At 43.7% G+C, this 121,896-nt stretch overlaps 1 protein-coding gene across 3 annotated transcripts; it reads left to right on the forward strand.

The window, feature by feature from the left end:
* Positions 1 to 52,183: 52,183 nt before the first annotated feature.
* WNT8B (Wnt family member 8B) lies at positions 52,184 to 119,934 on the forward strand. 3 transcript variants are annotated; one of them, XM_056530519.1, is made up of 7 exons: positions 52,184 to 52,535; positions 73,048 to 73,081; positions 111,800 to 111,938; positions 112,383 to 112,595; positions 113,892 to 114,017; positions 114,865 to 115,007; positions 118,251 to 119,934. In XM_056530519.1, the coding sequence occupies exons 2-7, from the start codon at positions 73,067 to 73,069 to the stop codon at positions 118,806 to 118,808; spliced, it is 1,194 nt and encodes a 397-aa protein (XP_056386494.1). In that variant the 5' UTR covers positions 52,184 to 52,535; positions 73,048 to 73,066; the 3' UTR covers positions 118,809 to 119,934. The 3 variants fall into 3 exon arrangements, with proteins under 3 accessions (XP_056386494.1, XP_056386493.1, XP_056386496.1); XM_056530518.1 differs by having other exon boundaries at positions 52,184 to 52,525; XM_056530521.1 differs by lacking the exon at positions 112,383 to 112,595 and having other exon boundaries at positions 52,188 to 52,525.
* The last annotated feature ends 1,962 nt before the right edge of the window (positions 119,935 to 121,896 follow it).

Below are 121,896 nucleotides of genomic sequence, written 5' to 3' on the forward strand. Positions count from 1 at the left end.
CTACAACATATAAAAAAAAAAAAGTTCATGACAGTGCCCATTTAAGAGAACACAGTGTGTGGCAGTATTATATTCAGAGAGCGCAGTGTGTGGCAGTATTACGTTCAGAGAGCGCTGTGTGTGGTAGTATTAAATTCAGAGAATACAGTGTGTGGCAGTATTATATTCAGAGAGCGCAGTGTGTGGTAGTATTATATTCAGACAATGCAGTGTGTGGCAGTATTATATTCAGAGGATGCAGTCTGTGGTAGTATTATATTCAGACAATGCAGTGTGTGGCAGTATTATATTCAGAGGACGCAGTCTGGGGTAGTATTATATTCAGAGAATGAATTGTGTGGTAGTATTTAGAGATGAGCGAACTTACAGTAAATTCTATTCGTCACAAACTTCTCGGCTCGGCAGTTAATGGCTTTTCCTGCGTAAATTAGTTCAGCCTTCAGGTGCTCCGGTGGGCTGGAAAAGGTGGATACAGTCCTAGGAAAGAGTCTCCTAGGACTGTATCCACCTTTTCCAGTTTTTTTTCAAGTTGACTGCCACGTCTGAAGTGAAGCCACAACCATCCCAGCAGCTCAGTTGGGCTGTTCGGGACTGCTGCGGTGAAATCGCGCCATCCCTAACAGCTAGCAGGACACCAGCAAGATCCCTACCTGCTTCCTGCTTGTCCAGTCGCCGAATGACTGCTCCGTGCCTGAGATGCAGGCAGGAGCAGTCGAGCGGCGATAACACAGATCAATGTTAATGCATGGCAGTGAACAGTGTAAGAGATCAGTGTAATGCATATTATAGTCCCCTATGTCGGCTATAACATTGCAAAAAAAAAAAAGTGGAAAAAAAAAGTGTTAATAAATGTGATTTAACCCCCTTCCCTAATAAAAGTCAGACTCACCCCCCTTTTCCCGTAAAAAAAACTAGGTAAATAAAAATAAATATAAACATATGTTGTATTACTGCGTGCGTAAATGTCCAAACTATAAAAATGTATCGTTCATGAACCCCTTAAGGACTGAGCCCTTTTTTGCAATTCTGACCACTGTCACTTTATGCATTAATAACTCTGGAATGCTTTTACCAATTATTCTGATTCCAAGATAATTTTTTTGTGACATATTCTACTTTATGTAAGTGGTAAATTTCCGTCATTACTTGCATCCTTTCTTGGTGCCAAATCCCCAAATTTCATGAACATTTTGAAAATTTTGCATTTTTCTAAGTTTGAAACTCTCTGCTTTTAAGGAAAATGGATATTCCTAATAAATTATATATTGATTCACATATACATTATATATATATCGGAGATACCCCATATGTTGCCCTAAACTGTTTCCTTGAAATACAACAGGGCTCTGAAGTGAGAGAGCACCATGCGCATTTGAGGTCTAAATTGGGGATTTGAATCTGCCACAAAAATACCCAACGGCAGTGTTTCCCAAACAGGGTGTCTCCACCTGTTGCAAAACTCCCGGCATGCCTTGACAGTCAGTGGCTGTCCGGCAATACTGGGAGTTGTTGTTTTTCAAAAGCTGGAGGCTGCGTTTTGGAAACACTGCCGTACAATACGTATTTTTTCTTTATTGGGGGGGGGGGGGGGGACTCTGTAGGGGTATGTGTATATGTAGTGTTTTACCCTTTATTATGTGTTAGTGTAGGTGTAGTGTAGTGTTTTTACGGTACATTCACACGGGCGGAGGTTTACAATGAGTTTCTCGCTGGGAGTTTGAGCTGCGGCGGAAAATTTGTTGCATCTCAAACTTGCAGCAGAACTCGCTTTAAACCCGCCCGTGTAAATGTACCCTGTACTATAACTCCCAGCATGCACTGACAGACCATACATGCTGTGAGTTGTAGTTATGCAACAGCTGGAGGCACATTGGTTGCGAAACACAGAGTTTGTTACTTAACTCAGTGTTTCGTAACCAGTGTGCCTCCAGCTGTTGCAAAACTAGAACTCCCAGCACGTACAGTCTCTCAGTGCATGCTGGGAGTTGTATTTTTGCAACAGCTGGAGGCACACTTTCATAGAAAAAATGTACCTCCAGCTGTACCTCCACACTGGTTGCAAAACACTGAGTTATGTAACAAACTCGGTTTCACAACCAATGTGTCTCCAGCTGTTGCAAAACTGCAACAATCAGCATGCATTGACAGTCGAAGGGCATGCTGGGATATGTAGTTTTGCAACAGCTGGAGGCACACTTTCATAGAAAAAATTTACCTCCAGCTGTTATATAACTACAACCCCCAGCATGCACAGACTACCAAAGGGCATGCTGGGAGTTGTAGCTGGAACTCCAGCTGTTGCAAAACTACAACTCCCACCATGCCCTTTGGCTGTGCATGCTGCGAGTTGTTGCTAAGCAACAGCAGGAGGTGAACAGGCCTCACCTCCTGCTTTATCCTGCCGCCGGGACCGCCGCCGCTGCTGTCACCGATCCTGCTGCTCCTGTCACCGCCACCGATCCCGAGGGGACCCCCACTGGACCAGGGCAAGGTAGGAGACCCCCGCTGGCACCAATCTCCGCCATCTTCTCTGTCCCAATCGCCGCCCAACAGGGTCGTGATTGGTCGTCATTCCGGTGCCACCTCACTCCTGCTGGGTAAGGGTGAATGGGGCTGTCTCGGACAGCCCCAATCACCCTTTTTTTCCCGGTCATCGGGTCACCAGAGAACCGATTGACCCAGAAAAGCCGCAAATCGTTGGTCTGAATTGACTCGGGACCCCCTCGTGACCCCCCCCCCCCCCCCAGGGGGGTTTGCACGGGGTACCTGCTGATAGATATCAGCAGTCACTCCGGTACGGTCCCTGCCCGGCGAGTGGAGGGGACCGGAATACCCACGGTCATATCCATATGCCCTCAGTCCTTAAGGACTTTAAAACAGGGGCGCATGGATACGCCCGGCGTCCTTAAGGGGTTAAACCGCACAGTCAATGGTGTACACGTAAAAAAAATCAAAAGTCCAAAAGCGTTTTTTGGTCACTTTTTATACCATTAAAAAATGAATAAAAAGTGATCAAAAGGTCCAATCAAAACAAAAATGGTACCAATAAAAACTTGCTCAAAAAATTAGCCCTCATATATTTCCATATGCGGAATTTTTTTTTAAGTAATAGGGGTCAGAAGAAGACATTTTTAAACGTATACATTTTCTTGTATGTAGTTATGATTTTTTCCAGAAGTACGACAAACTAAAACCTATATAATTAGGGTATAATTTTAACCGTATGAACCTACAAATTAATGATAAGGTGTCATTTTTACCGAAAAATGCACTGCGTAAAAACGGAAGCCCCCCAAAATTTACAAAATGGCGTTTTTTCTTCAATTTTGTCCCACAATGATTTTTTTCCCCATTTGGCCATGGATTTTTGGGTAAAATGACTAATGTCACTGCAAAGTAGAATTGGTGGTGCAAAAAATAAGCCATAATATGGATTTTTAGGTGGAAAATTGAAAGGGTTATGATTTTTAAACGGTAAGGAGGAAAAAACGAAAATGCGAAAACTGAAAAACGCTGAGACCTTAAGGGGTTAAGAGAGTACAGTGTATGGCAGTATTATATTCAGAAAATGCAGTGTGTGGTAGTATTATATTAAGAGAGCACAGTGTGTGGTTGAATTATATTCATGTACACATAGGGTGGAGTGGCATCGTTATAATTATTGTTTTATATAAAGGATCGGAATTGACAAAGTGAGGAGCCAATACCATCCTGGCATCAGTTCAGCAGAGAGAAGATTTAGCTGGAACATGTCCCGGCGATAAGTACCAGCTAAATTAATTAAAGGAAGACTATAAAGAAGACGTCGCCTGTAATCACTGATATTATTGTGTATTGTCCTCACTTTGTCCCATCAGAGCTGTAGTCACTGATATCATTGTGTATTCTCCTCACTATGTCCCATCAGAGCTGTAGTCACTTGTATGTTCTACAGTTTTGATGGGTGAAACTACAACTCCCAGCATACCCTCACCACTTAGGTCATACTGGGAGCTTTAGTTTTAAATGGTAAAAACTTCTTTTGAACTGTCCCATTCTGTGGCAATTGGTATATTTGATTATTATACTGGAAATAAATTTCCGCAACGTGCTACACCACTGGCGTCTGTCACAACAGGCTAAAAATTACTTTGGGGCAGGGGGGTATGGGGTAACACCATTTCATACCGCACCAGGTGACATTCTGGGTTCTGTAAGCAATGCCTTATTTTCTGCAAAATACTGAGTTCCCCACCCGACTGTCGCTGCTGCCTACATAACCACTTGTGCAATCCCTGCCCCCCATATCATCCCCTGAGCCACATCATTCCCCCCTTGTTCTTCCCCTGTGCCACATCCTTCCCCCCTTGACCATTTCATCCCCCCTCTTGACCACTCCTTGTGCCACATTATTACCCTCCCTTTTCCCCCCCTGGGCCACATAACCCCCCTAATCCTCCCCTGTGCCATTTCATCCCCCCTCTTGATCCCCCTGTGCAATTTAACACCCCCCTTATCTCCCCCCTGAGCCACATCAACACCCCCCCCCCCCTGATTCCACCCTGTGCCATTTAATTTCCTTCCCTCTCCCCCCCCCCCCCTCCGTGCAATTTCTATACCATTTTAATTTCTGATGCCATTTTACCTGACGGAGATGAGCAGCGGGGAATAGACTGACATGTCCCCGCTGTGCGCTGTCATTGTGCTTGGAGTACGGCAGCAGCGGAGAAATGTACCGGTGGCAGGGAATGGAGCGAAATAACAGTGCACAGCGGGGACATGTCCCTCCATTTCCCGCTGCTCATCTCTGTCAGGTACGGGGATGAGCAGGGGGGAATGGACTGACATGTCCCCGCTGTGTGCTGTCATTGCGCAAGAAGATGAGGAACATGCAGCGGGGGACTGAATATGAACACTAGGGGGGAGAATAAATTATCATATACAGAGTCGGGGGGATTAAATTTAATATACAAAGTCGGGGGAGGAATTAATTGTAATTATGCACAATAGTAGATTAAAAACCTGCCGGGAGCCCTGAATGGCCCCTCGGTGCCAGCTATTCAGGGCTCCCAGCAGAGGATTTAAAAATGAAAGTAAAAACACACAATCTACATTGCAGGGGAGTAGAGCATGCCGCCCGCTCCCCTGGTTAATAACTTCTGATAGCATCAGGTCTCAGAAGTAATACACGATGTGATCAATCCCTCAGCCCCTGTACTACAACCCCCATCATGGAACAGAGTATGTCCCATGATGGGGGTAGTATTCCCACAGCACTGCAGGAGTCCGCTGATGTCACCTCTTTTGAGCATGTTCAGAAGTGATTATGATTCAAAAACGGATACTAAACCGGGTGCAAATGGATGACATAAAGGCTCATCCATTTACCATAGACTTTAATGTTGAATTTATAATATCCGTATCTTTTCCCTTACTTTTGATGGGAGAAAAAATACTGCATGCAACACCTTTTCCCTGTCAAAAAAAACAGAACAGGAAGCAAATGGGTGCATCAATGGGCTTATTTTACAGCCGTTTGCAACCCGTTTGAAAAATTATCAAACGGATTGATAACGGGCATTTATTAACGGGGGCAGACGTTAATGTGAATGAGCCCTAATGAAAGCAGCAGAGAGGGAGATGATTTTTCTAGGCCATGAAGCATAGTCTGTGCTGTCCCCAGACTGCAGGCAAGCTGTGAAGGAGAGGCACTGGTCCTTGCAGGAGACACACAGCGGGGGCTGTGAGTGACCCATACAGTATGGACGGTTGGGGCAACTGGAGCTGGTGCAAGGATTTTTGCCACGCTAGACAAAAGTTCATTTTGCTGCCCCTTTACCACACCTTACTACTGGGGGTCCAGCTCTGTCTTTCCCTCCCCTCCGCTGTATTTACTGAAATCTCCAGACAGCTGAGGGGAGGGGCAAACGCAAAACTGCATAGGACGCAGTTCTGCACCTCACACCGGAGCTAACCCCATTGAATATCTCACAATATGTATAAAAATTCCTTGCCCCACCCCCTTTATAACCTCCTTTATATTAATTACAGTAACAGTAAGATGACACAATGTAAAACATTATTTGAGCATCACTTTGTGTTATTAATAAAATAACTTATTTTAGTTTTTTTTTCTTACATTTTCCCCTGATATCACCCCCCAAAAAATATTTAATAAGACAAAAATGAAATAATAAATAAAATAAAGCATGATTTATCACAGACAAAATGGTGTAAAAATGATTTGAATAGCCGGACATGAGGTGCAAATCATAACGTTCAAATTCACATCTGCTAAATAATCTGAAAATGTGTCTGGTCAGAAAGGAGGGTAATCAGCCTGGTGTGGAATGGGGAAAAAACTGTATATGCTATTCATTATTAACATACATTTATATTAACAAAAGTGATGCAACTTCATTCTATCACAAACTACAAGTACAGAGCTACCAATACTAGTTGAGATATATTTCACATTTTTCCTATCACATGTCTGGAGATAATACCCGGCTGTCTATTTGATTTATGCCACCAGACAGCTGAAGATGTAGATAAAGGTTTCTTGGAAACCCTGTGATGTGGACCAAATCATCCCAGCCATTATATGCATGATTGAAGCTGAGAGGAGCCAGTCTTAGGCTGGGTTCACTCCATGCTTTTACAATACAGTTCCCGTATACGTTTTCAATTTGAAAACCGTATGGAACCGTATTGAAAACCGTATGCATTGACTCTCCATTAAAAACCGTATGCCAAAAGATGCATCCGGTTGTGTCCATTTTGCATCCTGTACGGTTTTGTCAGTTTTTTTCCCATACCCAAAACCGCACCACGGTTTTTGGTCCAGGTGAAATGCATACTTTTTTTTTTAACATGGGAGTCAATGGGAACCGTACAGAATCGTATGTGCGTACGGTTCCCTCCGGTTTGCACCATACGGTTTTTGACTTTGCATAGTTTTTTTTCTTGGAATTTCAATCAAACAAGTGAAACTTTATTCATAAAGGAGTGAAAAGTTAAAATACTATTTTTTTTTCTTAAAAAAACAGATGCAACATAATTTTTCAAACCGTATGGTTTTTAACCTTATACGGATTAAAATTTGTACACACGTTTTGATACAGTTTAGTCAGGTTTTGAGGAATCCGTTTTTTTATCAAAAACCTTATACAGAACTGTATTGCAAAAACGTGGTGTGAACCCAGCCTTATCCACTATTCCATATAATACTTACCTACTAAACCTAGAGCTGGAAGTTACTGTGAGCTGGAAAAGTAGAACTGTCTTCTGTATGTTGGACAAAGAGATAAGCCTTGTCTAAACTGACCATTCATATTAATGCTGTCCTCTTATATTGAAGAGGGGGCTGTACACTAAAACAAATACCAAAATAACTGTTTGACTTACGGCAGGGAACAGAACAGAGCCACCTAGTGGCCATTTTTTCAATCACATAAAAAAAAAAAGGTTGAGAATTTTAAAAGCAAGTAAAAAGCAAAGTGTCTTATAATTACATAAGGAATAATATATTAAAAGTTTAGTTTGGTGACAGGTACTCTTTAAATAAATATAACCATTTTTGTAAATAACTCAGTTATGGTATTTAAGTCAAATTGTAGTGCTGAATTGCATGGTGGAGTGGGAGGGAGCTGTATAAGCCACTGCATAACACCTTTGGAAGAGGTCTATCTGCTGTAGGACCAAAGGATCAGGAATGTTGAAGACCTACCTTCCCCATTGTTTCTTATGACATCTGCAGTCAGGGGAGAGCAGGAGCACCTCTGTACACATTAGAATGTTGGCTGAAATTCTTCAAAATGCTGTTGACTTTCACTCTGTGGAATGTATACGGTATACCACAATAAATCTGCAAAAACAATCTGCATGTAACACATGGGTTTTGCCGTGGATTTTCTGCAGATGCCCTTCATGCTTCTGTGACCTGCAATACATAGAGAACTACTTCTATATAGCACAGGCAAAGCCCTGAAATGTTCAGCCACTTTGGAGTAAGTTTTTGAGTAAAATGTTACAGGATGGTCTGTAGGGTTAGCGTGGGGTTTCAAAAGCCTTTTAACCTCTGTCTCCATTAAAATCAGCAAAGCCTTACTAAAATATTTGCATTATATTTACTATATAGTATATAACAGCAAAAAATCCTAATACACATTCCAGTACTGTAAAGTACAATATAGCTAAGGAGCAGACACAGACCACAGTACAGTACAACATAGCCCTTGCTCTCCTGTGGCTTGTCATTGAGCACCCGTATCACCAGTTATTGATATCTGTGCAATAAATTGGCTTACACCGTGGCTCAGAATCTGACAGTGGGCAAGTGAGGGGGCTCCAGATATAGACTGCAGTTCTTCCAAGTAATTCCAGATAGGGCCAGTCTGCCCATCTGGCAATTTTAGCAAATTCCACATGGACAGTGTTGGCAGTCACCCAACCCTCAGAGTCTCCTCTTCCTCCCCGGCAAGCATCTGTTCAACCACTCAGACTTTTCTCTGTATACTGCAGCATCAGCACCCAGGAGGAGGGTAGTGTACCTGCAGAGGAGATAAGAGGTGAGATACTTTTATGTAGCAGTCTGAAATCCTTCCCACAGAGCTGCCAATGTGTTCAGGAATCCTGAAGATCTAGGAAAGGTGAGGTGAACTGTTCTTAAAGCAGAATTATTCGTAGAAATTAAGATATAAAAATAAACCCATGGTTATACAGGGCTTAGTGTCAGGTTTATTTCCACATTTCCATTTGGATGGAAACCTTAATAAAACTCTACCGTAATGTTAGATCTGCCACACTAGAAACAACAATTTCCCAATGTTGTGTTGGCCTCCACAATCACCAGATCTTCTGCTCGGCCAAATCAAGGACCACTCCCCTCGTTAAAGAATATGAACAACATGAGACAATGCATCATTGAAACAGCGGAGTCCATGTGTGAAGATATGCTGTCATGCGACTGGACTGAACTGGACTACCGCCTAGATATGTGCTTACTACTCATGAATTGACTGAATCAGAAATGTCAGTATTATGCAAGGGGTTGACGTTTTCCCCACTGAAGAAACTGGACAAATTTGAATTCACCAAAGACGCCTATTTGTTTTGCAGAAAATTAATTTTGAAGCTTTTACAAGAAAAATCGAACATGATGACAGGCCTGGACCAGAGGGATCAAGAAGCAATACGTGAACTTATTGGATTGCTGAATGAAAATTAAACAAGTACGCCTGATCTGCATCATTGCCCATGTGATAATCCCTCTAAGACAGTGCCCCCCTTCTCCCTCTTCCCTAAAGTACAGGTATTCTTTCAAACTATCATAGAGGCGATACGTAGATTACCAGATAATTCTATTTCAGGCAGAAACCTGACACGGGAAGAACAGAAGGCAATTCACGACTTGAAGAATAATAAGGAGTTCTTGATCAAGGAAGCCGACAAAGGTGGGAATGTTGTCCTGTGGCCATTGGAGCTGTATACATGCGAGGCCATGAGGCAGCTAAATGACCAAAGGTATTACCAAAGATTACCGTCTGACCCGACAGAGTATTTCCAACGCAGGTTCCTACATATTTTGGACTTGGAACATGGAGTTATATCTAAGAAGGAATTCGAGTTCTTGCAGGTAAAGGACAGCAACCTTTTATATGCTCCCCAAGGATCATAAAAACAGGGAGGATCCCCCGGGGCGACCAATAATTTTGGGGATCGGTAGCATGTGCGAGAGAGCTTCCTCCTTTGTTGACTTCTCATTACAGCCCCTGGTAACTACAGTGCCTTCGTACCTGCATGACTCTTCACAACTGATGCAAATTATCAAAGATCTGGATGTGCCGGAGGGCACTTTACTCGTCACATGTGACGTGGAGTCATTGTATTCCAACATTAGACATCGAGACGGCATTAGGGCTGTGGACTACCATCTAAGAAGACAGGTAAATTATGATGAGAACTTTGATTCCTTCCTGATCACATTGCTGGAATTTGTGTTACATCATAACTTCTTTATTTTTGATGGGAAGTTTTACCTGCAGATGTCTGGCACAGCGATGGGTGCACGTTGTTCCCTCTCTTACGCCAATCTCTTTATGGGGTGGTGGGAGGGGGCACACGTGTACCCATCCCCTTACTATGAGTATGTACTGAAGTGGTACAGATTTATCGATGACATTCTGTTCCTTTGGACAGGTAGTCAGGAAGAATGTATTGAATTTATTTCTTCTCTGAACCAAAATGAATTTAACATAAAATTAACATATAATATCTCTCCATCAACAGTGGAATTCCTGGACTTGCGTTTGGACATTAACAATGGACACCTGGAAACGGATCTTTTTCGTAAGATCACCATGACAAACAGTTTAGTTCATTACTCCTTTTTCCACCCTAAGCATACACTAAAAGGAATCCCCACTGGCCAATTTCTACGTGTGAAGAGGAATTGTAGTAGACCTCAGGACTTTAAGAAGCAAGCATTGGATCTTGCCAATAGGTTCAAGAATAGGGGCTACCCGAAAAGGATCATTTCACAAGCATACGAAAGAGCTAACAGGTCAGATAGGAGTACCCTACTGATTGGCTCCAAGGAAAAATCCACAGATGATATCTTGAGATATGTAACTACCTTTAATAATCAATGGCAGGACATCAGGCGAGTACTAGAAGAAAATTGGAATATCTTACTCTCTGATAGTCAAGTCAAAGGGGTGATTCCTGAGAGACCAGCATTGGTATCAAGACATGCACCTAATCTGGGTGATCTTCTCACCAGAAGCCATTTTCAAAGACCAGGCAGGTCGTTAGGCAGAGAACAGAAGATTGTGGGATCTTTCCCATGTGGGGAATGTACAGCTTGTCAGTTTATGATACCCAAGCGAGAATTTATTAATCCACAGAATGGCAAGAAGTACCTACTGAAGTCCTATGTGAATTGTAAGACTACACAAGTCATTTATGTTATCATATGTCCCTGTGGGAAACTTTATGTTGGGCAGACAGGACAACAGTTGAGGAAGAGAAATCAGAAACACATTTCCACTATCGCATTGGCCAGTAGAGACAGAGACAGATACAAGACGCTTACATCAGTTGCCAATCATTTTCTAGAATGTCATCAGGGACGCACCAGTGGCCTACAGGTAATAGGCTTGGAGAAAGTGACAAATAATATAAGAGGGGGACCTATTTCCAAGAGGCTCCTACAGATTGAATCCAGGTGGATCTTTGAATTGAGAACAGTGGCGCCATTGGGTATGAATGAAGAGCTCCTCTTCACTGGCTTTCTGGGTGAGTAATATATATTTTACAACTCTATTTTAATAAAAATTAATTACAGTTTGGATTTCTTATAGTTATGTTTCTGTGGTGGTTTATGAGTTTGTTTTGGTGCCATGTTTTTCTTTTTTCTTTTGTGTTTTTTTGACATACAGGATCATGGATGTCTGCAATTATTTTAGGTATCATAGCATCATTCTGGATTGAGATTCTCAGGATTCCATATAGGTGAGATTACAGTATGTGTGGTTGGGGAGGTGTGGGGTGTGAGTGTGGTTTAGGGTGATGTGGATGGAGGGGCACTTGTGTGTGTGGGGGGGGGGGGTGTCTACGTGGTGGAGTGCACAGTTACACACATCATACACTATAGATTTACTCACTTTAGTTGCTCATAATTTAATATACATGTAGTTCTACACATACTTATCACAGTATTATTGTTTACACATAATTGTTAGGAATATTTTACACATAGCACCGACATGGGAAGTTCACTGCAACACACACATAGTCACAGATCATATCCATATTACACATCACATATACACACATATTCACATGTTTGCTCATTACATCACACTATGTACATGTCACATAGTTAACACATTTACACTCACTTGGGTCACTGTGGTTGTATAGGGGTAATGTTACCCTATGGTCATTCCTAAACTCTTGTTATATAAATTGGTATGGCCCCTGATGATATAATTCTCTATCTTTCATATTTATCTGATAATTATTATATAGACTATTAACATACCGTTTTTCTTTGTTTAGATATGGGGTGGATAGTGATTAATCATGTAAAAGCATTTGTGAGGAATCATACATTATATACTCACCAGTAAAGACGGGTGATTGTAGGAGTGGAGGACCTGGACCAGTTTTGGATGCGATGTGGGCACTGAGCTTTCCTGAAAGAGAAGATGTAACAAAAGCGTTATTAAGGATTATGATAATTGGGTTCTAAACCTGGACACTGGATAAATTGTTTTGGGCAGGTTCTCTGACTGAATAAGACTCTGAGTCAGAGTCTGGTTTAATATCCATGATCGAGGATTAATGAGTGATACTACAGATCAATGAGTGATATTATGGATCACCTATGGACGACCTATGAGTAGAAATGTATATACTGATTATGATATTAGATAGGTGGGGCATCAGTTCTCCCTAAACCGTGTACCACAAATGACATAAATGATGGTATTGGCAGTGAACTGTTGTATGGCAATTTCCTCCCATGCACTTGATCATACTTAGGGAATATGTGGAGAAGCGAGCAAAGTTTATCTATATATTTATATTCTTTATTTTTACTTTTGTGACAAAGGACATCTGGATGGGGTTATATATATATATATATATATATATATATATATATATATATATGTATATATATTTATATATATGTATATGGCTATGATTTGATTAATGTATTATTTATTGGTATATTAGGGTGGTTTGGTTATGAGATTGCTTATGGGATAATGGTGATTATATTTCACTATTATGGATAGAGGTGTGAATTAGCTTTTCATACATGTATTATTATTATTTATTTTATCTTAATTATTATTGTCACCATATTAATTTAGTTAATAGTCATATTATAGGTATCAATTTTGCTTTATGTATATATTTATATATGTCCCTATCCACATCTCCCCCCTTTTTCTTTATCCTTTTTAATTTTCCTTAACTCCTGTTTTCCCTTGCCGATTATAGTGAGATACTTGCTTGTCCTGTCCCTGTTGTGTGGTCCTGTGCATGGGAGATGTGATGGGATGTTCACTGTAGCAGCGCCGGTACTTGGGGTTAGTTAGCACTGTGTTTATTTACGCTCGTTGTTATGGATATGTGATCACATGACTAACCCACGGGTCTCAATAGAAACACGTGGGCCGTCACGTCACATGATGCGCTGAATGCGCATCGTAGTGAAGCTTGTATTTTGCGGTCATGCGGTCATACACAATACCGGAAGCTGGCACAGAGGACAGGAAGTCCACACCTGATAGGTATGTTATTATTAAAAGGTATATAAAAAGAGGTACGTGGCAGTTATTCACAACACCCCTGAGGAAGTCACAGTGTGACGGAACGCGTGGGGCTCTGGCATCCCGTCTGGTACAGCAATTCTCTGTCTGTGGTCTGTTGTGGCTCATACTTGGTCTGTATTTATTATTACTTATACTTATTGTGTATTGTGATAAAGGAGGGTTATTGACACTTCATCTAGTGACTATTTTATGCCAACTTTTTCCATAGTCAGATTTATTTATATATAATTTGTACCACGCAGACGGGATTGTGTGGAGGGGGGTTCATGGCCCCTCTACCATGTTGTGTGCTCTAGTTTATAGAGTTTTTAATCAATTTTAGCCCTTGTTCTTCTTTTTTCTAATGTTATGATATAACAAAATAAAGTATACATTTTTCAAAATTGGTGTGCGCTTTTTGCAGTCGTTACTGTTGTTGGTTAAGACTGTGTTTTCAATTACTGAACAGCAGCACCCAAAGTATTTTTGTAATTTGGTTGAGCCCTCCTCCACATATTTGTTTGCTAGATATGTGCTGTGTCAGCAATGGAAATCACTTTGAAGATTTGTAGTGTACAAACTTAGTGGGCCTCATTTACTAAGCTGAAACCGACCAGTTTTTGTCTGGTTATTTTGTCTGAGACATGTCTGCGCCAGTGTGCGGCTGAAAAATCCGACAAACCCGAAAAAGGGGCGGGGTCGTACAAAAAGGGGCGTGGTTTCACAACCCGACCGATTTACTATGGAATTCACAGAAAATCCTGTGGGTAAATGGCTGGAAAAATTGACCTAGAAAAAGCTGGTCAGAAAATGTTCCCGACTTTTCCCAATAGTAAATAGAGAGGAATCCTGCATGTCTGAAACAACTTTTTCCACTAGTAAAAACCCGGCAATCTTAGTAAATGAGGCCCAGTGTGTCTTTTCAAGTTTGTATGTTCTCTTGGTTATCAATACCAAGACTATAACTCTGCACTATATATTTTTTTAACATCCTGTATTACGCTTCAATACAGAAATATTGGCATTTTTCTTAATATGTAAATTAACCTTAAGTGTCCAGAGGGAATTTCCTATTCCTAAAAGAGACCAGCTTGCTTGAACCAACCCACTGCCTTTAAATGTCAGCTACTAAGGCCTGGTTCACATCACGATTTTACCATCCAATTAATAGACAGTAAAATAGGACAAAATCGGATTACCTGAAATCATATACAATCGTATTAAAAAAAATAGTATGGTATCCGATTTAAAATTGCTTCAAAAAATTGTACAGCTGAAAATTTAATCCGATTTTTCAAAAAAACATCTGATCATATTTGGAACTTTATATGTACAGTGAAATTTTTCTAGAAAATAAAGTATCTCTCACAGAAAAGGATTGCAGTAACACATGTTTTGCTATACACATGTTTATTCCCTTTGTGTGTATTGGAACTAAACCAAAAAAGGAGGAGAAAAAGCTAATTGGAGATAATGTCACACCAAACTCCAAAAATGCGCTGGACAAAATTATTGGCACCCTTAACTTAATATTTGGTTGCACACCCTTTGGAAAAAATAACTGAAATCAGTCACTTCCTATAACCATCAATAAGCTTCTTACACCTCTCAGCCAGAATGTTGGACCACTCTTCCTTTGCAAACTGCTCCAGGTCTCTCTTATTGGAAAGGCGCCTTTTCCTAACAGAAATTTTAAGATCTCTCCACAGGTGTCCAATGGGATTTAGATCTGGACTCATTGCTGCCACTTCAGAACTCTCCAGCACTTTGTTGCCATCCATTTTTGGGTGCTTTTTGACTTATGTTTTGGGTCATTGGGGGAGATTTATCAAAACCTGTCCAGAGGAAAAGTTGTTGAGTTGCCCATAGCAACCAATCAGATCGCTTCTTTCACTTTTGAAAATGCCTGTGAAAAATGAAAGCAGCAATCTGATTGCTATGGGCAACTCAGCAACTTTTCCTCAGGACAGGTTTTGATAAATCTCCCCCATTGTCCTCCTGGAAGACCCAAGATCTCAGATGGAAACCCAGCTTTCTGACACTGGGCTGTACAGTGCGATTCAAAATCCATTGGTAATCCTCAGATTTCATGATGCCTTCCACACATTCAAGGCACCCAGTGCCAGAGGCAGCAAAACAACCCCAAAACATCATTGAACCTCCACCATATTTCACTGTAGGTACTTTGTTCTTTTCTTTGTAGGCCTCATTCCGTTTTCGGTAAACAGTAGAATGCAAGTGCTTTACCAAAAAGCTCTATGTTGTTCTCATCTGTCCACAAGACATTTTCCTAGAAGTATTTTGGCTTACTCAAGTTAATTTTGGCAAAATGTAGTCTTGCTTTTTTATGCCTCTGTGTCAGCTTCTGGGTCTTCTGCCATAACGTTTCATTTCATTTAAATGTCGACGGATAGTTCACACTAACACTGATGCTTCCTGAGCCTGCAGGACAGCTTGAATATCTTTGGAACTTGTTTGGGGCTGCTTATTCGAACTATCCTGCATTGACACTTTTCATCAATCTTCCATCCATGCCCAGGGAGATTAGCTACAGTGCCATGGGTTGCAAACTTCTTGATAATGTTGCACACTGTGGACAAAGGCAAATCTAGATCTCTGGAGATAGATTTGTAACCTTGAGATTGTTGATATGTTTCCACAATTTTGGTTCTCAAGTCCTCAGACACTTCTCTTCTCTTTCTGCTGTCCATGCTTAGTGTGGCACAAACAGACACATAATGCAAAGACTAAGTGAACTTCTCTCCTTTTTATCTGCTTTCAGGTGTGATTTTTATATTGCCCACACCTGTTACTTGCCCCAGGTGAGTTTAAAGAAGCATCACATGCTTGAAACAATCTTATTTTTTCACATTTTTGAAAGGGTGCCAATAATTTTGTCCACTCCATTTTTGGAGTTTGGTGTGACATTATGTCCAATTTGCTTTTTTTCCTCCCTTTTTTGGTTTAGTTCCAATACACACAAAGGGAATAAACATGTGTATAGCAAAACATGTGTTACTGCAATCCTTTTTCTGTGAGAAATATTTCATTTTATATAAAAATTTGAGGGGTGCCAACATTTATAGCCATGACTGTATGTCAAGGGCAATAAAGTTTATTTAAAGACACTACTGCGCATGTTTTAAAAGAAATTGTGTGCGATAAATCTGATGAAATCGCACAGTCACACAATTCAATAGCATTTATATAGGCCATAATAATGAAAAAAAATCGATCTGATTTTGAATCTGTGCGAAAAATCGTGTTCAACCACGATTTTACCCTTGATCTAAAATCATGCAAATTTGGATGCGGATAAAAACTGATGCATGTGTTGGATATGATTATTGAATGGCAGTCAATGGATACGACTTGGCATGCAGATTTGTACGATTTGAAGGTAAAAACTCGTAAGAAAAAGTAGGATGGTAAAATTGTGATGCGAATGCACCCTAAGCATTTTTCTGCTTGCATCATCCTCACTATCTTGCACTGGTATTACAGTAAACCTTATGCTAAATCCTGTATAGCCCAGAGCTTATTTTAATATCTTAAAGGAGTTATCCAACTTTTTTCTTATTGGAATAAACCATCATTTGTAACCCCTTCCTTTCCCTTTGCTGTTTACTCCAACTTTTTTTTTTGCCTCTGTGCCCCTAGGCATGCTCTACTGCTGCTTCTCTGATATTCACTTGTTTTCTTTACATAAAGAAATTCCCATTGACGTCATATCCGGGTCGCAGGGGTCGGTGGCTTATGGTCTGATGAAACCAAGGCTGAACTTTTTGCCCATAATTTCATAACCACTCCCAGTGAAGCATGGTGGTGGCAGCATCATGCTTTGGGCTGTTTTTCTTCAGCTGGAACCTTGGTAATGGGGGAGGGAATTGTGAACAGTTCCAAATACCAGCCAATTTTGGCACAAAAACCTTCAGGGGTCTATTAATAAGATGAAGAGGAAGTTCACATTTCAGCTTGACAACGACCCAAAGCACACATCCAAATCCACAAAAGAATGGCTTCACCAGAAGAAGATGAATATTTTTGGAATAACCCATCTGTGAGGTGATCTGAAGAGGGCTGTACACAAGAGATATCCTCACAATCACACAGATTTGGAGCACTTTTGCAAGAAAGAGTGGGCAAATATTGCCACGTCAAGATGTGCCATGCTTATAGAGTCCTGCCCAAAATGACTGACTGCTGTAATAAAATTAAAAGGTGCTTCAACAAAGTAGTTTAGGTTTAAGGGTGCACAAACTTACGCAACCAGGTTATAGTATGTAGTGTTCACATTATAGGTCACATTAAAGGTTGAAAAAGTTCTGGCATGCATGATATATATATATATATATATATATATATATATATATATATATATATGCATTTATTATCCAAATACAATAGTAGAGCGATATAGGAGGTTATGCTCTCCCTGTGTAAGTGCATACATGTTTTTCTTATGATTTATATATAGATTTTTCTAAATGGCATTTTGGCTCTTTATTAACAATATTGTCAGGGAACCATGTGCATGTAGACAGGGTTGAATTATGGTTCCAGGAGATTACAGGGCCCCCCATAATTGTATACCATGTGGTATCTGCAGTATCTGTCAATTACTTTCTAACACTGCTAGGAATGTATTATTCAAGTAGTTTTTAAGTGTTTGTGTAAGTAGATGTTTTAACGTGTTAAGATGCACATGACGGTATCGGTTAAGATGCACATGAAGGTAACGGAAGCCGCAGTGGCAGTGGAGTAGCAAGAGTTTTTATTTTGCTAAGCGAAGAAGATGGCACAGATTTTTTAAATTCATCCCTTTTTGGGAGTAGCAACAGCATTTCCAGTGTGGCATTATCCAGCGTACAGCAGGAGGTGTGTCACAGAAGCACGCCGTGAGCGCTCCGGGGAGGCAGCGGGACCTGGAGCGCTCATGGCGTGCTTCTGTCTGCAGCGCTCCGGTCGGCATTGCTGACCGCGAGTGCTGCTCCCTAGTCTCCGGAGGGGACGCGATCCGAGGCACGGGTCGTGCCCGCCCTTGGATCGCACCCCATGTCACTCACCTCTCGCCCCCGTCTGCTTCCTCCCGGTGCACGCGGCCCCGCTCCCTAGGGAGCGCGCGCGCCGGCTTGCTAGAAATTAAAGGGCCAGTGCACCACTAAATGGTGCCTGGCCCAATCATTCCCATTATTATAAAAACCCACTTCCCCTTCCTCTCCTTGCCGGATCTTGTTGCCTTGTGCCCTGAGAAAGCGTTATAGTGTGTTCCAAGACTGTGTACCCAGACCTTCTGCTGTTGCCCCTGACTACGAACCTCGCTGCCTACCCTGACCTTCTGCTATGTCTGACCTCGCCTCTGTCTAGTCCTTGTGTACCGCGCCAGTCTCAGCTGCCAGAGAGGTCGAGTCGCTACTGGGGAACACGACCTGGTAGTTACTGCCGCAGCAAGTCCATCCTGCTTTGCGGCGGGCTCTGGTGAACACCAGTAACTGCTTAGAACCGATTCCCCAGTACGGCCCGCGTCATCGCCTCTCTGGCACAGAGGATCCACCTCCAGCGTCTTCACCAGCCGCTAGTCCGGACCCTGACAAGGTGGCGGACTGATGTTATTAGTTTTAGTCAGTGTACAGCAGGGTTGGTGGTAGTACTGTCTAATCAGTGGCATGTTGCACAGGAGGTTTAAAGTCCTCACTGATCCATTCCTGATTTATTTTAGTGAATGTTACGCCGAGCGCTCCGGGTCCCCGCTCCTCCCCGGAGCGCTCGCTTCTCTCTCGCTACCGCAGCGCTCCGGGCAGCTCCACTGACCCGGTGCGCTGCGATACCGTCTCCAGCCGGGATGCGATTCGCGATGCGGGTAGCGCCCGCTCGCGATGCGCATCCCGGCTCCCGTACCTGACTCGCTCTCCGTCTGTCCTGTCCCGGCGCGCGCGGCCCCGCTCCCTAGGGCGCGCGCGCGCCGGGTCTCTGCGATTTAAAGGGCCACTGCGCCGCTGATTGGCGCAGTGGTTCCAATTAGTGTGTTCACCTGTGCACTCCCTATTTATACCTCACTTCCCCTTCACTCCCTCGCCGGATCTTGTTGCCATTGTGCCAGTGAAAGCGTTTCCTTGTGTGTTCCTAGCCTGTGTTCCAGACCTCCTGCCGTTGCCCCCGACTACGATCCTTGCTGCCTGCCCCGACCTTCTGCTACGTCCGACCTTGCTTCTGTCTACTCCCTTGTACCGCGCCTATCTTCAGCAGTCAGAGAGGTTGAGCCGTTGCTAGTGGATACGACCTGGTCACTACCGCCGCAGCAAGACCATCCCGCTTTGCGGCGGGCTCTGGTGAAAACCAGTAGTGACTTAGAACCGATCCACTAGCACGGTCCACGCCAATCCCTCTCTGGCACAGAGGATCCACTACCTGCCAGCCGGCATCGTGACAGTAGATCCGGCCATGGATCCCGCTGAAGTTCCTCTGCCAGTTGTCGCTGACCTCACCACGGTGGTCGCCCAGCAGTCACAACAGATAGCGCAACAAGGCCAACAGCTGTCTCAACTGACCGTTATGCTACAGCAGTTACTACCACAGCTTCAGCAGTCATCTCCTCCGCCAGCTCCTGCACCTCCTCCGCAGCGAGTGGCCGCTTCTGGTCTACCACTATCCTTGCCGGATAAATTTGATGGGGACTCTAAATTCTGCCGTGGCTTTCTTTCCCAATGTTCCCTGCACTTGGAGATGATGTCGGACCAGTTTCCTACTGAAAGGTCTAAGGTGGCTTTCGTAGTCAGCCTTCTGTTTGGAAAAGCTCTGTCATGGGCCACACCGCTCTGGGACCGCAATGACCCCGTCACTGCCTCTATACACTCCTTCTTCTCGGAAATTCGAAGTGTCTTTGAGGAACCTGCCCGAGCCTCTTCTGCTGAGACTGCCCTGTTGAACCTGGTCCAGGGTAATTCTTCCGTTGGCGAGTACGCCGTACAATTCCGTACTCTTGCTTCAGAATTATCCTGGAATAATGAGGCCCTCTGCGCGACCTTTAAAAAAGGCCTATCCAGCAACATTAAAGATGTTCTGGCCGCACGAGAAATCCCTGCTAACCTACATGAACTCATCCATCTTGCCACTCGCATTGACATGCGTTTTTCCGAAAGGCGTCAGGAGCTCCGCCAGGATATGGACTTTGTTCGCACAAGGCGTTTTTTCTCCCCGGCTCCTCTCTCCTCTGGTCCCCTGCAATCCGTTCCTGTGCCTCCCGCCGTGGAGGCTATGCAGGTCGACCGGTCTCGCCTGACACCTCAAGAGAGGACACGACGCCGCATGGAGAATCTCTGCCTGTACTGTGCCAGTACCGAACACTTCCTGAAGGATTGTCCTATCCGTCCTCCCCGCCTGGAAAGACGTACGCTGACTCCGCACAAAGGTGTGACAGTCCTTGATGTCTACTCTGCTTCTCCACGTCTTACTGTGCCTGTGCGGATATCTGCCTCTGCCTTCTCCTTCTCTACTATGGCCTTCTTGGATTCCGGATCTGCAGGAAATTTTATTTTGGCCTCTCTCGTCAACAGGTTCAACATCCCAGTGACCAGTCTCGCCAGACCCCTCTACATCAATTGTGTAAACAATGAAAGATTGGACTGTACCATACGTTTCCGCACGGAGCCCCTTCTAATGTGCATCGGACCTCATCACGAGAAGATTGAATTTTTGGTCCTCCCCAATTGCACTTCCGAAATCCTCCTTGGACTACCCTGGCTTCAACTCCATTCCCCAACCCTGGATTGGTCCTCTGGGGAGATCAAGAGTTGGGGGCCCTCTTGTTTCAAGGACTGCCTAAAACCGGTTCCCAGTACCCCTTGCCGTGACTCTGTGGTTCCCCCTGTAACCGGTCTCCCTAAGGCCTATATGGACTTTGCGGATGTTTTTTGCAAAAAACAAGCTGAGACTCTACCTCCTCACAGGCCTTATGATTGTCCTATTGACCTCCTCCCGGGCACTACTCCACCCCGGGGCAGAATCTATCCTCTGTCCGCCCCAGAGACTCTTGCTATGTCGGAGTACATCCAGGAAAATTTAAAAAAAGGCTTTATCCGTAAATCCTCCTCTCCTGCCGGAGCCGGATTTTTCTTTGTGTCCAAAAAAGATGGCTCTCTACGTCCTTGCATTGACTACCGCGGTCTTAATAAAATCACGGTAAAGAACCGCTACCCCCTACCCCTCATCTCTGAACTCTTTGATCGCCTCCAAGGTGCCCACATCTTTACCAAACTGGACTTAAGAGGTGCTTATAATCTCATCCGCATCAGAGAGGGGGATGAATGGAAAACGGCATTTAACACTAGAGATGGACACTTTGAGTATCTGGTCATGCCCTTTGGCCTGTGCAACGCCCCTGCCGTCTTCCAAGACTTTGTTAATGAAATTTTTCGTGATCTCTTATACTCCTGTGTTGTTGTATATCTGGACGATATCCTGATTTTTTCTGCCAATCTAGAAGAACACCGCCAGCATGTCCGTATGGTTCTTCAGAGACTTCGTGACAATCAACTTTATGCCAAGATAGAGAAATGTCTGTTTGAATGCCAATCTCTTCCTTTCCTAGGATACTTGGTCTCTGGCCAGGGACTACAAATGGATCCAGACAAACTCTCTGCCGTCTTAGATTGGCCACGCCCCTCCGGACTCCGTGCTATCCAACGTTTTTTGGGGTTCGCCAATTATTACAGGCAATTTATTCCACATTTTTCTACCGTTGTGGCCCCTATCGTGGCTTTAACCAAAAAAAATGCCAATCCCAAGTCTTGGCCTCCTCAAGCGGAAGACGCCTTTAAACGGCTCAAGTCTGCCTTTTCTTCGGCTCCCGTGCTCTCCAGACAGGACCCATCTAAACCCTTCCTATTGGAGGTTGATGCCTCCTCTGTAGGAGCTGGAGCGGTCCTTCTACAAAAAAATTCTTCCGGGCATGCTGTTACGTGTGGTTTTTTTTCTAGGACCTTCTCTCCGGCGGAGAGGAACTACTCCATCGGGGATCGAGAGCTTCTAGCCATTAAATTAGCACTTGAGGAATGGAGGCATCTGCTGGAGGGATCAAGATTTCCAATTATTATTTACACCGATCACAAGAACCTCTCCTATCTCCAGTCTGCCCAACGGCTGAATCCTCGCCAGGCCAGGTGGTCTCTGTTCTTTGCCCGATTTAATTTTGAAATTCACTTTCGGCCTGCCGATAAGAACATTAGGGCCGATGCTCTCTCTCGTTCCTCGGATGCCTCGGAAGTTGAACTCTCTCCGCAACACATCATTCCTCCTGACTGCCTGATTTCCACTTCTCCAGCCTCCATCAGGCAAACTCCTCCAGGAAAGACCTTCGTCTCTCCACGCCAACGCCTCGGAATCCTCAAATGGGGTCACTCCTCCCATCTCGCAGGTCATGCAGGCATCAAGAAATCTGTGCAACTCATCTCTCGCTTCTATTGGTGGCCGAGTCTGGAGACGGATGTCGTGGACTTTGTGCGAGCCTGCACTGTCTGTGCCCGGGAGAAGACTCCTCGCCAGAAGCCCGCTGGTTTTCTTCATCCTCTGCCTGTCCCCGAACAGCCTTGGTCTCTGATTGGTATGGATTTTATTACAGACCTACCCCCATCCCGTGGCAACACTGTTGTTTGGGTGGTCGTTGATCGATTCTCCAAGATGGCACATTTCATCCCTCTTCCTGGTCTTCCTTCAGCGCCTCAGTTGGCTAAACAATTTTTTGTACACATTTTTCGTCTTCACGGGTTGCCCACACAGATAGTCTCGGATAGAGGCGTCCAATTCGTGTCAAAATTCTGGAGGGCTCTCTGTAAACAACTCAAGATTAAATTAAACTTTTCTTCTGCATATCATCCTCAATCCAATGGACAAGTAGAAAGAATTAACCAGGTCTTGGGTGATTATTTACGACATTTTGTTTCCTCCCGCCAGGATGATTGGGCAGATCTTCTACCATGGGCCGAATTCTCGTATAACTTTAGAGTCTCTGAATCTTCCTCCAAATCCCCATTTTTCGTGGTGTACGGCCGTCACCCTCTTCCCCCCCTCCCTACTCCCTTGCCCTCTGGTTTGCCCGCTGTAGATGAAGTGACTCGTGATCTTTCCACCATATGGAAAGAGACCCAAGATTCTCTTTTACAGGCTTCATCTCGCATGAAAAAGTTTGCCGATAAGAAAAGAAGAGCTCCCCCCATTTTTGCTCCCGGAGACAAGGTATGGCTCTCCGCTAAATATGTCCGCTTTCGTGTCCCCAGTTACAAACTGGGTCCACGCTATCTTGGTCCTTTCAAAGTCTTGTGCCAAATTAATCCTGTCTCTTACAAACTTCTTCTTCCTCCTTCTCTCCGTATTCCTAATGCCTTTCATGTCTCTCTTCTTAAACCACTCATCATCAACCGTTTCTCTCCCAAATTAGTTTCTCCCACTCCTGTCTCCGGTTCTTCTGACGTCTTCTCAGTGAAAGAGATACTGGCCTCCAAGACGGTCAGAGGAAAAAGGTTCTTTTTGGTGGATTGGGAGGGCTGTGGACCTGAAGAGAGATCCTGGGAACCTGAGGACAACATCCTAGACAAAAGTCTGCTCCTCAGGTTCTCAGGCTCTAAGAAGAGGGGGAGACCCAAGGGGGGGGGTACTGTTACGCCGAGCGCTCCGGGTCCCCGCTCCTCCCCGGAGCGCTCGCTTCTCTCTCGCTACCGCAGCGCTCCGGGCAGCTCCACTGACCCGGTGCGCTGCGATACCGTCTCCAGCCGGGATGCGATTCGCGATGCGGGTAGCGCCCGCTCGCGATGCGCATCCCGGCTCCCGTACCTGACTCGCTCTCCGTCTGTCCTGTCCCGGCGCGCGCGGCCCCGCTCCCTAGGGCGCGCGCGCGCCGGGTCTCTGCGATTTAAAGGGCCACTGCGCCGCTGATTGGCGCAGTGGTTCCAATTAGTGTGTTCACCTGTGCACTCCCTATTTATACCTCACTTCCCCTTCACTCCCTCGCCGGATCTTGTTGCCATTGTGCCAGTGAAAGCGTTTCCTTGTGTGTTCCTAGCCTGTGTTCCAGACCTCCTGCCGTTGCCCCCGACTACGATCCTTGCTGCCTGCCCCGACCTTCTGCTACGTCCGACCTTGCTTCTGTCTACTCCCTTGTACCGCGCCTATCTTCAGCAGTCAGAGAGGTTGAGCCGTTGCTAGTGGATACGACCTGGTCACTACCGCCGCAGCAAGACCATCCCGCTTTGCGGCGGGCTCTGGTGAAAACCAGTAGTGACTTAGAACCGATCCACTAGCACGGTCCACGCCAATCCCTCTCTGGCACAGAGGATCCACTACCTGCCAGCCGGCATCGTGACAGTGAATGTCAGTTTTTACACGTTGCTGGCTGAGAATCTTCTTCACTTTGGGGTGATGATGTTACCTGCTGCTTTGAACACTCTTGATGGTGGAAACTAGAGGGTGGACAAGACAGAACACCCAGGGCAAACTGGGCAAGTTCTAGCCAATGGTCTAATCTGGTGACCCAGGAGTCCATGGGTCTGGGCTCACAGTGTCTGTCAGAGAAAGGGCTCCGCTAAGGTGCTCCAGCGTGAAGATGCTGCTGCTTCCACTTACAGGGGTAGTGCTGGCAGAGGGAGCGGAGCGTTGACTCAGCGGAGAGTGGAGACTGGATCCTCGTTCAGCAGGTGTTTGGTGCTGGAAAGCCATGGCAAACTGGCTGCGTAGCTTCAACTTGTAGAACTCCAATTTAAGCAAGAAGTAAAGGTGCAGCTCACTCTCCCTTATATGACTGAGGTTACTGTCAGAGAACTGCTCTACCTCTGGAGTCAAAATGAATAATAAAAAGAAATAAAAGGAAATAAAAATAGACAGTCCTCTAAGTCATATAATAATACATTTATTTGTTCAAAAATTAAGGGAGAAAGTAGATCACAGGGCCCTTGTGAATCCAAAATCACATTATAACCACCAATAAATTAAAAGAATATATAAAAATGCAAAAATGCATAAAAATTGTATAAAACCAGGGACATCACTTATCATAACTTTTCATATAAAAAAATAAATAGCGAAAGTTCTTTTGTAAAAAAAAAAAGATATGTATTTGTATATATGTCCATTTGCTATATAAAAATACAGGTTGTGCTGAAAATGTTCAATTAATGTCTTTTGCATTAGGTTGGTGTATATACACCTTTTCCCCACTCCATTGTGTATCTTTAATATTCCTCTGTAGTAACAGATATGGGGCAGGTTCTGTCTCTATACCCCGACAGGAGTAAGGATGCAAGATGTCTGTGCAGCAATGGGATAGAGATACAGGTTATCCGTATAGCGATGTTCACTTATTGCTCAGTGTCCTGCTTGGCAGTCGGTCTTTGTTCATGGATAGTAAGTCGATATTAGATAATGTTATTCTTTACACTCAGGCAGGAGTGAAGGTTCAGTTCATAGATTAAAGTTTTCTATGTTTTAGTGCTCCTTTTATGCAGGAAGGGTATTCAGACCCTATTGTTAGGACGCCGAACCCGTGGTTACCGCAGGATTCCCGCTATCAGTCACTCGTGGCACACTGCAGGGATTTTAGCTATAGCTGTAAATGATGTCCCGGTTATAATATATGGCTAAAATGTAATTGGCTGGACGCGTTTCAGGATTACTATCCTTTCTTCAGCAGCTCAAATATAACAATAGGTGGTAATTCAACTTTCATTCTTTTATATCATGTGACCTGTGCGTCCTCGTCATCATCAGTGTCGCCTTGCAAAGGGTCTTTGACCCCTATCTTTACCACAGAGTCCATCGTCAAATTCTCCTACTCTTCCTTAGGTCCCACTTTCCTCCTCCTCATCCAAGTCCTCCTCCTCAAGGAGAACATCTGTACTGCTGGCAGCCAGATAGAAACTCTCCTCCATCCCTCCTTACACCACCGTTAGCGTTTGCTGTAAAAGGAATATATGCGGCATTACATCACTAATTCCTCAGTTGTACTTGCTGACAAACCTGGTAGCCTCCTGAAAAGGCCTGAGCATGCAGCAGGTGCCCCTCATTAGCTGCCAATTCCTTAGCTGAAAGTCACACTGGCTGGAAACATTGTCAGTCTGCTCCATTAGGAAGTCAGTCACTGCGTTGCGCTGGTGGTACAGGCAGTCCAACATGTGTAATGTTCAGTTTCAGTGTGTTGAAATATATTGTGGAGGTAGACCATTTTGGCACTGCAGGTGAAGGAAGGTTTTTCTTTTTCTCTATGTCTGTTCTATTGTTCTTTTTCCATCCCTATATCTCTCCCTATGTCTGCCTGTCTGTCCCTCTCTCTCTCTCTCTCTCTCTCTCTCTCTCTCTCTCTCTCTCTTCCATTAGACTGTGCATGAAACAGCATGTGAGCCCTTATGAATGTGTAAAACCTCATAGTCTCCTATTGGCCAATGACTGACACACAAAACCAGCAAATCATATGACAACCTGTGGTTATCATGTGATATGCTGATCACCCTGACATCATGCCACTGACCCTGCTCCTCGCACTTCCTCTGGGCACCAAAATGCCATGCTTTTTAAGTATTTTTCGCACCGTTAAAAATTCTAAAGTTAAACAGGTAAAATCTCTAAAGTTTGTCTCTCTCAACACTACCTATCACCATGTTTTGGAGTGTGGGAGAAAACTCACCCAAACACAGGAAGAACATAAAAACTCATGGCCAATGTTGTCCATGGAAGGATTTGACACCAGGACTTCAGCACTGCAAGTAAGCAGCTGATCCCCTCCACATCATGTTGCTCTTACTTCTGCAGTATTCAGAGTTAGCTCCACCTTTAAGGGTGGGGCTAAATCCATGTAAAATTCGAACAGCCCATGAGAGGGATGTCTACCCCACCCACCTGACAACTCATCCTGTGACATCATGTTCACTAGAAAGAACACAAAGTCAAAGCAAACGTGACTGTTACTTTATGCAGTCTGGCCGGACACGCTCGAGGTGAGCGCATGGTCCCGTTACTTGCTGTTGCCAGCGGGGCTGGGACTTGCATTGCGGGACGCGCCCACATGCAAGCCCCAGTCTGTCACTCACCTGGTGCTTCTACTGCCCCTGCCTCTGCCTCTCTGCTCCGGCATGCGTGTCCCTGTCCCCTAGGGCACATGCGCACCGGAGCTTTAAGATTTAAAGGGCCAGTGCGCTCATTAGTGTAATTCACCTGTGGCTCATTGATAAATTCATCCACCCTCCTCACTTCATCCACCCTCCTCACTTGTTGCCTTGAGCCTGAGAGAAGGTATTCCTGTTATTGCCTTGCCATGTATCTGATCCTGTGCTCCGTGACCTGAGCTTGCTTCTTGCTGCCTGCCTACTGACCATTTTCTATGTTCCTGATTACACTACTGTGCCGCCTGCCCTGACCTTCTGCTATTATGACTACGAGCTGTCTTATCCCTCCTGTGCCTCGCATCTCCTCAGCCACCTGTGTGGTCGAACCGTGCCAGGGGTAGCGACCTGGGTGCCGCCTGCCACAGCAAGTCCATCCTGCTTTGCGGCGGGTTCTGGTGAAAACCAGCGGCACCTTAGATTCTGCTCCCTGGTATGACCCGAGTCATCTGCCACACAGGTCCAGCGGATTCACATTCACCGGGGTTCCTGTCTTCTGCAACGTGAGTGTTACAGTAAGATCTGGCCATGGATCCTGCTGAGGTACCCCTGCCTGAAGTTGCGGATCTTCCCTCCATTGTGGTACGTCAGTCGCAGCAGTTGGCCCGACAAGCGCAGCAACTTTCGGCTATGATGCAACAGCTTTTGGCCTTACAACCACAGCAGGTACCGCAACCTGGCCCACTCTCACCACCGGTTCTTGCAGTGTCTTCTGGCTCCCAGCTATGTCTGCCGTTACCTTTCAAGTATGATGGTTATTCCAAGTCATGCAGAGGATTTGTTACACAGTGCTCCACGCACTTGGAGCTCATGTCTGAACAGTTTCCAATGGAACGTGCTAAGGTGTCCTTTGTCATTAGTCTACTGTCCGGAAAAGCCCTGGCCTGGGCTACACCCCTTTGGGACTGTGGAAAACCGGTATCCTCCAATTTGTCGGCCTTCTTGGCAGAATTTTGCAGTGTCTTTGAGGGTATCACGTCACCCGCACAGGTCACATGATATAAAAGAATGAAAGTCTTTGACGTGCCTCTTCTGCTGAGATGGCTTTGCTGAACCTCTGTCAAGGGAATTCTTCCATTGGAGACTATGCGGTTCTATTCCACACTCTTGCCTCTGAACTTGCATGGAATGATGAGGCCTTGTGTGCCACATTCAAAAAAGGACTGTCAAGCAGGATTAAAGATGCCCTTGCAGCACGTGATCCTCCATCCTCTTTGACTGAACTTATCCACTTGGCCTCTCACATTGATGTGCGTTTTGCTGAGAGACAGTAGGAACTGCACTTAGAGAGGGAACCTGGCCAAACAAGGAGATATCCTCGTCTAGCACCCATGTTTCAACATCCACCTCTTCCTGCGCCTCTTGCCACAGAGGCTATGCCAGAGGATTGTTCTCTGTTGACTTACACAACAGGAGAGGTCACGACAACGCATTGAGAATTTGTGCTTGTATTGTGCTAGCACAGAGCACTTCCTTAAAGGGGTACTCCAGGGAAGTTAAGAAAAATTAAAATGCCCCAAAGCCACCACAATACCTGTTCTTTGTCCCCTGTAGTTATTCATGTGGTTTTGGCAGCTCCTGTGGCAATTGTTGTCTCCTAAATACTTTTTTTCCTTACCTGCAGCACAAACTACAACTCCCAGAATTCAGTGGAGTTCTGTGTAATGGATGCCAGCCAACTGCTTTCACTATCTGTGTGCAGGCTTACACTGCAGATCACACACACACACACACACACACACACTGGGGGAGATTTATCAAACTGTGTGAGAGAAAAAGTGGAGGGATTTTCCCACAGCAACCAGCTAACAAGCTGAGGTAAAGTGAAAGCCGAGCTGTGATTGGCTGCATATGGGGAAATCTCTCCACTTTTTCTCTCACACAGTCTGATAAATCTGGGCCACTGTACATGTCTTTTCTTTTAAACAATGCCTCCTGCTATGAGTTTTTCTGTGTTCTGATTGGCAGCATATTCAAAAGATAAACAGCTGCTATGTGCTCAGTTGTGACTAGGAATCTTTCCTCTCACAAGCTCCTCACACAGGTAGGGGAGAGGTGGCTCTACAGCCAGAGCTCTAGCCCAATCAGAAATCAGACATAGATCAGGTGGTGTTGTCTTGATCGGAGGGGCTGCTCTCACTGAGGAAACAACGTGGATCTAAAAAATGAATTTTTCTCACACTTCCTGCATGTAAGTGACAGCTGAAAGAGGAAAACTGTTGCATATAGCTAATGAATGATATTTAGACAAATACATAGGTTGGTGAGAGGGAAAGAATGGGCTATGGATTTAGTTCCCCGGAGTACCTCTTTAAGGACTGTACTGCTCGCCCACAAGCGTCCGGGAATCACCCGCACCTAGGGTATGTGGGAGAGGCGGTCCTGGGTGTAAATACTACCTCTCCACGCTTAACCATTTCTGTACAAGTCTTTGCTTCAGCCAAGTCTTCATTCAGTGCTACAGCATTTTTGGATTCTGGATCAGCAGGTGACTTTATTGATGCTTCTTTGGTCCACAAGTATCATCTTCCCCTTACTCCGCTTGCCAAGCCCTTGTTCATCTCCTCTGTTAATGGACAAAATCTGGACTTTATGGTTCACTTCCGTACTGAATCTCTTGTCATGCAAGTGGGAGTATTGCATAAAGAAAATATTGAATTCTATGTTCTGCCACACTGTACTTCAGAGATTCTTCTTGGCTTTCCTTGACTGCAACGCCATTCTCCGCAACTGGATTGGAGAACTGGAGAGATTATTCGTTGGGGACAATCCTGTCAAAATCTTTGCCTCCAATCAGTTCAGTCTAAGGCTAGAATTTCACTGAGATTTTTGCCCTGTGATTTTTTTGGCATAAAAACGCCAGAAAAAATGTCAGAAAAACTGCCACAGTTTTCCCCCGCATTTTGGCATTTTTTCTTGCGTTTTTACCTTTAAGTGGAATTTTCCTTTTTTGGCCCCTTTTGCGTTTTTTGTTACAAAATAGTTGGGTACCACAAAAAAAAAAAAAAGGATGCAGTAGGGATGTAAAAATGTATTTAACTAAATGTTTATTTTTTATGGCAAAATTTTAATAATTTTTTTTACAAAGTGTGTGTGTGTGTGTGTTTAACATTTTTTTCTCTCTTTTAAATTTTTTTTTTTTTAATGTATTACTACTACTCCCAGCATGGAACACACTGTTCAATGCTGGGAGTAGTAGTACCTGTACTATAGACATATCGCCCCGGGTGTCAGTCTGACACCCAATGCGTTCGTCCATAATATAGCAGTGATGTGGCTCTATACAGCGCTCACATCTCTGCTCTATTCACATCACTGGCCGTTCATATTTTCCACCCAAAGCTGTGATTGGCTGGATGGTTGCAGCCAATCACAGCTCTGAGGAAAATATGAATGAATGAGTGGCCAGCCCGGAGTATAGTGCAGAGCAGGGATGCGAGCGCTGTATACAGCCGCTCCATCTCTGCTATAGACAGGACGATCACAGCGGGTGTCAGTAGTGACACCCACTGTGATGTTTCCTTAACTGCAGATACTACTACTCCCAACGTGGAGCACACTCTGCTCCATGCTGGGAGCTGTAGTACCTGCATTAATAGACAGATTGCAGCGAGTGTAATTTCTGACACCTGCTGCGATCTGTCTATTAATGCAGGTACTACAGCTCCCAGCAGAGTGTACTCCATGTTGGGAGTAGTAGTGCTTGTAGTTAAGGAAAGATCACAGCGGGTATCACTCCTGACACCCGCTGTGATCCTCCGGTATAATGTATGGATGCGGCGGGCGCTCTTCTATGGTCCCCTGCACTGCCGTATATATACACATATTCCTAGAGCTGTGATTGGCTGGAACCATCTGGCCAATCACAGCTCTCTGTGGGAAATATGAATATGTGTATATATACGGCAGTGCAGGGGACCATAGAAGAGCGGCCGCTGCATCTATACATTTTACAGGAGGATCGCAACGAGCATTCTGTCAATTTGTACAGGTACTACTACTCCCATCATGGAGCAGTGTGTTCCATGCTGGGAGTAGTAGTACTACCTAAAAAATGTAAATAAAAAAAAAACTGTGAAAAACACACACACACTACATTTTTATTATTGTCGGCTACATTTTTAGTGCTTTACCCGCCCACATAAATTGATCCCTGTTTAAAAATGAATAAACATTTCGTAATTAAAAAGATGAATTTCGTTAGATCCAATTTTTTCCATCACTACTGTATCTTTTTTATAAAAATTTTTTTATGGTACCCTATGAAATTTTAATAAAAAAGGTATCTCCATAATTTTTTTGGATCGCTAAAGTCCAAAAAAGAATAAAAACCGCCCGCAAAAACGCAAAATTTAAAACCAACATGGCGTTTTCTTGGTGTTTTTGCTCTCCCATAGACTTCTATGGGAGGAAAACGCCACGATTTCAGGGCAAAAAATGCCAAACTAGGTTTTGTCGGGCGTTTTGAAAATCCAGCCTCTGAGCCCGAAATTGCTGAAAAACGCCAAAAGGATTAAAAAAACGACAAACTGAAAAACGTGAATCTGGCATTTTGCAGTTTACTATTGACTTGCAGCTAACATCTGCACGCGGGACAATTTAGTTTTTTACGGTGTTGTTGCAAAAAAAAAAAACCTCAGTGGAATTCCAGCCTAAAACAGTTTCTTGTCCTCCTGCTTTACCTGGCCTGCCAACACCTTACCAAGATTTTTAGAACGTTTTCTGCAAGAAACAGGCTGAGTCTCCACATCTTCCTTACGATTGCCCTATGTATCTTCTGCCTGGTACCACTCCTCCTCGTGGAAGGATATACACTCTATCGGTTCCTGAGACCAAAGCCATGGCTGAGTATATCCAGGAGAATCTCCAAAAGGGATTTATCCGTAAGTCCTCTTCTCCTGCTGGAGCTGGTTTCTTCTTTGTTGGAAAGAAGGATGGCTCACTCCGTCCATGCATTGACTACACGGGACTTAACAAAATTATGGTCAAGAACTGTTACCCTCTACCTCTTATCTCAGAACTTTTTGACTGTCTGCGTGGTGCCAAGGTCTTCTCCAAGTTTGATTTACGTGGAGCGTATAACCTCATTTGTATCCACAAGGGAGATGAATGGAAAATGGCCTTCAATACTCGTGACGGACATTTTGAGTATCTCGTAATGCCTTTTGGTCTCTGCAATGCTCCAGCAGTTTTTCAATAGTTTGTCAATTATTTCTTCCGTGATCTTCTCTACACCTGTGTTGTTGTATACCTAGGGCACATCCTGATCTTCTCTTTGAACTTAGAGGAGCATCGTACTCATGTTCGACTGATTCTTCAGCTACTACGGAAGAATCATCTCTACGCCAAACTGGAGAAATGCCTGTTCAAGAAATCTTCTCTTCCGTTTCTTGGCTATATTTTCTCTCATCGGGGCCTGCAGATGGATCCAGATAAATTGTCTGCAGTATTGGATTGGCCTCGTCCTTCAGGCCTACATGCTATTCAATGCTTTCTGGGATTCGCAAACTATTATCGTCAATTTATCCCACATTTTTCATCCTTGGTTGCTCCAATTGTGGCTTTCACTAATAAGGCATCTAATCCTAAATCTTTGCCTCAAGAAGCTGAAGAGGCCTTCTCACGTTTAAAGTCTGTGTTTTCCTCTGCTCCCGTGCTTACAAGACCTGATCCGGAAAGGCCCTTTGCTTTGGAAATTGATGCCTCATATATTGGAGCAAGTGCCATTCTTACTCAGAAAAACGCCAAGGGCAAGGCTGTTATTTGTAGGTTCTTCTGTTCATGTGTTACTTCTCTCTTGCTAAGAGGAATTGCTCCATTGGATATTGTGAACTCCTCGCTATCAAGCTAGCTTTGGAGGAATGGTGACATTTATTGGAAAGTTCTTCTCATCCAGTCAGCATCTACTCCGACAATAGGAATCTTCTATACCATCAGTCTGCTCAGCATTTGAACCCCCACCAGGCAAGGTGGTCACTGTTCTTTTCTAGCTTCAACTTCTTCATTAACTTCCGTCCAGCAACAAGAACATCAGGGCTGATGGTCTCTCCAGGTTCTCTGATGTCATTGGTTTGGACTCCACGCCTAGGCATATTATTCCTCCTGACCATTTGATTCCTGCTGCTCCTGCCCAGGTTCAGCAAGTTCCTCCAGGAAAATCATTTGTGCTCACCAGATTGAGATGCAAGGTCCTGAAATGGGGTCATTCTTCCTTGACAGCAGGTCATCCTGGTATACACAAGACTCTACTTCTAATCTCCTGACACTACTGGTGGCCCCATCTTGAACCTGATGTTTCTGATTTTGTTCGTTCCTATGTAACTTGTGCCCGTGACAAAACTCCTTGACAGAGACCTGCAGGACTGTTACAGCCTTTACCCATTCCAGAGACTCTCTGGTCCCATATCGCCATGGATTTTATCGATTTGCCACATCTCATAATAACACTGTCAGCTGGGTCATTTTAGATCGGTTTTCCAAGATGGCTCATTTCATTCCTCTACCAGGTCTTCCTTCTGCCTGTCTTTCGTTTACATGGTCTTCCACAGCATATCGTTTCGGATCAAGATGTGCAGTTTGTCTCTAAGTTCTGGCGAGCCCTTTGTAACCATCTGGACATCAATCTAGACTTCTCCTCGGCCTACCACCCTCCAATGGTCAGGTGGAGTGGGTTAATCAAATCCTAGAGACTTATCTTCGCCATTTTGTTTCAGCTCACCAAGACGATTGGGTCGACCTTCTCCCCTGGGCTGAATTCTCATATAACCATAAGGATTCCGAGTCCAGGAGGTCGTCCCCCTTTTTTGTTGTCTACAGACTCCATCTCCATCTTCCTCCCCCATTTTCCTCCGGTGTGCCTGCTGTTGATGAGATGGACCGTGACTTCTCTACCATCTGGCAACAGACCCAGTCTTCTTCACGCATGAAGGCACAAGCATAAAAGTAGAAGGCCTCCTCCATCCTTCTCTCCTGGTGACATGGTGTGGCTTTCATCAAAGTCCATCCGCTTCAAGATCCCCTGTTACAAGCTCGGTCCTCGCTACTTTGGTCACTTCCAGATTCCACAAAAAATCAACCCTGTCTTCTAAAAACTCTGTCTACCTGCTATGTTACGTATTCCCAATTCCTTATACCTCTCTCTCCTCAAGCCTCAGAAGAATCTTTTCCCCACACCTGTCTCTGGCTCTTCTGACATCTCCAAGGTTAAAGAGATTCTTGCTACAAAAACTGTGAGAGGTAAACAATTTTTTTTTTAACGACTGGGAGGGTTACGGTCCTGAGGAGAGATCTTGGGAGCCTGAGGAGAATATACTGGACCGTGACCTTCTCAGGAGTTTTCTGACTCATAAAAGGAGGGAGACCAAAGGGGGGAGGGTACTGTTACGTTATGTGCTCCGGCTGCACACGCTGGCCATGAGTGCATGGTCCCGTTACCTGCTGCTGCTGGTGGGGCTGGGACTCACGTGTCGCTGGATGTGCCTGCATGCGAGCCCCAGTTCGTCACTCACCTAGTGCTTCTCCTGCCCCCGCCTTTGCCTCTCTGCTTTAAGATTTAAAGGGCCAGTGCACTCATTAATGTAATTCACCTATGGCTCATTGATAAATTCCTCCATCCTCCTCACTTCCCTACTGGATCTTTGTTGCCTTGAGCCTGAGAGAAAGCATTCCTGTTATTGCCTTGCCGTGTATCTGATCCTTTGCTCCGAGACCTGGCCTTGCTCCTTGCCGTCTGCCTACTGACCATTTGCTATGTTCCTGACTATGCTACTGTGCCGCCGGCCCTGACCTACTGCTATCCTGACTTATTCCTCCTGTGCCTCACATCTCCTCAGCCGCCTGTGTGGTCGAGCCGTGCCAGGGGTAGCGACCTGGGGGCTGACTGCCGCAGCAAGTCCATCCCGCTTTGCGGCGGGTTCTGGTGAAAACCAGCAGCACCTTGGATTCTGCTCCTTGGTACGGTCCGAGTCATCTGCCACACAGGTACAGCGGATCCACATCCACTGGGGTTTCTGTCTTCTGGAACGTGAGTGTTACAGTGACGTCAAAGGAACACAAGAAGTGCTGGATTTGTAAATGACTTCTATTAAAAAATCTTAACCCTTCCAGTACTTATCAGCTGCTGTATACTACAGAGAAAATTGTGGAGTTCTTTTCAGTCTGACAACAGTGCTCTCTGCTGACCTCTATCTGTATCAGGAACTGTCTAGAATAGAAGCATATCCCCATCCAAAAAAAAAAAAAAAACTCTCCTGCTCTGGACAGTTCCTGACAAGAACAGAGGTGTCAGCAGAGATCACTGTTGTCAGACTGAACTTCACAAATTCCTCTGTAGTATATCTGTAGTATACAGCAGTTGTTACGTACTGGAAATTTACAAATCTGTTTAACTTTCTGGAGCCAGTTCCCCTTTAAAGCTGCACTATGTATACATTCTTTATTGTGTTATGATGAAACTTTTAGTACCCCAGTGTTCCTGTATGTAATTATTGTTTTTATATTTATTATATTAAATTGAGTAGGTTAGCAGATGTTGATGAGGAATGCCCTACTGACTTATTCTGTGTTGATGTCACATTATAGGCATCAGCACAACATGAATAACCTCTTAGACTGCCACTTCCATCATAGATTGGGTTCACACATAGTATTTTGGTCAGTTTTTATTTATTTTTTGGCCAAAAATCAGGAGTTAAACCAACAACGAAAAACTATAATGGATTTTTTTTTTAAATACTGACCAAAATACTGACTTAAACACTGGGAGGGGAATTGATCATTGTATATAGAGCTTTTTTTGTGTGTGTATTTTTTTAAATAAGAGTTTTTATGCGTTTTTTTCCCCCCACAAAATCTGATATAATTCTTCATAGACATGTCTATGGTTAAGTTTACCATAGAGCACTTTCTACTATAGAATCAAATTTATTAACTGCCATTTTTTTTTTAACGCAAAAAAATGTGCAAAAGCACTTTTCTTGCGCAAATATACACCACCTCGGAGGACACGTACCAAAGTGTCAGAAAGCATCTGAGAATGTGAAACTTGTGCTCCCCTTTGCATTTTGGAAACATAATATATTAACTATTTTGGGACAGTTGGGACTACTACGGCCATCATGGACAGACTCTGCCCATGATGGGAGTTATAGTCCAGGGGCTGAGGGGAAGATCGCAACCGGTCATTCTCCAGAGACCCGCTGTGATCCGCATTTATTAACTGTAAAAGCCGGTAGCACATGCGGCTACACTACGCTCCCGGCGGGGAATACTGTATACGCTGTCATCATTCATAATCTCGGCCGCAGAAAGACGGGAGCACTGATTGGTGAAAAGCTATTCCCCAATGAGAGCTCCCATCTCCCGGCGGCGGGGATTATGAATTATGAGAGCTGTATACAGGAGCTGGCTGGGACCGCAGTGGAGCCGCCTGCTTGTACAGTTAATAAATGTGGATCGTCTGCCCCTCAGCCTCTGTACTATAACTCCCATCATGGACAGAGTCTGTCCCATGAACGGAGCAGTTGTAGTACCGCAGCACTGAGGGATGGCACTTGCACATCCCCCGGCAGCGGGACTTTTAGGACTACTACTCCCATCATGGACTGAATCCATCCATGATGGGAGTTATAGTCTAGGGGCTGAGGTGCAGATCGCAGCAGGTCATTCTGCTAAGACCTGCTGCGATACGCATTTATTAAGTTAACAAGCCAGCGGCATATGTGGCTACACTAGCTTTTCACCAATCAGAGCTCCCGGGGATTAGGAATTATGACAGTGTATACAGTATTCACCGTCTGGAGCCGGCGGGGAGCGCAGTGGATCTGCATGTGCCGCCAGCTTGTTAACTTAATAAATGCGGATTGCAGTGGGTCTCAGCAGAATGACCTGCTGTGATCTCCACCTCAGCCCCTGTACTATAACTCCCATAATGGATGAAGTCTGTCCATGATGGAAGTTTTAGTCCTAAAAGTTCCGCAGCCGGAGGACGTGCAAGTGCCATCCCTCAGCGCTGCGGTACTACAACTACTCCAGACTAACAGACTCTGCCCCATGATGGGAGTAGTAATCCAAGGGCAGAGGGACAGATCGAAAGGGGGTCTCACTCCTGAGACCCACTGCGACCTTTACTGCTCCGCCCATAGAGATGATGTCATTAGGGGAGGGAGACTCTAGCTGTTGCTTAACTACAGCCCCCATGATGGGAGGTGTAGTTTAGCAACAATGGGAGGCTTCCTGTTTAGGAACACACTGCATTATGTGCGCTCTTCCAAGGGGAGAGCGCAAAAAAATGTACTAAACCATATTTCTTGTTTTTCTTTTCTTCTCATTTCAGATACGTGAATGTGGAGGACTACGTCAGATTCAGTGGACTGCAACGATGGCCACCATTTTCTTTATTTCAATAAAATGGTTAACTACGGCTGTGGGGGAGTGTTTTTTTAAATAAAAAATATTTTTCAATGTGTTGAGTTTTTTATAATAAAATTTTCAGGCTTAGTAGTGGAAGCCGTTTTGTAGACAGAATCCATCACTAAGCCGGGGCTTAGCATTAGCCCCAAAATCAGTTAGCGCTAACCCCCAATTATTACCTCGGTACACACTGCCACAGGGGTGCTGGGAGCCAGTACCAACAGGCCCGGATCATCAAAAATGGCAAAAATCGTCAAAAAATAGGGCCGACGATATTTATCTCCCCCTCTGTGTACTTTATAAAGATTTATCATTTTACTATTGTGCAGAGTTTTGTTCGGCGTACACTGCTGCTCTGGCACTTCTAGCTATGTTAGCAGTGTAATGCCACAGATCTGTGAAGTGTGAGGTAGAGAAGGAGTGTACGGTAGAGCGGGGGGGGGGTATTTCTATATCTGCACAAAATTTATCAAAGGACGTACACAACTTTTGTAAATCTTGAGCAAGAGTGTAAATTAAACAAGCAGTGTAAGGCTAGGTTTCCACTTGGGTTTTTTTCTGGCAGTTTTTGGAATACTGCCACTGCAGTTTTTGAGCCAAAGTCAGAAGTGGATCCATAAGGGAGGAGGAATATAAGTCCTTCCTTTATATGTCCTATTCCTTTTGAATACACTTCGGGCTTTGACTCAAAAACTGCAGTGGCAGATATCCAAAAACTGTCAGAAAAAAAAACAAGTGGAAACTTAGCCTTAAGGAGTAGATCTGTGTCTACTAGAGATGAGCGAACTTACAGTAAATTCGATTCGTCACGAACTTCTCGGCCCGGCAGTTGATGACTTATCCTGCGTAAATTAGTTCAGCCTTCAGGTGCTCTGGTGGGCTGGAAAAGGTGGATACATTCCTAGGAAAGAGTCTCCTAGGACGATATCCACCTTTTCCAGCCCACCGGAGAACCTGAAAGCTGAACTAATTTATGCAGGAAAAGTAATCAACTGCCGAGCCGAGAAGTTCGTGACGAATCGAATTTACTGTAAGTTCGCTCATCTCTAGTGTCTACAATAGACAACTAATGATAAATGTCCTCAAGTGTGTGTGAACTCAACCATACTGTGAGGCGATGTCATCAAAACCTCAACATTTTTAACCCTGGTTGGTAATTTTTGGAGAGAAATATGTCAACCTGCCCCAAAATTTAGCCTATGCATGCTTGCTGAATTTACCAAGAGAGAATGGCTCCATGGGCTGTGAAATAAATCGAGAACACTGGGACTGTAGAGATCTGTGCAGGTTACTCCACATTCCCATTGTGAGTGCCCCTTTGTGAGCGGTGGTTGTTGGTTCCTTTATCCATCATTTTATCTTTGTAACAGTGGACCCCAGAATGGCCTTTTAATATTGTATGTATATTAATCAATGAATTTGTTGTCTTGAAGTTTATTATGCTTTATGTGCCCAACTGTATTACAGATCCATACTGTATGGAATCAAAATATGGTGGCCTTAAAAATCTATGAACGAACCCATACATGGTGCAATGAAACAATTACTATGAGCCCTCAAACGCTGCCTTTAGTGTCAGAACAGATGAGACTCTGTCTAGAATAGCATCTGTGGAGCCCAAGTAGTATTCTGACATTTACACCATCATCACTATTATATCAATGTTTCTCAACCAGTGTTTTGCAACAGCTGGAGGAACATTGGTTGGGAGACCCTTTCTTATGTCTTTGACGGTTTCTTATGATTATCATAAACATTTCAATCACATGATAATACAAGATACCATATCAGATTCCCTCTCCAAGAGAAGCTTACAGAATCTAAAGAAACAAAGGCTCACAAAGGTGTTACAGCTGCTATGGTCCATCAATTTTCAGTGGCTTCACTTTTAGCCCCTTAAAGGAGAAGTCCCATGCCTTGAAGTACAGAAAAATGTATCCCCTATCTACAGGATAGGGGATAAGCTTTAGATCGTGGCCACCACGCCCCCTCCATATATCTCTATGGGAGAGCCATTCGGCTATCTTCAGCTCTCCCATAGAGATATATGGAGGGGAGGTGGCTGCCTCCGCTTCGGGCAGGGGTTGTGACGTGCCGCTCTGGGGGAAAGCCAGGGCTCCATACAGCGCAGGTTGGACCCCCTGCGATCTAAAATGTATCCCCTATTCTATAAGTTTTTCTGTACTTCTAGGCATGGGACTTCTTCTTTAAAGGGGCACTCCAGTGGAAAACTTTTTTGTCTTTTTAATCAACTGGTGCCAGAAAGTTAAACAGATTTGTAAATTACTTCTATTAAAAAAAATCTTAATCCTTTCAGGACTTATTAGCTGCTGAATACTACAGAGGAAATTATTTTCTTTTTGAAACACAGTGCTCTCTGCTGACATCTCTGTCCATTTTAGGAACTGTCCAGAGCAGCATATGTTTGCTAAGGGAATTTTCTCCTACTCTGGGCAGTTCTTAAAATGTACAGAGATGTCAGCAGAGAGCACTGTGCTCATGATTCAGCAGAGAGATTTGTGTTCCAAAAAGAAAATAATTTCTTCTGTAGTATTCAGCAGCTAATAAATACTGGAAGGATTAAGATTTTTTAATAGAAGTAACCCCTTTAAGGCCACATTCACATGGCAGAATTTCAGAACAGAATTCTGTGAAAATATTCAGCTTGGAAATTCCTATTGATTTCAATGAGATTCTGCTGCACAGTGCACACGGCGGAATTTCCACGGCAGATGTTTATGCAGGGGAAATTCCAATTTTGGTGTCCGCAGAAACACTGAACCTGTTCATTGTTCCTGTGGATTCGGCTTGGAAATACACTACTCAAAAAAATAAAGGGAACGCTAAGATAACACATCCTAGATCTGAATGAATGAATGAATCGTATGAAATACTTTCGTCTTTACATAGTTGAAGGTCTGGATATGGAGTCACACTCAAAATCAAAGTGGCTGATCCAACTTTGATGTAATGTCCTTAAAACAAGTCACATTAAGGCTCAGTAGTGTGTGTGGCCTCCACATGCCCATATTACCTCCCTGCAATCCCTGGGCATGCTCCTGATGAGGTGGCGGACAGTCTGTGGTGCAACGTGGCTTTGGGGGATGGAGCGAGACATGATGTCCCAGATGTGCTCAATCAGATTCAGGTCTGGGGAACGGGCGGGCCAGTCCATAGCATCAATGCCTTCCTCTTGCAGGAACTGCTGACATACTTCAGTCACATGAGGTCTAGCATTGTCTTGCATTAGGAGGAACCCAGGGCCAACCGCACCAGCATATGGTCTCACACGGAGGTCTGAGGATCTCATCTCGGTACCTAATGGCAGTCAGGCTACCTCTGGCAAGCACATGGAGGGCTGTGACTCCCCCAAAAAAATACCACCCCACACCATTACAGACCCACTGCCAAACCGGTCATGCTGGAGGATGTTGCAGGCAGCAGAACGTTCTCCATGGCGTCTCCATAGTTACATAGTTACATAGTTAGTACGGTCGAAAAAAGACATATGTCCATGAAGTTCAACCAGGGAATTAAGGGGTAGGGGTGTGGCGCGATATTGGGGAAGGGATGGGATTTTATATTTCTTCATAAGCATTAATGTTATTTTGTTCCATGAATGTATCTAACCCTGTTTTAAAGCTGTTAATTGTTCCTGCTGTGACCAGTTCCTGAGGTAGACCGTTCCATAAATTCACAGTCCTCACGGTAAAGAAGGCGTGTCGCCCCTTTAGACTAAACCTTTTCTTCTCCAGACGGAGGGAGTGCCCCCTCGTCCTTTGGGGGGGTTTAACCTGGAACAGTTTTTCTCCATATTTTTTGTATGGGCCATTTATATACTTATATACGTTTATCATATCCCCCCTTAAACGTCTCTTCTCAAGACTAAACAATTGTAACTCCTTTAATCGCTCCTCATAGCTAAGATGTTCCGTGCCCCATATTAGTTTAGTCGCGCGTCTCTGCACCCTTTCCAACTCCGCAGTGTCCCTTTTATGAACAGGCGACCAAAACTGAACAGCATATTCCAGGTGAGGCCGTACCAATGCTTTATAAAGGGGGAGTATTATGTCCCTGTCCCTCGAGTCCATGCCTCTTTTTATACATGACAATATCCTGCCGGCTTTGGAAGCAGCAGCCTGACATTGCATGCTATTCTGTAGTCTGTGATCTACAAGTACACCCAGATCCTTCTCTACCAGTGACTCTGCCAGTTTAAAAGACATACGATGCATGCATGTTCTTAGTACCCAGATGCATAACTTTACATTTATCCACATTGAACCTCATTTGCCAAGTAGATGCCCAGACACTTAGTCTATCCAAGTCATCTTGTAACTTATGCACATCCTCTATAGACTGTACCGTGCTACAAAGCTTGGTGTCATCTGCAAAGATAGAAACAGAGCTGTTAATACCATCCTCTATATCATTGATAAATAAATTAAACAGCAACGGGCCCAGTACTGAACCTTGGGGTACGCCACTAATAACCGGGGACCAATCAGAGTACGAATCATTGAACACCACTCTCTGGGTACGATCCATGAGCCAGTGTTCAAGCCAGTTACAAACTAAAGTTTCCAAGCCCAAGGACCTTAACTTACCTGTCAGACGTCTGTGAGGGACAGTATCAAACGCTTTGGCAAAATCCAGAAACACTATAACCACAGCGAACAAGCCTCTGTCAAGGCTTCTACTCACCTCTTCATAAAAGCAAATTAGATTGGTTTGACAACTTCTATCCTTAGTAAACCCATGCTGGCTATCACTTATAATACTATTATCCCCTATGTATTCCTGTATGTAATCCCTTATAAGTTCTAAGGCGGTAGTCACAGGCAACGGGTCGGCAACAGGCAGGGAAACACTGGAACAATAGGATACGCTTTCTCTAGGCACAAGGCACAAAGATCCGGCAGGAGGCTGTGGGAGGAGAAGGTATTTATAGGCAAAGCACAGGTGAATGCCTAATTAAGTCAAAACAGCACTGCCTCTCACAAACCTTAACCCTTAATAACCACTTTGGGCCAGGCACCAATCCCTGGTGCACTGGCCCTTTAAATCTAAGAGTCCCGGCACGCACGCGCGCCCTAGAGAGGAGGGACGCACACGGCGAGACTCCGGAGTGCTGCCTACGGACACACACTGTGAGCGCTCGGAGGCCAGCAGGGGGCCCGGAGCGCTCAGAGTAACAGTACCCCCCCCCCCCTTTGGTCTCTCCCTCTTTTTGGTATCGAAGAACTTGAGGATGAGCCCTCCCAGTCGACCAGAAAGAATTTTCTTCCTCTAACCACTTTGGATGCCAAAATCTCGTTGACGGAGAAGACATCAGATGTGCCAGCCACAGGAGTGGGAGTGGTGATTTTAGGGGAGAAGCGGTTAAAGATGGCAGGCTTAAGGAGGGAGGCATGGAACGAATTATGGATCCTAAGGAAGGAAGGGAGATGGAGCTGATAAGCCACAGGATTTATCCTCTTCTTAATCTTGTAGGGTCCCAAGTAGCGAGGACCCAGTTTGTAGCTTGGGACCCTAAAACGAATGTACTTGGCTGAGAGCCACACTCTGTCTCCAGGGGAAAAAACCAGAGGAGCTCTACGTTTTTTATCTACTTGGGACTTCATGCGGGCAGAGGCTTGTAGAAGGGCAGTACAAGTCTCACGCCAAATGGTGGTGAAGTCCTGGATGAGCTCATCAACTGCGGGAACTGCTGAGGAGGTAGACAAGGGCAGAGGAGGTAGAGGATGATGTCCGTAGACCACAAAGAATGGAGATTTATTGGAAGCGGAGGAATTCTTGTAATTGTAAGAGAACTCTGCCCACGGGAGGAGATCTGCACAGTTGTCTTGGCGAGAAGAAACAAAGTGTCGAAGATAATCTCCCAGGACTTGATTCACTTGTTCCACTTGACTGTTTGTTTGGGGGTGGTGAGAAGAAGAGAAATCTAATTTCCCTTTGAGCTGACCGCAAAGAGCCCTCCAGAATTTGGATACAAACTGCGCACCTCGATCAGAAACAATATGCGTGGGTAAACCATGCAGACGGAAAATGTGCTTGAAGAATTGCTTAGCCAGTAGTGGCGCAGAGGGCAGCCCAGGTACTGGTACGAAGTGCGCCATCTTGGAAAAACGGTCCACTACCACCCAAATGACAGTCATGCCATGGGAAGGAGGAAGGCCGGTTACGAAATTCATGGCGATGTGGGACCATGGGGTCTCAGGAACAGGAAGAGGTAAGAGCAATCCAGCTGGCTTCTGGTGAGGCGACTTGTCCCGTGCGCAGACCGTACAAGCCTGGACATAGTCCGAGACATCCCTCTCCACGGAAGGCCACCAATATCTTTGGGTGATTAGCTGGAGTGTCTTCAGGACTCCTGGGTGACCTGCAAACACTTGAGGATTTGAAGGCGCTGACGAGGAGGCACATAGGACTTGCCAGGAGGAAGAGAGCGCAGGTCCACAGGAGCAACGGCAATCAGGCGCTCGGGCGAAATAATATGCTGGGGAGTAGTCTCGTCACCCACCACATCTGAAGAGCAGGAGAGGGCATCTGCCCTGATGTTCTTGCTTGCCGGACGGAAATGGATCACAAAATTGAAGCGAGCAAAGAACAGGGACCAACGAGCCTGGCGTGGATTGAGCCTCTGTGCCGACTGAAGATAGGCAAGATTTTTTTGGTCCATGTAAATGGACACCGGATGGATTCCTCGAGAAGATGTCTCCACTCCTCAAGAGACAATTTGATGGCCAGCAACTCCCTGTCACCAATCAAGTAGTTTCTCTCGGCTGAGGTGAAGGTCTTGGAGAAAAAGCTGCAAGTTAGGGTCCTGCCTCTAGGTGACTTCTGGGAGAGCACGGCTACGGCACCCACGGAGGAGGCATCCACTTCCAGAGAAAAAGGCGTAGTGGGGTCCGATCGGGAAAGTACAGGTGCGGTGGCAAAAGCGGCTTTCAAGGACTGGAAGGCTTCTTCTGCTTGAGGAGGCCACGATTTGGGATTAGCACCTTTCTTGGTCAAGGACACTATGGGAGAGACCAGGGTGGAGAAATGAGGGATGAATTGCCTATAATAGTTGGCGAAACCCAAAAACCTTTGGATGGCACGAAGTTCAGAGGGGCGTGGCCAGTCCAGAAGTGCGGAGAGCTTAGCCGGGTCCATCTGTAAACCTTGGGTGGAAATTATGTACCCCAGGAAGGGCAGACTGGACTGCTCGAACAGGCACTTCTCGATTTTTGCGTAGAGGCGGTTTCTTCGAAGGCGTGAAAGGACTTGGCGTACATGTTCCCAGTGTTGCTCAAGGTTTGAGGAGAAAATGAGAATGTCTTCAAGGTATACGACCACGCAGGTGTAAAGCAGATCTCTGAAAATTTCATTCACAAATTCTTGAAACACGGCAGGCGCGTTGCAGAGGCCGAAGGGCATCACCAGGTATTCAAAATGGCCATCCTGTGTGTTAAAGGCAGTCTTCCACTCGTCACCCTCTCTAATTCAGATCAAGTTGTAAGCTCCACAGAGATCCAGCTTGGTAAAGATTCTGGCCCCACGCAGATGGTCAAAGAGCTCAGAGATCAAGGGGAGAGGGTATCGGTTCTTAACTGTGAACTTGTTAAGTCCTCTGTAATCAATGCAAGGGCGGAGGGAGCCGTCCTTTTTAGTAACAAAGAAAAAACCGGCTCCAGCTGGAGAAGAGGACTTCCTTATGAAACCCCTCTGCAGGTTTTCTCGGATGTACTCCGACATGGTAAGAGTCTCTGGTGGAGAGAGTGGATAGATATGACCCCAAAGAGGAGGAGTCCCTGGCATCAGATCGATCGGACAATCATAGGGTCTATGAGGTGGAAGAACTTCAGCTTGCTTCTTACAAAAGATGTCGGCAAAACTATGGTAGGGTTCTGGAAGGCCTGGTGGCGGAGAAGCAACAGGGTCTTGCTTGACGGGTACAGTCTTGAGGCAGTGGCCGAAGCAAGAGGACCCCCAACTCTGGATTTCTACGGTGGTCCAATCCAGGACGGGACAATGGCGCTGAAGCCTGGGCAAACCAAGGAGGAGTTCAGAGGAGCAAAAGGGTAGGACAAAGAACTCCAAACTTTCAGTATGCAGAAAGCCAATGTCCATCTGTAGAGGTGGAGTGCGGTACTGGACAGTAGTAGTAAGTCTCTCTCCATTGACTGTAAAGATGAAGAAAGGCTTGGACAAATGGATCACAGGAATTTGATGCTTGTCTATCAAGGAGGCATGGATGAAATTTCCGGCAGATCCTGAATCCAAGAAGGCTGTGGCAGTGAAGGAAGACTTGGCAGGCATGGAAAGCTGCACAGATACTGTCAGGCGTGGAGAGGAATAATCCACACCTAGCAACGTCTCTCCTGCATTTACTAGGTGCGTGCGTTTCCCAGAACGCGGAGGACGGAGAGGACAGTCTCTGAGGAAATGCTCGGTACTAGCGCAGTACAGACACAAATTTTCGTGTCTGCGACGACTCCGTTCTTGTGAGGTCAGACGAGACCGGTCCACATGCATGGCTTCCACGGTGGGAGGCCCAGAGAAGAGGTGCAGTGGACGCTGAAAAACCGGAGACAAGCGAGTATAGCGTCCTGTACGAGCCTTCTCACTTCCTCTTGTCTCTCTGAGAAACGCTTGTCAATCCTTGTGGCCAGGAGAATGAGGTCACCAAGGTTAGCAGGTATCTCACGTGCAGCTAGAACGTCCTTAATCTCACTGCTTAGTCCTTTCTTGAATGTAGCACATAGGGCTTCATTGTTCCAATTCAACTCTGAGGCGGAATTGGATGGCGTAATCACCCACAGAAGCGCCACCTTGGGTCAAATTTAGCAAAGCTGTCTCTGCAGAGGATACCTGGGCGGGTTCCTCGAATACACTCCGAAACTACTGACAGAAGCGCTGGACGGAGGTTGTGGCAGGATGAATGCCACCTTAGCACGCTCAGAAGGAAATAGGTCGGCCGACATCTCGAGGTGCAGAGAACACTGGGTAAGGAAACCACGGCACTGTTTCGGATCTCCAGCATACTTCTCAGGCAGGGACAGGAGTACTCTGGAAACAGTTGCTGGCAGAGGAGTAGGAACAGGCGGTGGAGTAGGCTGCTGCTGGGTAGAGATGATCTGCTGCAAAATGGCGGACATCTGCTGGAGCTGGCGGGCCTGCATAGCAACGACCATAGGCAGATCCTTAGGATCAGGTCTCTCAGCGGATCCATGGCCAGATCTTACTGTCACGGTCCGGTCAGAAGGCAGGAGGTGGATCCACTGGACCAGAGGAGAGATGGCGTGGGCTGTACCAAGGGAATGGAGTCTAAGGGATTACTGGTTTTCACCAGAGCCCGCCGCAAAGCGGGATGGTCTTGCTGCGGCGGTAATCCCCAGGTCGTTCCACCCGGTAGAAACTCAACTCCTCTGGTTGCTGAGATAGACACGGTACAGGAGGGATAGGCAGAAGTGTAGTCAGAAGTAGCAATGGTCAGGGCAGGCAGCACAGGTTCTAAGGCGGTAGTCACGGGCAATGGGTCGGCAACAGGCAGGGAAACACTGGAACAATAGGATACGCTTTCTCTAGGAACAAGGCACAAAGATCCGGCAGGAGGCTGTGGGAGGAGAAGGTATTTATAGGCAGTGCACAGGTGAATGCTACTTAAGTCAAAACAGCACTGCCTCTCACAAACCTTAACCCTTAATAACCACTTTGGGCCAGGAACCAATCCCTGGTGCACCGGCCCTTTAAATCTAAGAGTCCCGCCACGCGCGCACTAGAGAGCGGGGACGCACACGCCGAAACGCCAGAGCGCTGCCTACGGACACACGCTGTGAGCGCTCCGAAGCCAGCAGGGGGCCCGGAGCGCTCAGCGTAACAATATATACTACACGCACGCTGACAGAAGTTACGGCATGTTACGGCATCGCTCAGCATTTATACTGCATATGCTCATAGTTTGGTTATTGCACTTATGCTTATAGCAGTCATACTGCATATACGCTCATATCGTGGACACTGCTCGCACACTCTCAGCATTTATACTGCACGTTTGCTCATAGCATTTATACTGCACATTTTTTGCATAGCATGCTTGTTGCACTTATGCCCATAGCATCATTCATCCTGTACACATGCTCATAGCATTCATAATGCACATACGCACATAGCTGTTATACTGCACATATGCTTTTAGCCTTCATACTGCACATAGGCTCATAGCTTGTATATCGCACATACGCCCACAGCATTTGTGCCGTTTTATGCGCACAGTGTGGTGCGATACATAAAAGCATAGTTTTACATGGATCATTGGCTCATAACATTGGTGCTGTGCGTAATGCATGGTATTTAGGTCGGGTTTACATTCAGAGCTCCCATGTGGTACATTTGCTCATAGCAATCATTCTATTCATACCCTCATAAAATTTTATTGGTCATACGCTAGAAGCATAGGGTACACACAGTCATAGCATTTAGACTGTACATGCGCTTGCAAGGTTCAAACGCCTATAGCATCTATTCTGTACATATGCTCGTAGCATTCATACTATACATACGTTTTGTTAGCATTTATACTGCACATGAGTTCATAGCATTTCATATATAACTTTATGGGGGGGGGGGAATTCATACATAGCGTTTCTAATGTTCATGGTTATAGCAGCAAATGTAGTATTCCATGCCATAGTATTGTTAGGGTAAAGAAAAAAAAATCAAAGCCTTACATAACTTTAAAGGGGTATTCCGGGCAAAAACATTTTATCCCCTATCCAAAGGATTCAGAGCAATAATATCATGACTCATATGCGGTAGTATACCTGTTACATCTGCCATGTCTGTAGGTGGATTGCTCTGCGCAATTATTGTTACAGACGTGTTTTCAGAGCAATAATATCATGTCCTATATAAGGTAGAATACTGGTTATGCCTGCTATGTCTGCAGGGAGATGCACGGAGTATTTGCTACTAACACGTTATCAGAGCAATAGTAAGACTCTTAGGCATCAGTATTCCTGATGTGCCAGCCACATATGCAGGAGGATACACTGCATAATTATTGTTACTGACTCATCTTCAGGGCGGTAATATCATGACTCATAGGCTGTAGTATACCTGTTATGCCTGCCCCGTCTGCAGGGTAAAACACTGCGCAATTTTTGTTACTGGCATGTCTTTAGAGCAATAACATCACTGGCAGGTGGTAGTAGGGAATCAAAGGATATTATTTAGGTTTTTGGTCCTTTATGGATGGGGCCCTGCAAGAGGTTTTGACTCTAACTAACATGTTAGTATCAGCAATCATACAGGTGCGGATTCACCATTTACAGCCAATCGATCAGATGAGACACGAGCATTGGTACACCCCGGCACCTCAAAGCAGGGGGAGTTGTCATTACGTGGCTCCTGGTATTTGATAATCGTCTGGCCAATTTCGACTAAGGTCTGGTGTTCGGATGAGGTATGTGATAATTAGTTTCTTGATTACTGCCAGTTTTTTTGGCCCTCTTCAGGATTGCCCACGGTCGCGGTTTTGTGAACACTTCTGACTGCTGTATGTTCGTTACTATAATCTTTGTTACTCGTTGTTTCATGATTGTCATTACTATTTTATTATCATAGTTATTATGATTGTTATTACTAGGATCATTATTACCATGATAATTATCAATATTATTGTCATTTCTATTTTCGTTATTACTATTATGGTTGTTAGCATTACTATGTGTTGTTGTTGCTTATTAGTCAGGATGCCTGTCCACGTTTGGAGCCCCGACCACGAATGCAACATGTGAGAAAAGCATTAGGAGTCCTGAGCACTCCTTATAATATAGAGATAGCAGCAGCAGTTTACAGCCTGTGAGCTGCCAAGGGAGATCTGAAAGGACATTATGTTATCCTGTTGGTCACAAGACACCTTTTGACCCTAGACAAAACCTTTTCTGTGACACATTAAGCACTGTAATTTTCGGATGGTCAGGCTGGTAAACACGTGATGCAGCTACACTGAGGAAACGTATGGATGCAGCTGTGCTGGGATGAAGTAGATAGCACTGTAGGACTAGTAATGTGAGTGTGCATGATACGAGGAAAAAGAAAACCTGGAGTGCATCTCTGTTGAAGGCAATACTTGTAAAGACATTGGGGGAGATTTATCAAAGGATTTAGACTGGTTTTTCTTGTCTAAATTTGTCACACAGAAAGTCGCAGTCTAAATATGTGCGACTTTTCTGCGACTTTTGCTCTAGAGGATTTTTAGAACATGATGCATGCAAGTCTATTTTAGACTGAAATGCATTGAAAAATGCATTGGTGCTGAATTTATCAAAAGCGACTTTTCAGCGACAAGTCGCATAGGCTGAAAGTACGCCGAAATGTCAGACCATGTTGGAGCAGGTTTAAATATAGACTAAAGCATAGAACATGCAGTCTGAGCACAGAATTTATCAAGAGCTGTGCGCCATTTGATAAATTAGGTGCACAATAGATCAGCCAAACACTCTGTAGTTTGGTCTATATTGATGCGGGACATAGACAACTTTGATAAATATCCCCCATTGTCTAGGAAGCAAAAAAAGGCCTGCTCTGTTTCCCAGTGCTCACTTTCACCCCCTGCATGTCCTGGACATCATCGTGAAGCTATTGGACATTAAAAAATATGTGCCTGAGTAGCTTCACGCTACTCAAATCTAAATTTTTATTCATTTCCTTTGACTTTCAGTAGGCCAAGCACTGGCTTTTAGTCTGTGAGAGTTACACTAGGTGCAGGCCCCTGAATAGGGCCTAAGTGTCCAAATGGTTACTCCATCCTTGTTGCATTATTCAAGAGTTGTGCAAACAACAGTTTATTAAAATAGGAAAAATATCAGTTACTAAGAAGACAAAGCACATTAGAGTATTCTATAGTAGGCAGAAAGTTGAAGTAACTGTTGTGTGAGGGAAGCTTATGCAGAAACTCTTTATATACTAGACATTACATATTGAGGATACTGTATAAGATTCTTTTTCAGTAACAAACTGGGGTAAACACATTACATTTTATGTTGTGTGTTATGTAGTTAATGGAGATCTATAAATATGTTGCTGCTAGCACTATGATTATCTTTGTTTATTATGATTATTATGTTGTGTTGTTTAGAGCATGGTAACTTGTACTCTACTATTTTGGAAATGAGTCTAGTACTGGAATTCATTGTGCCCCAGAGGAAATGGTTCTGAGGAGCCACCTTCCATCCATCTATTCTAAGCAATATAAACTTTTATCTCCTCATATTCTCTGCTGTTATTGTTGCACATACAGAGCACACAATCAGCACAATTAGACTGTAAGCTCTTGGGGCAGGGACCTTCCTACTTTTGTCTCATTGTTGTTTTCTTCACATTTTGCTATTATTGCTTATTTACTGCCAACACATTCTGCAGTGCTGTACTGGGGATAACATCATTGACATCAGTCTCTGACTCACAATCTGTTGTTCCTGGTCGGCTTCAACCCCAGGATATGTTGCTATAAGACAACAGTACATACCACATTGTAAAGTGCTGTGGAAATATATGGCAATGGGAATAGACATATTTATATCTTGACATTTTTTTCTACGTCAATCCATAATAAATAGACCCTAGTGGCATCTGATTGGTTCCTAAAGCCACTCCAAATAGGGTTGTCTAGTGCTGGAACTTTGAATCCATTTTGGTGTAAAATCTTGGACCACTGTAGCATATTGTCATGTTGAGCACATGGTTTATGTAAATGCCATGTACACACAGCAGCGTCACTGCCGGCATGTGAGAACAGAGTTTGAAAGAGATTTCCATTTTAAACCCCTTAGGATGCTCATGTTAAACCAGGAATGTAGACACATGCCATCCATTTACACCTTGCGTCCCAAGGAGTAAACTTAAACAAAACAAACAAGTGCATGTGACTTATTTATATAGGTATATTTTTCAGTTATTATTTTTGGATTTTTTCGCAGAAACATATTCTTTTGTAGACAAACCACACAAGCATAACATGTATATTAATAGGATTAAGGTAGATAGCATATATTGTACACACACATATATATATATATATATATATATATATATATATATATATTTATATATAAATAAATAAACCTTGGTCCTCATGTGAACACACATGGTTTTCTCCTTGTGGGATGTAGCTTGTGACCCAGACCCGAAACACCTACATGCTGATGTGCAAACCTCTGCTTCAGAGAATTATGCCTAACATATCACATTTTATATTAATAAGAACTGGTGAACTCCCACCCCCCAGTCCAGATGAAAGGTATTATATGCACTGTACACATAGGATCTCTTTGACTTGCTCCCTCCTCCCTCTTAGCTGCTGTCTTCTGTCCTCTGTCTTGGTGTTTGTTTTATTGGAGCCTGGGGTGTTCTTTTGATCAACTCAATCTCTCTCTGGCACATGAGTCCTGATTGGCTAAAGGGTTTAGAGGGAAAATCTTTAATTAAGTAGATAATCTCTTCTTAGTAGGTTTGCAGCTCCATTTCGCTACCCCCTTGGTTCTCACTTGGGATCCCTTACTGGTCCTGACTAAAACTTTGCTTCTAGCATCTCAGGGCTTCCCAGTGTTGGATTATGTTGTATATTGGCTCTCTGTTTATCATCTTCCTCCTGCTTCCAGTTCATTTTGGAAATACTTGGTAAGTACCAGTGAGTGTCATCTGATTCTTTTTATCTTTTGTATTAAGATAGGAACACCTATGTTGCTTTCATTCTCATATTAGAATATTGAGCAAACAAGAAAGGTATTTTCTTAATTTTGGTAAAATAATCAATAAAGGTTGGTACAAAATACAAATAAACTTTATAGATATATTCACTCTCATAGATAGCTAGACATACAGACAGATATTATCTTTGTGAAGTGTTGTGCTTCCACAAGAAATTACCTTTGTTATGTATAACTTCCTATTCTAATCTTTTAGAGTACAAATCTGCAAATCCGGGATACATTCCTTCCATCTCTCTCGCTTCTAGACACATGCTGGGTTTTTAGCATGTGATGTAGGGTCATGAAATGCAGACACCAGATTTGTTTTAAGTAAAAAAGACAATCCTTTCATTGGTGACTTATCTTGTCACTGCTTGTATTTCATATATGATTCTATATATTTTTATAACTAGTTTAAAGTTTTATTTTTAAGTATACTTATTGTATTTGTATGACTAGTTATTGGGGTGGAAAAAAAAATATATGTTAATGCAAAAGTTTTTTTTTAACAAATAATAATGTTTATATAAAACTATAATACTGTACATAAAAAATGCAATAAAAAGAAAAGGGTGATATAGAACATAAATCGGCCCCCAAAAAATACAATAAATAGATAGACAGACATATAGAAAGATAGATGAGTTAACAATGATGGACAAATGATGTTAGATTCATTTTTTAAATATTTACTTTAGGAATTTAGTATTCTCGTATGCAAATGTATGTGAAAAAATGTTTCATACACAGAATGAAAACAATTTGAAACATTCTTAAAATAGTTAAGAATAGAACTCAGAGATGTGTGGTACATAGTGCAGAGTAGAAATACACAGTTAATATCAATCAGCAGGTAAAGGGTTGACTATTGGCTTGTGTAAATGCTATGTACCATGGCATCCAGAAATAAGTAGAAGATGAGAATAAATTAGTACAATCTTTAATTCTCATGCTGACCATAAATATTATTTTTTTTTTTTTTTGTTTTTACCATAGAGGAGGCTGTGTACAAAAAATACATTTTCAAAAACTGTATGATTGTATTTAGTGAGGTATTGTGCATTTACATTCTATAGGTTTATTTATTTACTACAATTATCTAAATATTGATGACTAAGAAAATGTCAGAGTGCCAAAGATACGTTTTGGAACAGATTTAAATTGATCCGAACTGTTTTGTTTGACTGTTTTCATTCATGATTGTAAAACTGGTTGGATCGTTCATGGTAGTCGTTCCGTCTATGACATTTTATGATACAATACGTTAACATCTCTTTACGTAGGTGTTGGCAAGCATTACGACAGGACAGCCCAGACTTCATATTCTAAACAATATCATTAATACTGTATGTTCAATAATAAATTATTGAACAATACTAAATGCATCTGTTCATTAGCCATTATAATTACTACAATATGCTTTAATTGTACTTACTTTTCGATCTGTTCATTTTGGGTTAACTCTTTTTATGTCCTTAATAATTTCTTCACAAAAAATCACTATTCCATTTTTCTAAATCTCTAATGTCAGACTGTAACAACCTAATGAAGTTATGCACCAAACTAAGTTTGGATAATGTAGTAGGGTTAGTATTATGACACTAAATAATTAGACTATTTGCTTTGACATCTAGTGAAGTACAGATTACATTCCTAAATCTAATTTCTTTCTTTCTTTTTTTTTAACCATTTCATTTTGAGTTTAAGCTTTAAAGGATTATGTGGTAGTGTTAAATCTGGGCTAACTTCAATAAATAGGGGTTTCTACTAAACAATGACTCCATATCATAGGTCTCTGCTAAATTTATTGGTTATAATTAAATGTTATGGTTGTTTATACATTTTATGGTTATCTATAAATGTTCTCACTCAAGGTGAATACAGCATAAAATGGAGATTTGTCAGTCATGAACATATGATGACTGTGATGAATATGTAGTAGATTAAAGAACACCTACTTCATACATTTGCTGCTGTTTCCTAAGAAGAGTCTGGGATTTTATCCTGTCCATCCTTACAGTAGAAATCTTGTATATAAATCTCGAGACATAGGCTAATAAATCAGCCAGGATTGTGTTTTTTTTTATTTGTGCACACAAATGATCATGTTTCTTGTGTGTAGGACTTAAAATGATGTGACCCAGTAATAATAGTGGCCGCCACACACCAAGGTCTTTTGACTTGGCATTCCCACGGAGTTAAGCATTATTATTAGGATGGAATGTCTTGGAAATTTATGGAATCTGAGATTCTAAGTTGAAGTCACTTTTGTAATTAGCCTAAATGATCAGGATTCCACCTTAGGTCAAAATCCTTCAAGATAGGACATAAGCAGTAAATAATGGGCTTTGCATTCTTAGCTCATTCTATATACATAGGTATTTGCTTTTCTTAAAATGCATTAAAAATATTCTTCCAAGGGTTTTTTCTGAGCAGTTACTGCTTTTGGGACATTGGTTAAAGAGAAACAAATGTGATCAGCTTTTTTTCCGCAACAGCACCATTCTTGTTCATGGGTTGATTCTGGAATTGTGGCTCATCTTCAATTAATAATAATGATGAACGAGAATAAGTTGCAGTACTAGACACAATCCAGTGTGCATTATTATTATTATTATTATTTTTTTATTCAGGAGGCCCTATTATCATTATTACTATACTTTAGAAATGTATTATAACTTAACTTTTCCATGTTTCAATGATCCATGTTTTCCATGGTTCAGTGATCAACAAACTTAATGCTGAACAATGATTTTTGAGGGTAGAAAAGTATATATATTTTTTCCATCCATATGCATAGTTACATAGCTGATAAGGTTAAAAAAAGACCAAAAACCATCAAGTTCAACAATTAACCATACTGTATTAATCCAGAAAAAGGCAAAAAATGATTAAGAAGCTGATGCCAATTGCTGCATACTGGGGGAAAAATAGTTGTTTCTTCACAATAACAGCAGTTGTAACTGTAAAAGTAAGTGCCTTATCATATTTATTATGATGCAATAATAATCACTTACAACTCTTCCTGAAATTTATATATCTGCAATTTTGGTATGAATGTGAAGATATGCAGTGGTGTAAAGGATTTTTGCTTTAGTATAAGTGAACCTGAGCTTCCACGTATAATAATAATTCTAAAGGTGGTCAAATTACTCGGATATTGGCCAAATCCCCAAATTCCTACAATATATGTGTCAACCACCCCAAGCCCCCCTAAATATTAGGAAGAAAATTTCAACATGCTCAACTTTTTGTTCTCAAAGGAGATAATCCACCACCAGAAACAGTATGTCTGGCATTAGTTTATTTCCCTTTCTCTATTTAGAACACACACATTTTAAGCCAAGCCAAGTGAGCCTGTGTATGGAGGGCTTAGGGTGAATGCCTGTTGGCTGGTGACAGCTATCTAAGGTGTATAGACACCTATACCCTTTCCACTGACAAAAGATAAGACTTCCCTCAGTTTACGACTGTCATAAAATGCAGACTATCTTCTGGAAATCCAGATATGGTCATCCTGTGCTTTGGAAACTAAATGATAACAATCTGAGTTTTCCCAGAAGTATTTATGGTTTAGTGGCTGTGTCAAATGTTAGTGACCTTTTCTTTTTGTTGTTCCGTGTTTAGATTTTTTATCTATGTATCCTTTATGCTATCTCAGAGACTGCAGTATGTGAAGGCACATGTATTTACTCTTGCATTCAGTCTTTGGACATTTGCTACCTCCATAAGTTTTAATGCAAACATTAGGTACACCATAGAAATGCCAAATGTATTAGTGGTGCACAATGTATGATAGATTTTGAGCTTTCTGATAGACATTTTGGATACTTCCCTCTTTCTTCAGTCACTTCTTGGTCGTCTTGCTTTAAACACAAATAAGGTGGGTTTCAACCTGTCCCTCTTTCTCTAAGTGACATCACTTTTAGATACCATTTTCAAATTGATTAGTGAGGCAGAATATATGTCTAAAGATGTGAAAAAAATCTGGAGCAAATTATGCCAGTTTATTACCAAACGTGTGGCCAGAATTCTGGTGCAGTTTTCTTAGTAAATCTCCCCCAATTATGCATATCTATGGCTGAAATACTACCACAATCAAAGGAAGACAATTGTAGTACAACACAATCACTAACTACAAGTAATAAAAATGGTTCTACATGTGCCCAGTGATGTAGATCCATGAGGCAGCACACTGATTATTTACCATACACAACTACTAAGAGGGTTAGACTGGCCCATAAAAGTACTACAGGATTCTCCTGTGGCTCCAAACTGTGGCACAATAATGTAACCCTAATACAAAGCCTAAAAGATCTAGCAGAAGACAACCCCATTTAAAGCTGAATTAAAAAAAAAATCTTGATCCTTCCAGTACTTATCAGCGACTGTATACTACAGAGGAAGTTGAGTAGTTATTTTCTGCTCTCTGTTGACAGAGTAGGCTGGAACTGTCCAGAGTAGGAGCAAATCCCCATAGCAAACCTCTTCTGCTCTGGACAGTTCCTTACATGGACACAGGTGTTAACAGAGAGCCCTGTGGTCATCCTGAAAAGAACTACTCAACTTCCTCTGGAGCATACAGCAGCTGATAAGTATTGGAAGGATTAAGATTTTTATATAGAAGTAATTTAGAAATCTGTATAACTTTCTGGCACCAGTTGATTTGAAAAAAAAAATTCCACTGGAGTACGCCTTTAAAGGATACTTTTGTGAAACCTCAAAGAAATTATGCTTTTTTCAAATTCATTTCTTAGATTAATCTCCTGACAATAATATGATCATGGGTTACTGAAACCAATAATCATCTTAAATCTGTCTGCAAACCTGGAAGTACTTGTTCAATCTCCCTATGACATCACCATTGAAAAAAATAAGAATAACACAGTTACCATTTAGGTATGCTGAGTCCTCCCACATGACAATCTTTGTAGTCATTCTCTGCTCAATTGAGTAGATGAGGGTCCTACACAGGAACTATGCACTCAGAATATAGAAAAAGCAATAACAAAATGGGTTTTAATGGGCATTTTTACCCTTTGTGGTTATGTGTGTTTGGTATGGAATGTTATAGTTGCTATAGAAATTTAACATATGTAACTGTAACATAGTAACATAGTTCATAAGGTTAAAAAAAGGCCAGAGTCCATCTAGTTCAACCTATATCCCTAATGAGTCCCTACTGAGTTGATCCAGGGGAAGGCAAACCCTCATAATAGAGGTAAAAAATTCCTTCCCAACTCCAAATATGGCAGTCAGAATAAATCACTGGATCAACATGCTGTCCCTAAATATCAAGTATACATAACCATCAATGTTATTATTCTCCAAAAATGCATTCAGACCCCTTTTGAACTCTTTTACAGAGTTCACCATGACCACCTCCTCCGGGAGAGAATTCCACAGTCTCACTGCTCTTACAGTAAAGAACCCCCGTCTGTGCTGGTGTATCCTCTAGACGTAGAGGATACCCCCTTGTTATTGATACAGTCCTGGGTATAAATAGATCATGAGAGATATCTCTGTAAGGTCCCCTGATATATTTATACATAGTTATTGGGTCTCCCCTAAGCCTTCTTCTTTATAAACTAAATAACCCCAATTCTGATAATCTTTCTGGGTACTGTAGTCCTCCCATTCCCCGTATTACCCTGGTTGCCCGTCTTTGAACCCTCTCCAGCTCAACTATATCTTTCTTGTACACTGGTGCACAGTACTGTACACAGTATTCTATGTGTGGTCTGACTAGTGATTTGTACAGTGGTAGAATTATTTCCTTGTCGTGGGCATCTATGCCCCTATTGATGCACCCCATGATTTTATTTGCCTTGGCAGCAGCTTCCCAACACTGGTCACTACAGCTAAGTTTACTACTAACTAAGAGCCCTAAGTCCTTTTCCACATCAGTCGTCCCAAGTGTTCTCCCATTTATATATAACCCCGTCCCGGATTTTTCCTCCCCATGTGCATTACCTTAAATTTATCAGTGTTAACCCTCATCTGCTACTTCTCATCCCAAACCTCCAACCTATACAGATCCATTTGTAATAGTGCACTGTCCTCTATTGGGTTTACCGCTTTACAGAGTTTAGTATCATCTGCAAATATTGCTATTTTACTATTCAACCCCTCTACAAGGTCATTAATAAATATATTAAATAAATAAGGACCCAAAACTGACCCCTGTGGTACCCCACTAGTAACAGTCACCCAATCAGAATAAGTACCATTAATAACCACCCTCTGTTTCCTATCACTGAGCCAGTTACTTACCCACTTACACACATTCTCCCCCAGCCCAATCCTTCTCATTTTATGTACCAACCTTTTATGTGGCACCATATCAAATGCTTTGGAAAAACCAAATATACGAAAACCCTCAAACAATTTACATACATCAGAGGTTAAACTAACAGGTCTACAATTCCCTGGGTCACCTTTTGTCCCCTTTTTAAATATTGGCACCACATTTGCCATGCACCAGTCCTGGGGAACAATCCCTGTTACTATAGAGTCCCTGAATATTAAAAATAGAGGTCTGCCTATTACAATACTTAATTCCTTTAGAACTTGGGGCTGAATGGGGTTCATATGACAATTTAACTCAACTATATAAAGGACGTGTGTACAGTATGTCAGAAACTATGAGAATTCCAAAACTAAAAACATGTTTAATTTGTTGCTATAATATTATATAAATTTACTTGAACAAAAAATGACACTTTTGGTTGACTTAGCTGTTGGCTAAAAACAGTAAGAGCGGACACAGGGGTCTCTGCTGCCACCAATGTCCATGTCGGGAACTGCAGGGCTGCTCTCACAGATCACTATACTTCTAATGGCAAAATCCCTTATAATATACATTAGGGGTGGATAGCTATCACTTGTCCTGTGTACTCTGCAGCGTATTGATCAGTGAGTGTGTCAGGACCAGTACATGAGCAGCCCTTTGTCAGTTCTTACTGCTGCCAGACAACATCTAAATTAACATTAAACAAAACTGTAAATTTAAATAAAGTAATCTAATTTTATTAAAACAATTAATTAAACAATCAGCCTCCAGAATACCCTTTTAAAGTTGGTTCTCAAAACTTGTATGGTTTTCATCATAGAGGCAATGCAAACAACTGTTCTAATATTTAGATTATTGCAACATTTTATATAATAAGTTACATTTAAAAATGTATATTTCTTTTGGTTCTATGCACATAGCATGGTCACGTGAACAGAATCTGCATATTAATGGTTCTGCTTCTAGGGAAGAAAATGTCTGCAGAACATTATGTGTTAGAACATGCCATTCTATTTTCTTGCAGGTTTTCATGTAAAACCCCTTTGTGCTTCTATATAATATGTGAGAATTATGGAAGCACAATATGGGCCCATAGTAAGAGCTATACATGCACTACATATGTTGAGCTCCACTAAACACATTGCGGTGTATTAGATGTTGCAGTGTATTATAAGGCATTCTAATTAGTATTAAATGGCAAAACTCTAAGTGTCAAAGTTCTTCCAGTCCTAGTCAATCAGTAGACTAAGTCCCTATAAAAAAAAACTTTATTTCTTTATCTACGTGTCTGTATTCAAACACATACGTAAATAGCCCAGTTTAAAGCAGCTGTTGACAAGATTGTCTCAACTGTTTTGTAGGCAATTGAAATTGTAAGTTTATTTGGATTGTACAATAGGGAAGATTGACAGATTCCTTACACCAGCATTTTTCCTGAATTTATAACTTTTTATCCAGAACAAATTTGCTGGTGTCAGCTGAACACAGTCCACATTGAGAAATGCCCAATTTAGATAAGGACGCTGCTGATTTTAAAAAGGCATGAGTGATCACAGACTGGGCTAATGTGTTTGCCCAGACCTGGAAATTCTTGTAGTAATTGTGTTAATTGGACATGAGAATGAACATAAAGAGGAACAGAGATAGAGAGTGGAATTTATTCTTGAGCAGGAAACTTAGAGGTCCTATGCGTTGCACAGTCTTGTCTAGACAAGTGTGCTTTCACAGTATTCTTAAAATCCATTCCAAAATGTATCTTCATTCATCAAGAATATATGTACGAAAACTACTTACAACACCAATGTGCTTTCATATAAGGCAGGTTAATGGTGTACTTTACCAATGTGCTTTCATATAAGGCAGGTTAATGGTGTACTTTACATGAGTTCTTCTGTAGACAATTAGCAGATTAGAAATCCAGCAGTCCATAAATGTTTGTGTATGTGAGGTCTAAAACAAGGACATTTGGTCTCTTCAAAGCTATCCATTCACTTTAACATAGTCCAATTGCAGATTAGGGAGCATTGGTATTAACACCACAGTTCCTTCACTCTTAGATCCACTTCATACCAGGTGAGTCTGGGTTTAGAGTTAATAGGATTATGATAATGTTGACTGGTCACTACCATCAATGTTTTTCCACATGTTCTTTATCTCTTTTTGTCCTGTGGTATCAGAGGTTACCTCTTCAAATTAATCCCCCTGGTATCCTGTTTGGTCCTAAATGCCTTAGGAATACAGCCCTTAGCATTTCCCAACCTAAATACATTTGGTTTGAAGAGGTCAGATGAAGTGCTTGGAATAGTGTCTGAATGGAAACTCACACCAGAATTATGCAGGTCTGCAATGGCTGTTCCCCTTCTTTCAATTTCCAGTTTTAGAAAAGCTCCATAGAAATGGTTACCAAGTAACATCAAAAATACGTAGCGTTCGGGTTTTAATTTTAAGCCTCTTCGTAATTAAATGCTATTTGGAACCGGATTTGAGACAAGAGTTTGACACAACGGAAAATGTTGAAGCCCAACCAAAAAGTTACAGCCTTTGCATCATCTACATGCGCGTTGTATAACTCCAAGCCCTGTGGCCCAAGATGAAAATCCCATGAAAAGAATTAGTCATTCAGATCCAAAGCCACTCATAACAAGATATTGTCTCATATGATGGGGCACTTTGAATGTAAATTCTCAAATATGATGTGTAGAACTATTAATTTTCACCTATAAAATGTCACTTAGATTTTCAATAAAATTAATACAATGTCCAGCTTCTTAAAACCCTGGAAATTATCAAGTATCTCTAGCTAAACTACACATTTGCCTGTTACAGGGGAAATATTGTTTTACATAATGCATGATGTTTAAATAAATAGACAATCATGTAATACATGGCTTGGTCTAGTCTGCCACAGTTGGATCAGATCTTTTTTAAGGCAAACCTGGGCTAAACACCACTATATAAGTATATGGGGGTCACTAAACTCACATTTAAGACTTTGTGAGAAATAGCTACTTTATTTTAACATGCTTGTTCCTTTGGTCCTGCTTTTCCTCTCTATAAAGGCCTTCCCAACGGAGATTCTCTGATGACCATATGTCCTATCATATAAAAAGTGGTTGTATTGCCATACAGTATTTATATCTCTTATTATTTACATAGTGGCAACGTTTACATTTTTACCACCATAAAGAAGTATCCTAACAATCTGATAACTGGCAGGATTCACCCAGAATAATGTATATTATCAGCTTAAGGCTCAGTTGACATCTGAGTTTATAATGGAAGCCAATATGCTGTGATGGACCCATTGCACAACAGACACCAGCAGTGACCAGTGAACACTACCATATATTGGGCTCTACTGGGTTCTATCAACATATATCTGCTGTTTTGATAGGGAAATTGGTGCTGAATGTAATGCTATTTTACCATCAAAGCAATGGCATCTGCACTGGAGAACAGAACAGTTTTTAATTTCCCTATCAGAATGTCGATTCACTAAAGTATACCTGTCACTAGAATAAACTTTGAGACATATGAAAAGTTTTCATTGGTCGGGGTCTGACAGCTCAGACCCCGACCAATCACTAGAATGAGAGGGGAGAGAGGAGCGCTGCTGCACACTTCTCTTTCCGCTCTGTATCTATGTGACAGAGATGGCCCATAGGCTTATATTATGTGACCATCTCAGTCACATGACACAGAGCCAGGAGAGAACTCTCTAAGAATACACTTCTCCCAGTTCATTCTCCTCATCGGTTTGGGTCTGAGTGTTTAGACCCTGACTAAAACCCAAGCTCAGCCTTATGGCCTGGAGATTAAATATCTGGTTTACTTACCCATATAAAATGTTGAAAAGTTAAAATTTTTGTTACCTATGCTAATATACATTTCTTGCAGTATTAGCATATAACTCTGAAGTCCTGAATTATTCTTTAAAGTATTTGTTTGCCTTTAGAGAACCTAATTTTATAATGAATACCCTGAAAGGTCATAACACCTATAAAAAAGTTTTTACAAAGGTTATTATGTAAAATTGGCCCATTACCAGGAATACACCTTGATCAATGTGTGATCAGTGGGGGTTGGTCCCCAAGACATCCAACAAACAGCTGGATAAACGACCTGCAATATTGTTTTTTAGGCACATTGACCATGTATATACATATGTATGTGCCAAACTCTCACTACTACTAAGAGCAACCATAATAGAAACATAGAATGTGTCGGCAGATAAGAACCATTCAGCTCATCTAGTTTGCCCAATAATCTGAATCCTATCAATAGTCCCTGGCCCTATCTTATATGAAGGATAGCCTTACGCCTATCCCATGCATGTTTAACCTCTTAAGGACTCCGGCGTACCTGTACGCCCTGCGCCCGGTCGCCGTATAAAACGCGGGGTCACGCCATGACCCCGCATCATACCGGGTCAGTCCCGGTGGCTAATGACAGCCGGGACCCTGGGCTAATAGCGTGGGGCACCGATCGTTGTGTCGCGTGCTATTAACCCTTTAGACGTGGCATTCAAAGTTTATCACCGCTTCTAAAATGAAAGTAAAAGCTTCCCGGCAGCTCAGTCAGGCTGATCGGGACCGTTGCGGGTAAATCGCGATGTCCCAATCAGCTAGAACGCTTGAGCAATCGACCGCCGATTACATTGATCTTTGCATGGCAATGATCTGTGTATAAGATCGGTATGTGCAGTGAAATAGCCACCAGGGGGGCTATAACACTGCAAAAAAAAAAAGTGTGAAAAAAAAGTTAATAAAGATAATTTAACACCTTCCCTAATAAAAGTAAGAATCACCCCCCTTTTCCATAAAAAAAAAAAAACCTGTGTAAATAAAAATAAACATGTGGTATCTCCACATGCGGAAATGTCCGAACAATAAAAATATATCGTTAATTAAACTGCACGGTCAATGGCGTACGCGCAAAAAAAGGCCAAAATAGCGTATTTTTGGTCACTTATTATATAATGATAAAATGAATAAAAAGCGATTAAAAAAAAGTCCGATCAATATAAAAATGGTACCGATAAAAAAATTCAGCTCACGGCACAAAAAATGAGCTAACATACTGGCCCGTATGCGGAAAAATAAAAAAGTTGTAGGGGTCAGAAGATGAAAATTTTAAACATATAAATTTTCCTGCATGTAGTTATGATTTTTTTCAGAAGTACCATATATACTCGAGTATAAGCCGACCCGAAGATAAGCCGAGGCCCCTAATTTCACCCCAAAAACCCAGGAAAAGTTATTGACTCGACTATAAGCCTAGGGTGGGAAATACATCATCCCCCCTGTCATGATCCCGTCATTAACAACCCCATCATCATCACCCTGTCATCATCCAGACCCCCATCATCATCACCCTGTCATCATCCAGACCCCCGTCATCATCACCCTGTCATCATCCAGACCCCCGTCATCATCACCCTGTCATCATCCAGACCCCAGTCATCATCACCCTGTCATCATCCCCCTCGTCATCATCCCCCCCCCCTTCATCATCACCGCCTGTCAATCCCTTCAATCAGTGGTCTTCAACCAGCGGGCCTCCAGATGTTGCAACACTATAACTCCCAGCATGCCCGGACAGCCATCGGCTGTCCGGGCATGCTGGGAGTTGTAGTTTTGCAACATCTGGACGTCTGCAGGTTGAAGACCACTGCCAGGCCTTCGTCATCATCCAGACCCCCCTTTAGTTTTCTACTCACCTCCCCTCGGTGGGAAAGAAGGGTGAGCTGATCCGGGCCATCTATGCTGCAGGGACCGTCCGGTGGGGAGGGTTAGTCGTTCCAGGCTGTCCATCTTCCCCAGGAGGCCCTCTTCTCCGCTCCGGGCCGGCCCGGACTAGTGACGTTACCTTGACGACGACGCACAGGGACGTTCATGCGCAGGGACGTCCCTGTGCGTCGTCGTCAAGGCAAAGTCACTAGTCCGGGGCCGGCCCGGAGCGGAGAAGAGGGCCTTGCGGTGAAGATGGACAGCCCGGAATGACTAACCCTCCCCACCGGACGGTCCCTGCAGCATAGATGGCCCGGACCAGCTCACCCTTCCTTCCCACCGAGGGGAGGTGAGCAGAAAACTAAAGGGGGGTCTGGATGATGACGAAGGTCCGGCAGTGTCCGATGGCTGTCCGGGCATGCTGGGAATTGTAGTTTTGCAACATCTGGAGGTCCGCAGGTTGAAGACCACTGAGAAGGGATTGACAGGTGGAGAGTTCACTCGAGTATAAGCCGAGGGGGGGGGGGGGGCATTTTCAGCACGGAAAATCGTGCTGAAATACTCGCCTTATACTCGAGTATATACGGTAATACAAAATCAAACCTATATAAATAGGGTATCATTTTAACCATATGACCCACAGAATAAAGATAAGATTTTTACTGCGTAGAAACGGAGGCCCCCAAAAGTTACAAAATTGAATTTTTTTCTTCAATTTTGTCGCACAATAAAAATTTTTTCCTCTTCATCGTGGATATTTTGGTAAAATGACTAATGTCACTGCAAAGTAGAATTGGTGGCGCAAAAAAAAATAATAATATGGAATTTTAGGTGCAAAATTGAAAGCGTTATGATTTTTAGAAGGTGATGAGGAAAAAATGAAAATGCAAAAACGGAAAAACCCTGCGTCCTTAAGGGGTTAAACTTCTTCACTGTATTTGCAGTGACCATTTCTGCAGGACGGCTATTCCATGCATCCACTAATCCTTCCACTAATCTCTCTGTAAAGTAATATGTCTTGATATTACTGCAGAAACCATTGTCCCTCTAATATTTATTTGCCCCTTTCCCCCTCAATATGTATTCTCAGAAAACCACTATACCACACATAGGACTGTCTTATTCCTGATACTATAGAAGGTAACTTGGATAGAGTAATGTAGTAATGTTTAACAGAAGTTGAACATGATGAAGCAGAGTTGAAAGCTAAGCATTTTTTTATTCTTACGAAGAAAAACACATTATTTTCTGTAGGTTTTTATTAAAAATGTTGCCTTCTTTTGCACCTACAGACACTTTCAATGTGAGATTTGTCTCTCTATAGTTTTATATAACCTATATCAGTCTGTCCTGCAAACTACCTATTGGGTGCTGTTCTCTCTTTCTCCAGCCTGCATGAGCTGTCCTCCAAGGTTTCTCTCCCACTGTGCACACTTTGAGCTGGTATTATTTCCTATTGCCATTAAGATTATCGCTACTGGCAATACCATTGCCCTCTGTAAACAGGTCATATGTGACCAACAGTGATTATTTTCATAAGCCACGCAAATGTTCCAGCAATCGATCATACGTCCCTGCTGTATTGTTGATCAAGACTCCTTATGGCTCACATGCAGCTCATCAGCTCATGTAAAAGGGCCCTATGGCTCATTTACACTGGCTTATGATTTGCTCATTTCTGACACTACTGTATAATTGCCTATTGTAAATAAAAATGATCAACCATAAAAAATAACAAATCAATTATTTCACTCTCCAAATGTTCATTTTTTGGCAACATGCTCTATAAATATAAATGCTGCTGACAATGGGGGACATTTATCAAAGCATTTAGCAGATTTTTTTGCTTAAAATTGTCACAAAAAAGACGCAAGTGCGACTACTCTAAGCAAAAAAAAAAAAATCTTGCTTACCGAAGCAAAAAGTGATTTTTGACTTGCAGTGGTCAGAGATTTATCAAGTGCGAAAGTCGCAAAAAAGTCACATGGCATGAAAAACCTACTAAATTTACTCCAGCTCAGACATGGAGCAGAAAAAGCCACTACCAAAGCAAAAAATTAAAAATATTTGCTTACATGAAAGAAATTTATCAACAGGCTAAAACCAGTTGATAGATAAGTCGCACATAAGCAAAAAAAAAATTTAAGAAAAAAATAACTAAAAAAAGGAATACATAAGCAAACATTGATAAATGGCCCCCATTGATGTTATGTATCTAGCATAAATTCTTTAAAAACCTCTTTTAAAAAGTTTAAAACAAATTCTACCCAATAAACTCCATTTCCCTACTTATAAGTGTCTCCAGCAGCCCTCATCTTTGGACATCATCTACACTAGCTTCTAGCTAACCTTCTTTCCTTCCTATTTGGTGCTGGTCAGTTACACCCTGACCCCTGCTCCAAAACCACATGTCCCTGTTAGCAGCACAGGGTACTGTTTGGGCAGTTTGCAGGCTAGAGAAAGTGGAGTGAAAAAACAGATATAAAGCTACCAACATTTATGGCCACATAAATGTGTATACATGAAAAAAATGTTTAATCTGGCTATTAAGTGATACTTTTGTTTTTATGGTTAAGGTTAACTTGGGATTCCAGTATTCAACAATTTTGTGGGCATACTGTGAAGATAAAAAAAAATATATGATACTTAGCCATTCCTGACTCTCTGAACTCTCCTTCCAGTAACTTCTGATCCCCCGCTCATCATCGATTGTTTCTATGTCTGAGCCATTTCAGCAGGACCTGCCTGCTCAGTCATTCATTGCCCACAACAGTGTCCCATCTCACTTGTTGATTGCCAATAGCCAAGAGGAGAAAAGGAAAGTGCAGGCACTGCTGGTGGCCCAGTGCTGCAGGCCAAATATGACTATTGTAGTAAGCAGTGAACTTATGTGGGTCACAAAACTTTATAGGTAGTGCTCTTTTCATGAAAGAAGCCAGGTATAGACAATGGCCCTGATTTACTAAGAGTGGAGTGTAGGTTTCTTTGTGGGTTTTAATTCCTACTATTTTTTTCCCACAGTATTTACTAAGGTTTCCCTACATGTTCCACTTTCCCTACATTTTTGCTTTTTTTTTTTACACATGCTCTGATCCGTCTGGTTTTCCTCAGATGAAATCCACCACATTTTCTGTGGAAACCTTAGTAAATATGTTGGGTGTTTGTGAAAATGTCGGGAACACGCACCGTTTCAGTGACCACGCTCCCTTTTCCTGACGGCCACGGCCCTTTTTAGGGTTTTCTTAGTAAAATGGAGAGTTAGTCAGGTTTTTTTCAATTCTGGCGCAAATTCTGGCACAAATTCTGGTGCAGAAAGAATTTCTGGTGCAATGTGCCAGAATCTGGCGCACAACCCGACAAAACATGTCGGGTTTGCAATAGTAAATGAGAGGCAATGTCCAAGATAACAATAATTCAAAGGCACTCACCAGATGTAAAGTGACTTCATGCTTTTATTCCATTATAGTCATGCAGGTTGCTGAAACGTAGCTCCTCTGTAACACTGTTTGTGATAGAATAAATTTAAAGGAGTACTCCGGTGCAAAACATCTTATCCCCTATCAAAAGGATAGGGGATAAGATGTTAGATTGCGGGGATCCAGCCGCTGGGGACCCCCACGATCACCAGCACGGCACACGGTCATCCGCGCACGGAGCAAACTCTGCTCCGTGCTGGAAGACTGGCAACTACAGCTGCCCCACCCCCTCCATTCAGGTCTATGGGAGGAGGCGTGGCGGCTACGTACTAGCCATCACGCACCCTCCCATAGACATGAATGGAGGGGGCATGGCGTGATCTCCAGGCCGGCAGCAGTGACATCCAGAACACGGGAGCGTGGAGCTCCCATGTTCATGATGTTACACCACGCCCACTTCATTCATATCTATGGGAGGGGGTGGGACGGCTAGTGCCGTCACGCCTTCTCCCATAAAACTGAATAGAGGGGCAGCTGTAGTCGCCAGTCATCCGGCACGGAGCGGCACCGTGCACAGATGACCGTGTGCCGCACTGACGATCACGGGGTCCCCAGGGGCAGGATCCCCGTGATCCCTTTAACTTTTTGCAATTTTGGACAACAGTGTGTTGCAGTTATCCATTTTTCTACACTGGAAGCTTCTGACCAGGACTCATATGCACCCAAGCATTCTTTTTTTTTTTTTTTTTTGTGAATGAGCTGCTTTTCAGAAATATTATCTTTTAAGGATAGTATAATCTTACATTGTACTTGCTTCATCATGTTTTTGTTTGACTTACCTCTGAGAAGTTGTGTAGTACTTTTATTGTAAATGTGGTGTAGTCTCAGCAACTACTTGGCTCCTCCCTCTTTCCCAGGATAATGCATCATCCTCCTCTGTCTCAAGAGGCTTGTCTGGAGCTTGTCTGTGAGTTTTAGCCCAGTTCCTTGAGTGATGTCATCATCTCTGACCAGCCCCTAGAGCTTAAATTGCCATCTTCCTGTCATATTATTATTTTTTTTTTATCTGATGTCTGAATAAGCTTTATCTCCATGGTTCATTTTACAATATGTTTTGGATTATTTACTTTTTGTAATATCTAATGTGTTTCCCTTTCTTCACTGTAGGACTATGACTTTAAAGATTTATTGATATTTACTACAGTTCATTCTTTTTACAGTGTCACTCATCATCACATACCACACAACATACTTACCTCCATGCTGAATAAAAGAATTTTTTGTATTGTAATGCTCCTCCTTTTTTCCTATGAATATACCTTTGGCAATGGCTCAATCTTTTTCTTCAGATCACTATGGGGGTTTGCAACATTTGAGGTGTGCAGGTTTTTGAAGATGGCAAACAAGTACCATTAGGGAAATTTATCAAAACTTGTACAGAGAAAAAGTTGTGCAGTTGCCCATAGCAACCAATCAGATTGCTTCTTTTATTTTTCAGGGGCCTTTCTAAAAATGAAAGAAGCAATCTGAATGGTTGTTATGGGCAACTGCACCACTCTTCCTTTACGCAGATTTAAAAAAATCTCCTACCATGTCCATTTTAAACTTTGCGATGTAAACCTCTCACCAATATATATAGTTATCTTGCGTGGCACACTTAAGACTAGATACAAATTTTTAAGGCTGATGTACCGTTAATCTTGGTCAAATTTGCCACATGTTTCAAGGTCCTCTGACTACTTTCCTTGGCCAAGGTGTTGCTTTAGTTAATTCAGGGTCATCAGGGGCATCCTTGTTGGCCTTAACCTCTTCAGGACACAGGGCATATGGATACGCCCTGCATTCCGAGTCCTTAAGGACTGAGGGCGTATCCATACGCCCGTGAGAAATCCGGTCCCCACCGCTAGCTGGTTGGGGACCGGAGCCGGATGCCTGCTGAAATCATTCAGCAGGCACCCTGGCACATTGCCCAGGGGGGTCCTGAGATCCCCCCCCCCCCCATGTCGGCGATTGGAGAAAATCGCATGTCAATTCAGACATGCGATTTTCTCCAATTCCGGGCTGATCGGGTCTCTGGTGACCCGATCACCCGGAAAATAGGGCTGATCGGAGTTGTCAGCAACAGCCCTGATCAGCCTAAAGGAATGGAGTGAGATCGCAAAGCTGCGATCTACTACTATCCCCTGCCATTACTCAGAACGGAGTTCTGACCAATGGCAGCGCAGGACAGGGGGTTGCCATGGCAACCCCTTGTTCTGCCCGCCCCTGGATGTCGAGGGGCTCTGGGAAGAAGATGGAGGCCGTACCTGCAGGAGAAGATGCCTGGGGACCTGGGATCTTCGCTGGAGCCTGCAGGATCCTGATCAGGTAGGGAATCGACAGTGGGGGGGGGGGGGATTGAAAGTGAAAGTAAATCGATCTTTACTGTGGCAACCACTAGGGGGGCCAAACTGCAACTCCCAGCATGCCCAGACAGCCAAAGGCTGTCTGGGCATGCTGGGAGTTGTAGTTTTGCAACATCTGTTAGAGTGGTGCCCAAACAGTAGCCCTCCAGATGTTGCCAAACTACAACTCTCAGCATGCATGGGAGTTGTAGTTCTGTAACATCTGTCCCTTCAGATTTAGCAATTTTCATGACATTTTTGAAAATTGCTGCTCTACTTTGAAGCCCTCTAATTTTTTCAAAAAGCAAAAGTATGTCCATTTTATGATGCCAACATAAAGTGGACATATTGTGTTTGTGAAAAAAAATAAAATGTATTGGGAATATCCATTTTCCTTACAATTAGAGAGCTTCAAAGTCAGAAAAATTCAAAATTTTCATGAAATTTTGGGATTTTTCACCAAAAAAGGATGCAATTAACGCCGAAAATTTACCACCAAAATAAAGTAGAATATGTCACGAAAAAACTATCTCAGAATCAGAATATTCGGTAAAAGCGTTTTCGCGTTATTAATTCGTAAAGTGACGGTGGTCATAATTGCGAAAAAGGGCTCAGTCCTTAAGGTGAAAAAGGGCTGCGTCCTTAAGGGGTTAAGCAATTGAACCCCAGTCGAAACAAGATATGCTAAATAGTTCTTGTGGAAATTTGTCTTGCTTGCTGTTGTACTTCTGGGTCAGTTGGTACACTGTAGAATGTCATTGATGAAATACCAAATATGCCACCTGTCATCCAGTCTTGATACACTCTTGATACCATGGTTGAGAAACAGCCAGTAGGTGCTGGGCCCTAACAATCTTCCCGTAGTCAAAGACAATCAAGTCCCCATGTTTAATGATGACCGGCAAATATTGCCTTCTAATGTGCAGAGGAGAGGTCAACACATTATCTGAGAGCTGATTGCAAGATGACCACCATGTGTTATTACGTTATTGGTCACATGTCAGGGGCCAGCTGTTCCTATGGAAATGATTAAGTGTATATTTGCATATTTAAAGGGGTACTCCTGAGGAAAAAAAAAATTTTCAAATCAATCGGTGTCAGAAAGTTATTTGTAAATTACTTCTAATAAAAAAAATCTCAAGCCTTCCTCTACTTATCAGTTGTTGTATGCTCCAGAGTAAATTGTGTAAGTACTGTGTATTTTCTGTTGACAGCTCTCCAGAGTATGAGCAAATCCTCATAGCAAACTTCTCCTGCTTCTCCCTCTCTCTTAACACATCATCCTCTGCTTTCTCAGGAGGCTTGGCTGGATCTAACACTAAGATGTAGCTCCAACCCCTGAGTGAGGTCACCACCTTTGACCAGCCCCTACAGCTACATCACCATCTCCCTGTCATATACATATATATCTTTATTGGGACATTTATTGTGTTTACAGCTAGTTGTCTTGTGACAAACAATGCCCCAGGCTGAGGAGCAGGCAGGGAATGAATAGCATGTGCTGCACGCTTACTAATTATGCAATAATCTGCTGTGAAACAAGATGTTCCTGTGCAGAGACAAGTGGGCAACTTCAACACTGACTTCAGAATACTAACTGTATTAACATATTAAGTTTGCTAATATTTATCAATTATGTAATTTTTACTTATGAAAATGGAAAAATCTATGAATATTTAATGCTATGTTAGGGTAGGGTCACATGGAACGTGGCCGCTGCCGCTGCCCCTGCTCCCTGAGCTAGGCCAAGAACAGCCATGATGGGTACGAGTACATTGTGCATGCGCAGAGCAACTCGCAGAAAACAGTGTGGCTGCTTTAAGCGTCAGATCGTCGCTATAATCAGGCACAGCTGGAGGCACACTGTAGGGTCCATCATCGGTGGATCCACAGCGTAAAATGCTCTTTGAATCCGTTCTGTGTCACCTTACCCTTAGGGTGCGTTCACACGCTAGCAACTAGCAACAGGTTTGCCGCTGCAGGAAACCCATTGCGAGTTACGCTACCATTCATTTAAATGGGTCAACGGACACTCCGCAAATCTGACACTATTGCGGACTGTCTGTGGACCCATTTAAATCAATGGTAGCGTAACTTGCAACTGGATTTCCGCAGCGGGCAACCAGCTGCTAGTAATAGCGTGTGAACGCACCCTCATACAGTAATTTAGATGTATAAAAGTATCTAACATTTTCAAACATTAAAGTGTCCCAGTCATTTGACATGTCATTGAGACATGTCAAAAGTTTCGATCAGACAAATTCTGGGTGTTCAGACCCTCAATCTCGGTCCAGTTGCAAGAGATATGCTCCATTATATTTCTATGGAGCCTGTCTCCTAACATTGGATGGAGATCCCAGCAAGCTGGGGAGTGCAGCGCACAACCTCGAGCTTTCCCCCATTCTAAAGATCGGTGAGTGTCTGAACATCCAAACCCCAATTGATCTAAGCTTTTGTTATAGTCTTTGTGGCATTCCAAAAATTCTATAAAATTCGGGAATCCATACACACGTACACAGATACATCTGTCTGTCTAAAATAGAACAAGTGAATGAAAATTCCTGTCATGGTCTGAATGATGAAGCTGAGGTTTGTTTCTTTCAATTAATGGTTTGCTCTGACTCTTGCAGGTCAGTGAACAATTTTCTGATGACTGGCCCCAAGGTAAGAGACATTCCTTTGATCTACACGTAGACTTTGTAAAATGATTTCTGGCCTGTGCAAGATCTTATTTGTAATTAGCAGCAAGGTTATGGCCTTGTCTAAACTAGAACTGTACAGTTATAAATGCAGATTAATGCAGAATATCAATATTTACTGTAATTGCTGCAATAACTAAAAACAAGGTATGTTTAATTGAGGACCTAAAGTGGACATTACTTTAAATGGTCACTGTTGTTTAACCCCTTAAAGAGTACCTGCCACCAAATAAAACTTTTAATATAGTGTTTCTTTTGAAATTAGCAGACTCTTTCCCATTCACTTGCATTTAAAATTATCAACATATGTTTAAAATGTAATATAACAAATGGCCACTAGGTGGCTCTGTTCTGTTCCCTGCCACAATCAATACAGTGAGTTTGGTCTCCTCCCGGCCTGGCAGGAGTTCAAACTCAGGAAGTGCTTCTCTACGCTGAGCTTGATTGACAGCTGCACAGAAAGTGAAAGCTCCACAGATTCTCACAGAAAGCTGCAGGTCTGAAACATGCACAGAGCCTGAAGTCTTCTATTCATCACAGCACTGCAACTATGTGAGGGCAGAAGTCATCCCCCAGCAGGCTTAAGTGATGTCACGCCTGCTAGGAAATTGTACTATGTGAGCAAGAAGAAAGGTATGATACACAGCTTTTTAAAGCTCTGACATTTTTTTTTGCGTGCTGGAGGGGTATTAGGAGTTGTTAGGGAACATAGCCTGAGTTAGTTTAGAACAGTGTATTTGGTGACAGGTACTTTTAAGGACTCAGGGTTTTTCAGTTTTTGCACTTTTGTTTTTTTCCGCCGCACCTTTTTGCACCTACAGACTGTCACGAGCCGGCTGGCAGGTAGTGGATCCTCTGTGCCAGAGGGGGATTGGCGTGGACCGTGCTAGTGGATCGGTTCTAAGTCACTACTGGTTTTCACCAGAGCCCGCCGCAAAGCGGGATGGTCTTGCTGCGGCGGTAGTGACCAGGTCGTATCCACTAGCAACGGCTCAACCTCTCTGGCTGCTGAAGATAGGCGCGGTACAAGGGAGTAGACAGAAGCAAGGTCGGACGTAGCAGAAGGTCGGGGCAGGCAGCAAGGATCGTAGTCAGGGGCAACGGCAGGAGGTCTGGAACACAGGCTAGGAACACACAAGGAAACGCTTTCACTGGCACGATGGCAACAAGATCCGGCGAGGGAGTGAAGGGGAAGTGAGGTGATATAGGGAAGTGCACAGGTGATAACACTAATTGGAACCACTGCGCCAATCAGCGGCGCAGTGGCCCTTTAAATCGCAAAGACCCGGCGCGCGCGCGCCCTAGGGAGCGGGGCCGCGCGCGCCGGGACAGGACTGACGGAGAGCGAGTCAGGTACGGGAGCCGGGGTGCGCATCGCGAGCGGGCGCTACCCGCATCGCGAATCGCATCCCGGCTGGAGGCGGTATCGCAGCGCCCCGGGTCAGTGGATCTGACCGGAGCGCTGCAGTGAGGAGAGTGTAGCGAGCGCTCCGGGGAGGAGCGGGGACCCGGAGCGCTCGGCGTAACACAGACCCATATGAGGGCTTGTTTTTTGCACCACCATTACTTTGTAATGACATCCATCATTTTAAGCAAAAATATTTAGTACATTTTGGGAGCTTCCATTTCTACGCAGTGCACTTTTCGGTAAAAATGACACCTTATCTTTATTCTGTAGGTCCATATGATTAAAATTATACCCAACTTATATAGGTGTGATTTTGTTTCACTTCTGGTGAAAATTATAACTGTTTGCACGAAAATTAGTACGTTAAAAAATGTCCTCTTCTGACATACAGGGCATTATGAGGGCTCATTTTTTGCGCCATGATCTGAAGTTTATATCGGTATTATTTTTGTTTTGATAGGACTTTTTGATCGCTTTTTATACTTTTTTTATGGTATACAAAGTGACCAAAAATACGCCATTGACCATGCAATTTACTTAACATTCATTAATATTTAATAACAATAATTAATGTTTTTATAGTTTGGACATATGTTTATGTTTATTTTTGTTTACATAGAGGACTATTACATGCAATCTTCTGATTGCATACACTGATCAATGCTATGCCATAGCATAGGATTGATCAGTGTTATCTGCACTCTGCTGCTGGATTTCAGGCATGGAGCAGTAGATCGCCGATCGGACACCGAGGAGGAAGGTAGGGACCCTCCTCGAGTCTTCTCTGCTGATCGGGACACCGCAGTTTTACCGTGGTGGTGCTGGGAAGCATTTTTTACAATTTAGACGCGGCGATAAACTTTGATCACTGCCTCTAAGGGGTTAATACAAGGTATCACTGCGATCGGTGGTGTCCGGTTTTAGCCACATGACCCTGCGTTATAGCAGGAAAGCGGGTGCAGGACGTACAGGTACGCCCTGCATCCTCAAACGGGTATTCCGGTGAAAAACTATTTATTTGATATCAACTGGTGCCAGAAAGTTAAACAGCAGGATAGGTTTGCTATGGAGATTTGCTCCTGCTCTTGACAGTTCCTGAGACAGACAGAGGTGTCAGCAGAGAGCACTGTGGTCAGACAGAAAAGACATTTAAAAAGAAAAGAACTTTCTGTGGAATATACAGCAGCTGAAGGATTAAGATTTAAATAGAAGTAATTTACAAATCTGTTTAACGATTTGGCACCAGTTGATTTAAAAAAAAATGTTTTTCACCAGAGTACCCCTTTAAGAGGTTAAAACAACTTCAATAAGTGGAACAAACATATTAATAAATCACTTTATTTACCAAAAACAGAAGAAACAAAGAAGAACATCTTTGTCACTAGGTGTCCCACTTCTCTTCAGTCTATTATTACTGCTTGTTGTCAGGGGAATCCCATCTCTAGTAAAAAAAGAGACCAAAACAAAACACAAGAAACAAGGGTGGGGCATAGATACTGCTTTATGTAGGAGAACACTGTGTACCTATCTGCAGTGTGTTAATAGAAAGGTAGAAACAAAAAAGAAGGTGTGCACCTAGTGCAGATCAATGAGGACAATGGATAACTAGGAGAGGTGGGAAAGGATGGCACCTTAGCTAGATGTGTGATGCTGAGAGCCTAACATCTGAGAGCGCATAGTAATGTAATGAGGTACGCAGACACCTTGTCTCTCCAGTGAGCACTTGATATCCAGTGAAATGCAGCCTGAAGCCGGACAGTGGAGACCACTGAACCAGGGAAAAAATGGGACTCTTCTTGAGGTGCTGAATAACAGGATCCAAAATTCTTAAAACAAAGATTTTATTGAAGAAGGATGCTACGCATATAATAGAAAAGCTATATTATATGCGCAGCATCCTTCTTCAATAAATTCCTTGTTTTAAGAATATTGGATCCTGTGGTTCTGCGCCTCAAGAATAGTCCCATTTTTCCCCTATCTGCAGTGTTTGAGCAGTGTTTCTCATGCACTGTTTTGCTGTTTGCCTCCATTGCTCATCATCTCTCATTCTTCTGTCCATAGCATGGCAGTTAGAGATGAGCGAATTTGTGAAAAATTCGATTTGGCCGATTCGCTGAATTTTCTGAAAAGATTCAGTTCAGCTTGAATTTATTTGCGGTGAATGGCTATTAAAAATGGCTATTTCTGGGCTACAGAGAGCCTCAATAAAGGTGTAGAACACTTTGCCTTGCCGTAGCACACATAGGGAGTGTGCTGGGGTAGTGAAATAATACTGTTATTCAGTATGATATGCAGATAAGAGGAGTCACTATTAGAATCACTGTTGCAGAGCGGCCCAATGACAGAGCCTGGAGGTGGCATCAGTATGAGGAGACAATATAGTGGCTAAATGACCCAGCCTGGAGGTGGCAACAACTTAACAAGACCATAGAGCCTCACAATTGAAAAGATTAAAGATATTTTTTAATATTTAAATTTAAGATTTCAAATAGATGAACCTAAAAAGTTTTATTTAAATGTGCCAGCAGCATGAGGACACCACATGGCGGCACAGTGACACAGCCTGGAGGTGGCAGCAACATGAGGAGACCATAATCTGGCAGAATAACACAGCCTGGAGTTGGCAGCAGCAAGAGGAGACCATAAAGTGGCTGAGTGACACAGCCTGGAGGTGGTGGAAGCATGAGGTGACCCTATAGTGGATGAATGACACAGCTTGGGAGGTGTTGGCAGCATGAGGAGACCATATAGTGGCTTAATGACACAACCTGGAGGTGGCAGAAGCATGAGGTGACCCTATAGTGGATGAATGACACAGCTTGGGAGGTGTTGGCAGCATGAGGAGACCATATAGTGGCTGAATGACACAACCTGGAGGTAGCAGAAGCATGAGGAAACCATATAGTGGCTAAATGACACAGCCTGGAGTTGGCGGCAGCAAGAGGAGACCATATAGTGGCTGGATGACACAGCCTGGAGTTGGCGGCACCATGAGGAGAACATATGGTGCCAGAATGAGACAGCCTGGAGCTGGCATCAGCATGAGGAGAACATATGGTGGCAGTATGAGACAGCCTGGAGCTGGCATCAGCATGAGGAGAACATATGGTGGCAGAATGAAACAGCCTGGAGGTGGCATCAGCGTGAGGAGAACATATGGTGGCAGTAGGAGGCAGCCTGGAGCTGGCATCAGCATGAGGAGAACACATGGTGGCAGAATGAGACAGCCTGGAGCTGGCATCAGCATGAGGAAAAAATGTGGCAGAATGAGACAGCCTGGAGCTGGCATCAGCATGATGAGAACAAATGGTGGAAGAATGAGACAGCCTGGAGGTGGCATCAGCAGCATCAGGATTCCTGAAAGTGACCCGGTGACAGAGTGGAGTGGTGGGTGGCAATACCAGTATCCAGTGACGAACATGGCTGAAGAAAGGAGAACTTGGCATCAGATGTGTGGCATCAGGTGGGTGGCAGGATCAGAATAGTAGCTGAGGCAGGTAGGCAGAAGAAAACGGTCTCTTTTGTAAAAGTGTTAGTGTGCACAAGTAAGTATTGAGGATATGCATTACGTAAAACGTAACTTTTAGTAATATTCTTAGGATAAAATGTATGTTCCCACAATTTTTTTTATTTATTTAACAAAAGGAAAGGTGTGCAAAAAACACCATGTGCCACCTACACCACCAAGTATTGCTGTGATGCAAAGACCTCTAAAAGGTGGAAGGGAACAACGTATGATCCATTGTAACCAGTGGGGGTAAAAACTTCCCCTGTAAGGCCCTACTCTTGCACTATTAATGCCCTTCTGGGCAAGTGTTACTCGCCCTAAAAAGGTCAGCCCCACACAGGAACCTCTCCCTATTTCCATCTACAAACACTGCAATTTCCCAGGGTTTTTAGGTGGAAAAAGGGAGAGTTCCTGTGTTGGGCCCCCCTTTTTATGACTAGAAACACTTTCCTCGAAAAGGTGGAAGGGAACAACATATTGTCCATTGTAGCAGGTGGGGGTAAAAACTTCCCCTTGCCCTAAAAAGGGCGGCCCCACACAGAAAACTCTATGGGAAATGGCAGTGTTTTTTAGGTGGAAATAGGAAGAGGTTCCTGTGTGGGGCCGCCCTTTTTAGTGTGAGTAACACTTGCCAAGAAGGGATTTAATAGTGCACGAGTAGGGCCTTACAGGGGAAGTTTTTACCCCCACTGGTTACAATGGACCTTATGTTGTTCCCTTCCACCTTTTAGAGGTCTTTGCATCACATCAATACTTGGTGGTGTAGGTGGCACATGGTGTTTTTTGCACACCTTTCCTTTGCTTAGATATAAAAAAAAATTGGGTCCATATATTTTATCCTAAGAAAAGTTATGTTTTAGCTAATGCATATCCTCAATACTTACTTGTGGTCTGATGCAGAGGAATTTCTGTAACTGGGGAACAGCACCTTAAATATGTTTCGCACTGTCCATATTTGTGAAGTGTTGGTGTGGCACCATGGTCAATCTACTCTGATGCATCAGGCATTGGTGGTGGGTTGAAATCCTGGTTGATCCATGCCTGATTCATCTTCACAAAGGTCCGTCTGTCCACATTTTTCGTGGACAGACGAGTTCTCCTTGGGGTTACCATGGCCCCCGCCACACTAAACACCTGCTCTGATGGCACACTACTGGCCGGGCAGGACAGCTTTTCCGAGGCAAACTCTGCTAGATGCGGCCACAAATCAAGTTTGGCTGCCTTGAAGTCCAGCGAAGTGTGTTGGCAGGGTCATGTCAAGATATGCCACCACCTGCTGGTTCAGGTCCGGCTCCAGGTCTACCTGCTGCTGATGAGCTACTTCACTATGTGGGTGAAGAAAGCTACTCATCAGTGACTGTAGGCTCAGGGTGCTGCTGATGGAGCTGGTACTGCTCCTGCCATCCCACCCCTCCCAAGTAGCCATGGCAGTGGAAGGTGAGCGCAGAGGGCCCCCCCCCCGAGTCAGACCTGCGAGTGGATGGACGATGGAGCAGATAGTCATCGGCCAACTGACTACATAGGATGTCTCTGTAGTAGGTCAGTTTGTCCTCCCTCTCAGTGGGTGTAAAAAAGGCCCCCATTTTGTGCCGGTAGCGAGGATCCAAAAAAGGTGGAGAGCCAGAAGTCATCCTGCTGCCGAATGGTGACAATTCGGTGGTCACTATGCAAGCAAGTGAGCATACATCGTGCTATTTGTGCAAGTGACTCAGAGGGACTCCCTGCCTCCATCTTCACTGCATACTGCCATGGTGTGCCTGGGTCCTCTGTCTTGTCTTCCTCATAACCCTCTAGCTTCTCTGGCTGCTCCTCCTCTCCTGTCAGATGACTATAAAAACCACCGATTTCACAAAACCTAAACTGTGCTCCACTGTGCCCCTCCCCCTCCTTCTCCACTTCAGCCCCCACAGGGCTTATGTGGCCGTGACATGTAAGCGCCAGGTCTCCAGTGCCCTGACCAGCCATAGTTTCCAACATGTGTTGTAGGAAATGAAGTAGTGGATGACGTGGTTCATCCCGTAATCCTGGCGACTGACTAATAATGTGGCTTCCTCACAGGGACTGAGCAAACGGCAGATGTCACTGGTTGAAATTGAAGTTACACAGGGGAGTGGATCATCAAGAAATTGATGATGGCTTTTCTCTGTTCATATAGTCGGTCGAACATATGGAAGGTGGAATTTCAATGTGTCGCAAATAAGACTATGTTGGGGATACCATTCTGACGCTGCAGCTCAAGGAGGGTGTGCTTTGCAATGTACGAGTGGCTGAAGTGCATGCAAAGTTTCCTTCCCATTGTTAGGATATCTTGCAGATGGGGGGAACACTTCAGGAACCGCTTGACAACCAGATTGAACACGTGTGCCATGCAGGGCGCATGCCTCAGGCTTCCTTGTCACAGTGCAGAAAAGATGTTCTTCCCGTTGTCGGTCACCATGGTTCCCATTTTCAGTTTTCGTGGAGTAAGCCATGATTCGATTTCTTGATGAATGACTTTTAGTAGTTACTCCCCTGTGTGACTCCGTTCACCAAGGCAAACCAAAAATTGTGCAGGACTGGTACTGATGGCTTGGCACTCTCCACCTCGCCTCGGCACAAGTCATCAGTTCCTGAAAGGTGCAGAGTCCACCACTTGAAAAGGGAGGGACTGCAGCACCAGCAACTTAGACAGAAGCACATTCAACTTCTTTGCCGTTGGATGAGTGGGCACATACAGTTGTCTCTTGGACATGGCTTCGCCAATGGATTGCTGGCGGAATGACTGACTCGAAGTAGGAGCAGCAGGAGCATCTGGAACGACAGAAGATGGGTATGACAGACAGCTCCCTTCCGGTGAGGTGGCGAAGCCTTGGCTAGCTGAAACAGGGAGTGGCGTGCCACTGGGTGATGCAGCAGGCTTGACCACCGCATCAGAGCCATGGTTCTTCCAGGCCGCTTTATGATGACACTGCATATGTTGACGCAAGGCCGTGGTGCCAACATTGGGACCAACATCGCTTCACCTTCTGCCGACATATCTTGCATGTGGCCAGGCTAACATCCTCCAGTTGCTTGATGAAAAACTGCCACACCGCCGAGTAGCTGATTTTCCTCCCAACAGTCCACACTGATTGACTGCTACTGCCGCAGACTCCAGGAACCCCTGTTCCACTACCTCCCAGAAAGGTAGGCTGCTGCGAAGCAGGTGGTCTACCCCGGCCACGTTTGGCTCCAGACTGTCAACCATGCTACCACCTTGCTGGCTCAGCTGTTGCCTCATGGGCAACCTGCAACCCTCTTCTCCTGATAATGGAGCCCCTTCTGCACCCACCTCCCAAGTGCGATCGGCTTCATCATCATCGAATTGTGTCTGCACGTCACTGATGTCCTCCTCAGGTTCCTCAACAGTGTCTGCTTCAGGAGCCTGAACACTCGCAGCACCACCTCCCATGCCACTCTCCTCATCATTACTTGTCCGCCTATCGGAGGAAGCGGTGGATGTCTTCTCCACTTCTTGGCTGGGCAGTAGCTGTTGACTGTCCTATATTAGATCATCCTCAGTGAATAGTGGAGCTAATCCCACAGCATACAATACTTCTGTGGAGGAGGGAACAGCATAGTACAGAGGCAATGGGAGGACAAGGACTGCTCCCAGGCCATGCCAACTGAGGGTTGAGTCTGAGGAACCCACCAACTGTTGACTGGGGGTGTCAGATGCCACTTGTGATGAAGTGGGTGACAGAGTTCGATGATGGCAGATGGGTTGCTGGTCGAGACACGAACGCTAGCTGATACTGGGAGCTCAGGCCTCTCGCTGCGACTCCTGCTGACACTCGCCCCTGTAACGGAGCTGGATGTGGATGCTCTAACCTGTGTGGCTGATGACTCGGACCCTATCGGGGAGCGGAGTCTAAGGTGCCGCTGGTCTTCACCAGAGCCTGCCGCAAGGCAGGATGGGCTTGCTGCGGCAAGCGACTCCGAGGTTGCTACTCCCGACACGGCTCGACCACACAGGTAGCTGGGCAAGGCGAGGTACCAAAGGGTAAGGCAGGAGCGCAGTCAAACATAGCAGAAGGTCAAGGCAGTTGCGGAGTCTAATAACGTAGTGGAAGGTCTGGATACATGGGTAAGGCTAACAGGCTATAAGGGTCGCTTAATCTCAGGATAGGGGCACTGAAGATCCGGCAGGGAAGTGTGGGAGGTTCAGGGTGTTAGGTGCAAACACTAATTATGGGCGCACTGGCCCTTTAAATTTCAGAGCTCCAGCGCCTGCCCTAGGAGATGGGGACGCATGCGTTGGAGCCTAGAGACAGAGACAGCAGAGGAGTCAGAGAAGCCTGTTAAGTGACGGGCTGAGACTTGCAAGAGGGCGCGTCCTGCGATGCGAATCCCAGCCCCGCCGACAGCAGGGACAAAGTGCTTGCGGCCGGAATGTGCGGTCAGAGCATGTCCTTAACAGTACCCCCCCTTTTGGTCTCCCCCTCCTTTTTCAGTTCAGGAATTTCCTGAGAAGGTCCTGGTCCAGAATTTTGTCCTGCGGCTCCCAAGACCTCTCCTCCGGACCGAATCCTTCCCAGTCCACAAGAAAAAAGCACTGTCCTCTAACAAATTTGGAATCCAAGATCTCCTTAACAACAAAAACATCTGAAGTGCCAGAGATGGGAGAAGGTGAGATTTCCTTTTGAGAAAAACGGTTGTAGATGACTGGTTTCAAGAGGGAAACATGGAAGGAATTCTGGACCCGGAGGGAGGAGGGTAGATGGACGGAATAGGCCACAGGATTAAGTCTCTTCTTGACTTTATAGGGACCCAAATACCGAGGACCTAGTTTATAACTGGGTTTCTTGAAACTGATATATTTAGTTGATAACCAGACTTGGTAACTAGGAGAAAATTCAGGAGGAGGACGTCTTTTTTGTCCGCTTGGAATTTTATGCGAGAAGTAGCATGTAGAAGAGAGCGCCAGATTGAAGAAAAATTCCTCACTTGTTCATCAACAGCAGGAACTCCAGAGGAAGAAGATAAGGGGTGAGGAGGACGAGGAAGAAGTCTATAGACCACATATAAGGGTGAGGTACCAGTGGAATCGGAATCTTTATGATTGTAGGAAAACTCTGCCCAGGGAAGCAGATCAACCCAGTTATCTTGATGCGCAGAAATGAAATGGCGTAGATAGTCTCCTAAGATCTGATTCACCCTCTCAACCTGTCCATTAGATTGAGGGTGGTAAGCCAAGGAAAAATCCAGTTTAACTTGAAGGCGTGAGCAGAGGGTCCGCCAGAACTTAAAGACAAATTGGACTCCACGGTCAGATACTATATGGGAAGGGAGTCTGTGTAAACGAAAGATATGCTGAAGGAAAAGCTTAGCAAGCTGTGGTGCTGGTAACGGTACAAAATGAGCCATTTTAGAAAATCGATCAACTACCACCCAGATGACTATATTGCCACGTGAAAATGGAAGGTCGGTAATGAAGTCCATGGCAATATTGGTTTAGAGAAGCTCTGGAACCAGCAAGGGCTGAAGAAGTCCCACTGGTTTGGAACGAGGGGTCTTGTCCCGAGCAGACTGAGCAGGACCGGACAAAATCAACGACATCCTGTTTTAATGTAGGCCACCAGTATTGTCTGGAGATGAGCTGTAGGGATTTACGAATGGCCGGCGAGAAGAGCGGAATGTCCCCATTTTAAGACAGAGAGCTTCATACGTGGAGATACATAAGTCTTTTCGGGAGGCAGAAGCAGAAGACTTGCAGGTGCTGCAGAGATGAGACGTTCAGGAGAAATAATATGCTGTGGAGGAGATTCATGGTCATGCACATCAGAAGACCTGGAAAGAGCGTCTGCTCGTAAATTATTTTCTGCAGGACGGAAGTGGATGTAGAAGTCGAACCTGTAGAAAAATAGAGACCACCGGGCCTCCCGTGGTTTGAGTCGATGGGCTGTCTGAAGATAGAGCAAGTTTTTGTGGTCTGAATAAATAGTAACAGGATGTACAGAGCCTTACAAGAGGTGACACCATCCTTCTAATGCCAACTTAATGGCCAAGAGCTTGCGATCTCCGATGGTATCGTTTTTTCCCACAGGGGAGAAGGTCTTAGAGAAAAATCCGCATGTTAAAGTTTTCCCCTTAGTAGACTTTTGTGTTAACACTGCACCTGCTCCAACTGAAGAAGCATCCACTTCAAAGATAAATGGTTTGCTACGATCGGGTCTAGATAGAATAGGAGCAGATATGAAGGCGGACTTTAACTGTTTGAACGCTTCTTCAGCCTCAGGAGTCCAGACTTTTGGATTAGCAGTCTTTTTGGTGAACGCAACGATGGGAGCTACCAGAGTGGACTGCTGGAGCATTACAAAGTTCGAATGGCATCACTAGATATTCAAAATGTCCGTCATGAGTATTAAACGCAGTCTTCCATTCGTCCCCTTTACGTATACGAATCAGATTATAGGCCCCACGAAGGTCTAGTTTAGAGAAAATCCTGGCACCTCGCAGATGATCAAATAACTCTGAGATTAAAGGAAGTGGGTAGCGGTTCTTTACTGACATTTTATTCAAATCTTGGTAGTCAATGCATGGTCGCAAAGACCCGTCTTTTCTTTTTCACAAAGAAGAAGACGGCTCCGGCAGGAGAAGAGGACGACCTGATCAATCCCTTCTGAATGTTCTCCTGGATGTAATTAGACATGGCCAGAGTTTCAGGAAAAGACAAAGGGTAGATTCTGCCCCTGGGATAGCAAGTCAATAGGACAATCGTAGGGGCGATGCGGTGGTAACACTTTGGCTTGCTTTACACTGAAGACATCCGCATAGTCCTGAAGAAAGGAAGGCAAACTGGGCATAGGACGAGATGATGGTCCCAATGGTTGTTGCAATGCGGACCCCAGCGAAGAACTTCTCCAGTTTCCCAATCCAGCTGCGAAGCATGGAGTTGCAACCACACCACAGTAGGCCAAGCAAGAGAGGAGTAGTGCAATGTGGGAGAACATAGAAGGACAAGTTCTCCCTATGCAAGACTCCGACCTGCATAGACAATGGTTCTGTGCGATATAGCAAAGTACAGTCCAGTCTTTCACCATTGACCGTAGAGATGTACAGAGGATTTAACAGGCGGGACACCGGCAGACGATGCCTACGTACTAGGGAAGCATCAATACAATTTCCCACGGAGCCAGAGAGTCCAAAAAGGCAAGAACGGAGATGATCTCTTTGGAGGGTAAGAAAAGCTGGACCGTCATATTTAAGCCTGGAGAGGAGATATTCACACCTAAGGAGGCCTCTCCCACAAACCCTAGGTGCGAACATTTCCCTGTGACTGAGGACGCAGAGGACAATCTTTTAGCAAGTGGTCCGGACTGGCACAGTATAGGCATAGATTCTCAGTTTGTCGGCGAGTTCTTTCTTGCGGGGTCAGGCAAGATCGATCAACCTGCATAGCCTCCACTGCGGGAGGCAACATAGAAGGTTGTGGTGGCTGCTGGAAGACTGCTGCCAGACAAGGAAAGCGCCGAGGTCGTGCAGACTCCCTTTCTTGGCATAGTTCCTCACATCGCTCTGAGAAACAGATATCAATCCGGGATGCCAACTGTATAAGCTCATTCAGATTAGATGGCAATTCTCGGGCAGCAGAAACATCCTCGATTTCACTTGATAAATCATCTCTTGAAGGTGGAGAAAGAGCTTCATCATTCCATAGTAGTACCATAGTTCATAAGGTTGAAAAAAGACCATCAAGTTTAACCTTTACCCCTAATAAGTCCCTACTGAGTTGAGTTGATCCAGAGGAAGGCAAAAAAAAAAACTCATACTAGAGGTAAAAATTCCTTCCTGACTCCAAATATGGCAGTCAGAATAAATCCCTGGATCGAAGTTCTGTCCCCATAAATCTAGTATACATAACCAGCAATGTTATTATTCTCCAAAAATGCATCCAGACCCTTTTTGAACTCTTTTACAGAGTTCACCATGACCATCTCCTCTGGCAGAGAGTTCCATACTCTCACTGCTCTTACAGTAAAGAACCCCCGTCTGTGCTGGTGTAGAAACCTTCTTTCCTCAAGACGTAGAGGATGAGCCCTTGTTATAGATACAGTCCTGGGTATGAATAGATCATGGGAGAGATCTCTGTACGGTCCCCTGATACATTTATACATAGTTTTAATGTTGCCCCTAAGCCTTTTTTTTTTCTAAACTAAATAACCCTAATTCTGATAATCTTTCTGATGCTGTAGTCCTCCCATTCCCCATATTACCCTGGTTGCCCATCTTTGAACCCTCTCCAGCTCCACTATATCTTTCTTGTACACTGGTGCCCAGTACTGTACACAGTATTCCATGTGTGGTCTGACTAGTGATTTGTACAGTGGTAGAATTATTTCCTTGTAGTGGGCATCTATGCCCCTATTGAATTTTATATGCCTTGGCAGCAGCTGCCCAACACTGGTCTCTACAGCTAAATTTACTGTTAACTAAGACTCCCAAGTCCTTTTCCATGTCAGTCGTCCCAAGTGTTCTCCCATGCCAGGGTACGAAAGCGAATGGCATACTCGTCCACAGAGGAGTTGCCCTGAGTAAGATTCAGCAATGCAGTCTTAGCGGAGGAAGCTCGAGCAGGTTCTTCGAAGACACCCCAAAATTCCGTCAGAAACGCCTGGAGATTGGTTGTGAGGGCATCACTGAGATCCCAAAGTGGAGTTGCCCAGGCCAAAGCCCCTTCAGTTAAAAGACTAAGGATGAAGGCTATCTTTGCTCGTTCCATAGGGAACTGATCCGTCATGAGTTCAATGTGCATGGAGCACTGAGTAACGAAACCATGACAGGACTTGGGATCCCCCTCATGTTTCTCGGGAAGAGACAGACGGAGTCTTGATTCGGAGACGACTGTAGGAGCAGGAGGCAGCACTGGAGCAGGAGGGGGCTGTGGAGGTTGTTGCTGTGCAGTTAGCTACTGCTGCATCATGGCGGATAACTGGCACAACTGCTGTGCCTGCTGGGCTATTGCTGTGACTGGAGCGCCACGATGGAAGCGAGATTCGGACTATCAGGCAGAAGAACCCCAGCGGGATCCATGGCCGGATCTTGCTGTAACAGAGCTGGATGTGGTTCCTCTAACCTGTGTAGCTGATGACTCGGACCCTATCGGGGAGCGGAGTCTAAGGTGCCCCTGGTCTTCACCAGAGCCCGCCGCAACGCAGGATGGGCTTGCTGCGGCAGGCGACACCCAGGTCGCTATCCCCGACACGGCTCGACCACACAGGTAGCTGGGCAAGGCGAGGTACCGGAGGGTAAGGCAGGAGCGTAGTCAAATGTAGCAGAAGGTCAAGGCAGGTGGCAAAGGTGTGGAGTCTAATAACGTAGCGGAAGGTCTGGATACACGGGTAAGGCTAACAGGCTATAAGGGTCGCTTAATCTCAGGCTAGGGGCACTGAAGATCTGGCAGGGAAGTGTGGGAGGTGCAGGGACTTATAATGTGGTGTCAGGTGCAAACACTAATTATGGGCGCACTGGCCTAAAACTGTATAAGGCTACAGAAACAAGGTTGTAGCATTGGCTGGCCTTTCACAGTAACTGGGCCCAAATTAGTTTTTCAGGAGAAAAAAACGTAAACCACGTACCTACAATTTACACTTATAAGAGCTGGAAAATATCCTCAGCTTAAAACTGTATAAGGCTACAGATACAATGGTGTAGTAGCTTTGGCTGGCCTTTCACAGTAACTACAGTAGGCCCAATATAGTTTTTTAGGACAAAAAAACGTACACCACGTAGGTGTACCTACAGTTTACACTTATGAGAGCTGGACAATACGCTCTGCTTAAAACTGTATAAGTCTACAGAAACAAGGGCATAGCTTTGGCTGGCCTTTCACAGTAATTAGGCCCAAATAATTTTTTCAGGAAAAAAAAACGTACACCACGTAGTTGTACGTACTGCTTACACTTATAAGAGCTGGACAATACACTCCACTTAAAACTGTATAAGGCTACAGAAACAAGGGTGTAGCTGTGGCTGGCTTTTCACAGTAACTAGGCCAAAATTAGTTTTTCAGGACAAAAAAAATGTACACCACGTAGGTGTACCTACAGGTTACACTTATAGGAGCTGGGCAATACGCTCTGCTTAAAACTGTATAAGGCTACAGAAACAAGGGTGTAGCTTTGGCTGGCCTTTCACAGTAACTAGGCCAAAATTAGTTTACACTTATGAGAGGACTATAAGCTCCGCTACGCAACCTGTATAAGGTACTGTAATCAGGTGATTATAGCTTTTCATGCTCACCCTGACTTGCCCCTGTTAGCTGTACAGTTGTTGTACAACCAACTGCAGCAGTACAGAATTTCTGTGTAGTAGAGCCCAGTCCAGTACTATTAGGCACTAATAGCAGGTAACAATGGCTTTTAGTGCTCTGCCTGACTGGCCCCTTTAAGCTTTAGATTTTCTGTACATCCCACTGCAGCAGTGGAGTCGCTGTGTATTACACCCAAAAGTGTACTTTATCTCTCTCTCTCTGTCCGTGCTTTTATTTAGGCTTGTGATGAATCGCTGCTGTCAAGCTGTTTTTCTGTGCAGCGCACACAATGCTCCCTCTCTCCCTGCAGTGAAACGCTCTCTCTGAAATAAAATGCTGGAATGGCTGGCCGCAAGATTGCTGCCGATTATATAGGGCTGTGACATCACAGGTGACTGGCTACTGATAGGCTGCATGCTGCATGTGATTCAGGGTCATCCCGCCTACCCGGCTTCCTGCCTTCCCAGAGTTCCTTGCCCCATGTCCTCACATGTGGATCCACCATTTTTGATGCCCTGGAGCCGGGGCCTTACTAAATGGAGTTTAATGAAGCGATTCATGCGATCGAATTGCGGCGATATTCGGATTCGTTGCAAATCAAATTTTTCCTGAAATTTGTAACGAATTCGGATTTGCCAGATTCGATTCGCTCATCCCTAATGGCAGCATACATAGGAGCATGTTAGCACACGTCATTCAGCCTTCTCCATTGCACCTGCACTACATTCATACATGCAGTCCATCCACATGCCAGCATATTATGGATAAGACCTCTGTCTACATGGAACAGGATGATGAAGCTTCCTCAATATACAATACAAAATACACAGGAGCGCTTCCTTGGGAAAGATCCTCGGGGAAAAGGTTGGTTGTAAAGGTGGGTACAAGAACGCACTCAATTACAGTTGTGCAAAATCCAGGCACAACACTGACAACAATAAAATAAGAAGAACAAGGATATCAGCTGCAACGGCTTCCCACACTGGATCCACCAGTGTGTAGTAATGCAGGAGAACAAAGGAGACGATAATGGAAGCTTGGTATCGCGCTGCTGGAAGCTTGATATAAGAACAGACCAGGTAGGTATCTTTAAACGTTTATTTCAACACACAACGCATTTCAGGGTATTAGTGACTCATTTTTCAGGCATGAAGGCCCTGAAGAAAGGGTCACTAAAACCCTGAAACACGTTGTTTGTTGAAATAAACGTTTAAAGATACCTACCTGGTCTGTTCATGTATCAAGTTTCCAGCAGCGCGATATCAAGCTTCCATTATCGTCTCCTTTGTTCTCCTCAATATACAAGGAACAGGTATAAGGACCTAATTAGTGACTTGTTATCATTAAGCTATCTTTCAGTAAAACACTTGAGAAATTGCCAACCACTTTAAGACAGGAAACAGTCAAGACAGGACACAGGACTTGTACATGGATGAAGAAGCTTCTATAGTCAACTTGGGGGAAAGGGGAGTATTGTTTTTACAGGAATCTTTAATCGAATCAACCATTAAGCCATAAATTGACAAGTATGAGGTTTAGGAGACATATGTCAGGGCTGGGCTTCGCTGAGATTGGAGCAGCAGTGCTTATTACTGTATGTAAAGTCCAACAGATCGTACAGAGTACATCCTTCAGGCCTGGTTTTTAAAGTCTTAGGGCATGTTTACACTGAGGAAATGGCAAGCCTTACTGAGATTTTGCTTATAGATTCCACAGAATTTAGATCACTTTTGGAAATTTCTGGATGGAAATTACTCTGAGCTGTGGAAATCCCACTCAACTCAATAATATGATTAAAGGCAGATTCTGCCCCCATTTCCTCATTTTGAACTTGCCCTTCAAGTCCGTTTTAAAGCTGCAGATTCTCCCATGGGCATCTATATTTAATCAATACTAGCTCTAGAACAGTGTTTCCAAGGAACTGTTTAGAGCAGTTTTGCAACAGGTATGGAGGTATGCCCCCCCCCCCCTCCCATGTGAATGTACAGGGTACATTCACACAGGCGGGGGCTTACAGTGAGTTTCCTGCTTCAAGTTTGAGCTGCGGCAAATTTTCCGCCGCAGCTCAAACTCCAAGCGGGAAACTCACCATAAATCTCAGCCCGTGTGAAGGTACCCTATATACACTACACTAACACAAAATAAAGGGTAAAACACTACATATACACACACCCTTACACTGCCCCCCCCCCCCAATAAAAAACAGATTCTGCCCCCATTTCCTCATTTTGAACTTGCCCTTCAAGTCCGTTTTAAAGCTGCAGGTTCTCCCATGGGCATCTCTATTTAATCAATACTAGCTCTAGAACAGTGTTTCCAAGGAACTGTTCAGAGCAGTTTTGCAACAGCTGGAGGTATGCCCCCCCCCCCCCCCATGTGAATCTCCGGCCGTGTGAAGGTACCCTAAATACACTACACTAACACAAAATAAAGGGTAAAACGCTACATATACACACACCCTTACACTGTCCCTCCCCACAATAAAAAAACATCTCATATGGCAGTGTTTCCAAAATGGAGCCTCCAGCTGTTGCAAAACAACAACTCCCAGCATGTCCGGATAGCCACTGACTGTCCAGGCATGCTGAGAATTTAGCAGCAGCTGGAGGCACCATGATTGGGAATCGCTGGCGAATAATTTATTTGGTAGTGGAGACAATTATAACACTTGCATCCAAGTCAACCCTATGCAAATCCCTAATTTAGGACTCAAATGCGTATGGCACTCTCTCACTTTGGAGCCCTGATGTATTTCAAGGAAACAGTTTAGGGCCACATATGGGGCATTTCCGTACTCGGAAGCAATTGCGTTACCAATTTTGTGGGCCTTTTTCTTCTTTTACCCCTTATGAAAAGGTAAAGCTGGGGTCTACACCAACCTTTAAGTGTAAAAAAAAATAAGAATTTTTACATTAACATGCTGGTGTTGTTCCATACTTTTCATTTTCACAAGAGGTAAAAGGAAAAAAAAGACCTCTAAAATTTGTAAAGCAATTTCTCCTGAGTACGGAAATACCCCATATGTGGACATAAAATGCTCTGCGGACGGAGAGGAGAGAGAGCGCACCATGAACATTTGAGGCCTAAATTGGTGATTTGCACAGGGGTGGCTGATTTCACAGCGGTTCTGACATTAAACGCAAATAAATAAATACCCACATTATGGAAACTACACCCCTCACAGAACGTAACAATGGATATAGTGAGCCTTAACACCCCATATGTGTTTGACGAATTTTCGTTAAAGTTGGATGGGAAAATGAAAAAAATGTTTTCACCAAAATGCTGGCGTTAGCCTACATTTTTCATTTTAACAAAGAAAAATAGGAGAACATTTGTAACCCCATTTCTTCTGAGTAAGAACATACCCCATATGTGGATGTAAAGTGCTCTGCGGGCGCACTACAATGCTCAGAAGAGAAGGCGTGCCATTGGGCTTTTGGATAGAAAATTCATCCGGAATTGAAGGCCCTGTGTGTTTACAAAGCCCCCATGGTGCCAGAACAATGGACCCCCCACATGTGACCACATTTTGCAAACTACACCCCTCACGCAATGTAATAAGGGGTGCAGTGAACATTTACGCCCCACAGGTGTCTGACAGATTTTTGTCACAGTGGTCCGTGAAAATTAAAAATGTAATTTTTCATTTGCACAGCCCACTGTTCCAAAGATCTGTCAAATGCCAGTGGGGTGTAAATGCTCACTGCACCCCTTATTAAATTCTGTGAGGGGTGTAGTTTCCAAAATGGGGTCACCGACTTCCATTCCAAACAAATTCTCTCTCCAAAAGCTCAATTGTGCTCCTTCTCTTCTGAGCATTGAAGTTCGCCCGCAGAGCACTTTTTAATCCACATATGGGGTATTTGTATACTCAGAAGAAATGGTGTTACAAATTTTGGGTGGGCATTTTCTCCCAATACCACTTGTAAAAATGTAAAATTTGGGGAAAACAGCATTTTAGTGAAAAAAACATGTTTTCATTTACACATCCAAATTTAACGAAAAATCGTCAAACACCTGTGGGGTGTTAAGGCTCACTGTACCCCTTGTTACATTCCTTGAGGGGTGTAGTTTCCAAAATAGTTTGCCATATGGGTTTTATTTTTTTTGCTGTTCTGGCACCAGAGGGGTTTCCTAAATGCAACATGCCCCCCAAAAACCATTTCAGCAAAATTTGCTTTCCAAAATCCCATTGTCGCTCCTTCCCTTCTGAGCCCCCTACTGCCCCTCAGAACACTTTACATCCACATTTGAGGTACTTCCTTACTCGAGAGAAATTGGGTTACAAATTTTTTTTTTTGGGGGGGGGGGGGGGGGGGGATTTCTCTCCTTTTACCCCTTGTAAAAATTCCAAAAATGGCATTGTAGTGCGTCTGAAGTGCACTTGACGTCCACACATGGGGTATTTCCATACTCAGAAGAAATGGGGTTACAAATGTTGGGGGAATTTTCTTCTATTACCCCTTGTGAAAATGTATAATTTGGGGAAAAACCAGCATTTAAGTGAAAAAATCTGACTTTATTGAAAAATCGTCAAACACCTGTGGGGTGTTAAGGCTCACTGTACCCCTTGTTACGTTCTTTGAGGGGTGTAGTTTCCAAAATAGTAGGCCATGTGTTTCTTTTTTGCTGTTCTAGCACCATAGGGGCTTCCTAAATGCGATAAGCCCCCCAAAAACCATTTAAGCAAAATTTACACTCCAAAATCCCATTGCCGCTCCTTCCCTTCTGAGCCCCCTACTGCCCCTCAGAACACTTTACATCCACATTTGAGGTACTTCCTTCCTCGAGAGAAATTGGGTTACAAATTTGGGGGGGGGGGGGGTTTCTCTCCTTTTACCCCTTGTAAAAATTCCAAAAATGGCTCTACAAGAACATGCGAGTGTAAAAAATTTATATTTAGAATTTCCTCCTTCACTTTGCTGCCAGGGGCGGACTGACCGGCCAATCCGATCGGACGTCGTCCGAGGGCCTGGCCGGGTTAAGGGCCTGGCACTGCCGCTACTGAGGAACCAGGACACTCACCCCAGATCTCCCAGCAGACAGCGCTGCCTTCTCTGGTATGTGCGATACACGCACATACAGGAGAAGGCATCCCCTCTGTCTGAGCCGCATCTGCAGCTTACACAGAAGAGACGTGACCTCCGCCTCCATGCAGCACGCAGTACAGGTGCCGATGACGTCACTCATCAGCGCCTGTACTGTGGAGGGGAGAAGACGCGGGCCCCTGCTGCTGAGGAGATCACTGCATGGTACATCAGGTGAGCATAATTTTTTTTTTTTTTAACTCTGCCTATACCTATGGGAAAGATGGGGGGGGGGTTACTCTGCCTATACCTATGGGGAATGGGGGGGGTTTAACTCTGCCCATACCTACAGGGATAAACAATTCTATAATAAAAAAGAGGCAGAGCTTCCCATGGGATTGTATAGCCAGTACAGCTATGTGCAAACACATCAGTGTGTAAGTGAAACTGCTCACCTGGTAAGGTTGTGTTACAGACACAACTACCATAAGCGCATCAGTCAAGAGATGGTGGTGCAGCTCCCCGGTGTCGGCCTGGAGGGATCTCCAGCCGAATGTATAGTGACTTCCAGCGCAAACCACTAGGACAATGAATAGGGTAAAATCTTCTTTATTCAGCCATATAACAACGTGCTTCGAGGCTAGCTTGCATATACAGTAAAACAGCAGTATTTATAAAAGCTTTTGGCGCCAAAGAGATAAACAGTACTGCCCCCTGGGCGTGGTCACTGCACTCACCAAATGTTCAGGTGTCATTGGCGTGTTTAGACTCAATTATGGGATTAAACATTTTGTTAAAACATAGTAGTGCAGAGTGCTTCTTAGGATTAAAAAGATGTTTGAACGATCGTGTGAAGATCAGAGTTCATACTCGCTGTGTCGGCGTTGTCCATGCCCGGCCTCCGATCGGAGCAGGTGCGCATGTGCTAGCTGTAAAAAATACTAATGATGACGGCTCGGATAAACGTCAGGCTGTGCGCTGTGTCAGAGTGCTGTGACGTGTTTAGAAGAATGCCGATGCTTCTAAGCAAGATATAGGGATCGACAGGGTCCTTCTTGTGGATTGGTCATGCAGTTGTTACAGTTATTAATTATAGATATGGTTATTATTATAGTTGGCCAGCAATTTCATTATTGGGCAGCGTAAATGAGGATGCTGATAGTTATAAAGAGTGTATTGCAAATTCGGCCGAATGAATCAACGCACCGCAATGGGAATCGGCCCCATATGTTGGAGGACATCAATAATTCATGGGACAGATTTGCGGGGTATAAGATATAATATAATGTAAAGAGTAGGTACTATTGAAGATTGAGGGACTTGAAATGTGGAATAAGGGGTTAATACTGTTGCAATACTAAAGGAGCCTGTGAGGACCATGATGATGAATGAAATGAATGATGGGAATGATTGGTCATAACAATGATCATAATTTTGAGATGGGTTTGGATAAAATAGGATGGGCATAGAATGGATGTTGGAGGTAGCATGTACAGAGCGTGTTGATGAATAAAAGATAATGGTAATCAAACCAGGAAGGGTGGCTGCAAGTGTTATTTTGGTGGGTCTTATGTTCTTCTGTATAAGGATTGGGATTTGATGAAGGACTTTTCAGTGTGTGGGGCAAGAGTAAAATTGTGCAAGATAAGGTTTTCTTCTCTGTTCAGCGTACTACATCTATACATTCATTGAGACCTGCTGGGGACATGGTGTTGAATTTTAAATCCAGTAGGACTCTCTATGTTGTAGCCGTTAAAATCTGTTGTGAGTTTCCACTGGGATGTGCTCTATGGCTGTGAGTTTGAACGCAGATAGAGGAGAAGGAGAAATCATTGTTATGTGATCCTTTGGCCTGACGGGATATACTGTGGAGCATGAAGCCTTTCTGCACATTAGACCGATGCTTGTTCATTCTTGCTCTAAGTTGTTGTATAGCCCGCCCTACTTATTGCAGATTGCATTCACATTCCAAAAGATAAATCACATATGATGATGATGAAAAATCTATTTTGGTCTTGATTATAAAAATTTCCCCTGTGGTATTGCTTTTAAAGGTGTTAGTCCTGGGGCGCATGTGCGCGGCTTACTGAGGAGGGCGTGTCTGCTGTGAGCTCCGTGCTGCCCGTCCCTATTTAGTCTCCTCTAGCGCCGAATTTCGGCTCCACAAGCGCTACGGATCCACCTTCAGGTTCCCTAGCATGCCCCGGAGCCATAAGAGAGGTTCTGGCAGAGCCTCCCGGTCTCTTTCGCAGTCCATTCCAGAACTGTTCCGGACTAACACGAGGGCCAAGATGGCGGCCTCCTGCAAGCCTCTCTGACGTAGACGACACCACGGGCCCAGAGGATCTCTCCCCGGCCTCCATGTATAGGAATATCAAGGAGCTATTCCACATTGCTCTGGAGAAAGCGGTCTCGGACTTTACCTCACAGATCCAGGAGCTGGCCCAGCGAGTGTCCGACACGGAGGCGAAGATAGATGAGCTTGCGGCTGCGTCAGAGGAGGATAGGAGAGATCTAGATGACCACGCTGACCAGCTTCATGCATTGGAGAATAGGTCCTGTACTTTTGCTGGTACCCTCTGGGTCTGGAAAGTAACTCCCCTTTTTCTTTTTCATGCCAGGACTGTTTATATTCTTGTGATATGACTGGAACCTTTTTCTTTTCCCCCTCCCTTCTCTACCTTGTGTCTATATTTTGGTTCTGCTCTCCTTCCCTCCTTCTCTATTCATTGTCCTTGTTGCCTCTTTCTTGTTTTCTTCTTCTTTTCCTCCTTCTACACTTTCTCTGCTACTTTGTTCTTCTCTCTCCTTCTCTTGTCCCTTCTCTTCTGCTCTACCGTTTTCTTCTCTCTCTCTCTCCCTCTCTGATATTTTCCTCCTCTACGGGGCGCAACAGGCACTATCTCTTCTTCTGAGTGCTTTGCGAAGGGTTTACTCTGCATCTTTCTCCTATTTCTTTTTTCTTTCTTGCATCCTTCTCTTAGCAATCTCTGCTTTCTCTGATCTTCCCCTTCTCCTCTATCTGCATTATTGTTGCATCTACAATCATGGTTCTCCTTTTCATTGATCGATTCTCAGGGGGCCTTCTCCCCTACTACCCCTTCCATCTCTCCCCCCCTCCCTCTCCCTCTGCTCCCGGACCTTGGTCCGGACTTCTCCATCTAATTCCCCTCCCCCTGGTCCCCCCTTTTATCTACCCTTAAATCTGGGATCCGTAGGTCTCCTAGATAGGAGGCTAGGCGTGGTGCAGATATATGTGTTCCCACTGCACCTAGTGTGATGATGGAAGTATGACAGTACACTGTGCTATGTGTACTGTCTTTCCTGTTTGTTCTGGTTTTGTTTCTTTTGTTTTTGTTTATTTGTTTTTTGTTCTTTTCTACATCTGCGAGCCACACAGTACTACTTCCACCTTACCATGGGTTGTACCTGTTTGCTGTAAAGGTGACACTCCTCAATGATCTCTGTTGTTGTCATGCCAGACGAGCGTTTGACCTCTTGCCAGTTACCTTAGCACTATCTCTCCTCTTGCTATGTGTAGATTGATATCGCATAATGTGAGAGGTTTTAACTCTCCTGGCAAGAGGGCGAAAGCGTTCAGGGACTATGGTCGCCACAAACCGGATGTCTTATGTATACAGGAGATGTATTTTACCGTGGATAGTTACCCGTCTTTTTTCCATAAATCCTTCCGCAGAAGTTATTTTTCTTCCTTTACTTCTAAATGTAGGGGGGTACTTATATTGCTGCATGATGACTTCTCTTTTACTGTTACTGAATCTGTGACGGATCCGGAGGGGCATTTTCTATTCTTGTTGGGGGACTATCTGGATAAGAAATTACGCATAGTTACTTCTTATGCTCCCACTGACAACCCCATACCTTTTTTTTCTATGTTATGCGATAAACTGGGACGTCTCTGCTTTGGTCCGGGGACTTCAATTTTGTCTTTAATGGCAAACTTAATCGCTCCAACACGGCACAGTTCCGTATAACGAGGTCCCAGCAACGCTTAGTTCACTCTCTGTTAGTCACGCAGGGCTTGGCTGATGTTTGGAGGGAACACAATGGTATCTCTAGGGGTTATACGTATTACTCACCTGTGCATCATCATTATACCGGGTGATAGACTGGGTGTTGACCGATGCCCTCTCACTGAAATACCTTCTTTTTGCCCGACATATACCAGTGCCTTGGTCAGACCATGACCTCGTTTTGGCTGCATTTGATCTTGGTCAACGCACTGTTACCCCCTTTAAATGGAGTTTGAATGAGTCCCTATTGACCATGTCCCAAGTTAGAACTCAAATAGAAGGGGATTTGGCCTCTTATTTCACTTCTAACTCAACCCTTGATTCCGACCCTCAGTGGGTGTGGCTGGCCCACAAATCATATGTTAGGGGTAGATTGATTTATTTGTCCTCTGGGATTAAGAAGGATAAGACGGCTACCCAACGGGCATTGGAATATAAATTGGCCAGGATGACCTATGCCCACCAACAATCTCCTTCCTTATACTTATACAAATCCCTCTTGGATGCCAGGACCCAGTTGGATGCACTCCTCTCTACTCAGGTTGAAAAAGCACTTAGACGGTCTGGGGCGCCATATTATAGGTTTGCCAACAAGCCGGATAAGTTACTGGCTTCCATGCTTAGAAAGACGACTTCTTTCAATAGAGTGCACTGCGTCCAGCTGCGTCCTGGTCTCCGTTCCTCCCACCCTGATAAAATTTATAATGCCTTTTTTATATTTTTATGCTTCTTTACACCCCCCCCCCCCCCCCCAGTAATACCAGTGCTGATGAGCTTAAGATCCGTGATTTTCTCTCCTCTATCTCACTGCCTTCCCTTTCCCCGGAGGAAAGAGAGGTCCTGAACGGCCCTATATCGGAGGAGGAGGTTCAAGCTGCTATTGTTCAGTTGAAGTCCGGTAAGTCACCGGGATCAGACGGGTTCTCTGCCCCATACTATAAAAAGTTCTCTTATCTTCTACTCCCTCATTTTACCACTTTTTTCAACTCCTTGTTTTCTGCTACCTCCTTATCTCCTGATTTTCTTGATGCTCACATCACTGTTCTTCCTAAACCTCATAAGGATCACTCTCTCCCTGCTAGCTATCGACCTATCTCCCTTCTCAATATTGACTCTAAACTGCTTACTTCTATCCTTGCCTCTAGACTTAATCATTTCCTCCCAGCGTTGGTGCACCTTGATCAAGTGGGCTTTGTTCCAGGCAGGCAGGTGCCTGATAACGTGCGCCCGATTTTAGACATTATTCACCATTCCAATACTACCTCCACCCCTATGTTGGCGCTGGCATTGGATATAGAGAAGGCGTTCGACAGTGTTACGTGGCCCTATCTTTTTGCTGTTCTGTCCAAATTTGGACTGTCAGGCCCTTTTGTTAGTGTCCTATGCCTTCTCTATTCCTCCCCGACGGCATACTTGAAATTGCCTTCCTCCGCTCCCAGACGTATCGCCATCAAAAGGGGCACTCGTCAGGGCTGCCCACTGTCCCCTGCTTTGTTTGCTTTAGTGATGGAACCGTTGGTAGCCCTGATCCATAGTAATCCCGACGTTACTGGTTTGGAGGTTGAGCCTTCGGTCTACAAGACGAACTCGTTTGCAGACGACCTGTTACTAACCTTGACGAGCCTTATGGTGTCCCTTCCCAACTTTTTTAAACTGCTAGCTGTATTTGGCGAGCGGTCGGGTCTTAAGGTAAATGTAGCTAAGTCAGAGGTACTCTACTGTAATGTACCTGCCCATACACAGCAACTGATCAACTTGAACTTTGGATTTAGGGATTCTAGTGCCGGACTCCCGTATTTGGGGATCAAGCTCACGAGGTCTCTGGCGTTGCTGTATCAAGCTAATTATCCTCCTTTATATACAGCTATCAGATCAGACTTACGGAAATGGAATCTACCGTACTTATCCTGGATTGGTAGAATAAATGTTGTCAAAATGGTGGTGCTTCCACGTATACTATATTTATTTTGCACTTTACCCATACCAGTCCCATTGTGGGATCTTCGTAAGCTTCAGAAGGATGTCTTTACATATATATGGTCGGGTAACCGTCCTAGGATTGGCCGTTCCCTTATGCATTACCATAAAAGAGTGGGGGGTTTATCTGTCCCGCACTTTGTCAGATATTATTATGCTGCTCGTCTGGCCCAATTGTTCTTGATTCATTCTGGTCGGGGTGCACCACGCTGGGTATCTTTGGAATCTTCCCTTTTCTCGCCTTACTCTTACTCTTCCCTTTTTTGGTCACCTGATCCGATTTCTTCCTTACTACCCTCCTCCGCCTGGATTGCTTTACAAGCCTTGTCCTTGTGGAGAACGGTACGCTTTAAGCTATCCCTACAATCTCCCATATCTCCTCTCCTTTCATATCTAGCTACTCCTCTATTTACTCCCGGTCTACACCCCATTGCGTTTCGGTGGTGGATCGATAACAAATTGACGCGTCTCACGGATTTCCTGATCCAGAAACACTTGATCTCTATCGATCTTTTGATTTCCCGGTACTCGGTCCCCTTGACAGAAAGGTTTTGAGCCGCTCAAATCCTCTCTTTCTTCTCTTCCTACCTATCTAGGTGCCAAGAGGTGAATGTGACTTCCTTTGAGGCTTACTGCCTATATACACCCGGCATGCCGGGCATATTATCTAGGCTATACGCCCTCAATACACCAACACCGATAGACAGGAAACTAAAATTTATGTTGGACTGGGAGTCGAATCTCCGCTCTGAATTGTCTCTGTCCCAATGACATGCGTGTTGGGAATCTATTAGCAAAGGTAGCCTGCAAGTTGCTTTGTCTGAAACGTCTATAAATGTGTTGCATCGTACCTATATGGTTCCGACGAAACTACACTCTATATACCCTTCAGTCTCCCCTACTGCTTACGCCAGTGTGGAGCGAGGGGTACTATGTATCACACCTGGTGGGGGTGTCCTGTAGTTAGGTCATTGGGGTCTGAGGTTCTGGAGATGATGACACATATTTTGCCTTGTCATGTCCCTCTCACTCCCTTGTTATGTTTACTTAGTCACTAGTTACTAGTAGAATGCCGTCCAAGGTATTTAAATTAGCGCAGCACATTCTCTTAGCCACGCGCATTTATATTGCTTCGCAATGGAAGCAGCCCTCTTTGTCATCATCTCCGGTGCTTCATAGAATTAATACTATCATGTTAAACGAAAAGTTGTCCGCCATTAGGGAAGATACGGTGGAAAGGTTTGAGGTAGTATGGGATCCGTGGATCTCCTCTTCTTATTGCCCCTCGATGTCACACTGTTTTACTCTGTATTAACATGGAGGAGTGTCACCGATTTCTATGTACTTATTACTGCTCTATTGTGCAAGCAGCCCATTTGTGCACTTATGTATTGTTGGCGCAGACTTTATTGCTCTGTTTATTTTGTTCGTCGTCCGATAGAAAAAGTACAAAAAATTACGTCCTATCGAATTGTACTGAATGATGTCTTGCTGTCTTGTACTTTACAATAAAGCTTCTTTGTTTGACTGTTAAAGGTGTTAGTCCCATGTCCGATATTCTGGCAGCATTTGCAGGAGTGGCAGTGGCATTTAAAACCTTGCCGTTGGTTGTACATTTTTTAGCCTGCAAGGGGCTAATTTACTTTTTAGGGTGGCTGCTCTCCTGAACGTGAGTTGTGTTTTTTTGGGATCTACTTGCATAAAACCGAATCCTTTAGCGGGATGTCCCAATTTTTTTTTCTAGAATCCATCTGATAGTGGTGTGCTTGGTAGAGTAGTTGGTTATGAAGTTATGTTTGTAGTCTTTATTTTTTTTTTTTATTGTCCAGCGTCTCTTCTGCTCCGATTTGTATGATGCTTTTCCCAGTACTGTTCGCATCCTGACTACTTGTCAGGGCTCGCTGATAGACTGCTTTTACAATGGTCCCGGGGTAACCTTTTTCCATAAGTCTGTTGGATATCGTCCCGCGTTGAATTTTGTAGTCCCTAATTTCCGTACAATTTCTTCGTATGCGATGAAATTGGCCGTACGATAAATTTACCTTTCACTTTCTGTAGTGGCAACTACTATAAGATAAGAGACTATTACAGTCAACTTTTTTGAAAAATGTTTTGGTAACAATTTTCTTTCATTTATTGGATAGCTCTAAATCTAGATATTCCATATGGTCATCACATCTGCCGGTAAGTAGAATATTGTAATGGTTATTGTTGAGATGTTCAGTGAATTTTATTAATTCTTATCTCGTTCCCTTCCAAATGAATAACAAATCAACTATGTATCTTTTGTATAGTTTGATGTCCATAGATGAGGATTGTAAATGTATTCTTGCTCGAACGCGCCCATGAATAAATTTGCGAACGCAGGCTTTTTTTCTCAAATGTAATTGAGGTATAAAATAACCTGATACAGTCAATGATTAATTGTTTTTGTGCATTTGGCATAGAGCAGTCATCCTCTAAAACTTTTTATATTACCCCCAGACCTTGTTCGTGGGGAATATTTGAATAGAGGGATGAAACATCCAGGGATGCCCATAGATAGCAAGGTTGCCACTCTACATCCTTAAGGATCTCTATCAAGGATGGAGTGTCTTTGAGGTATGAGTTTAATTTGATAATGTATTTCAGTAATAACGTGTCCAAGTATTTCAACATATTGCTAGAGATTGAGTTTTTTTATTGATTTTTATTGTGATAAATTATATTTCTTTTTTGGTTAGGATTCCTTTGGCAAAGGCCTTCTGAACCAAGTTAGTGCAACTTTCCTGGTATTTGACTGTAGGGTCAGACATAAGTGTGGTGTAGTATTCCTGGTCTTCTAAAATTCTGTAGGCGTTTTTCACATACTCACCCCGATTGTGTATCACAATTCCTCCTCCCTTATCCGCATTCCTGATGACTAGATCCATATTTTGTGACAGCATTTTTAAGGCCTCGCGTTCTCCTTTTGTGAGATTGTATTTTGCTGGACCCTTTCGGTTCAGGTTCCTGAATTCCCCTTCTACTAGTTCAAAAAAGGTTTCTATATAGTGACCCTTATGATGGCTAGGAAAGAAAACAGATGGTGGTTTAAGGTGGGTCATAATTAAGGGTGGGTCCAATGGAGATGTTATGGTCTCCGAGCTTGGTGTCTCTTTGGTAGTTTGAGTTGGTAAATTGAAATGCCTGGTTAGGGTTAGCTTGTGGATGAATCTGTTGAGATCAACATATAGCTCAAAATTAAGGGTGAGTCCAATGGTGATGTTATGGTCTCCGAGCTTGGTGTTTCTTTGGTAGTTTGAGTTGGTAAATTGAAATGCCTGGATAGGGTTAGCTTGCGGATGAATCTGTTGAGATCAACATATAGCTCAAAATCATCATCAAGCCTGTTTAAACCTGATGAAGAGGCGGTGTAGCCTCGAAATTTGCTGTTATATGGCTGAATAAGGAAGTTTTACCCTCATCATTGTCCAAGTGGTTTGCGCTGGAAGTCCGACTTTTTCCTCCACCCCTATACCTACGGGGGAAGGGGGGGGGGAACTCTGCTGCCTATACCTAAGGAGAAAGGGGGGTTAACTCTGTTCCTATACCTATTGGGAAGGGGGGTCAACTCTGCTGCCTATACCTATGGGAAAGGGTGGGGGGGCTAACTCTGCTGCCTATACCTATGGGGAAGGGTGGGGGGGCTAACTCTGCTGCCTATACCTTTGGGGAAGGGGGTTAACTCTGCTGCCTATACCTACAGGGAAGGGGGGCTACCAACTTTATACCTGGATGCCTTACTACTTACCTACATACCTGGCTAGCTACCTAACTATGTACATACATGGCTGCCTAACTACCTATCTAGCCCTCTACCTACCTGGCTTGTCACCTACCTACATATCTGGCTTCCTGGTCTACCTACCTATATACCTGGCTACCTACCTGCCCTTTTACTGTGCAGGACACCAAGGTGGGCATTATTACAGTTTGTGGGCCTATAGACGGAAAGATTGTGTAGAGGAGGGGAGGGCACTAGAAAAATGCAGAGTCTGACATGTTTGTCCTGCAGATGTTAAGAGATCCACATGGTGGTCTTATCCGGACGGAGAAGAAAAGGAAAGAGGACGCCGCTGATCAGAAAAGACGTAATTGTGAGTCTCAAAATATAACTGTAATCACTTATATGGTATACACATCCTGTGTACAGCTGTTATCTACTGCCATATGGCCCTGTATAGAATCACTTATATGGTATAAAGATCCTGTCTACAGCTGTTATCTACCACCATATGGTCGTGTATATAATCACTTACATTGTATACAGATCCTTTATAGTATACTGGTATGTGTGTAGTGGTTTTATTCAGTACAGTATGGCGGTATTATCCAGTTATTGTGTGGTGGTATATATTTACTCCTTGTATACCAGTATTATTGGTCATGGAAATTTACCTACGTTAAAGTGTTTCTTACATATATAAATTAGTATATTGTGTGTGGAATTGGGGTGGAATAGGAGTGTGCTGCTATTCCTGTGAAACAACTAAAGGGTTAAAAAATGTTCTGAATGTCATTTTGAATACTTTGAGGGGTGCAGTTTCTATAATGGGGTATTTCTCACAGAAAGGCCCCTCAAATTCACTTTAAACTTAACTGGTCCCTGAAAAATTCAGATTTTGACATTTTCATTAAAATTTTAAAAATTGCTGCTATATTTTGAAGCCCTCAAATGTCTTCAAAAAGTTAGAAAAGTTTGAAAAATGCAAGATTTTCTAAATTTGCATGAAATTTTTAGATTTTTCACCGAGAAAGGATGCAAGTAACGACGAAAATATACCACTAACAGAGTAGAATATGTCACAAAAAAACATTCTCGGAATCAAAATGAAAGGTAAAAGCATCACAGAGTTATTAATATATAAAGTGACAGTGGTCAGATTTGCAAAAAAGGGCTGCGTCCTTAAGGTGAAAATGAGCTGTGTCCTTAAGGGGTTAAAGAATGCCTAACATGTAGGAGCACATTGGTGGTGTACATCATAACCTGTCCGTGTCACCGCCAGTACATTGGACTAACATTAAGACCATTCTTGAAACGTACCATGGAACACCTGTACAACATTAGGACGGTTTGAGAAGCACACATTGTCGAATCATTTCAAGAACGCACATAATCAAGATTGCACTGGCATGAAATTTGCCGCACTACATACGGTGAAGAAAGATTGAAGGGTAGGAGACCATATTGCCAAATGTCCAGGGCAGAATCGAAAATGATTTTCAAAATGGATACGCTTCTTCCGAAAGGATTAAATGCTGATTTGGAGATTTTTGGGTTCTTATACAGTTGAGACATTTCTCAAATAACTTCTATTCTTATATATTTCCATCTCCAGAAAATCCCAACTTTTCATCAACCAGTTCATTCATTCAGAACAAAGAAGGGTATATATGTTCCACTTTTATTTTTATTAGGATTATTATATTTTTTACAACATATACACATGAGACTCTATTGCCACCATATAAGGCTATATCCTTTAATTGCATGCGTGGAGAATGTATCCTATTTATTATTTACCGTATTTTTCGCCCTATAAGGCGCACCGGTATATAAGACGCACCCAATTTATAGGTGCAAAATCTAAAAAGAATAAAGATTCTGAACCCAACAGTGGTCCTCAACCTGCGGACCTCCAGATGTCCGGGCATGCTGGGAGTTGTAGTTTTGCAACATCTGGAGGTCCGCAGGTTGAAGACCACTGGATAGGAGGTAGTACTCACCTGTCCCCGCCACTTTGGACCCTTCACTGGTGCCCTGGATGTCGCTCCATCGCTGTCGCCGCGTCCCCGTGGTGTCCCCGACTCTCCGGACGTCTCCTTCCCCGGGATCCACGCTATCAGTCGCCGTCATCACGTCGCTACGCACGCCGCTCCTATTGGATGACAGGACGGCGTGCGCGACGACGTGATGACGTCGAAGGAGAGCGCCGGCCAAGCAGGGGATCCCGGAGCAGACACCGAGGCAGGTAAGGTCCTGTAAGCTGTTCGGGATGCTGCGGCGGTCCCGAACAGCCCAACTGAGCAGCCGGGTTAGTGTCACTTTCCCTTCAGACGCGGCGGTCAGCTTTTATCGCCGAGTCTGAAGGGTTAATACAGGGCATCACCGCGATCGGTGATGTCCTGCATTAGCCGCGGGTACCGGCCATTGATGGCCGCAGGGACCGCCACGATAGGCATGTATTCACCGTATAAGACGCACCAACTTTCCCCCCCCCCAGTTTTGGGGAAGAAAAAGTGCGTCTTATACCGCGAAAAATACGGTATAACTATTAATATTTAATTGTAGAAATGTTCGTATGAGCATTTATTAGGCATATATTATCACTCTTTTCAAAACTTTTTACTTATTCTGACAGTTATATTATTTTATTTTTAGGTTCCTTACCATGTTTTGTATGGAACCCTTACTCCAGTATCCGGGCAAAATCCACTAACCGGTTTTATATGGGTGGAATTATCCCTACAAAAAGGCCAGCACAGGGCCTTATTAGTAGGTTGTTGAAAAAGATGTAAGCTAGACCCAGAAACGCATCCAGCCATCAGTTCTAAGTTTCCCATTGGTTACTACAGGCATACCCAGCAGAAAACCATGACCGCACGTCGCCACGAACACAGATATTCTCTGTAATTTTGTAATTTTGGGAGAAATTGCACTACTAATTTTGGGGGCTTTTTTTCCTTTTACCCCTTATGAAAAAGAAAAGTTGGGGTCTACACCAGCCTGTTAGTGTAAAAAAAAAATGTTTTTACACTAACATGCTGGTGTTGTCCTTTACTTTTTATTTTCACGAGAGGTAAAAGGAAAAAAGACCCCCAAAATTTGTAACGCAATTTCTCCTGAGTACGGAGATACCCCATATGTGGGCGTAAAATGCTCTGCGGACGCACAACAAGGCTCAGGAGTGAGAATGGGGGGTATTAAGTATATATTTTCTCCTTTTACCCCTTATAAAAATTCAAAAATTGGGTTTACAAGAACATGAGAGTGTAAAAAATGAAGATTGTGAATTTTCTCCTTCACTTTGCTGCTATTCCTGTGAAACACCTAAAGGTTTAAAACACTTACTAAATGTCATTTTGAATACTTTGGGGGGTGCCGTTTTATAATGGGGTCATTTGTGGGGTATTTCTAATATGAAGACCCTTCAAATACACTTCAAACCTGAACTGGTCCCTGAAAAATAGTGAGTTTGAAAATTTTGTGAAAAATTGGAAAATTGCTGCTGAACTTTGAAGCCATCTGATGTCTTCCAAAAGAAAAAACTTGTCAATTTTATGATTCAAACATAAAGTAGACATATTGGAAATGTGAATATCCATTTTCCTTACAAGCAGAGAGCTTCAAAGTTAGAAAAATGCTAAATTTTCAAATTTTTCATCAAATTTGGGGATTTTTCACCAAGAAAGGATGCAAGTTACCACAAAATTGGAAACTTAGCCTAAGGGCTTGTTCACATGACCAGATTTTTCTGTGGATTTTCCACAGCTGATCTGCTGCTTTTTATTTTCTGCTGCTTATTTTATTATTGATTTTTCAACAAAAAATAAGCAACAGAAAAAAAAGCTGTAGAAAATAACCTGCAGAAAATAAGCAGCTGAAAATCTGCAGCAAAATACACACTAAAATCCGCAGTTGTGTGCACAAGCCCTTATACTAGATAAGAGCTAATTTGCATAGGGGATGAGCTGTTGTGATTTGCAGAAGGGAGCAGACATCAGGAAGAAAGATTGCAAAAAAAAATTTAAAATGGCATTTTGGAAAAATTTTTATAACTTCCATAAAATAATATAATACTGTTGAACAAGGACTGGAAGCATTAAGCATCACTATTTTACATGTTTTTTGAGGTCCGAGTACCAGATGCTCAGACCTCCTTAAGGGTACGATCACACAAGTGGATTTTCGCAGCGTATTTCGCTGCGGATCTGCTGGTGAAGGCCCGCTCTATGCTGTCTTTACATGTGCCTGCTCGTAGCGGCAATACACCGTTAAGAGTAGACACACTGCGATGTGGGAGTCGCAGTATACTCGCACATCGCGGGAGCTCTCTGCCTAGCTCAGAGCAGGGAGAGTGGCCGCGATGTACGAGTATGCCGCGCACATCGCTGCAGTGTGCCCGTCGCGGCGTATTGCAGCTACGAGCAGGCACATGTAAAGACAGCATAGAGCAGGCCAGCGGATCCGCAGCGTAAATTAAGCTGTAAATCCACTTGTGTGAATGTACCCTAAAGATGGAAAATAGTCTTTAATGCTGTCAAACATTTTAGTTTGAATTATGTACTGTATTTAGCAGCAGTAGTGGAAGACAGCATCATACTGTGAAAATAAAGGCGTCCTATAGATAAAGGAACAGCACAGCTATTTAACAGTCTTATTTTACTGCAGGGAATTAACAGATTCCCTCCTCCCTAGAATGCATTTTTAACCCGTTAAGGATGCAGGGCGTACCTGATGCCTGGTGGGTCCTGGTTGCAGCAGCCCAATTTATGCGGCATTAACCCTTTAGACACCCAGGTCAAAGTTGATTGTGGCGTCTGTAATAAAAAAAAAGATCCCAACAGCTTAGCGGAGCTGATCGGGACCATTCGGTTGAATCATGATGTCCCGATAAGCTGAGAGGGCCCTTACCTGCCTCCTTGCCATCTGATCAGTGCTCTGATGCTTCCAGCTAGCCATGGCAGGCTGAAGCAGCAGAGCACCAATAACACTTATCAATGCTGAGCCAAAACAGTGTATGCAATCGATTGATTGCATGTTTTAGCCCCCTATGGTGACGTAAAAAAAAGTACAAAGTGCAAAACAAAAGTTAATAAATGTGAATAAGCCCTTCCCCTAGTAAAAGTTTGAATCACCCCATTTCCCATTTTTTTAAATAAAATAGTGTAATCAAAAATAAACATAAACATGTGGTATCACCGTGTGCGTAAATGTCCGAACTATTAAAATATAAGGTTAGTTAAATTCCATGTGTGAATTGTATTCACTTCATATACCATTAAAAAAATTAATAATCATCAAAACAAAAATGGTACTGATAAAAACTACAGACCACGGCACAAGAAATGAGCCCTCATATAGCACTGTATGCACAAAAATAAAAAGGTTATAGGGGTCAGAAGTTGAAATTTTAAACATACAAATTTTGGAGCATGTAGTTATAATTGTTTTAAAGTAGTAAAGTAAAATAAAACCTACATAAATTGGGTATTCTTGCAACCATATGGACCTACAGAATAAAGAAAAGGTGTAATGTTTACCAAAAAGTGCACTGCGTAGAAACGGAAGCCCCCAAAATGGCTTTTTTTTATTTATTTCACCCCACAAATAGTTTTTTTTGCCACAGATTATGTTATATACCGTAATAAATTATGTCATTACAAAGTACAATTTAGGATGCTAAAAACAAGCTCTCATATGGGTCTGTAGGTGCAAAATTGAAAGTTTTCTGATTTTTAGAAGAGGAGGAGGAAAAAATGAAAGTGCAAAAACAAAAATTTGCCTTAACCCCTTAAGGACCAAGGGCGTACAGGTACACCTTTGCTCCCTGGTACTTAAGGACCAAGGGCGTACCTGTACACCCGTGGGAATTTCGGTCCCCGCCACGTGCCGGGCGGGGACCGGGCCGGGGTGACTGTTGATATCTATCAGCAGGCACCCCGTGCAAATGCCCAGGGGGGGTCATTATACCCCCCCCCCCATGTCGGTGATCGCCGCAAATCGCAAGTGAATTCACACTTGCGATTTGCGGCTATTCCGGGTCATACGGGTCTATAGTGACCTGGAAAATAAAGAGGATTGCGGATGTCCTAGACACCCACGATCCCTTTGAAGCAATAGGAGTGAGGTGGCAGAGGTGCCACCCCTCCTATCTCTGCTATTGGTGGTCTAGACGCGACCACCAATAGCAGATCGGGGGCGGAGGGGTTTCCCCGTTCTGCCCACCCACAATAGGCGGGGCAGGACGGGGAAACCGACAGGGACCGGCACCGAAGATCCACTTACCCATCGGCGACGGCAGCGGGCGACGATCAGCGGCGGCAGCGGGCGACGTACGGCGGAAGAAGAGGACAGCGATGCAGCTCCCTGGATCCGACGGAAGCCGGTGAGTTACTTAGCAACATCTGGAGGGCTACAGTCTGAAACCACTATAGTGGTCTCTAAACTGTAACCCTCCAGATGTTGCAAAACTACAACTCCCAGCATGCCCAGAGAGCTGTTTAGGCATGGGAGTTGCAGTTTTGCAACAGCTGGAGGTCTACAGTTTGAGACCACTGCACAGTGATCTCTATACTGTGCACCTCCAGATCTTGCAAAACTACAACTCCCAGCATGCCCACACAGCAGTTTGCTGTCCCAGCAAGCCTAAACAGCAAACAGCTGTCTCTGCATGCTGGGAGTTGTAGTTGTGTACCTCCAGCTGTTGCATAACTACATCTCCCAGCATGCCTTTCGGCGATCAGTACATGCTGGGAGTTGAAGTTTTGCAACAGCTGGAGGCACACTGGTTGGAAAATACTGAGTTAGGTAACAGAACCTAACTGAAGGTTTTTCAACCAGTGTGCCTCCAGCTGTTGCAAAAGTACAACTCCCAGCATGCACGGTCTGTCAGTACATGCTGGGAGTTGTAGTTTTGAAACAGCTGGAGGTTTGCCCCCCCCCCCCCCATGTGAACGTACAGGGTACATTCACACTGGCGGGTTTACAGTAAGTTTACTACTTCAAGTTTGAGCTGCGGCAAATTTTTCGTCGCAGCGCAAACTCCTAGCGGTAAATTCACTGTAAACCTCCGCCAGTGTGAACGTACCCTAAAAACACTACACTAACACAGAATAAAGGGTAAAACACTACATATACACCCCCTTACACTGCCCCCCCCCAATAAAAATAAAAAACGTATTGTACGGCAGTGTTTCCAAAACAGAGCCTCCAGCTGTTGCAAAACAACAACTCACAGCATTTCCAGACAGCCACTGACTGTCCAGGCTCCCGTCGAAAAGAAGAAAAAAAAATCTAATCAACTGGTGGCAGAAAGTTGAATACATTTGTAAATTACTTCTATTTAAAAATCGTAATCCTTCCAGTACTTATCAGCTGCTGTATGCTCCACAGGAAGTTTTTTTCCCCCAGTCTGACCACAGCGCTCTCTGTTGACACCTCAGTCCATGTCAGGAACTGTCCAGAGGAGGATAGGTTTGCTATGGGGATTGTGGTCAGACAGATATTTAAATAGAAGTCATTTACAAATCTGTTTAACTTTCTGGAGCCAGTTGATATGAAAAAAAAATTCCAGCCCCTGTACCATACAGAGAAGGGAGCCGACGAGCCAACTTAAATGGATGCTACCTCCAATAGATGACAGCTTTTTTTGCATACTTATTTTTTACCATGGAGCACTACATGGCTTATAAAACTCCATATAAAAGTTTGATGGTCTCCTTAAGAAAACACTCACCTCCTAAGTCATACAGCGAATAAAAAGTATTTACACTGCAGTAGGGGGAAAGTTCCCACTTTGTGTTCCAGTCTGCAGTAATGGTCTGTAGGTCAATATACATTCAGTCTTCCCTTTGTTTGAATGAGTTTCTACAGAAAGGTGTGATTCCCAACACTAAAAAAATCCAAAAAAAATTAGCTAAGTAAAAAAAAAAAAGTGTTTTCATTTTGTTAACCCCGAGAACATTTTTAAGTGTACCTGTCATTTGTAAAAACTTTTAATAGAATGTAGATAATAACATTATATGTATATTTGTAATATACATTGGTGAAAAATTTGCATATTTTTGGGTGAAAAAAAAATGCTGACTTGTCCCTGCAGCTTTTGCCTGTGTGTCTCTATGTAGAGACAAAATACAGGAAGTGAGGGTGGGACAAGCAGGGCTCGGTGATGCCCCCTTCCACGGCTCACAGAGCAGGATGATTGACAAGCCAAAAGCCTGCACAGAGCCCTACTTATCCCTCCCAAACTGCCTGTATCCCTCCCACACAGGCAATAGCTGCAGGTACAGCATTTTTTCACCAAAAATATACAATATTTTTAACCAATATATGTTACAAATATACATATAATGTTATTATCTATATTATATAAAAACTTTTTGCAAATGACAAGTAAACTTTCATTTCTCTAATATGAAAGCGCCGCTATTTTTCAAAGATACATTTGTATTAGGGTCAAAACACACAATGCGGTTGACCATATGCTATAAGTACTTTTGAAATACTGCTGTTAACCTGTTTTGCTTTGTTTTTTAAATATTTGTCAGTTTTAGCTATTTAGCAATTAGGGTGTAATTGCTAAAACAGTCAGGTATTTAAAAGAAAAAACATAAAAACTCAGCTTCTTACTGAATATGGCAAACAGCAACTCAACTCAGAATTGTGTGTTTACCCTTAAGAAATATGATGCTACCTCTTTACATTTCTTACAGGCTTACCTTATCTACTCAAGTAGTGTGGCAGCTGGGGCACAAAGTGGTATTGAAGAGTGTAAATACCAGTTTGCTTGGGATCGGTGGAACTGTCCTGAGAGAACACTGCAACTTTCCAGTCACAGTGGACTACGTAGTGGTAAGAAGCTTCCATTACTTGTAACATCTCAGAATTACCTATTGTTCTTGGCTAGTCCCCTTCACATTTTTCTACAAAATATCTCCATATTAAAAATATTTTCAAATTTGACATTTTGTTTGAACACTGTTGACATATAAAGTTAACGGAAAATGCAACTGAGCCATAGTTGTCTTCAACTTCAAAAGTGATCTAAAAAAGAAGCTTGAAGGTCATGTGTTATTAGTATCCTGAAACATGGGGAACCATTTCTTGGATTCAGCAAGTCAATCTAGGCAATATTAGTGGTTTCTTCCTGGTGGAGTCCTCCTTATCAACTGGACTTTCTTCATGGATATGTTTTCTGTTCATACTCCCAAATAAATCAATTCTTCATAAGCAAATAGCAGCATAAAATGATTGGGGTTAAAAAACCCTCAATTTCCCAAGTATCCTCTTTTCCAGACTGGAACCCCCATTCTACTGGATCTTCTACCACAGGCACCAGCCACTATGAAACTGGGTCTTCTCCAGTCTGGAGCATTCACTTCAACAGAATCCTTTTCTCTAGACTTGAATCTCAACACAACCGGACACTCTTATCTCGTCTCCAGATTCCATTTCCACCGAATTATCCACCATCTGGAGGCTCTCTTTCAGCTGGATTCATTTCCCCAGGTTAGAGTTTTCATTTTTTCATAGGACCATTTCTACAACTTGTAATTTCTCCATGGTTCTTTGGCAGTTCCTTTGATTTAATGTTCTGGTCTCACAGGTGGTACCGAGCATTTCCTTGCTTGTATGTTTCACAGATGGAAAACTGTACAACACACCAATATGTAGAAGGATAATACATATAATATTAACATGTAGACCAGTCCAAACACTAGTGTGCAATATGAACATGACTTGTCTGATGTGAGGTCAAGTGTTCTTAATGTTATGATGCCTGTTAAATACATATGTGGACTTGATTTTTGTTCAGTAAGTGGGAAAACTGCAGTACACTGATCAGAATTGTTTCACAGTAACAAATTGTCTGGAAAACTGGAAAACCTTCCATTATAGTTAGAAGGCCGGACTGCAGCTAGCTAAAATGGATTATATCTGCCTTGTTCAAAAGAACCACAGCATATCCAGTAACCCAGGAAAGATATGGAATCTACCCTGCAAAGATTCATGGAGACAGTCCTGTTGTTGTCCAGCTGCAAATTAAGAAGTCAGAGTTAACCGGGCGGGTCTCTCTTTCCACTACTACTTTAAACCCCATGAAAACAAGCATAAAGATATATACAATGGCCTGCCTGATGACATCCTAAGGACTAAAGTACTCAATGAAAAAAAGTGGAAACCATAAGCTACAACAAAGACAATCTTTGTTAAATATATTGGGTGTTCAACTTGGCACTGTAGCCATAGTATACATTGGAACATTAGGACTCGGTTCTGATCAGCAACATATAAGTAAAATTATCAACAGCATGACCAATGCATTAAGCATGGATAGTAAAATATTGTGTTTTCATGTCAGTATGCTAATGTTTTTTCTTGTAAATTTTGTATAGTAATATTAACAAGCTATATTAGGACTACTCTAAAAAGGTTATGTGTCTCAGTCTCACTATTCCATCCATATGTTCTACAAACTTTGATTCATTAACGTTTACAGTGTCTCCAATTTTAAAAAGACAATACTTAGAAAGTAATTCGATTTTATCTCATTGGTTAAAATAATGTAATAGTGTAAACAGAAAGGTAACAAAGAATACAGTATAAAGTTGTCAATTATGATGTTTTCAAATTCTAGAATATTGTCCTATTCCATATCCCTTTAGGGACATACATTTTGTTCATTAGCATTAAAGGTAGGAAAGTTAAGTTTCCTTGCTATACTTTAGTTTTTTTTCTTCAAAATATACACTATGCCCACATATTCCATACATTTAAATCTGACTTTATATTTGTGTTTTACAGCAAACAAAGAAACTGCCTTTGTGCATGCTATCAGTTCAGCTGGCGTAATGTACACACTGACACGAAACTGCAGCCTTGGAGACTTTGATAACTGTGGTTGTGATGATTCCAGAAATGGACAGCTGGGTAAGACAGGGATTCAGTGATAAAAAATAAAAAAATGAATGAATGAATGCGTACACTAATGCGACTAGATAAATTCTAAAAAAATAGAAATTGTTAAAATATATTAAAAATAAAACTATAAAAATCCGATAAAAAATGCTTGACTGTTTCACAAAACAAGTAATGTCTGTTTCTGTAATTATCTCTACTATGAGATTATAATGTTATTCATCCTGCAAATCCTGTATTAAAAAAAAAAAAAAATAGCCGGAAATTGCAGTTTTCTATTCTGTGAGTTTTCTATATTGTGATCCTCCTGACGAGATTGCCTCACCAACAATTTCTTTACTATGAGAAAGGTTTTATTGGGTTCAAAATTCAGATGAATGGCTGTCTACACATGGCCTTAAAGGGGTACTCCGCTGCAAGACCTCTTATACCCTATCCAAAGGATAGGGGATAAGATGTCTGATCGCGGGGGACCCACGTTCTAAACAAGCGCCAGGTTCTGTGGAAGTGGTCGTGGCATCACGGCCACGCCCTTCCATTCATGGCTATGGGAGGCACGCCCCCTCACGTAGACATGAATGGAGAGGGCGTGGCATGATGACCCAAGGGGGCGTGGCCGCCTCTATTTTTGAGCGTTGAGAACAAAATGTTTAGAACATTGGAGCACCGGAGTACACCTTTAAATGTGAAACTCTGATGTCTGAATCTGCCAGAGCTGCTGCTTGTTAGCGCTTTACAGAAGGTGCTTCCAGAGAGTATAGATTGTGCAAAAGGGTTTTGTGGCTCGGAGTAAATAAGCTGATTTGTATTACAAAGTCTAGATACAGATACATATTTGTTGACTTTTTTTTATTTACAGGAGGACAAGGATGGTTATGGGGTGGATGCAGTGATAATGTAGGATTTGGAGAAGCTATTTCTAAGCAATTTGTGGATGCGCTAGAGACAGGACAAGATGCTAGAGCAGCCATGAATCTCCACAATAATGAAGCAGGAAGGAAGGTACCATTATGAACTATCAATTTCCTTTAAACTCTGACACTGTAGAGAAAAAAATTGCAACAATTGTAATATAATAATAATGATAATAATGATGAAAGGCAATAATACATGATCTCTAACAGCATGAATTGAGACTTTGAGAGTCCTACTATTAACAGAGAATTGCTAAGACCCCACTCATCACATTTTCAGGGTACATTACTAGTAGATGTTGGGATACCAGCAATAAGGCATCTTGATGCACAGCTTACCCGAGCAAGCCCATTGGATTTAAAGGGAATGTGTTGTGTATTATCAGAAAATGGCTTTTGTTTTAATCAAGTGTTTATGTTAACCATACATTTTTAGAAATTTTTAAATTGTGTATTTTTTTTTCCAAATGTTAACTTTAATATGTATATTTTAAAATAATCCTGAAATCTTGCAGTTTCCATTCTGGCCTGTGGACCTAAAACTAAGCTGAGACTTCTTGTTCTGTACAGATCACTTCTAAGAAGTGTCCGTAATCCGACAGGATTAAAGTGAAAGGCGACACCAGTGTATAGATAACTGTATTGCCTACAGATCAGCCTCCTCCTCCCTCTCACTGAGCATGCTCAGGCCCCTTTTCTATTCATCTGAATGGGACAGCATCAGTCTATTGTCATCATTGGGCATGCTATAGGCATGACTTTAAATGCTGTTAAAAGCAGCTCAGGCCAAATGGCCTCTTCCCATAATAATGTACAAAAAAATAAAAAAATATTATAAAAAAAGAACATGTTTCAGCATCTGGCTCTAATCCATAAAAGAAAAATCATGGTGATACATTCGCTTTAAAGGACAAAGCAGAGTCCACTGGTGACTGTTTCTTGAACACATAAACCTTTCCTTTTTTTGGGGGGAGACTCAAATGCAAAGGAGACTGCACTACGTAATGCAACCAGGACCTTAGAATTGAGTAGTCCAGAAAGTCCATCCAAGGCAACCAGGTTAACAGAAGCTGTTGTCCATTTAGACTGCATGGCTCTTTTTATAGATTCTCAACTTTTCTATTTGTATGACCATGACAAAAGGGATAAGATTTATCTTTGCAGAGACACCATTACTTGTCTGTGGAGCTTTAAAAAGCCATTAGTACTCCATTGGGCATTCTGGGAAGAGGCCATAAAACAACAAAAAGAATAAATATTCAGTGCAAAGTTACCGTATATACTCGAGTATATGCCGAGTTTTTCAGCACGATTTTTCGTGCTGAAAACGCCCCCCTCGGCTTACACTCGAGTGAACTCTCCGCCTGTTAATCCCTTCATCAGTGGTCTTCAACCTGTGGACCTCCAGATGTTGCAAAACTACAACTCCCAGCATGCCCAGACAGCCATCGTCTGTCCGGGCATGCTGGGAGTTGTAGTTTTGAAACATCTGGAGGTCCGCGGGTTGAAGACCACTGCGCGGGCCTTCATCATCATCCAGACCCCCCCTTTAGTTTTCTACTCACCTCCCCTCAGTGGGAAGGAAGGGTGAGCTGGTCCGGGCCATCTATGCTGCAGGAACCGTCAGGTGGGGAGGGTTAGTCGTTCCGGGCTGTACATTTTCACCGGGGGGTCCTCTTCTCTGCTCGCTCCGGGCCGGCCCCGGAATAGTGACGTTGCCTTGACGATGACGCACAGGGACTTTCATGAACATGAACATCCCTGTGCGTCGTCGTCAAGGCAACGTCACTAGTCTGGGGCCGGCCCAAAGCGAGCGGAGAAGAGGACCTCCCAGTGAAAATGGACAGCCCGGAACGATTAACCCTCCACACCAGACGGTCCCTGCAGCATAGATGGCCCGGACCAGCTCACCCTTCCTTTCCACCGAGGGGAGGAGAGTAGAAAACTAAAGGAGGGGGGGGGTGGGACTGGATGATGACGAAGGCCCGTGCAGTGGTCTTCAACCCGCGGACCTCCAGATGTTTCAAAATTACAACTCCCAGCATGCTGGAAGTTGAAGTTTTGCAACATCTGGTGGCCCGCAGGTTGAAGACCACTGAGGGGATTGACAGGCGGTGATGATGAGGGGGGGGGGATGATGACAGGGTGATGATGATGGGGTGATGATGAAGGGGGGGGAGATGATGACGGAGTGATGATGACGGGCGTGAAAATGACAGGGTGATGATGAGGGGGATGATAATGACAGGGTGATGATGACGGGGGTGTTAATGATGGGGTTGTTAATGACAGGGGTCTGGATGATGACGGGGGGGGATAATGACAGGGGGGATGATGACATGGGGGGGATGATGTATTTCCCACCCTAGGCTTATTGTCAAGTCAATAACGTTTCCGGGGTTTTTGGGGTGAAATTAGGGGCCTCGGCTTACATTCGGGTCGGCTTATACTCGAATATATACGGTACATAAAATTTTGGCAGACATGCAAATAAGCATAATACATTGTCTGATATCACCATTCTAAAACCTAAAAACCGAGGGACCGCTACCCATTATATGATGGTTGAGACCTATGGCATCTATAGTATTATGTAAAGTAAAACTAAAAAAATTATACTTACCTGTGCCGATCCCCCATTGCGTCTGTCCCCACAGTGCCTGGTCAGCCAATTACTAGTGGTGGCAGTTCACCTCTATGGCCAGTGGAGGAGGCATTTTCTGCATAGGAAGCAGGAAATGCTGTTCTGCTGGAACTGAGCAACGTCAAGATAGATGCAGGACAGGATCGGGAGTTGTGGGTCTAATTTAATTTAAAATTTTGAACAAGGTGCCGGACAATTCCTTTTAGTACTTTAAGTATTGGCTCCATGTATGTTCACACTGCGGAATTCCCACAGAATTTTGTGAGCAGAATTCCGCAAGTAGAATTCCGCGCTGTGAACATTATCATCTGTGTGAATGGGTCTTCCGCGAGACCAGATCACACTGCGGAATTTCAGCGCAGACAATTCCGCTGCTGAAATTTTTCGCAAAAAGAACATGTTCATTCTTTGTGTGGAATTCTGCGAGTACTGCATAGCCGTCAATGGTGACGGCGCAGTGCCCTGCAGTCCTACCGCGAGCGGAGATTCCGCAGTGTGAATATACCCTTACAGGTGTTAAAGAAACTTTTGACATTACAACAAAGGTATACTTTTGTCATTGGACTATATGATTGGATTTTAAATATCTATCATGTCTAAAAATTAAGCCAATAATTCAGAGGCATACTGAAGGCCACCCGATTTCATTGGTTCACTTACTTATATCTATTTCTTTGTTCTGTGCAGGCAGTGAAAATCACTATGAAGAGGACATGCAAGTGTCATGGTGTCTCAGGAAGTTGCACTACCCAAACATGCTGGCATCAGTTGCCCGAATTTAGAGAGGTGGGCTATTATTTAAAGGAAAAATATCACAAAGCTCTAAAGGTGGATCTACTGCAGGGAGCTGGTAACAGTGCAGCCAGCAGAGGTGCCATAGCTGAAACTTTCAGTTCTATCTCCAAGAAAGAGCTTGTTCACCTGGAAGATTCCCCAGATTACTGCCTGGAGAACAAAACCCTGGGTCTTCTAGGGACAGAAGGCAGGGAATGTCTTAAGAGAGGCAAGATGCTCAACAAATGGGAAAAGAGAAGCTGTAAGCGCTTATGTGAAGGCTGTGGCCTGGATGTGGAGGAGAAAAGAGCAGACATGGTCTCCAGCTGTAACTGCAAGTTCCACTGGTGCTGCGCTGTCAAATGTGAGCAGTGCAGAAAAAACGTGACCAAATACTTCTGTGTCAAGAAGGAGAAGCGTGAAAGGAGTGGAGGTGGCATTACACGCAAGAAAGAAACTAAACTAAGATAGAAATTTTAGACTATGCCTAACTGGACTATAACTGTACTGTTTCTTAAAAAAAAAAAAAACTGTATAGCTGGAACTAAGAATCGATCTGGTCAACTGGGGTGCAATAGGCTGATATGGTGTCCAGCTAGTTACTAACTGGACTAATACAATGTACAGTTATACTGAAAGCCTGTAATGTTTATGATCAGTATTGCATCCCACAAATAGAATGCTCATGTTCTCAACACCTGGGAGAATATCCAACCTTCATCTATTTTACTGACACAGCTCTTAAATCTCTCCTTTATTAACTAAAATGGGGATAGTTGTTCGCCTATCCAAAAAATAAGAGTTCGATCAGTAAAGTAGACCACCGTTGGATTACAATTCCTAGCAAGGGGTGTAACCATCAGAGTGCAAATATAGCTGTCCCTTCTGGACACTAATGCCTGAGTAGGCCCAAAGGTCCTTCTGCTACATAAGCCACCAGTTTTATAAATTATAGGCAGGGTTTCCGTTATCAATTTTGCATCAGAGCCCAGGAGCTTCCATTTTTTTTCCCCTCAATGTTCTATAGGGTTTTGAATTATTTTCCAGCCATATAAATTCTAATAGGATGTGTTCTGAGGTTCATTAAAGGGGTACTTAAACATCTTATCCCCTATCCAAAGGATAGGGGATAAGATCTGATCGCGGGAGTCCTGCCGATGGGGACCTACCTCCGCAATCTCTTATGCAGCATAAAGTCACACAAGTGGGTGGAGTCATAAAGTCACAATACTCCGGCCCCGTGGTCGTGAGGCTTCAGACACAGAGCCTCCAAGGCTGTGTGCAGATGAGACAGATGGGTGCTGCATGAGATTGCGGGGTCCCCAGCGATCAGATATCTTATCCCCTATTCTTTGGATAGGGGATAAGAGGTCTTAGGGCCGGAATACCCCTTTAACCTTTATAACTGCTATGTGTCCTAATAACAGATGCCTATTGTATCAAAACTGTCTAAAAGAAGAACTAGCCTTGTTGCCCACAGCACCTATTTGATGAGCTCTGACTGGTTGCTTGGGCAATAAGATGAGTGCCAGTTTCCACAAATAAGGCCATGAATTTTTAGATTGCAAGACACAATTCATACAATTTCTAAAGTGATACAATACCGTATTTATCGGCGTATAACACGCACTTTTTAGGCTAAAATTTTTAGCGTAAAGTCTGTGTGCGTGTTATACGCCGATACACCCCCAGGAAAGGCAGGGGGAGAGAGGCCGTCGCTGCCCGCTTCTCTCCCCCTGCCTTTCCTGGGGTCTAGAGCGCTGCTGTCGGCCCTTTTCACCCCCAGGGAGAGAGAAGCGGCGCCGACAGCCAGGGGGAGAGAAGGGGCAGCGGCACCCATTGCCGGCGCCGCTGCCCCCCCCCCCCCATCCCCGGTGGCATAATTACCTGAGTCCGGTCCGCGCTGCTCCAGGCCTCCGTCGTGCGTCCCCGGCGTCATTGCTATGCGCTGAACGGCGCGGCGCTCTGACGTCATGCGCCGCGCCGTGCATAGCAATGACGCCGGGGACGCACGACGGAGGCCTGGAGGAGCGGAGCAGCGCGGACCGGACTCAGGTAATTATGCCACCGGGGATGGGGGGAGGCAACGGGGCAGCGGCGCCGGCAATGGGTGCCGCTGCCCCTTCTCTCCCCCTGGCTGTCGGCGCCGCTTCTCTCTCCCTGGCTATCGGCGCCGGCACCGATAGTCAGGGGGACAGAACGGGCAGCGGCGCCGATAACCAGGGGGTGAAAAGGGCCGACAGCAGCTCTCTAGACCCCAGGAAAGGCAGGGGGAGAGAAGCGGGCAGCGACGGCCTCTCTCCCCCTGCCTTTCCTGGGGGTATATCGGGGTATACACGCGCACACACGCACCCTCATTTTTTCATGGATATTTGGGTAAAAAACTTTTTTTACCCAAATATCCGTGGTAAAATGAGGGTGCGTGTTATAGGCCGGTGCGTGGTATACCCCGATAAATACGGTATATTATATTACTATTATAGGCTTTTATAAATTAGTGTTTCCCTGTTTTTTTCTGTCCAACATGGTCTACAGGTAAATGCTACCAAAAGAAAGACACGTACTCAACAAAAAAATCACCATTTCTAGAAACTTTTGGTTGTAATTTTCCAAGTAAATGCCATAAACAGTGATGTATACAATATGAGGGAGATTTATCAAAACTTGTGCAGAGGAAGAGTGGTGCAGTTGCCCATGGCAACCAATCAGATTGCATTGGTTGCATTTTCATTTTTATGGAGACCTGTGAATAACCCTGTGTTTTCTGATGACCATTGTTACCAAGGGAATTATATTTTTGTACTTTGTAATACTAACAGACAAAGAATATGCTTTAGGCTAGGACTCCACTGAGATTTTTGCCCTGCGATTTTTGTGGCATAAAAACGCCAGAAAAAAACGCCAGAAAAACTGCCACAGTTTTTCCCTGCGTTTTTTCTGGCGTTTTTACCTGTGTGTGGAATTTGCCGTTTTTGGCCCCTTTTGCTTTTTTTTTTTTTTTACAAAATAGTTGGGTACCAAATTTTTTTTATAAATAAATAAATAAAAAGGATGCAGTAGGGATGTAAAAATGTATTTAACTAAATGTTTATTTTTTATAACAACATTTTAATAAATTTTTTATAAAGTGTGTGTGGGTTTCACTTTTTTTTTAGCTTTTTTTCCTACATTTTTATATAGTACTACTACTCCCAGCATGGAACAAGACTGTTCCATGATGGGAGTAGTAGTACCTGTACTATAGACATATCGCCCCGGGTGTCAGTCTGACACCCGATGCAATCGTCCATAATATAGCAGTGATGTGGCTCTATACAGCACTCCCATCTCTGCTCTATTCACATCACTGGCCATTCATATTTTCCGCTCAGAGCTGTGATTGGCCGGATGGTTGCAGCCAATCACAGCTCTGAGGAAAAGATGAATGAATGAGTGGCCGGCCCGAAGTACAGTGCAGAACAGGGATGCGAGCGATGTATACAGCTGCTCTACATCTCTGCTATAGACAGGACGATAACATCGGGTGTCAGTAGTGACACCCGCTGTGATGTGTCCTTTA

The sequence above is a fragment of the Hyla sarda genome, chromosome 7 (genome assembly GCF_029499605.1).
Source record: "Hyla sarda isolate aHylSar1 chromosome 7, aHylSar1.hap1, whole genome shotgun sequence".
NCBI classification, from domain to species: domain Eukaryota; kingdom Metazoa; phylum Chordata; class Amphibia; order Anura; family Hylidae; genus Hyla; species Hyla sarda.

What these genes read in the sequence shown, in the direction of transcription:
- WNT8B (XM_056530518.1), top strand. Translation starts at nt 52,461, where the DNA reads ATGTTGTATATTGGCTCTCTGTTTATCATCTTCCTCCTGCTTCCAGTT. An exon ending in TCACAGTGGACTACGTAGTG is followed by an intron (nt 111,939 to 112,382) that starts GTAAGAAGCTTC and finishes CCTCTTTTCCAG; the next exon opens with ACTGGAACCCCCATTCTACT. An exon ending in AGCTGGATTCATTTCCCCAG is followed by an intron (nt 112,596 to 113,891) that starts GTTAGAGTTTTC and finishes TGTGTTTTACAG; the next exon opens with CAAACAAAGAAACTGCCTTT.